Source organism: Danio aesculapii, chromosome 2 (assembly GCF_903798145.1).
Source record: "Danio aesculapii chromosome 2, fDanAes4.1, whole genome shotgun sequence".
NCBI lineage: Eukaryota > Metazoa > Chordata > Actinopteri > Cypriniformes > Danionidae > Danio > Danio aesculapii.
Genome location: NC_079436.1, coordinates 6,300,963 through 6,445,141, shown reverse-complemented (window position 1 = coordinate 6,445,141; position 144,179 = coordinate 6,300,963). Strand labels below are relative to the sequence as shown.

General features: G+C 37.4%; 1 protein-coding gene across 1 annotated transcript; it reads right to left on the bottom strand.

Moving 5' to 3' along the window:
- Positions 1 to 30,001: 30,001 nt before the first annotated feature.
- Positions 30,002 to 115,747, bottom strand: st6galnac3 (ST6 (alpha-N-acetyl-neuraminyl-2,3-beta-galactosyl-1,3)-N-acetylgalactosaminide alpha-2,6-sialyltransferase 3). Its single transcript, XM_056464708.1, has 5 exons — positions 115,742 to 115,747; positions 104,995 to 105,189; positions 69,680 to 70,089; positions 38,810 to 38,917; positions 30,002 to 31,420 (listed from the first exon to the last, which is right to left on the bottom strand). Exons 1-5 carry the CDS (start codon positions 115,745 to 115,747, stop codon positions 31,231 to 31,233), a joined length of 909 nt encoding a protein of 302 aa, XP_056320683.1. The 3' UTR covers positions 30,002 to 31,230.
- Between the last annotated feature and the right edge of the window lie 28,432 nt (positions 115,748 to 144,179).

Here is a 144,179-nt window from a genome sequence, read left to right as displayed (position 1 = left end):
AGATCGACCATGGCTCGTTGTTATATGTATTTATAATTCTGCTTTAATCTCTCGCTATGTAATTCGAACATGGCGTTTTTTTTTGGAACCGAACCGTACCGTACCACTCAGTGGAAACGGGCCTATAGTGGTTGGTTCAAGGTCGCTGGTTTAAGCTCTGACTGGGTTAGTTGGCATTTCTGAGTGGAGTTTGCATGTTTTCCCCATGTTAGCGTGGGTTTCCTCCGGATGCTTCGCTTTCCTCCACAGTTCAAAGACATGAGGTATAGGTGGTATATTTGTGTGGATGCAAGAGTGTATGGGTGTTTTCCAGTGTCGGGTTGCGGCCGAAAGGGTATCTCCTGCATAAACCATATGCTGGATAAGTTGGAAGTTCATTCCGCTGTGGCGACCCCTGATTAATAAAGGGACTAAGCTGAAAAGAAAATGAATAAGCATAATAAGTATTTTAATTTGACGTAACCTTTTTTGTTTGTTTTATTGCTGAGCTACAAAAAAAAAACTGAAATAAAATGTTTCAAATAAATGTTGTAAATGAATCTGATTTTTTTAAATATATACTGTCACTCGATGGATAAAAACTAGTGTAATTGTGTTGTAAATGAGATTGTTTTTATTGTAATATGTTCATTATTAAATGTAAAAAAAAAAGTTAATATAAAGCAATGTTTTCTAGTAATTTCTAAACATTATTAAATAAACTAGGAAATTACCCATTGACAACTATACTTACCTTCAGCTCACAATCAAGTTTGGGTTTTGGCCCTTCATAAGAACCAGTTAGGGCACCCCTGATATAGATATTCAATTCAATTCACCTTTATTTGTATAGCGCTTATACAATGTAGATTGTGTCAAAGCAGCTTCACATAAAAGGTCATAGTAAATTGGAACAGTGTAGTTCAGTTTTCAGTGTTTAAGTTCAGTTCAGTTGAGCTCAGTTCAGTGTGGTTTAATAATCACTACTGAGAGTCCAAACACTGAAGAGCAAATCCAACGATGCGCAGCTCTATAGATCCCGAACCATGCAAGCCAGTGGCGACAGCAGAGAGGGAAAAAAAATTTCGCTAAATGGCGAAAGTGAAGAAAAAAAAACCTTGAGAGAAACCAGACTCAGTTGGGCACGATCATTTTAATTTCTCCGCTGGCCAAACGTCTTGTGCAGAGCTGCTGTCTCAGCGGCAAAGGCTGAAAGCTGGCCTCAGCGAAGACTCGTCTGTCTCTGGAGCATCACAGGAATCAGTCTCATGTTCTCCACTCCTCCATGACCACCACAGTAGCTGCTTAGGATACGGCCTGGTCCAGTATATGGAAACCTTGGGATCATCTCGTCGTTGGTCTTGGATCGAATCAGTGACTCTGCATAGTCTGAGGGCCTCGGGAAGAGTATCCCCAGGTGGAAATGGAGAATAAAGAGAATAATTAGCGTAGCTGCTGTTCATAGTGTATATAAAGATAAAGGTAATCTGCACAGTTCCACAATAAAATTTACTTTTTCAAAGCAGTGATATCTATGTATATGATATACTGTACTTTTTTCGATGACATGATTTAATTAAGGTGGCACGGTGGCTCAGTGGTTAGCACTGTCGCGTCACAGCAAAAAGATTGTTGGTTTCAGTCCCAGCTGGGCCAGTTGATATTTCTGCTTGGATTTTGTATGTTCTCCCTGTGTTCAACTAAATTGTCAGTAGTGAATGAGTGTGTATGGGTGTTTCCCAGTACTTCGTTGCAGGTGGAAGGGAATCCACCACATAAAACATATGCTGGAATAGTGTGGTGACTTCTGAAATAGAGACAAAGCCAAAGGAAAATGATTGAATGAATAATCTAATTAATACAATAATGTGTATTGATCAAGAATTTGTAATTTCCTCAAAGTCTTCAAAGAGGCTGGCTTCATCTCTTCACAGGTCTTGGAACTGGATTTAAATGGAGCATCACAATCTTTAGATGCCTTGGGATGTATATTATGAGAAAGAAACTAAGTAAATTAAGGAGAATCAGCATAGCTGCAGTTCATAATATTTATAAGCAAGAAGTATCCAGGTGAATTTAAAAGATTAAATTACCCAAAAATAAAAATTCTGTGATTAATTATTCACCCTCATATTGTTCCAATCCCCCGAGACCTTCATTCATCTTAGGAACCAAAGAAACTTTCAAAACATTTCATGTGACCTTGTGGTTCAACTGTCGTACAACATTCCAAAAACACTTGTGTGTGCCAAAAACTGTAAAAACTACTCAGTTCACCTGTGTAATAATAATCAGGGTGCTCGTTTAATATGGGCAATACGATGCTTGCATGTTGCTGATTACCTGACACAGGAGAGAAGACATGGGTCAACAAAATTCTATTTTTTTTCATAGTTTTTAGAGCAACCCAGGCTCATTCTGAAAATGTACCGCTATTTACATTTCTGGAGAGCACCAAATACATCCCAGGAGCTAGGTTTTTTTTGCAGTTTTTGTGTTCGAGAATCCACCAGAGACCACTGTGTCCACTTTTTCAGATCTCAAATTTCTCTTACGAGTGCCATTGGTGCCTGTTGTCAAGTAAGTCCACCAGAGGCTGCTGTCGACTGACTGACTCACTGACTGATCGACTGAACCAACCTCCTCCTTCCCTAAACCCAACCAATAGTGTTTTCAAAAGCACCGATTGATCCGCCCACCCACTTCCCTAACCCAACCGACAGTTTTAAAAAGCAATCCAGAAAAAGAAAAGCCCTCACCTGATTTTTGCCACGTTTTCAGATTTTACCATATTCTCACCCTGTTATTTACTTATTTTATTTGTTGGCTTTTGTTTTTGTCTTACCAGCTTTCTGGAACTGTTCTTCGCCAGACTTGGACCCCATCCTTGTGGTCTCTGCGTCTTGAGTCTGCCGACGTACATGGCGAGCTAACTGGACAAACTGGTAAAAGCGGTAAAGTAACTGGAGGTAAGCGGTCAGCTGGTAAGCACGAAAAGGAACGGTGTCATACCACCCCGTAGCATTTGTTTTAAAGACGAAATGCAGCCATACGTACGTCTGTCTACATAGTTCATGATTTCCAGAAATGTATATAGGGTTACGTTTTCAGAATAACCCTATGTTGTCTTAGAGAGCTATAAGATTTAATTTAAACTATTTTGTCCTAATTATTCATTCATTCATTCATTTTCCTTCAACTTAGTCCTTATTTATCAGGGCTCCTTACAGTGGAATAAACCACTATCTTTTCTGTCATATCTTTTACGCAGCGGCTGCCCTTCCAGCCACAACCCAGTACTGAGAAACACCCATACACACTCATTCACATACAATCATTCACTACGGCCTATTTAATTATCCAATGTCTCTGGTCTGTGGAGGAAACCCACATGAATACAGGGAAAACATGCGAACTCCACACAGAAATGCCAACTGACCCAGCCTGGACTCGAACCAGTGACCTTCTTGCTGTGGGGCGGCAGTGCCTACCACTGAGCCACCATGCCGGCTTTGTCTTAATTATTTAGATTATAAATAATTTGTGTTCCAAAGATGAACAAAGTGCTCAGGAGATTAGAATGACATGAAGGTGAATAATTAAAACCAGAACTTTCATTTTTGGGTAGACTAATCCTTTAATCGGATGTATTTAATGAGATGTACAACGCAGTTTGACCAGTGAGCAGTACATTACAGTAATACAGTCTAGAGGAAATTAATGCACAAACTAGCTTTTGTCTGTCTGACAGAGGTACTGTGAGCTCTATTTTAACAATATAGGTGCAAAAATATGGTGCAAATACATTAAGGGTATGTCTGACTCCACTTTTGCTATTTTAAGGATGGAAAAATATGCTCTGTGCCCCAGCGCATGGTCTAAAAGGGTTGTGCTTATTCTCTTAATGAGTTAGGGGCGTGTTTTGAGCATAGCATGTATTAAACCAATCAGACGCTCATCTCCCATTCCCTTTAAGAGTCAGTTGCGCAGCACCATGGTGCATTTGCTATTTACATGGTGGACTTTGTAAGTGAAAAACTGAATGCTTCACTAGCAGGAAAACAGTTAAACAGACCATCTACAGCGCGAGGTTAGAGAACGAGCCTCCTCCATTCAGCCTCTTTACTTTCTTTTTACTTTACTCCTTTACTTTCATGGATAAGGAAACAGTGGAAACTTGCTCCACTGATAACATCCATTAGCTTACATATTCAATTAATTTGTTAAGTAAAGATTTGTCTCAAACTATTTCTAAATTCAGTTCTAATTTCCAGCAAACTAATAATTTAACAATTACAAAGAAGTGTGGTCAAAATGTGTGTGTATGTGTAAGCGTTTGGACCCACATGGGCATTCACACTCTGCACTGGACTTTAGACCAGCTTTCAGTTTGTCAATGGCGCTGTCTATTTCAGTTGCTCAAAATAGCAACGAGCCAACAGTGTGCCTTAACACACCTCGTTTTTAAACCGGAACACCCATGAGTCAACAAACTGGTGCAAACAGATTTGCTATTTAAACAATGTGGCGCAAAACATGAAAATTACTGTTGGACGTTTCAGAAAATAGCAACAAATCGCACCAAACACATCTTGTGCAGGGTGTATGATAGGACATTATTTGTAAACAAATGCTACGGGGTGGTGTGACGCCGTTCGTTGTCGTGCTTACCAGCTGACCGCTTACCTCCGTATAGACGGCATTCCAGCTGAAACCAGTTTGCCCCACGCCATGTACGTTGGTTGACTTGAGACGCAGAAGGGAGTTGACCACGAAGACGGGGTTCGAGTCCGGTGAAGAGGGGTTCCAGAAAGCAGATAAGACAAAAACAGAATAAAAAATAAAACAAACAAGTACATAGCAGGGTGAGAATGTGGTAAAATCTGAAAACGTGGTAAAAAAAATCAGACGAGGGCTTTTATTTTTCAGTCACAAGGAAACCGGCTCCATTTGAAGAAGTAAAATCTCATGAATGTGTTAGATATTGCCCAGTTCACAGCTCTACAGATGGTAGGAACCTTATGCACATAGCCAAGCCAGGGTCTCAGGATAACGTGAGAGTAACTTGGCCCAAATTCAAGGCACGATTTGTGGACCAAGAATGACTCCAGATCCCAGACCCTCTTGATCAAGGCCAACGCAACTAGCAGGGCTGTCTTAATGCACAGAATTCTTAGAGATACTAAGTCGAGTGGTTTGAACGGATCTCTCTGCAGTCCCAAGAGGGCATGAGAGGCAGACAGGATGGATTTAGATGCCTTGTAGATGCCTTGAAGTACTCTGTTTTATCGGTAAAAAAGTTTAAAGCCATCACTACAAATCTGTGATGGGATATCGTGTTTGGATGTCAACTGATTATGTGTTAATCTAGCCAATGTATTGAATACAAAGCGTGGGTTGTTGTGGTTATTTGCTTTGAGTTTGTGAAGGTGCTAGGCTTCTTTTAGAGCATGTCTATAGATGGACATCTTTGAATGATAATATGAAGTAATTGTAAACTGTAAATTCTAAATGACAATTTTAAGTTGTTTCTACTTATATGTTCGAATGTACAATTTACCGCTTTGAGACTATGAGTATAATATTTATACCATTGTGCAGAGTTAACAATACAAAAGAAATAAGCATAAGACCATTTCTTTGAGTAACATTAAGAATATTACAATAGATTGTTGCAACTCACCACCACATCCAGTTTGACTCAAGTTCAGGGGAGCTGTAACCGGGAGGAGGATTAAGATGATTCTAAGAACAGTAGAAATGTAGCTTTTAGCACTACTTAGTTATGAGCGCGTCACTCATCACAATCATTTCCAACCAATATCCACAAGACACAAGGAATACCTAATGTCATGTCACTCATAACAATTAGTTCCAACCAATAGCCACGAGACACAAGGAATAACTAATGTCACATCACTCAAAACAATCAGTTCCAACCAGGGCTTAATTTGTGCCGGAACAAGCCAGATCCAGCACCTCTGTAATCTGAGGTCTTTACCAATCTCCCTCCATACAAGCACACCCCCACTCCCTCCTGCTGCTTTCTTCCACGACTCCCCAACCCTCTTCACTTTTGTCCTCGATCTCTCCCCCCCCCTGCTCTTCACTTTCAACTGCAACACACCCCTATGCCCACCCCCTATTCTTCCATTTCGTCTGCAACCCCCCCACCGCGCTCTTCACTTACACCCGCAGCACCTCTCCCTCTTCTGGTAACGTAACATGCCAGATCTGCTACAACGATCTGTTCCGGGACTGTGCAAATTAGAAGCACTGGTTCCAACCAATAGCCATGAGACACAGGTCATACCTAATGTCATGTTGCTCATAACAATCAGTTCCAACCAATAGCCATGAGACACAGGGAATACCTTATGTCACGTCACTCATAACAATCAGTTCCAACCAATAGCCACGAGACACAAAGAATACCTAATGTCACATCACTTATAACCATCAGTTCCAACCAAAAGCCACTAGAAACAAAGAATAAATAATGTCACATCACTCATAACCATCAGTTCCAACCAATAGCCATGAGACACAAGGAATATATAAGCTGTCCATTCATTTTATTCATTTGGTTGCAGATACTGATGCAGACGCTCAACCACCATCACCAGGTTGGCCCTGTCTAAAGGGGTATGCTTCGTCCCTGCCTTCGTCCTCAGCAGTCATAGCTGAATCTAAAGGCTTCCAATTCAAGTTACGGATGAGGCCTCCACCAAAGAAATCCTATGATTTGTTAAGTGATGCTTTTATCAAATAATACTCTTCAAATAAATGTAACTTAGTATCATATTTATCTCCCTGGCCTTTCTGGTAGAACCAATACTGTGGCATATGATTTTGGTATTTAAATAGCCTCTTAACACAACGATCTATTAGTATGCATGCTACTGTATAATGAAAGCTCCCCAGGACCATATGTGTCCCCTTAAGACACACTGAAGCTGTTTTGAACACCTGTTTTGAAGCTGATTTAACATAAAAGAGAAATTATCTCATTTACTCACTCCAATGTTTTCCACTGGAAGTAGCAATACTTCTAAAAATCTGTTTTTATTATTGCAGTTGAACAGCATTCATAAAAACAAAAAAATCTGCTCTAGTGACGTATGTTGAGTCAAGGTTTTCGCAGCATTGCAACAGTTTCCTGTAAGGAATTGATTAAATCATACACTGTAGTGTCCCACATAGCAAAATATCTCTGGCCCAGCTCTGGCCCACACAATCAGCTTTTGCTTGGCCCACATGCCGCAGTGAATTACGGCACATGACTGGACCATATCTGGCTTCCAGACAAGGGCCAAACACGGACCATATCTGGGCCAAGTCTCAGCCGAGTTAGTAACCCATAACTGAGCCTAAAATGGGCCAGATATGTTGGTGTGTCACGACTGCAATGAAATTGATAAACCCATAAATCATTGCACTTTAGGCTTGCTATGAGTGAGCTTTTTTCTCAAAGCGACCTGATTGGTAGAATTTTTTTCTTTATTTTAAAATAACAAAAATGTATTTTAAATGTGGGTCAGGACAGGCCAAACTTACATGGCCCACATATCAAGAATTAACATCTGGGACAAATACTACATTTTACTTTTGGCCCGAGTATTGTTTGCCACCTTAAAGACGGTGCCACCTCTGCCAAACCAGGGCCAAGTTTGGCCCACATGCTGTATGCCAGTGCCGGATAAATGCCTGCTGTGCCAGATTTATGCCAAATCTGGGCCAGAATTCTTTGCTACCTGGGGTGTAAATATGCATTAATTATCATGGGTGAGTTTATGAAATAGGTGTTGCAATAACATCCCATTTGTCCTGTTTCATTCACAAATGGAAACTATTTTTCTCAAGTTCAATGATCCTGTCACTGTTTGTGTGTGCTAGTGTGTGAAACTTGATGAACGGATTCATTATTAAATAATAAATAAATGTTCTTGTTTTAGCTAGACCTTATCTATAAACTGTCCCCTCTGTATCAGAAATAATCACTGTAACCACTAATGCCTCACATGAAGAAGATTTCAGACAGGAAGTGGAGGTGGAGGTGTGATATTTGAAGCCAGAAGGCGAACTTTAGAAAAAAGCTTCATTGTTGTAGGTGCTAATAAGATATGTGTGCTGAAAGGATTTGTAAATTGCTAATGTAATAATTGTGTAGTTCTATTAATTTACTGTATATTATTGACAGACTTATTTTATTATGTTGAAACATATTAGAAGTACCTTGTCCAGCTTTTTTCACAGAGGAAGAGAAAGACAATGGTGTTAAACACTTGTTCTGTTACTTGTTTTCAGTATATTCATTCATTCATTTTCCTTGGGCTTAGTCTCTTTTTCAAAGGTCACCACAGCGGAATGAACCACCAACTATTCCAGCATATGTTTACGCAGCGGATGCGCTTCCAGTCGCAACCTAGTACTGCGAAACTTGAAGTATATTAATTATTTGTAAATAGTTATGAAGGTGGTTTGCCATCTTCAGGTATTATAATATAGTCTTTAGTATAACACAACAACTCGGGAGCTGCTCAGCTGCTTTTCCACTACTGGGCAGAATTCTTCACTTTTCTTTCCATTCTGTGCAGATCCACCATGGATATGGTTTTATTTTACACTCTAGTGCTGCTGATAATGGAGCTCTTTGGAATGTAATACAAATGCATCAGTTGTTAACTGGGTAATGCAAGTATAATATAAACAGCGATATGGAGGATGATCGGTTTGGGGGGGGTGGGGGTTATCTCATATTTATTGTTATATAACAGAAAAAACAAATAGCACATTTCTGCGTAGCCTGCACACACATATATATACAATATCAGCATGGCTCAGAATTCCTGACCGTGAACAGTGTATGTATGTCACTAGCCGCATTTCCACTATCGGGCCAGTGCGAGCCAGGGCTTTAATCGGGCCAGGCCGGGCCAATAGCCCGGGAGGTTGAGAAATGAGGCCGAAATCATGTCGCGTTTCCACTGTCGGGCTAGTTGCTCGCAGCGCGTCACGCAAACACCGCCCCCAGAACGTCCCCTGAATCAAACGTCACACAAACCGTCACACAACCCGCCCACTTCAGCGGGAACAAAAAACTCAAATTATAACCACAAACACAACCTGGCATCACTACGAGAGCTGGAAGATGGAGAACACCGAAGCGATTGCTTTTTTTACTGTTTGTGGTCTGTTGGTGTAAGGCCAGACAGCGATCCCTGGATAAGGACATTCCAATTCGGCGGCATTTACTTCGAACACAGATTTTGGCTGCAAGGCTAGCGCGATAGCAAAACAAATGTAAGGGAAGAAAGCATCTTGTCTCCTCTTTACCTGACAGGAAAACTCCGCCTTTGTACGTAACCCCGCCCCAAAGCCCCAGTTGGCCCTCCTTGGCCCAAGGTATTTGGCGGGCCGAAAAAGGCCGGACGCTGGCCCCAAGGAAGCCCCGCTTTAGCCCGATTACGCCCCGGAAGTGATAGTGGAAACGCGACTGGCCTTGGCTTGCCCTGGCTCGCTCGCTTTAGGCGCGATAGTGGAAACGCGGCTACTATGTACCAGGCTAATATGGAATTACAACCGAAACTCTGACACTTAAATTGAAACCATTGTCATTTGATAAGGGACCTACTAAATTTTTTGCTTGTTTGACAACTGATGTACAGTATAATTAATTTATATTTGTTATAAATTATCTCAACGCATGTTTTAAACAAATTTTTATGCAATTTTTGTTTTTATTTATTGTACACACTTTCATTGCCGAAATTCCATCAAAATCCAAAAGAAGAGCAGTACGTCCAGAGAAATATTCTACACTTTTTCCTTGCTGAGTTCGGTTGGAGCTGATGATTGTCCTGTGCTCAGAGCAGAGCTTTAATTATATTGCTCCCTGAGGCATGATGGAGCTGGAATCTAGTTTCAGGGGTGACTACGCTACAGGAGCTCTGAGACTCCCAGCACTTATGCCTGGCTGACTTATACACACCAGCCCTTGTAGACATTTTGCCCTAATCCACATAAGACAAAAAAAAGAAAGAAAAAAAAACTGCACCTTGTTTTCTTTTTATTTAACAATTCATGACAATCCTGTAGCATAAGCCTTATATCTGATCTGGTGGTAAACAGGAGCTGTTTTCTTTATTATTGGTATGTACTAACGTTATCATGCTTCTTGCAACTTCTTTATACATTTTATTAAGTAGAGTGACATCAAATGCAGCCATCCTCTATCTTCTAAGAAATAGAGACACATCCAAGGAGCCAGAGGGCCTGACATCAAAGCAACCTTAGAAGTGCTGGCTAATGCTAACAGTAAATTCACTAAGAATGTTATTCACATTAGCACTAATGATGTCTGACTTTGTCAGTTGGCGATCACTTAAAATGAAATAAAGAGGTGTATGACCTTGTGAAGATGATGTCAGACATAGTAATTTGCTCTGGCTCCTTCACACTTGATGTGGTAACAAAATATATAACCGACACTTGTTACTAAGGACCCTACACACAACAAGGTGCAAGACTTGTTTGGCGCGATTTGTTGCTATTTTCAGACCAGCGCAACCCTAATTTTCATGTTTTGTGCCACATTATTTAAATATTTGCGCCCCTTTGTGGACTCATGGGTGTTCCAGTCTAAAGGAGGTGTGTTAAGGTGCATTGTTGGCATGTTGCTATTTTGAGCAACTGAAATATACCACACCACTGACCAATTGAAGGCTGGTCTGAAGTCCAGCGCAGAGCACGTTAGTTATGCACCTATGCAGGTTTAAACGCTTAATACACACAGGTTGTACATCAATCCACAAATATCTTTTGTTATGAAAAAAATAAAGGATTAATAAGTTTTTTCTACATAAATATATATTTTTCAAAAATTATTATTTCTACATAAATATAAAAACCACTGCCTCTATGCCTTCTTCATGTCGTAGGACTTTTATCAGTTAATTCATGACGATTTGCATTTGTATAATATTATTATTAGCAGTATTATTTATTATATGCATATTTATATTTGTTTTAATAAAAACAGGTTTAGACTTGTCCATATGTCGGGTTTTAGAGACATATGCATCACAATATGGAGCATAAGAATAGGACGTATGTTTGGATATAACTCGGTTTTTTGGCCAAACTTCATTATTATTTTTCATTTATTTGTTTGCTGGAAATTAGAACTGAATTTAGAAATTTAGAAATTTAGAATTTAGCTGGGAGACAGAAGACATCTACAAAAGTAAAAGATTATCCCAATATCATCTTTTATATTGTCACACTGAATTGATATTGATGACATTAAAAATCTGCAGCACAGCAATCTCTGATCATTATCTTTTCTTGTGTATATCAAGGCCTCATGTGTTGCCAAGGTTTTTTTTTTTTTTTTTTTTAAACTTCTTGTTATAAATATGGGTAAAATGATTTTTTCTTCTGCTAAAGACTGAGGAGGTGATGGAACTTTTTTTTATAAGGGTTAGCTGTATCACAATCCTGCTTACTGTAATTTGCTTACAACAATGACATCTGACTGTCTTATTTTGCTCATCAGCTATAAAACAAAATTTATCTTTCTACAAGTCCAGGAAAAAATGACACATTACAGAAAGTCTGTAACTTAAAAAGCCCCCATAATGAAATATGATGTTATCTGAGTGTTTCTTTGAGCTGTTGCCCATTCTCCAGCAAATCTCAGCCAGCCAGCATGTTCCTCATTAAAATTTGATTGGAGGTGCTTTGGTCTTTGACATCAGAGAGAGAGCTAAGCTGATTGATATTGTAGAAAGGAGGCATTAGTGTGATTAGAACTCCACTACTTAATAGCCTCCATCATTTAAATTGGCACTCATGCAGAAATATGTTTAACTTCTGTCACATTTTGGGTTAATGACAATTCATTTAAGCTAAGAAATCTGATTAAAATATCAATTATCAATTACATCATAATTTGTTATGATTTGAACAGTGTGAAATTTAGGTGATTATGCTAGCTGATTTTAATATCAAACCTAAAATGACCACAATCTACAATCAACATCACATGTTTTGAGAACTTTAGAAAAAAGCATATAAAGTTTGCAAATATCTTCATCATATAGTATGAAATAGCAGCCTCATTTCGATTACTCTGATAAGACCATGCAGCAACCTCATGCTAACCTGTTGTGTTAGATGTTAAAGACTGGATGACCAACAATTTTCTTTTCTTAAACTCAGACAAAACAGAATTATTACTTATTGGGCCTAAATCCTGTACACAGCAGATCTCACAACTCAACCTGCAATTAGAGGGATGCAAAGATAGCGTTAGCTCTACTATAAAAGATCTTGGTGTCATATTAGACAGCAATTTAACTTTTGAAAATCATATATCCCATGTCACAAAAACCTCCTTCTTTCATCTGAGAAATATTGCTAAGTATATATATATATATATATATATATATATATATATATATATATATATATATATATATATATATATATATATATATATATATATATATATTACTTGTAGCTTTTTTATTTATTTATTTTACTTCATTTGCATGGGTGATGTCACGGGCACTATGTCCATATTCTCTCTTTTGAAAGCTTAATATAACATATTTACTATGCACATTTCCTCATAAACTCATCTGCCAGGAGCTGTATGGACTCCTTTAGCTGCAGGTAAAATCAGGCCATTTATTAACTAAAAACAGACCACCAGACTAGCAGTGAACCCAGAGGCATTGGCTCTGAGAGAGTGTATATTTGGTTCGTGTAATTCCACCTTTAAAATGGAATTTATATATATATATATATTATTTTTATCTCAACGAAAAGATATAATATTATACGGAAGAACCCATTTACTGTAAATATTGTGCAGGAGAATGTGATTGCACAGAGACTGTTTCATAGTATCTTTAAAGCGATCTGTTGCAGTAGAGAGGGAGCAGCACTTAATTGGGTTGTGGCAGAAAAAACACAGCCGATACGATTCAAGTCCCCTGTCAGAAAAAAAGCTTGAATCACGGGATTATTTTTTCAACCGCTAACGAATGCAACCAAGCTACAATCCTCAAATACATACCATTGTATTGTTTTCTTGCCCTGTTTGCCCTGTAACTATTTGTTTATACAGGGCGGTTTCATTGTGAATGTTGGCTTGAAACATAAGTTGTGAGTTTCTTCCCTTTGTGGCATTGTGACATAAATTATGTCTCTAATTCTGAAAAAAATCAAGAATATGTGATTCCCTTTCATCGCTTTTTAAAACTTACAAAAGTATCTTTACAATGATTTACATTTACATCATACTTAGTTGTTTACCAGCCCCTTTTATCCAAAGGAACTTACAAAAGAGGATAATAAAAGCACTTCAGATCACCATAGTGCAGCCATTTACAAATGGCATGAGAAGTCTCGGGGCATCATGGTGGTGCAGTGGGTAGCACAATCGCCTCGTAGCAAGAGGGTCGATAATTCGAGTCCTGGCTTGGTCAGTTCTCTCGCCATGTTCGTGTGGGTTTTTTCCGGGTGCTCCAGTTTTGCCTACAGTCCAAAGTCATGTGGTATAGGTGAATAAGCCAAATTGGCTGTAGTGTATGTGTGAATGCAAGAGTATATTGGTGTTTCGTAGTGTTGGGTAGCGGCTGGAAGGGCTTCCGCTGCGTAAAACATATGCTGGATAAGTTGGCGGCTCATTTCGCTGTGGCTACCCTTTATTAATAAAGGAATTAATCCGAAAAGAAAATGAATGAATTAATTAGACATCTAATTTGTTTAAAACAAAACTGGAGGAAAACAGTAAAGAAATAACTAGTGAGTGCTATTGTTAGTCAGTTAATTATTGAAGAAACAGATGTATCTTCAGACATTTCTTAAAGATGCCCAGAGACGGTTAGTATGGAGTTAGACAGGTCATTCAACCAAGATGGAATGTTAATTAAATTTTGTCTGATGTTTGTGTCATATCGATGTTATGGCCTGTGCTCCGAGTAGGCCGATGCCACAAAGTTTTCCGCCTCCGTCACTGAGGAGAGCATCTTCTTGCTTCTGTCTTTGGTCCAGATGGAATGCCATGCAGTAAAAAAACAGTGTTGGCTTGAATCCAAGCACTGACATAGCTCTGACATCACGAGCGACTGGGTTTCTTTGATAATCTAGTTCGCCTCTTTTGGCATGGGCCACTCGGATAGTCAGCTCTTTCTGTCGGTATCGTTGGAGTCGAATGATGACTGGCCTCAGGTTTTTTCCCGTCACTGGTTTGCTATACAAAGCCCTGTATGCCCGGTCAATCTCAGGAGGAGAGGATAAAACTTCTTCCCCCAGAATGTCCACCAGTACCTGCGCAAAAATATCGAAGGTCGAGGCCTTCAAGCGACTCTGGTATGCCCACAATCCGAATATTATTCCGCCGGCTATGCGATTCAAGGTTTACAACTTTATTTTGTAATTTTGTACAGGTCTCTGACAGGGAGGTACAGACTGATTCTAAAGCCAGGACTCGCTCGTCGAGTGCATTGGCGTTTGATTCCAACGATGCTTTTGTGCGTGATCTGACAGCGTAGATTGAAAGTGGTCCATCTTCTCCTTGAGAGTTGAAATGGAGGATTTACATTCTGCCGATAAGGTCTGTCGATGTTGATCTAAAAGTTTGGCTTCTTTCTTGCTCTGTTTAAGCGATTTGGAGGTCATGTTTAATCGAAATGAAAGTTTTACATAAAAGTGACCCGATTGTTTGTTTTCAAGTAAAGTTAATGGGCTTCATGCAAGTTTAAATTGAAAACGTATGGGAGTGAGAGACTAACACGTCTACTCCATTAGCCCACCCAATTGGTAGTCTAATTCAATTTTGTGCCTCTACAATACCTGACAAGTCTTGTTGTCAACCCCAGCTGTAAGAGCAACAAATAATAACTTGACTTCTAGTTGATTATTTGGAAAAGTGGCAGAAGGTAGATTTTTCAGATGAATCATCTCGACCTGCATCAATCATCACAAACACTGCAGAAGACCTACTGAAACCCACATGGACCCAAGATTCTCACAGAAATCAGTCAAGTTTGGTAAAGAAAAATCATGGTTTGGAGTTACAATCAGTATAGGGGCATGCGAGAGATCTTCAGATTTATCTATCTGATCTAATGAATGTTTGAAATGACCGCGCAAAAAAAAAAACCTATACTGCGCATGATCGGTGACCTTGTTGTTTTTTTAAGGAGGTGTTTCCCAAACACCGACCAAGTCACGCCCATTTTACATCGTGGTAATGAAACCCCTGGAATTTAGTACATGCCAGAGCTTTACGCTGCAACTGAAACTATTGATTCTGTCCTTTCTAGTACTTAAAACACAGTTGCTCTGTTACATTTAAAGAAGATTGTGGGGGACAACGCCATGGCACAATGAGCAAACTCGTGTCCTAAAGAAAGAAAAATAGAACATAGATAGGAAGAGTGCAAAACTAAAGTTTTTTGTTTGGTCTGGAAAGAAAGTATACTTAACTTAGAAAAGATTTAAAGGTTGCCAGATCAGCTCATTTTGCAACTCTAATAGAAGAAAACAAACACAATCCTTGTTAAATACAATGATTCATTCATTCATTTTCTTTTCGGCTTAGTCCCTTTATTAATCTGGGGTCGTCACAGCGGAATGAACTGCCAACTTCAAACTAAACCGCCAACTTCAACCTAAAACCAGCGACCTTCTTGCTGTGAGGCGACAGCACTACCTACTGTGCCAATGTATCGCCTAATACAATGATCAATCTAAATAAAAAAGCATCAGCAAACATTTCTCAACACAGCAGTAGTGACTTTATGAATTCTTTTGCATCCAAGATTGATGATATCAGAGATAAAATAAGCACCATGAATTTATCCTACAGTCTCATACCAAAAATTTCTGATTCTGAGCAGTTGTTAAGGAAGACCTATCTAAAATGGAAAAATACTCCAAATCAACAATGTCGATATACCGAACAAATTATTAAAACTATTGTTCTTCGAAGTTGCAGAACCTCTTCTTAACTATTTGAAATCATCCCTGATTTTAGGATATGTGCCTAAAACCTTAAAACTAGCAGTCATTAAGCCTCTTATAAAAAACACAGCTTGATCCCAAAGAATTAGTAAATTATAGACCCAACCTCTGTCTCATTAAAAATGATAGAAAAAGTCAATTGTTCCTTCCCACAGAGAAACAATAGTTCTGAGAAATTCCTATCCGGATTTAGAGAACTTTATAGCACCGAAACAGCACTCCTAGGAGTAATGACCTGCTCTTATCATCCGATCATGGTTGCATTTCTCTTTTAGTGTTGTTGGACCTTGCTGCATTTGATACTATAGTTAATAACATTCTCCTAGATAGGCTTGAAAACTATGTTGTTATTATTGGAACTGCATTGGCTAGGTTCAGGTCTAATCTATCTGAACGTTATCAATTTGTGCCAGTTAATAAATAGGTGTCATACAGATCAAAAGTACCCTGTGGGGTACCACAAGGCTCAGGTCTTAGTCCCTTTCTTTTTTCATTAAATATGCTACAATGGGGTGGCATGGTGGCGCAGTGGTTAGTGCTGTCACGGCTGAGTCAGGTCTTTTGCAGTATTTATATGATTGGGATGCAATTCAACAGATTCATCTGAAAAAAATCTACCTTCTGCCACTTTTCCAAATGATCAACTTAAAGTCAAGTTATTATTTGTTGCTCTTGCAGAAGGGATCAGCGACAAGGCTTTTGTCAGGTAGTGTAGGTTGGCTCACCGAATAGTCATCACTTTTGCACACTAATCTCAAGATCCTGGGAGTGTGATCACATTCAACATGGAGCATTGCCTTCTTCTGGGAATTACTGCATGGTACCTCGAAAACAAACATCTAGAGCTGCAGGTTCGTTGACATCTACCACATTTGCAAGATTTTACAGTCTTCTGTTAGTAAGTTCCCATCTGGTGAACCTTTGGAGTTCCTCCAAGGCCCCCAATTCCTGACTTGGCGGAAGACTTTGGTGCTGGCCAATTACATTCTGTGGTATTCTTTCTAGGTCAAGCAGCATTTCGAAAATTGGGTTCTTGTATGCATGGTTCCCTCCCTTTAAGTCCATGTGTGCTTAGTCATCTACCATGAGGTTCCCCACGGCCTCAGTTTAGCTAGGTAAAGCTCAATACGACAACCCTAAGTTTGAAAAATTCCTGGTAACTAGGGTCTGGAGAAATTGGATTGTTATGCTTTTGATGGTGTTTTTTTGGGGGGGCTTTTTACTGCTTTGTTATAGAAACATCTTTGCCTAAAGTTTTGTGCGCTTTGTTGTCTCCTAACTAATCTGAAAATAAAATAAACAGTGTCCATGTGAATACTTTTTTTTTTAAAAAAGAGTATAACAGAGTATGTTAACAAATTACTTAAATGACATTACTTGCTCAGGTTGTTGCTGGATTTCTAATCTCTATTAGCTTACAACATGACATCTTTTATTAAAGAGAACACATAGTGCACATTTCCGCTGCTAAGCCATTGTTATATACCAGTAGTGTTGAACCCTTTTGCATGGTAACTCTGGCACACATAATGTAGGCACAGACCAATAGTGTTAAGCTTTATAGGATTGTAGTAAAAGCACACAAAAATACAGCAGTTATACATGCAGTCTAAAGGTAAACATGTGGTGTTATGGCTGTTTGGAGCAGCTGCAGTACATGTCTTGGAGGTAGATTTGATTGCTTGGGGAGTGTTTAGTCAAATGCTTGCCCATATTTGTTGATATAGTATAGCAGCAGCACAGAAAACTACCAAGACCAAATAGTCTATATTAACATTGACATATCACCACGCCAGTCTCTCTAAAATTGACAAGATGGAAATACCAATTTATCTTATTAAACTCCACATGGTTCAGAGTGAATGGTTCTTAACTCAGTCTGCTAGTAATTGCAAGCTTATCTACAGTACATAGCACAGCAGACTGAAAGATGTCACATTAGCACCCAGTGAATGCTCAGTACTTCTTGACATTGTTTGTCATTAACAATCTGCAGTGCACTTTCAGAAACAATTCTTAACAGTAGATATAATATTGAAAGCTGGTTAATATTAGAACACAAAACTGTCACTCGCTATGCACACAAAATGTTTGAATGCAAAAGTGAAAGTGAACAGCGAGTGAACATGTCATTTACAAGCAATTTCAATAGAGCATATTACAGTTTTTCTTGTTTGCTTAGACCTGGTTAAAGAAACTAGGAACCATTTTCCTCATCACTATCCCAGCGGAGCTGAAGCTATGTCTTGCAAATGTGTATACCTAGCCTGATCTCACGAGAAAACGTAAGTATTTTACGTTTTGACAGTTTAGTGGCTAATTCGTACGAATTCGTACGAGTTCAGTCGTACGATTTTAAAAAGGAGGCGTGGCACCTAACCCCACCCCTAAACCCAACTGTCAATGGCAGATGAGCAAATCGTACTAAATTGTACGAATTAGATCATACGAATTCATACGAATTAGCCACTAAATCAAAAAGTTACGAATTGCCGTGAGATTTTGTTGGTATACCCTTTCTCTTTGGATTGATACATTTTCCAGCTTAAACAGTTAACATGGATGTCATTCAAGCAGTCCAAACCCCATTGTTTTAGCTATGGTAACCAAACCGAAACCATCTATTCCTAACCATTAGACACTACCAAGATCAGTGTGTGATCTCTGAAGCACCGGTTTGACACTCCTTCATACAAATCTTCAATTAGCAATCAGTCTGCAAACCTCATAAAAAAGGTGGCTGGTCTATGTTGTTCTTTGCCAGCATGGATGGAGGAGGTCATGTGGCTATGTCTTATAATCCCAATAGATTTGACTCTAGATTTGTGTTTTCTGTAATATTTACAGTATTTAATGGGGTTCTTTTTGTTGTTTTCTACAGTATTTCAGTTTCCAGCCACAGACATGAACATCAGTGAAATTTTAATCAAAGCTTTTCTTATTCTGGATCCAATTCTTTGCAAAAAGGCAAATTTGTCATAGCCTACATAGAAAGTCAACAAACGGCAATGGCAATAGGCTACAATGTCAAGCAATGGTGCACTGATTTGTGTATTTTGTATTTTGTTGTCCATTGTGTAATGATTGATTGAAAGAGCTCATATGCTTATTTGCAAGTTGTGTAGTTTGAAGGCAAAATTAGCTTTTGTTGCATATTTAAATGTTTGGAGCCTTTTGCAATCTTTTTTAAATCTTTAGAGCCTTTTGCAAACAAAATGTGTCATTTTAACCATAAGTGCTGCTGTTTAGGCCTGTGTGTTAACTGTTTTGAAAATGTGAAGTTTCTGTTGACAACTGGTTCAAAGCAATCAAGAAAAACTGTAATAGGGGTTCCTTTCCTTTTACATGCAGAATTATAATGTTTGCAGATTCATTCATTCATTCTCGAGGAAGTGAACTGTAGACACATTTTCCACAGGTGTTTTTCTCACAGTCACTGTAATTTCACAAAACAGCAGTGTGTTGTCAGCTGTGAGCAGAAGCCTAGATATGCGCAATCCCATCTGTTCAATTAAGGGGATCAGCACATTCAGAGAGAAATTATTTTGTAGGAAAAAATGAACTTGATTAAATGTGATGAGTTATTTGACTTGCGAGAAACTTTCAGATGTGCTACAGAATGCTAAAGCAATAAAATTGGTAATATTGTGCTGCCCGCTGGCACTAGCAGTTTTACAGGACAATCATTTCAATTGAGAATGAATCAAACGAGTCACCGAGTCACCAGTCGTTCTCTATTTTAATTGTGAACTGATTATACTCCAGAATACAGCGAACTATTATTAGTAATAGAAATCATATTATTGCAAAACACACATAACCTTCTGAATCCAATGAATGGATTTGCAATGAAGAACAGACATTCTGTACAGACCGCAAAACAGACATAACAGTTAGCAAGACTGAATTTTACACACCAACAATGGGAAATTCTTTGAAGCCAAGTTGTTCAAGATCACAACACAGGGCACAGTGCTTTGCAAAGGTTTTCAGACCCTCTCATTAAACCGAGTTACAAATCCAATTTTAAATAAAATGCTTTACATTTTTATAAAAATCCAAATGGTATATTCAGTACGATATAAAGCTATTATGCAGGCAATGACAGCTGCAAAGCCGGCTCCATAAAAGTCTTTTGTGTGATATACACAGCTCTACTGAGGTGTAATTGTATTCTTTTTTTCCCAGGCAGATTGATATTTCAGTGTAGTCATTGACTCTGCAGCACCAGATATTCACAGTTAGGCTGAGTTCAGGGATTTGACAGGGCAATTCTAGGAAAATCACCTCTTAGGACACTCCATTGTTGAACTGGCCTTGTGCGTGGGATCATTTTCGAGCTGAAAGATATTCTAGAATTATTCATTCTTCTTTTTTTAACAAGATGCCAAGTCCTTGCTTTTAAAAAGCAGCCCACTGCATGACAGCCCATATTATATATATACACCACATATAATATATACTATAATGACATGTTTACATCCATCTATTCAACATTTATAATAATTTGTCATTGTTTACTAGTGAAAAACTGATCTATATTATTATCTGTAATGTATAATGTGTTATATAAATAAACTACTTGACTTTTCCTTTTTTTAGTTGTTTGATTTAGGTGAATTCCTTCCTGTTTAATTAAAATTAAGGTGCACTGAACTTTTTTCTGCATGTTGTGACTTTGGCATCTCTTAAATTTGATCTTAAATGTAAAATGTTAAATGATTTGCATTTAACAGACCATAAAACATTGGTAACACCTTGATTTTTTGTAATTTTATTGTATTTACTAACCTGAACAAACAATAAACAATACATTCATTACAGTATTTTCTAATCTTTGTTAATGTTAGTTAATCCAAATAGTCATTCATTGCTAATCTTAGTTAACTAGTGCATTAACTGGAGGTAACAAGCACAAATTTGGATTTTAATAATTAATTTGATAATCTAATTTAATAGTAATAATTTATGAATCTTAGATCACTTACTTAGTGAATCTTGAAATTAACATCAACTACAAGTTGTTAGGCAAGTGTTGTTCATTCTTAGTTCATGTTAATATTAAAACAAATTATAACATTTACTAATAGAACCTTACTGAAAAGTGTGGCAAAAACGTTTTCTTATAAAACCCTAACTTACACTGAAGTAGCAAATTAAAGGGATATAAACACATCTGTACATGACCCTAGACCAGGGATGGGCAAACTCGATCCTGGAGGGCCGGTGTCCCTGCATAGTTTTGCACCAACCCTAATCAAACACACCTGCTTGTAACTTTCTAGTGATCTTGAAGACACCAATTAGGGTGTTCAGGTGTGTTTGATTAGTGTTGGAGCAAAACTCTGCAGGGACACCGGCCCTCCAGGATCGAGTTTGCCCATCCCTGCCCTAGACAGTACAACATTTTTTTTTTTTAATGCAATTAAGAAATGAATACTAGTATTAAGGACTTTGAGTTTTATATATAGATGCAACCATTTCCATCCATTTGCATTACAAAGTTTAACTTCAAATATTAAGCTTCTTATGATGCATGTTTGTCGGTCAAAAAATAAACGGGTACGGTTTCTGTAATGAACTGACTGTGTTTTATAAATAATAGCTTTGTAAATTGGTCATGACTTTTTATCATTACAACAGATGATTTTCATGCTTTATACTAAACAAGTGAAATGGTTTTTGATGAACCCACTTCAGACTCTGCTGCTTAGGTTCAGCTAGGTAGGTCATTCCACCAACAGGGAACAATAACAGTTAAAGTCCTTGAAATTGATTTTGACCCAATGGAAAGGCAACACAAGCTCTGTAGGGGAATAGTATGTGTTGAATTTAGGTTTGGGTGTTTTTTTGTAGGTAATCTTTGAATTTGGATTTGATGAGAGCTAACAGTCCAAACCATAGGCTGTAATAAAACTTGGATATAGTATCCGTGTAGTTACCTATCGGTTAGTAAACAGCAATTTTGTAACCCAAAATGGGTGGAACTGTCAGCGCATCTTAATTTTAAATGACCAAAGATGCGAGACATGGGTGGAGCTAGATATGCCTGATTGCATTTTATTTTAATTGTTTTATTTTTTCTAAGGGTGAAAACACTGTATGTCATCTTTGTTAAATTAACATCGTATTCAGCTCACATATACTTTATTTATGTGATCATTGAATTTAATCTTATAAATTCAAAAGTTTGAACCCATGTTAAGTTGATTAATCCAAGTTAAGTGATAATGGTTTCATGGAGAAAAACACTTAATGAGTAATTACTTTCATATACTTCCAAGATAGTCTGTGTTTGTCAATTTATGAAATGTGGGCATACTATTAAATGACCATAATATTTTATAGTCTACAGCTAATCAATCTAAATAGGTTAATTTCTAAACAAAATTATATTAGAATATCGGTCCCCAATATCCAGTGGGGTAAATAAGTATTGACCATGCCACCATTTTTCTCAGAAAACATATTTCTAAAAGTGCTGTTGACTTTTCACCAGATGTTGCTAACAACCAACGAACCCCATATATGCAAATAAAACAATATTAATTAGTTTACAAATTAGGTTATGTGTAATAAAATGAAATGACACAGGAAAAAGGTATTCAACACATGAAGAAAGGGAGGTGTAGAAAGGCAGTGAAAGCCCAGACAGCAGCTGAAATATCTTAGTAGTTCTTTAGCAACCCTCTGCCCTTCATCAACTAACATTAGCTGCTTCAGTCCAACATCTACATTGCCAGGATGATGATGAAATCAGAATAGACATTTCAGCAAGACAATGATCCAAAACACAGCCAAGGACATGCTCAAATGCTTTCAGAAAAAGAAAATCAAGCTGTAGAATGGCCCAGCCAATCACCTGACTTCAATCCAATAGAAAAAACATATTTAAGATCAGATTTAATAGATGAAACCAACAGAACCATTATATTTTTGCACTCTGTTGAAGTCTACGAAAAACTCACACCTGAGCAATGCATGTGACTTCATTCTCCATGCATTAAAAGATGTGTCTTTAAGCTGCAATCAACAAAAAAAACTTTTAAATAAAGGGTGAAATATATTCAGTACTTTCTCCTTGTGTCATTCCATTGTTATTGGACATAAAAAGTTCGGATTTTTGTTTTATTTTTATGTTTGTATTGTTTTGGGTTTTTACAAAACGCTGGTTCAATTTCATGTCAACAACTCCTTTAGTAATATTATTCCCAGAAAAAAAAAACATGACCTATATATATATATATATATATATATATATATATATATATATATATATATATATATATATATATATATATATATATATATATATATATATATATATTCGCTGAACTTTTACCTATTTCTTTCATATATGACAGTTATGCATCACATTAAGCTAATTAGTTTGTTTACGTCAAGACTATAATCCAAAATGGATGGAAATTTTAAATTAGATTTCCTTGTTTTGGAGAATATGCAACCATATAACATGCTAAAAATCACTAGGCATCTAGGCATCATGGTATCAAATCTTAACTGTGTGAGGACAATTACTACAATAAAAGTTAAAAACAAAACAAAAAAATGCTGCGAATGAAAAAAAAAGATTATGGAAAAGGATATAGTGTACAACTCACCTCTTTATAAGGTTAAAAAAGCACTTATAACATTAGATACAAGACAAGTTTGATGCTAAAGTCAGAAAACAGAATGTTTTGACTCATGAATCATGAATTTCAGATGACAGAACTCACAAGAGAGACTTCTCTCTTAATAACACAGATATACACAACATGATTATAAGCGTGTGGACCCATTTCCACTTAACAAATGTTACTATTAACTACACCCATTATAAAAAACATGTGAATAATATCAATAATACAACTACGCAATCTCCAAAAACAAACAGCATTAAAAGACTTGAGTTTCTCTGTTCCTTGATTATAACATTTGGAAGGCTGTTACATACTTGCATTTATTATGACAGCACATCATAAGTGTGTATTACCATTGTTTGTGGCTTTCCTTTTGCATCTGATGGAGTATTTGAACTTGGATGGAGATTTAAAATGCAGATAGCAGCAAAGGGAGAATAGGCGTATAACAATGTAAAAGTTTTCGCTGTCATCTTTAATAAATAAACTGAATCCTTGCTGAGGATTAATTTCTTCCAAACGTTTTTTTTTTTCTTGCTTGGAGCATAATTCTAACCACATTTTGTGAAGTTTATGCTTAACATGAAACTGTGTGTTAAGAAAACACTGCATTAAAGAAGTATTTTGTTGTTAAAATAATAAGGTAATACTTTATTTGATGGAAGTATTCATAAGTCCCTACACATTTGTAATCATGACATGACATTGTCATTTTATGCATGCTTAGGACAACTCATTTGCTCAGTTATGTCATTTTAAATGCAAATCTGACACTGTTTGAGACATTACCAAGACAACATAACTTGTCATAAATCTTTCATAAACATGATGGTCATGAAGCCATTTTAATTGTGTGATAAATATTTTTCTGATCACTTTTTTCAGTGGAACAAACTAAATTTGAAATCAAAATTTCTCAGTAAATGTGGCAATACTCTGTCAAATAATTTAATAACAAAGTCAGTCATTTTTAATGGCATTTTAATGATAGCTGAGATAAAAAAAATAAATAAAAAATTAATTACAATGTGATTAATGACCTTCAGCAGGCTAGGATAAGAATCAGCAGTCCGAGGCCATGGTGCTCCGCTGGACAAAGGTGGCTTGCCATCTTTAGGTTGAAGGAAAGTCCTTACCCCAGGTAGAGGAGTACCTTGGGGCTTTGTTCATGAGTGAGGGAACATAAGATTGACAGGTGGATCAGTGCAGCAGCAGCAGTATTGCGGTCGATGTACCAGTTCATTGTGGTAAAGAAGGAGCTGAGCTGAAAGGCAAAGCTCTCAATTTACCAGTCAATCTACATTCCTACTCTCACCTATAGTCATGAGCTTTGGGTCATAACTGAAAATACAAGATCTCGAATACAAGCAGCTGAAATGAGTTTCCTTTGCAGGGTGGCAGTGAGCACCCTTATAGATAGGGTGAGGAGCTCTGTCACCCGGGAGGAGCTTTGAGTAGAGCCGCTGCTTCTCCACATCGAGAGAAGTCAGCTGAGGTTGCTTAGGCTTCTGTTTCGCATGCCTCCTGCATGCCTACCTAGGGAGGTGTTCCAGGCATGTCCCACCGGGAAAAGGTTTCAGGGAAGACCCAGGACATGCTGGAGAGACAATGTCTCTCAGCTGGCCTGGGAACACTTCGGTATCCTCCAGGAGGAGCTGGAGGAAGTGTCTGGGGAGAGGGAAGTCTGGGGTTATCTTCCGAGACTGCTGCCCCGCGACCCGGCCCCCGATAAGCAGAAGAAAATGACATAAAATGAAATGAAATTTCATAACAATGTCATTAATATTTTTTCTTGAATCTCTTGGGCCCTCTTGAATCATGACACAATAATAGCAGCCTCATGACAATCATGTTTATGACAGGTTTATGACAGGTTTTATTGTCTTGATGATGTCATGACAACGACATTAAAAGGTTTTGTTTTCTTGGTAATGTCAAGTTGTCATGTCAAAGACAAAGACAAGTTATAATGTATTTGCTTATGTGAGATCATCATAAAGACATTTCAAACAATTTCATCTTTGCATTTCAAGAGTTCACACTTAGCTGATGATTGATTATAAAGTGTGTTTGACATGCTGTCCTGGGAGAGAGCCCTGAGCTCATAAGATCCTCGAGCCCGGGACTCCCTCTCGTTTGCAGGGCGAGAGGGGAGTTTGAGGTCAGGTAGATCTCGAGAACTCCCCTGCTTATTTGTTGCTAATGACGGATTAGAGTTTGCTATGAAGAGATATACTGCTGACTAAGAGCTCATCTATGGTGCCAATTTGGTTTGGTCAATTCACTTATGTTGGATGTCTTTGGATGGTGGGAGTAAATCGGGGGGCCCACGGAAACCCACTTGAGCATGGGGAGAACATGTAAACTTTGCACAGAAATGTCAACTAGCCTGGTAAAGACTCGAACCAGTGACATTTTGGCTATGAGGCATCAGTGCTAACCACTGGGCCGCCGTGCTGCCATATCTAGGAAAAGGAAGGAGGAGTAGGGGTGAAAGGGGGATTCTTCAAGACGAAGATAACTAAGGTGAGAAACTCTGGTTATTTATAGTGAGATAGGAATCCTCTGATTGGTGAAACATCTGTTAGCTAATGAAGGACCAGCTGTGGACAATCAGGTGATCCTCTCGAAATTAGTTTAAAAATAAACTTCACTTAAAATGGCAACTGAGTGAATGCCACTTATGCCAAGTTTAGACTGCATGATTTTAGCCCTGATTTCCCCAACAGATTTTGAGAAATCACAGACAAATGCCTGAAATCACAGGCAACTCCAACCCAGGCTCATTCTGAAAATGTAGTCTTGTGGACGTTTCTGGAGACTGCGAAATACGTAGCCGGGGGTACGTCCGGCTGCATTTAATTTTTTTAAGCGAACGCTGCGGGGCGGTGTGACGCCTCTCCTTTTGGCGCTTGCCGGCCGGCCGCTGGGCTCCGTGTGGAGGGCTTTCCCGCTGCAACCAGTTTATCCGGTTAGCTCTTCGTGTACTTTGGTGGACTCGAGGCGCAGAAAGGGGCTGACCACGACGACGTCCGGGGAAGAGCGGTTCCAGAAATCAGGTAAGAAAACAAAATCCAAAAAATGAAGCGAATAAGTTCATCACAGGGTGAGAATGTGGTCAAAATCCGAGAACGTGGTAAAAATTAGACGAGGGCTTTTCTTTTTCTGGACGGCTTTTGTGAATCGTCGTTGGTTGGGTTTAGGGACGGAGGAGGGTGGGTCAGCTGATTGGCCAGTCGCACGGTCAATCATACTGTCATCCAGGCAGACAGGCGGAAGGTCGTTCGACAGCGGCCTCTAGCGGGTTTACGCGAGGACGGCGCGGGAGAAAGCGCGCACAGCGGCCTCTCGCGGATTCGCGAAAACAAAAACTGCAAAAATACGTACCTCCCGGGACGTATTTCGCGGTCTCCAGAAATGTCCTCGGGACTACGTTCTCAGAATGAGCCTGGGTTGGGCAAATCGGTGCTCGTTCATGGGAGTAACAATCACACAGTCACTACGTGACCTCGCTTTGTTTTCATGTCACCTCTCGCGTGTGTTTGGTTGTGAGACGTAGTTCGTGGACTGAGACAAAGTTGACTGTGATTCTTCCTATTGTAAAGTCTAGCAGTGTGAAACCCCCTGTTGGCGATCCATCTTGCAGTGTAAACACACCAGCGATGAAACTCTACCCCAGAGTCATGCAGTGTGAAAACATCTGTGACACGACTACTTTGAAAATCCTTGCAGTCTCAGCATCAATGACAGTTGTCACAAGCATAAAATCTCATGTCATGTCCGTCACGATTATAAAGGTTCACGAACACACCCTTCAAGTAAAGCATGACCAATGATCATTACACAATTTAGTTTCTCTTTTCAGATTTTTTTAAGGCAAAACAAACAAAGATGAACACTGCTTTCTGCATTGCGTCCACATACTTTCATGTCATGTAGTGTATATCATGAGAAAATCAAACACGACTCAGGCGTGAACAGCAGAAGCAGAGTGCGATGGCGAAGTGAAAGTGCTGTTTCTTGACCAGCTCTGTTTTATACCACACGACGAGCAAAATCAATAGAGAGGACAAGAAATGATGATCCTTGGGTCAGCACTCTGAGAAACTGAGCCGGCATCAATTGTTTTAATGAACAGCTTGGCCAAAGCAGTGAGCAGTATCTCATCACCGTCCCTCCTTTCCATTCTATACATCAGTCTCTCATCCTAGAGTTCTCTCTTCACACATCTAGAGTGTGTTTTATTTTTTCCCCAGGCGAAAACTGTGAGTGCTGGTCAAACATCCCCAGAGTGCTGCATTAGAAGATAAAGGCTGTCCAGGCAGAGCTGCCAAATGATGTCAGGATCACAAGCTGATAAGAAAATTCGTTACATACAGTATCGGTGAAGATGAGTGTTGTTGATACATAAAAGTACAATAAAATACACAGATAAGTGCAGTGGGCATCTCAAAGCAGTGGGGATGCCTCAAGAGTGCAGCATTGTGTGCCATTTTACATGATGCTACAACATTTAGCTACAGTGAATGATCAAATTCAATCTGATCTGACAACAGAATTTGGATTAGTGACTGTGGAGTGTCATTTTTTAAATAAGCAAATAAGGCATAACAATGAAGGTTGCTTTGCACAGTCAGTGTACGCTACACCTCATACAGGCACACATTTGAGATCCGAAATCTGTCTTTTGCTGACAGTAGACCTACAAAACGAATTCAGCTTTCTTTACATGGCACGTAACGACACAATATCAGTTTATATTATACACTCTCAGATTAATGAACACCTGGATTTGACTAAATGTGTTCAATAAATAAATCAAAAATTAATTCCTTAATGTATTTGGCTGTTCAATGAATGCTTTCAATGTCACATGTTCCTAAACTGATGTGTGTGTGTTGAAACCAATGCAATCTCATGGCAGTTTGTAACTTTTTAATCAAGTGGCTAATTTGTACAGTCTTATTTGTGCATCCGCCAATGTGAAGTTTGGGTGCATGTCTGTTACAGTTTTGTATGAAATAACCCAGTGGCGGACTGGCACTGTATTTTCTGCCAGGAAAGGTATTACCTTAGACCACCTATGTGACCGGTAAGTGAAAAGGAGGGTGTTGGAGTTGGGTGATCGATCAGTAGGTGAAACAGAGGGGGAGGGGGGTTTTGGGGGGTGATCGATAAGTGAAAACCGGGGATTGGGCAGGCCAGATTTGCTACTGACCATCCCAGATTCACTGGAAATGTCCCAGTGCTCCCTATAGCCAGTCTACTCCTGAATTAAACCATATGTATTTGTACGAATTAGCCACTTTTCTGATAATACGTTAAATAGTTACGCTTCGTCATGAGATTGGGCTGATGAAAACATAAGTAAAATATTTGATAGTTTAAATAACCTATGAGAAACTATGGCTGGGCAATGTATACAAATTTGACAATTTATTCATGGTGCAGGAAAGACAAAAATGTATAACTGTGAATCATATTAATTTGATGTGTTCATTTCTAAAATGCTGTCATACTTTTGCATGAAAGTGTTTAAACAACAGTTGCGCACCAAATAACACACTGTACACTATGTACTTACACACTAGTGCACTTCAACACTCAATTGTATAGTGTATGATATTCAGACCCCATAGTTTTTTGCGATTTTGCAATCACTGAATTCAATGCGAAATCAATAAAAAGTAGCATTTTTTGTGATCCTCCAAAAATCTTAATTTAAACACAAAATAATCATAAAAAATCTATTAAAATATCCAGTTCTAAACCATATAATCATCATAGGATGATACAATCATAGGACATTATTTTTGCTTGACATATATGGCTGGTATTATGATGTGCGTCAAATTGATAAATGATTTCGTTTAACTCCTGTCATTGACGAGAGAAAACGCTTCCCTGCCATTGGCAAGTTTTATGGCAATCTGTATTTTAGGGGTATAATAGTAGGGGAGTCCATAACGCAAGTCCTGAGTGAGGCAAATGACGTCAGATGATTCAGGGAGTGAAATCTGAGAAAGAGAAAGTAAGATCGAGAGTAAAAATAAGAGTTGTACAACCTTCCTTTGGCTTAATCCCTGTTGTTTTAAATCTTGTCTAGACAAGGGACCAAAATAAAGAAGCTTTATTTTTATAATTTGGCATGAAGATTGCACATCTAGGCTACCTAATAAGGTAAATAATATATATATGTTTTATATAATTTAAATATATATATATATATATATATATATATATATATATATATATATATATATATATATATATATATATATATATATATATATATATATATATATATATATTATTTATTATTTATTTATTTTTTTTCTCTGCAAATTTAATTTAAAATTTTTCTGCAAATTTACTACCACCACACAGTTACCACAATTTTAATCGCAAAAAAATTATGAAAAATTAGGGGGTCTGGATATAATCATAGTGTCATCCAAAATGGAACACTAATATTATTTATCTAAACAGAAATTCTAACCATTTCCCAGGCAACATTTAATGGTTGCCAAATATGTTAAATAAAAGACCAAACTACCAAATAGTACCTGTCGTGAGTGCAACCAGATTCACCATTGGGATATAATCACTTATATGGGAGAATTTTGCTTGGAAACTCCAAAATAAATTAAAGGAACGTAATCTCAGCTCCCGATAGCTCCTGCCCTTTTTGCTAGCAAAGCTGCTACTGTTGAGTGCATGAAGTGTTTAACATTCTACGCTTCTTTTTTAACAGCTGAATCATGTGTACATCATATATTTAAAGTCCATTTTTCTTGAATTTTGACAATTTTCAGTGTGAATCCACTACTTATCTACGCCATTCTGCACCATTGTGCAGTGTAAATAATATAAGTATGCAATTTGGGACGCACATAATGTTTTAATAGCACCTCTAATATAGATTTTGGTAGTAAAAATGTATTTAGTTTTTAAGTTTAGTTAATTCCTGTACATTTATTTATTCAAAATTTCATTCAGCTATTTATTTGCATTTATTTATTTCCGTGTAGATATTTTTAATCGCCCGTTTAGTACAAAAAAACGAAATGTTGATATACTATATTTTGTTCCATTTCCACAAAACACAGTTTTGCCTTCCACTGCACTGATTTTACATTGTTTTGTTCTATTTGAATTTATTTTAGGTGCAAAATGCCCCATAAGCCATTTCAGACCAAATTATATAAACATAAAAATCATCAAAAGCCAGCCCTAATGTGAATGCATCTGACGTGATGAAAGATTGAACATGTTTGTAACGTGTTTTGCTGATGTGCCCCCGAAAAAAATGTAAACTACTTGATTTTCCAGGCGAGTACAAAATGAGAGCATGCAACAATCAACATCAGATTTGTTAGATGTTCGTCAGAGTTTCGATGTTTCCTCATGGTGTAGGGTAGTTACTTTCCTCAGACAACTGCAGTTTGAAATCACCATCGGAATGATTTGTTTGCCACTGCATGGCAAGTGTTTTTACATTGTGATAAAGTGGGAACTAGCCAACAGAGTGGTAGTGCTAGGGAATATTCGGAAAGAATGGGAGTCTGGGTCACGACAGCTGCCACTCCGGACTGAAAAATTTGATGGGGTGTGTCTTAGCCCACTTTGCAAAAACTGCCTTTTCGGTGATAAAGCGATGGCCGCCGTAAGGAGCGCTCTCATGCAGGAGGTATTCTGCACATTCGTCACGACTCCCTGCTTCATAGTAGTGGTATGGCACCTTCTTGTATCCTTCTGATCTAAAAAGAAAAAAATACAGTATTCTGTTATTTCATTGAATCATTCAAGCTTTAGTAGTACAATTTTAAAAAGAAACACTGGTTAACTTTCTTTTGTTAGATGAATTTTGGTTTATTTGTTTGATTGAGGAAAAAAACAAACCAACAGCAACCAACCAGAGATACTTTTAGAAGATTATTAATGACCAGGGCTGCATTTCCAGATAATGTTGTCTCTTAGTAGGCTTCGAAGACTCTAAAGGTACATCTTAACTTTTATTATAGATACATGTTTGTAGACTTAGATGCCATTAAGAAGTGATAAAGTACACTTCCTGACAAAAGTCTTGTCGTCGATCCTAGTTGTAGGAGCAACAAATAATAACTTGACTTCAAGTTGACCATTTGGAAAAGTGGCAGAAGGTAGATTTTTCTGATGAATCATCTGTTGAATTGCAACCTAATCATCACAAATACTGCAGAAGACCTACTGGAACCCACCAGGACTTAAGATTCTCACAGAAATCAGTCGAATTTGGTGAAGGAAAAATCATGGTTTGGGGTTACATTGAGTTTGGGGGCATGCAAGAGATCTCTAGAGTGATCAGCCTGAGGTATCAAGACATTTGTGCTGCCCATTACATTACAAACCACAAGAGAGGGCAAATTCTTCAGCAGGATAGCACTCCTTCTCATACTTCAGCCTCCACATCAAAGTTACTGAAAGCAAAGAAGGTCAAGGTGCTCCAGGATTGGCCAGCCCAGTCACCAGTCATGAACATTATTGAGCATGTCTGGGGTAAGATGAATGAGGAGGCATTGAAGATGAATCCAAAGAATCTTGATGAACTCTGTGAGTCCTGCAAGAAAGCTTTCTTTGGCATTCCAGATGACTTTATTAATAAGTGATTTGAGTCATTGCAGAGATGTATGGATGCAGTCCTCCAAGCTTATTGAAGTCATACACAATATTAATTCTTTTTCCACTGCACCATGACTTTATATCCTATACTGTACATTATTTCTTTTAAGTTACACGACTTTTGTCTAAGCAAAGTCAGACCTTACTGTCCTAATTAAATAATTAAAAATCAACTATCATATTTTATTTTAGTAAAATAAGCATAATCTAGAGGCCTTTGCCTTTCATATAAGCCAAGTGAAGTTATTATTTGTTGTTCCTAAAACTTGAATACGCGACAAGACTTTTGTGAGGTGTATGGATAGAGGGGTCCAGAACAACCTTAAGAAAGAATCACTTAAAGAGGGTATATTAAAAACTAAAAAAAATGTTGGGAAACAATGATAAAGTTCAGCTTAAGGAACAACTTAAAGTTTCAGTGGAACATTCCCTGTTAGCTGCTTGAACACTCTATATATTTTGCCAATAAAATATTTATTCTTATATTACAACCACAAATCAGAAAAAGTTGGGACAGTATGGAAACCGCAAATAAAAAACAAAGTAGTGAATTCTAAATTAACTTTGACTTATACAACAAACATTGTTTAATGTGTTCTTCATGCTTTTTATTGTTTTGCTTACCCTGCTTACCCTTCGGCCAATCAAAATCAAAAATTTCAACAGACCATGGAATAATTGTTAATAAATCATGCATATTAAGGTCTATGATGTACATAGCAGTGTCGATGCTTTGAAATTTTAAGTCCGTAGAGTATTGCTGTGGAGAAATATTAGTTTAGAAGGCATTTATCTATTTTATTTAGTTCTTTAAATTTTGTTTTGCCCTCAAATAAATTGCCTTTTTTTCTTCTCAGTGGCACCTGTTGAATTTTAATTACAAGAGATCTAGCAAGGTCAACTGCAACAACAACTCAGCACATTATGCTAAAATAGATACTTCCCAGCTGAACTGTCTTTCATCAAAATGACTTTGTTGCAGCCACTGTTTTTTCATTTGCCAATCTTTAGAGGTGACTGGGGGTTGCTGTGGAATGAAAATTGCTCATTGTTTAGGAAGAGTAGAATGAATAAATGGATGGAAAAAAAATTGTAAATAATAGCTATGTTACAAACACGCTAATCACATAATTACACTCATTAATCCTTCAACAATAGCACTCCCTATTTATTCTTTATCACTCTCTTTGTCTTGCTTGCTGGCTTGTTTGTTTGTTTATTTTTTTTTAAGAAATAAATTAAAAAATCCTACATGCAATGCAAATCTAACTGAGATTTGTGACTGCATCAACATATTGTCATTTTTCTGGTGATTTGAAGTGGGTCTAATCAATGGTGGAAAGAGTACTGAAAAATCATACTCAAATAAAAGCACTATTACTTGCCTAAAAATGTAGTGCAAGTAGAGTAAAATTATCTGTTGTAAATATTACTCAAAGTGTAAGTAAAAATTTGCCATTTTTTAAGTACTTAAGAGTAGTGAGTAGTGAGAATTACGCTTTAAAAAGCTGATGCATTTACATGTAATTTGTGGATATGTGTGTAAGTTTGGGTAACTGTTTGGCCTTCTGTTATGAGATTCTTGCAGTGGAGGCTTAAGACCAAGGAGTTTTCCTCATGGGGTAACCCATATTGTATCATCAGGGCAATGTGCTGGTGTTCTCATGACTTTTGTTGTAGAAGAAAAATTGGTTCTTGTCCCAAGGACCCATGCTGTAGGTTCTTCATTATTCCAGAACACTTACAGCACATGCGTCCCTCATGATGTAGAGCAATTCAAGAAGGATGGTTGACTCAAGGTCTCTTGAAGAATTATCATCTGTCTTGTCCCATAAATTGCCTGTGGATGATAGCACTGAGGAAGTTCCAAACATCATGATTTCAACATCTATCATGTTTTAGGTAATTAAGACAATGCATCTCACATAAATCTTCAGGAGTGTTTGTGATTGCATCTGATTTGTAGATCCTGTTGGCAGTTTGGGTAACCATTTAGCCTTCTGTTATGAGATTCTTGCAGTGGAGGCTCAAGACCAAGGAGTTTTCCCCATGGGGTAACCCATGTTGTATCATCAGGGTAATGTGCTGGTGATCTCATGACTTGTGTTGTAGAAGAAGAATGGGTTCTTGTCCCAAGGTTCTTTGTTATTCCAGAACACTTACAGCACATGCTTCCCTCATGTTGTGGAGCAATTTAAGAAGGATGCTTGACTCAAGGTCTCTTGAAGAATTATCATCTGTCTTGTCCCATAAATTGCCTGTGGATGATAGCACTGAGGCAGTACCAAACATCATGGTTTCAACATCTATCATGTTTTAGGGTATTGAGACAATGCATCTCACATAAATCTTTAGGAGTGTTTGTGATTCATCCTATTTGTAGATCCTGTTGGCAGTTTGGGATACTGTTTGTCCTTCTCTTATGAGATTCTTGCAGTGGAGGCTCAGGACCAAGGAGTTTTCCCAAAGAGGTAAACCATATTGCATCATCAGGGCAATGTGCTGGTGTCCACATGACTTGTGTTGTAGAAGAAGAATTGATTTTTATCCCAAGGATTCATGTTGTAGGTTCTTCATTATTCCAGAACACTTACAGCACATGCTTCCTTCATGTTGTAGAGCAATTCAAGAAGGATGGTTGACTCAAGGTCTCTTGGAAAATTATCATCTGTCTTGTCCCATCAATTGCCTGTGGATGATACCACTGAGGAAGTTCCAAACATCATGGTTTCAACATCTATCATGTTTTAGGTAATTGAGACAATGCATCCCACATAAATCTTCAGGAGTGTTTGTGACTGCATCCGATTTGTAGATCCTGTTGGCAGTTTGGGTAACCGTTTGGCCTTCTGTTATAAGATTCTTGCAGTGGAGGCTCAAGACCAAGGAGTTTTCCTCATGGGGTAACCCATGTTGTATCATCAGGGTAATGTGCTAGTGTTCTCATGACTTGTGTTGTAGAAGAAGAATTGGTTCTTGTCCCAAGGACCCATGCTGTAGGTTCTTTGTTATTTCAGAACACTTACAGCACATGCTTCCCTCATGTTGTGGAGCAATTTAGGAAGGATGCTTGACTCAAGGTCTCTTGATAAACATTCATCTGTCTTGGCCCATAAATTCCCTGTAGATGATAGCACTGAGGCAGTACTAAACATCATGGTTTCAACATCTATCATGTTTTAGGGTATTGAGACAATGTATCTCACATAAATCTTTAGGAGTGTTTGTGATTGCATCCGATTTGTAGATCCTGTTGGCAGTTTGGGATACTGTTTGGCCTTCTGTTATGAGATTCTTGCAGTGAAGGCTCAGGACCAAGGAGTTTTCCCAAAAGGTAAACCATATTGCATCATCAGGGCAATGTGCTGGTGTCCACATGACTTGTGTTGTACAAGAAGAATAGGTTCCTATCCCAAGGACCCATGCTGTAGGTTCTTTGTTATTCCAGAACACTTACAGCACATGCTTCCCTCATGTTGTAGACCAATTCAAGAAGGATGGTTGACTCAAGGTCTCTTGAAGAATTATTATCTGTCTTGGCCAATAAACTGTCTGAAGATGATGGCACTGAGGCAGTTCCAAACATCATGTTTTCAACATCTATCATGTTTTAGGTAATTGAGACAATGCATCTCACATAAATCTTCAGGAGTGTTTGTGATTGCATCCGATTTGTAGATCCTACTGTAAGCCAACAGCAAATTGCTCTTTATATGGGCAGTATGGTCATAGGAAAGTCATAGCTATGGAAATCTAGCTTTGCTAAAAACACATTCCAGGGGGAGCACATGGGTTATTGTTATTTTTTTTATTTATTTATTTGTCTTGGCTGAAATTTTGTAAACCAGCAGTGCATACAGATTAGAATTTAGACTTTAGACACCGCCAATGCCACCAAAGTACCATGATAGCAGTTCAAGAGCAGTCGGCTGACTCTAGCCAGAGTGGCTACACATGCTCTGAAGACGACATAACAATTTCATGATTGGCCAAATTCATTGCATGGTCAAGTGTGTTTCAGGATTATTCAAATTTGCATATTACAATGCAAATTGTGTCAAAGCACTTTACATAGATAATAATAAACACAATCTTTTACATAAATATAATAATAAAAGCAATAACAATATTTCAGATAGTGGAACATATTCAGTATAACAGGCAGACAGCAGATTAGTTGTGGAATGCTAGTGTAGTTCCAGTTTAGATTAAACTTGATTTAGATCAGCTTGTTCACACTATAGGACGCTGTTCCATTTCGCACTAGCAGTAACCAGTTCCTTTTCCGCTGTAACCAGTTTGTCCAGTGGCTCGTCGCGTATGTCAGAGAATTTGAGATGCAGGACGGAGTTGACCATGACAACGGGGTTTGAGTCTGGCAAAGAATGGTTTCAGAAAGCAGGAAAGACAAAAACAAAAGCCAAAAAATTAAACAAACAAGTAAATAACAGAGTGAGAATGTGGTAAAATCTGAAAATGTGGTCAAAATCAGGCTGCCGCGAGGGCTTTTCTTTTTCTGGATTGCTTTTCCAAACACTCTCGGTAGGGTTTAGGAAAGTGGGTTGGCGCTGGTCAATCAGTGCATTTTAAAACACTATCGGTTGGGTTTAGGGAAGAGGGTGGGTGGGGAGATCTGTCAGCCAGTCAGTGTGTCAGTCAACAGCGGCCTCTGCTGGATTTAAATGAGAAGAGCAGGTGCGAATGGCACTCGCAAGAGACATTTCAGATCTGAAAAAGCGTACACAGCGGTCTCTAGTGAATTAATGAAAACAGAAACTGCAAAAAACATAGCTCCTGGGACATATTTGGCACACTCCAAAAATGCGAGGTACGTAATCAGAATGAGCCTGGATTGGATTTGAAGACCAATTTAAACTCAATTTAGCAAAGTTAGCGAAATTCACTGTTTTTTTAAACTTTTTAAACACTTTTAAACACAATAGTTTTACTAACTAATTTTAGGGCTGCACAATATATCATTCAGCAATGATTTAGCAATGTGCACATCCACAATAGTCACATCGCAGGATGTGCAATGTTGAGTCTGGATTATAGTTCAGACACTCAATTCAGAACACGTGAGGTTTGAGTTTAACCGGAATAAAGTGAATGTTTATCTTATTATTATTTTTTTACTATTTAAATTTCAGGAGTTTGAAGCTTTTAGACACAAAAAATACCAACTTTAGTAACTTTAATTAAAAATAATTGTTTTTAAATCATATATACAATGAAGACCATGTCATTTTACATTCGATTTTTTAGTTTCAGTTTTACTGTAATACTGTTAGACTCTCCAGAAAACCACGAAGCTCTGTTTATTTCGTTTTTTATCATTGCTTTGTTAAATGTCTATAGTCAATCTAAATTAATGAATTGTTTTCAAACAAAGCTATTCAAGTCATCTGGTGAAATTGTATTCATATCGCAATATATACTGCAGACAAAATACAAAACATTGCAATGTCAGATTTTTCCAATACCATGCAAGGTACTAGTATTTAGCTTAAAGTGAAATTTAAAGACCACTGTAGGTTATTATGATAATTAGGAAAGTTAGGATAACTGCAAGTTAATAGAAAACATTGGTTTGTTCTAAAGACAATTGAAAAAATATTAATAATATTGAACTTAAAATCTGATTTTTAAAATTAAAAATTAATTAATATTATTATTCAAACCAAACTACAATAAATAGGACTTTCTCCAGAAAAATATATATATACAATGCTCAGCATATATAAGTAAACTCCTCACAAATCTCTCTTTTAAATCCATGTTTTTAATAGGAAGCTATACAATATTATATTTGTGCATGTACATTAGATTAGTCAGTACTGAAGCCAAATCTGGAGCTTATCTAACAAAATAACTTACGATAACGGTCCAAAAACTAGTACACCCAAATTTATATGTTATAGAAAATAATTAAATACACATTTTAAAAAAGAGGAAAAATCAATAGAAGCAAACCAATTGAAACATTTAGTTGAAGTTTTGTAGTATCGTAGCAAATTTTTGCAATATTTTGCTTGAATTTAATTGTATTATCTTTCAATTTTTAAATATGTGACTAAAATATTATTAGAATAAATATATCTGTTTAATAAATCTGTTTCGTTTAAATGCACCAAAATACATTGCCTATATTCACTGAGAAATGGATACAAATATTCATTTTCAAAATGGGGTGTACTCAATTATGCTGAGCACTGTATATATAAAAAATATTCTGAAAAATGTCCTTGGTCTGTTAAATATCACTAAACATCTCTAATAATTTTGACTTCAACTCTATATAATAAAATAATAAAAATCCATGTCATGAATTCATTTTGGTACTATAAAAATATGGCCATTTCCCCCAATGTTTAAATGAAGCCCACATCTTTGCTCTTTTATCAGCTCTGCCATCCTATTACATTCTGGAAGCAGGTGACGCTGCTTCAAAGAGCACTTTCAAGTGATAGATTGCATGTCAGTCTTACTTGCAGTATGTGTCATTGATCATGCCGTAGACTCGAATCTCCTTGCACATGTCCATTGCCAGAATAAGCGTGAACCAACCGGTGCTCAGGTACGATCCAGACTGAATCCTGCCAACATAAAACGATGTTAAGATGTCTTAATTCCGTTAGAAGAGTTTAATGAAAATATGCATCTGAAATATCTATATTCAAATGATCCATAAAATAAGCTGTGATATCTCTTTCAGCTGGAAAATAAAGCACCCGTGTCCAAAAGAAAATACGCCAAGTGAACCTTACTGATGAAAATGGGTAGTTAGAGTGACGAGGACCAGCATAACAGAAAACATCATCCTTTACAACAGTGGTTACCAAACTTGTTCCTGGAGGGCCGGTGTCCTGCAGATTTTAGCTCCAACCCTAATCAAACACACCTGATTAAGCTAATCAAGGTCTTACTAGGTGTATTTGAAACATCCAGGCAGGTGTGTTGAGGCAAGTTGGAGCTAAACCCTGCAGGGACACCGGCCCTCCAGGACCGAGATTGGTGACCCCTGCTTTACAAGATAAAAATGAACTCTTTTTGTGAAATTAGTTACCAATCAGAGATTAAAGTGAATAAAGTCCTGTCATATTTTAGTGTCATATAATAAGTGCGCATGTGCTCCCCTGCCTTGTATAAAAGCACTTCCACAGACTCATTACCTCCATCACACAGTCCTGATATTATAGGCTCTGCAACTTGAGCCTGTAAAACTCTCCCCTGCAGGGCTTAGGTAAGTGGTCAATCATCAAAACATATCATAGCATTTAGAGCTGGTGGCACCTGTGGGAAAAAAAATCATTTCAGAGGTTGTTTGTAAAGATCACTGGTTTCATCAGGAAGAGCAGACCTGCTTTTAAAATACAGGTTTAATTTTGTAGTATCTATTAGGTTCACCACTAAATTGCCATTAAAATAGTTTCTGAAATATTGTTCAGCTGAACACAACGGGCCCTATCTTACACCCGGTGCAATGCGGTGCAAGGCGCAACGCAATTGTTGTATTGTTAGTTTCAGCTCGGCGCAAGAGTCGTTTTGACGTTTTGCGCCACGCCGTTTAAATAGCAAATGCATTTGCACTCATATGTACGCCCAAAGGTGTTCTGATCTAAAAAAGGAGGCATGTTGAGGCGCATTGCTGGCGCATTGCTATTTTGAGGAACTTAAATAGACGGTTCAATAGACCAGATCAAAGCCGGTCTATTGTCCAGCGCAGAGCACGTTAGTTGTGCGCCTTGCTTACACATTGCTTAATACATACAGGATGTACAGCAATAGCAAATATCTTTACAAATGAATAAGAATTAAAATATTAAGGATATATATAGGATATAATAAGGAAATATATAGGACAGAAATATAAAGGATTAAAATATTACAAAACATATTTTCTAGCTTACATAAATATAAAAACCATACTTTTATGCCTTCTTCATCTCGGGGGGCTTTTTCAGTTCATTCATGACAATTTGCTTTTGTATAATGTTATCATTATTAGCAGTATTATTTATTAGATGTGTATTTATATTTGTTTTATTAAAAACAAGCTTAGATTTGCCCACCTGTCAGGTTTTAGACCATACTGGGCACAGCATGTGTATTTGGATATAACTTTTTTAAACACTTCATTATTATTGTTCATTTATTCGTTTGCTGGAAATTAGAACTGAATTTAGAAATAGTTTTGAAACAAATCTTTACGTTCAACAAATGAAATTAATTATATAGGCTAATGGATATCTGTGCGTACAACACGTTTCCCTATCCACGAGAGTGAAAGTGAAAGCAAAGATTGAGGAGGCTCATCTCTCATTCTTGCGCTGCAGATGCTCCATTTAACTGTTTTCTCTCTAGTGAAGGGTTCAGTTTTTCCACTTACAAAGTCCATCATGTAAATAGCAAATGCACCATGGCGCGACACAACTGGCTCTTAAAGGGAATGGGAGATGAGACTCTGATTGGTTTATTCTCAAAACACACCTATAACTCATTAAGAGAATAAGCTCAACCCTGTTAGACCATGCGCCCTGGCGCAAAGTGGATTTTTCCGTCCTTAAAATAGCAAAAGTGGATTCTGACACGCCCTTAATGCGTTTGCGCACTGCGCTTTGGACTTTGGCATGGGTCGTCAAAATAGAGCCCAACACCACTTAAAATGGCAGCTTCTAGGAGCTGATTGTTCTATAATGCTTATGCTTAATACAAGTTAAAGAAACACACCACTGTTTTTGTAAATATATGCGAATTTTACAACTTCCCTAGAGTTAAAAGTTGAGTTTTAGCATTTCTGATTAAAATCTGAGTCTGGCAGGAACATTTTTAGCTTAGCTTAGCATAGATCACTGCATCAGATTAGACCATTAGCATCTCGCTCAAAGTGTTTCGATAATTTTCCTATAATTATTCCTTACCCACATTTACTAAGACTGGCAGAAAATGAAAAGTTCCTATCTTCTAGGCCAATATGGCTAGGAACTATCCTTTAATTCTGGCATAATAATCAAGACACTTTGCTGCAGTACCACAGCACAATGATATTACACAGCGCCTGAAAAAAGTCCCCAGTTAGGTAACTTGGTTGGATATATTGATGGAAATTAAGCAATTTTTAGGTGCTGCATAATATAATTTCCGCCCGCTTCAGCCATTGTACACATGCGAGTATAGTTGCTAGACATACTGGCCTAGAAAAAGCAACTTTTAATTTTCCGTCTATGTCACTACAGAACTACAGAAGAGCGAAGCTTTCAATAGAAAAAAAATTGTACTTTATTTTTAAGCGAGATGCTAATGGTCTAGTCTTACTCAATAATCTATGCCAAGCTAAAAGGCCTAAAGCTGAAAAGCTAGAGCTAAAAGTAAAATGAGCCTATTTTCATTAAATGTGAAGGGTTCCTTTATGCTCTCTGAGTTCATAGATACGAAATTCGACTTGCATTTTTATGTTAAACATGCATTTGTGAATTTAACTAAAAATCATGTTCACAGTTCCACAGCACTTCTAATAGAAACAAGACAAGAGACTAAGGCCCAATCCCAATTCTACCCCTTAGCCCTTCCCCTCGTTTTGCGCGTTCACATAAAGAGGTAGGGGTGTCCCAATTCTCTTTAGCTTGAAGGCATAGAGGCAAGGAGAAGGGCTAGATACCCATTAAAACGAAGATTTATCAGGACCACACTCGAAACCAAGGAGTAAGAAAATTTCCCAGATAACACCAGCTACAGCAACAGCATGGCTGCACACAGAAGTAAAGAGATGCACAAAGTAATATTTTTTGTCATTATTACAAATTTTTACAACTAACAAGCATAGGTTTTAATATATTCATAACTGCATTCGTGTTTTTCCGTCATGTTTAAAAAAAACGCTACAATAAAACCGCTAAATTTCGCTATCTATAATCCCTAATAATAACTCTTGTATAGCACTCCCAAAACATTCTGACACTCATTGACACTCAAATACCCTGCCAGAAAAGTCTAGTGGCTGGGAATGAGCTTTTTAAAGTGTCTGCTATAATGTTGGTGTTGTTTTTGTGTGTTTACATAGATGAATATGGCTACGGTGTAAATATACTGTACAGTACAGTTACGATCGTATTGCAACATTATATTGTTATGATAACATAATATATGCCTTTAGTGATTTCCTGAAGATGAATACTAAAAAATGTCGCAACTGGAATAACAGCAATCGTGATCGTCTGATCTCATATGAAGCAAAAGATTGCGATGACATTTGATGATGTGTGCTGTAAGGGTGTCCCATTTCTAAGGGGTACATTTTGAAGCCCTTCCCCTTCACACTCGGTTTCAAGGGCCAAGGGGAAGGAGTAAGGGTAGGGGGTGGTTCTATTTTTTACAAAAATAGAATTGGGATTGGGGCTAACGGTGCTTTCACACCTGTGGCTCGATTCTTTTGTTCTGAAACAAGGATTAAAATTGTTACAATGTTTTTTTTTCCTGGTGTGTTTCGCTTTCACACGGCAATGTTTCTAAATGGACCAATATATTTCAAATAAGTCACTTGCGAGTAAACTCTCCTCACATTGGTCAGAGTTTCAGAGTTTATTTTTCCCATGGATTCCGCTCAGTTGTCACACGTCGTTATTTTAACATTTTAAATGATAACAAGAAATGAGACATTATTAGTGAAAAGGTGCGCTTTAATTTTGACACCCACAGACATTGTCACCAAATATAAAATCAGAGAGGTAAGACTTTCTCATACATCGCCTTATTTCAGTTGTCAGGCGTTGTAAAAATCTATCGGCTGAATCAATTATTCTATTTAAAAAAAACGTCGGCTAGAATTATGCATTATAAACTTAAATTATAGAGAGAAACAACTGATGAACCGAGGCGGCAGTCAGATCATGAAGCTGATGAATGTTGATCTTTCTTTCGAGGTGTCAGTGCAGAAACAAACAAAACAATAGGCCTAATACAAAATATTCTAAGATTAAAATGTGGAAAAAATATCAGATGGTAATCTGGGTCAATTTTTCTAACAGATAAACAACACTCTGTAATATTTCAGCATGCTTTCACTTTCATATTCGACATGAAACGCCCTACTCATAATTCTCATTCATATAGTAATATATGCCTATTACATGTCCATAATACACTGTGATGTAGCCTGGTTCATTTGTTCGTTGAATCATATTGCTTTCTCACTACAATCGATCTGCTCCAGAATTTGTTAGAATTGTGCTAAGACCACTTCATTCAGGCAATCTCCGACTGATTGTTTTGGCGCGGATTCACATGTGGCAACCGAACTGCGGTAGCTAGGCAAACGAGACCGGTTCCAAAACAAACATCTAGGTGGGAAAGCACCCAAAAGTTCCGAATCAAGAATGTTTAGAACATACACACAAGACTAGTGATAGAACTGCTCACCAACTTTAAGGAAACGGAGAAGCACTGTAGTATTTTGCTTAATTCATTATCTAAACAGCTCATTTTTAAAGGTGAACTTCTGCTGACTAATACTGCCGACCAGAGCTTCCTCAAGCTTTTTTAAAACTGTTTTGTCCATTGGGATGAGTTTTTCATTCAGCCAGAGGAGAGTAGCAGAGTAGCCTGGTGCTCTTATAGGCTCTGCCAATTTATCTTTGTGAGGAAACTAAGTACGCCTATTATTACCTGACACATTAAAGAAGACAGACAGTTCCTCCAAGCTAAGGTTGTGTTTACTTTCATTTTGGCAAGATCTATTAATAACCCTGAGGCTGTCAGCAGTTGCTAGTGAATGATAGGGCTTTAGCAAATGCAGCAGCTCCTGTTCTTAAGTGCTTTTACTTGGTCAGCACAACTCCAATTTATCCAACAACGCCTTGCTGCACCTGATTTCAGGCATGTCAATATGCTGTACAGAGAGTTTGTCACTTTTTATTTAAACTTCTGCCTCAGTCCTGAACTCTGATCCTGTGTGTAAACGATAATAATAAAAAAAAAACATCCAAAATGATATCAGTGCATTAAACAGTAACTTTACTTAATATAAAAAACTATAAATTCACAAAAAAACTAAACATATATAACTTGAATCAAGAAAATAAACAAGGTTACTGTAAAGGGCAAGCTAGAATCAGTACTTTCCAATCACGTGATCAGAAATCAGACCTACCTCCCAGGACTTGAATATATATATATATATATATATATATATATATATATATATATATATATATATATATATATATATATATATATATATATATATATATATATATATATATATATATATATAGCCACAACCTGTAAGTATTTTCATTTGTTACAAATTATCTGTTACATGCATATTTTCTAGTGTTAATGATATGTTGTATCAAGGATGTAAACAACAGGAAATGCTGTTTGGCACCGTTAACAACTTAGCTACAAATTCGTCAAATTTATCTGTCAAACCCTTTACATTATTTTTAAAACATTGTTATGCACCCCATAAACACAACCAAGCCTTAAAAATACACTCTGGATCACCCCTTTCAGATATAATTCATAACGCATAAATAATGCTTTCAACTTTGCTCAAAATATCATTCATTCAATGTTATATTCCTGGATGATATGAAACCTCAAAAAAATATTGACAGATAAGTTTTTGTCTGTAATTTCTGTAAAAGTTTTAAGAGCTGGGTCTCTTTATGAGTCATAATAGCTCAATTTCAGCACTGAATGAATGGCCTCAAAGGAAAAACATCTATGAGATGACCTCAAATTAATGCACTCACAGTTTGTGTAGATGCAAGAGAGAATTCCAAAATGTATCATGTGACAAGTCAATGCAAGAAGTCATTTATCACCCTACTCTCTTTTTCCACTTCAGACTGCTTACAGAACAGATTTCATCTGCTGAAATATTCATTAATCTATGACAAGCTAAAGCAGGATGCCCTGTTCTCTATCAGCTCAGAGAAATAAAAAAACATTGCATGATTTTACCCTCTTTTATGGTAATAGATCTACACTACCTGACAAAAGTCTTGTCGCCTATCCAAGTTTAATGAACAACAAATAATAACTTGATCTCTAGTTGATCATTTGGTATCAGAAGTGGCTTATATGAAAGGCAAAGACCTCTAGAATATGCTTATTTTACCAAAATAAAATATGATCTTACCTTGATTTTTAATTATTTAATTAGGACAATAAGGTGTGACTTGTGCTCAATAATGTTCATGTCTGGTGAATGGGCTGTCCAATCTTGACCTTCTTTGCTTTCTCAGGTTGATATATGAGAAGCGCTATCCTGCTAAAGAATTTGACCTCTCCTGTGGTTTGTAACGGAACTGGCAACGCCCCATACTGAATGCAACCCCAAACCATGATTTTTCCTTCACCAAACTTGACTAATTTCAGTGAGAATCTTGGGTTCATGCAGATTCCAATAGGTCCTCTGCAGTATTTGTGATTAGGTCGCAGTTCAACAGATGATTCATCAAAAAAAAAAAATTCTACCTTCTGCCATTTTACAAACGATCAACTAGAAATCAAGTGACTATTTGCTGCTCTTACAACTGGGATCGACGACAAGACTTTTGTCAGGTAATGTCTTAAACGTCAGCCACAGCTAATCTGAAAATAGCTAAAGGTTTTTTAAATCATATTTTACTCACTGTGAAGTTTAATAAAAGTAAATTACATTAAAGTATGCTATGATCAATAACGTCAAAGACCATTCTTGTTATTATAAAATATTAAACTTAATTTAAAGATTAATAAAGTAAACAAATATGTTTAATTAATTAAATACATTAAATAAATCCTTCTAATATCATAATTTAAGCAAAATAACCATAACTACATTTAAATGAGTAGATATTGTGTTGCTATCCTAATTCACTGTTTTCAACTCACCAGCACTTAAATAAGAAGAAAACTTTATGAATGATTGCCTTCTTACAGTGTATATAAATGCCAGTCACATTTTACATTTTTAGATCTAAAATCTGTCTTCAAGGGCTAAATTAACTTTTCTGAACTACAAATCAAATCTTGGTGAAGCTGTATTTCCTGCAGGGAGGAATTCAAGTGGGCAACAATTTCAGCATTTGAATTCGGCTCACATCCCATTTCAGTAATGTCTCTTTCAAAGGCTCCACTATCTGTGATAATAGGCAATGAGTGATGAGGCCTTTTGCATGCATTAGGAGTTTTATTCTCCTGCCTCATCCAGACAGCATTTGTATTCATGGACTTTAAAGCCATGTAGCCCGACTTCTAACATATTGTTGGTTCAACAAAACTTCCCCAACAATCAGTACTGGAAGGTTACTTTGGAAATGTTGTCGCAACAGTTGTTCCTGGGACATCGAAAGTTTTTGCTTTCTTCTTGTCCAGTATGTATGTAAAAAATGAGACGCTTACTGGCCACTTTATTAGGTACACCTGTCCAACTGCTCGTTAACGCAAATTTCGAATCAGCCAATCACATGGCAGCAACTCAATGCATTTAGGTATGTAGACATGGTTAAGACGATCTGAATGGATCTATGCTTTTATGCTGTTGACGCTAAATTCTAACCTTACCATCCGAATGTCGCAGGAGAAATCGAGACTCATCAGACCAGGCAATGTTTATCCAATATTCTATTGTCCACTTTTGATGAACCTGTGCAAATTGTAGCCTCAGTTTCCAGTTCTTAGCTGACAGGAGTGGCACCTTGTGTGAAGCCAAAGGCTATTGGCTTGGACAGTGTTTCTCAATCCAGATCCTTGTGCCTCACTGTGCTGCACATTTCCTATATCTCTCTTTTCACCTCAGATGTTTGTTCTAATTCAACAATTGCCCCCATACACTACGGCCAATTTAGTTTATTCAATTTATCTATATACCACATGTCTTTGGACTGTGAGGGAAACCGGAGCACCCGGAGGAAACCCACGCCAACATGGGGAGAACATGCAAACTCCACACAGAAATGCCAACTGGTCCAGCCAGGACTCGAACCAGCGGCCTTCTTTCCTACTCACTGTCTGATTGACAATTATTTCCTGCATTTATGGTGCAACACCATTGGATAGGAGAACTGTCAATTTGACAGCTAAAAATAGGAGAAGTATGATTTCACAAGACCACTTCCCAGCTCATTATAAGTAATGAGTTATAAGTACATCCCTATAAATATTGAAATATGTTGATGTATGTTGAACGCTCCAGTTTGTGCTTATTTATTCAGTCGTGATCCACTAGGAGCTCTTAATGTAGAAATCATTGTTACATTTTTTTCTTGTTGTTTAAAGGTCAACCCAGGCTCATTCTGAAAACGTACCTCTATATACATTTCTGGAGAAAGTTTTTGTTTTCACGAATCCACCAGAGGCTGCTGTGTATGCTTTTTCAGATCTCAAATTTCTCTCGGAAGTCCCATTCGCATCTGCTGTTCCAGATAAATCCACCAGAGGCCGCTGCCAGTTGACTGAATGATTGACTGACCCACCCCACTCCTTTATTAAACCCAGCAAATAGTGTTTTCAAAAGCACCGATTGACCCACCCACTTCCCAAAACCCAACTGACAGTTTTCAAAAGCAATCCAGAAAATAAAAAGCCCTTGGCTAGTTTTTACCACATTTTCAGATTTTACCATGTTCTCACCCTGTTATTTACTTATAAAAAAAATTTGGCTTCTGTTTTTGTCTTTCTAGAATCTTTCTTCACCAGACTCGAAAGCAATCGTCATGGTCATCTCCTCTCTGTGTCTCAAGTCTGCCAACGTACATGTTGAGCTGACTGGACAAACTGATAACAGCAGAAAAGTCATCCATACAAAGGTAAGAGCGAAAAGGAACGGTGTCATACCGCCCTGATAGTGTTCACTTTAAAGATGAAATGCAGGCATACATACTTCTGGCTACATAATTTGTGATTACCAGAAATGTATATACGGCTACATTTTCAGAATCAGCCCGTGTTGTTAAAAGTTTAATGGCACACTGACTTTCCTAAATAGTCTGCAGTAATGTGGTAAATGCTAAAATGTATTGCAGAACACTTCTGGTGCTCTTGAGGTGGGATAAGGGTAGGCTTATGGACAGGTTTGGTGGTATTTGTAGGTTTGAGGGTGGGTTTAGGGGTAAGGGATGGTCAAAAGTGTAATCATAAATGTGATTACAGAAATTAATTACAGATGTACAAAAGGCAACTTAATATAAAGTAGAACAAAATCCTACAATTAGACCTGCTGAATTGAACTCTATAGAAAATGAGTAGATGAATTGAAGAGGAAAAAGCACCAATCCTGGCAAATGGAAGTTGCATAAAGTAATGAATGAATAATTTTGACCAAAATAGCAAAGTGTAAACTTTTTTATTTAAATGAATGATTAGCTTGCAAATTTTTTAACTAAAGATAAAAATAACCAACAATACAAACTTATTTCCATAGCCTTGTTTGATCATATATAGCAAGGGTGGCAATAATTTTGACCATGACTGTGTTTATTAAAATTATGCAGAGTGACTTTGTGCAGCCGAGCAAAATAAGAAATAAATGAGAAGATAAGCACATCTCAGAAATCCTCAGTGAGCATTCAGAATGCGAAACCATAAGCTGGAGAACTAATTAAAATTAATATCTGTGTGCCTCCAGTATGAAGTAAGATATTATAGTCGAAATAGGGGTCAATGCTGTTGATATTGTACATTTTCGTAAGGTATTTTTAAAGCAAGGTGCTGTGCAGCATATTCACACAGAGCTTTTCCCATAGATTATAGCATTTAGTAAATCGAGATACATACTGTATGACATCATGCTTTAGATGAACCAGGATATGTTAATTATCAAAAATTATTTTATCTATTAGCTGAACTTTTATGCTCAAACAAATATATATTGTCACAATATATCCAGCTATGCTGATCAATTTATATTCCATTAAGTTCAGGACTAAATAATATATTCAAAAGACAAAATGGTTTACAGTAAATGGATGTTTACTGTATAATGACCGAAATGGCCTAAACAACACGCAGGCACAAGACGTCAATATGACATCAGATTGACGTTGTACCCCAACCTCGTGGGGACGTTACATTTTGTTTTGTAATGAAAATTGCGTTAACGTCAGAACTCAACCTCAGACCGATGTCAATATACAACGACCAACCTAAAATCTATCCAATATCAACATCTAATGATGTTACAGCTTGACGTTGTGTGGACGTTACCTGACATCTATCAGACATTGGATTTTACTTGGCATACCTGATGACCAGGATGACCAACCTAGGCTCATTCTGAAAACGTAGTCCCATGGACGTTTCCGGAGACCGCGAAGTACGTCCCGGGAGGTACGTATTTTTGCAGTTTTTGTGTTCGCGAATCCACGAGAGGCCGATGTGGGTGCTTTTTCATACCTCAAATTTCTGTCTCAATTTAAGCAATATTTACAACAGATACTTTTACTCTACTTGCACTACATTTTTAGTCAAGCAATGGTACTTTTATATATGATTTTCAGTACTCTTTCCACCACAGTTACAAACTATAAAAGTAACTAAGTAGCGCAACTAGTTACTTTTTGGGGAGTAACTCAATATTGTAATGCACTTACTGAAGTAACTTTCCCAAACACTGCTGCCATCACATTTTTGCTCCTTGCCAATGGACTCTGCATTGCTGATAAATATATTAATATATGTGCCCATTAAAAAAAAACACATCCTGATTCACCAATCCAAACAACCTTTTTTTAAATCAATTTACCCACAATGTGCACCTTATTATATTGGATACATTAAACAACATACAAAGAGTGCACCTCAATTTTAATGCTGCATATTTCAGAACATTACCAAGCCAAGCATCATCTTATTGTTGTAAGAAAAGACTGGAATTTATAGGTGTAACCTAAACCTTCAGATATTTTCAGCTATTTACTAAAAGAGCACCATTACACTCTGATGGTGATTCCAGCCAAACAGTCAGCAGATCTAATTATCTCTAATGACATTTTACTGTCACACTACACTGAGTGATGTTCAGGTGCACTCATTAATTTAGCGGGGGATAGGGTCAGATTTAATTAGGCTTACAGTGAAAGCCAGCCAATGCCTTCAAGAGACAGAACTGTCACAACTTGACAACTGTCGATGAGAACCATTGCCAACCAAAGAGAACCAAAGAGGCAATTAAACACTACATTTAGCCCTTGTTAAAAGACTATTTAGAAAGGACTGTTTAGACTTCAAAATTGGATCAAATAAGCCACATAGTCTGTGACTATGTATATGAATTATGTTATAATACAGAAATTTTCTACATTGCATGATAACCATAAAATGATTATAGTCCACTGTCCAAGTCCACTCATGCGGATTGAGTGAATTCTCCTCATTTCACCACTTTTATTCAGTCTTCCTGAAAAAATGGAAGGCAATTATAGCCCACAGTAAGACAACCTCCTCTCATACATGCTGACAATGATAATCTCAGATACTGACTATGTGCTTTATGTAAGAAATAATGTACATCTAAGTTGATTAAAGCTCTAGAAGCTTATCAGTATAAGACTGAAGGGCTTTATTCTGCGAAATCAACATGGCTACTTTCCACTAAACTAAATAATCAGGCACAAAACTTTGATTTGAGCTGTAATTATTTATTAACTCTTTCATAAAAGAAAACCTTGCATAAACAAAAATGGCTGAATGCAGCCTACACTAACCTACTTGTTATTCAGTCGCAAGATGGCACCAGATAGTTCCGAATAGTGACGTGAAAGATAAGCATTTAATTTGGGGGAAATAAATATTAAACAAGTCTCCATTTTTCTCAGAAAACATATTTCTAGTGGTGCTGTTAACTTGAAATATTCACCAGATGTTTGTAACAACCAAGCAAATCCATATATGCAAAGAAAACAAAACTAATTAGTTTACAAATTAAGTTATGCATAATAAAATGAATGACACAGGGAAAAGTATTGAACACATGAAGAAGGGGAGGTATAGAAAGGGAGTGAAAAGCCAGACAGCAGCTCAAATATCTCAGTAGTTTTTTCATTAACCCTCTGCCTTTCAAATATCAGCTGCTTCAGTCCAACATCTACATTATCAGGATGATGAAGATGACACCAGGGTGGACATTTTATCAAGACAATGATCCAAAACAGCCAAGGAAACTCTCAAATGCATTCAGAGAAAGAAAATCAAGCTGTAGAATGGCCCAGCCTATCACCTGACTTGAATCCAATAGAAAATACAAAATAAAGATCAGATTTCATAGACGAGGCCAAAAGAACTATCGAGATCTTCACACTCTTTTGAGGTCTGTGAAAAAATCACTGCTAAAATTGTACTTCCAAGTTACGTTTAAGTTCGAGAAGATTCGACAACCACACACCGAATTAGAGCATGAATGAACCAGCAATTTTGGTATGGGAGACAGAGAAGGACAGAGAAACCTTCAGTGTAGGCTTCAAGCTGTTGTGTTTGTGCTGCTGTTGACATTACTATCCATCAAGCAGGTAACGTTATTATTGCTTACACAGCAGAATAATTGAAAAATACATTGCTATCATCACTATTAAAGAGAAATGATCACTTCATATATGTTGAAGTGAATAAAATAGTCTTGCTAAGGTGAACGATAGTAATACGGTGGCAAAAAGTCGAGAAATGGCCCTGTTTGAGAAAAAAGGCTGATTTATTTACCTAATTCTCCACGTACGAGCGGGCGCAGCCATTTGAATCATTTTGGCTGGAGACATCTGGTCCCACTGATTTACATTCATTTTTAGAGGTTAAAAACAGCTTGTTTTGCTGCTTGATGTTGCAAACAATTTTCTTATGATGTTATTCTACTTTGTTTGTATAGCAAGCGGCAACCTCCCGTTTTCCTTTGGGAAGACAATACGGAAGTAACTGAAATGGCTTGTCATTGAAATTCCACTAGTCCTGCCTCCATATAGAGCAAATTTCTATTGAGCCCACTGTTAAAATGGCCAACTTTACAGCAAAAAAAAAAAGTTTACAGCCTGGTACAAAGAACGATTTTGGTTCATATAGATAATATTACCCTTCATGACAACTGTGAGGGGGGTGATTTTTTTTATAACTCATCACATTCCTTTATATTAGGTTATATTAAGTTTGCATAATTAAGGGCGTGGCCACTTGAGTGACAGCTAGGTCTCGCTGGTCGCTGTCACTTCACCTCAGCTGATTAGCCGCTGAACTCTGCATATTCATCGTATTTTTGTGTTGTTTTATGTGACTTTACGCAGTCAGTTGGACTTTTTGAATTATTTTTTACAATTATCAGATGATATGGCATGCTGTGTGCACTTAATTGTGCTCGCATATCATTCACGTGGTCTCCATTTCCCAGGTGAGTAAAATTATATACTTATATACCATCTCTATAAATGTATTTGATTTATTTAAAATCATTTGTCATTTATAATGTTCTTTAGAGCTGTAATGCACTCCAGAATCTGACAGACTGATTAGCTGTAGGCTCTAGAACAGTCATCTGAAACGTGGTCATACAGTGTTATGCCTGGATTTCATCAATAGCCTTGCAATCACTAACACAGACTATATTTGAAGTGTTTGGAAGTAATTCACACTTTCCTCCTGTTGAAAAACAATGCTTAGTGGCTCAATGTATTACAACAGTGTTCTTAAAAGTCTAAACACTTTATTGATATAGTATACAACCAAGCACATGTGGTCAGAACACAAACGAGTCACAGCTAATGAAATATTAAGTGTTTCTCACATAGGAAAGCCTGTCTAAGCAAAATGCCAGCAGGCATCTGTAGCTCCGCCTCTTTGCCCTTATTTGGTATCCCTCGGTTGGTGCGAGGAAAAAAAATCCCGCAGGGATATATGATAACTTTTTCATTCTACACAAAACTGTCCTTTATAAAAAAAAATTCATCTAATTTTCATCAGAGAATTTTAGAAATACAAAAGGTTTTTTTAGCACAACCATAAACGTTAAATATTGTACAAAACTTAGCTTTTTCTTCTACTAATCGAGAGTCATTAAAAATGGCGGCGGTTGGCCGTGCCTACTGGTAGCTTCTTTTGGGTTCTTCATATACCTACGGGTGACGTCAAGGATACTACGTCCATATCTTTTACAGTCTATGTTGTCTAATCATGCAAACACTTGTTTGTAGAGCAAGTAGTTTGACCATTTTCTGTCGTTTATTATTCCTAGTAATTTCTCCCATAGGCAACTGAATCGGAAGTTCTAAAACAATCGCAAAAACGAGAGCACTTCCGCATTGAAGAATAAGGTCAATACTTTTGCGTCGAGTGATCACCTTCCGCATAGTGGTGCATTTATACTTCTGTGGGCTGTTTGTGTTGCTCTGCAATAACACTTCCGAAAAGCTAGCTGGAAGTAGGTTTTTATGTTCCTCTGCGACATGTTTCGCGTGTTTTGTTTTTTCTGAATGCTACTTTATTTTACATGTAGCACTTGCTCATTCAAAGGTGGGAACCGGCGAAATTGCGACAACTTTAACCATAAGGTAAACACAACCCAAACGTTTCCATCTTGAGCTACTTCACAGGCCTCGACACTTGTTTGCTCCAACGGGTTCTCATGGTTCCCACACTGCTTACAACTACCAAGCCAACCAATCACAGAGCTTGTGATACGTGTAGTTACGAAGTGTAGTTACAATTTTTGAGAAGTGCGCATCAGCGAGGGCTATGTGACCGTGAAGGCTGCGGCGAAGCATATGCGTGCGCTTAACGCAGAAGTATAAATCCATCTTAACATACATTGGAATGTCATGATTGACCAATCAGAATCAATTATTCCAGATAGCTGTGTAATAATGTTAAAATATGAATAAGTTTGAAGACATTTTGTGACTTAGTCATACTAAAAGCAACAATTGAAAAAACAAACAGCATATTTTTCAGTAGATTTTTATTCATTCATTCATTCATAAATTTTCTTTTTGGCTAGATTCGCAACAGCAGAATGAACCGCCAACTTATCCAGCATATGTTTTACGCAGCGGATGCCCTTCCAGCTCCAACCCATCACAGGGAAACCTCCATACACACACATACACTACGGACAATTTAGCTTACCCAGTTCACCTGTACCGCATGTCGTTAGAAAAAAAACACACGAACATGGAAATAACATGCAAACTCCTCACAGAAATGCCAACTGACCCATCCCAGGCTCGAACCAGCAACCTTCTTGCTGTGAGACAATTGTGCTACCCCCTGCACCACTGTGATGCCCTCAGTTATTTTGATTATGTATTAATTTCTTTCGGGCGACGCAGTGGCGCAGTAGGTAGTGCTGTCGCCTCACAGCAAGAAGTTCGCTGGTTCAAGCCTCGGCTGGGTCAATTGGCGTTTCTGTGTGGAGTTTGCATGTTCTCCCTGCATTAGCATGGGTTTCCTCCGGGTGCTCCGGTTTCCCCTACAGTCCAAATACATGCTGTACAGGTGAATTGGGTAGGCTAAATTGTCCGTAGTGTATGAGTGTAAATGAGTGTGTGTGTGGATGTTTCCCAGAGATGGGTTGCAGCTGGAAGGGCATCCGCTGCGTGAAACATGTGCTGGATAAGTTGGCGGTTCATTCCACTGTGGCGACCCCAGATTAATAAAGGGACTAAGCCGAAAAGAAAATGAATTAATTAATTAATTCCTTTCATTGTCAGTTCAGTAAAATTGCAGATAGCTTCTCTCAGTTTGATGGGTCACAAAGCCATCACGTCTGGTGCTGTTGCACAAATTGCTAATCATTATACGAGTTTGAATTAAAGCAATTATAAAGATATAACTGGTAAAATGTGGAAAGCCAAAGTAATATCTCCACAAAATGGAGTCTGCAATTATCAGTAGAATCTGGAGTGAGTTTGCACCCTGTGTGTGTGTCAAAGCAGAGGTCAATAGGACTATCATGGAAACAGGGTAATGTGACAGTGTGATTTAAGAGGGCTGTCAGCAGTTATCTGCACTAAGTTTACCAGACCACCCCCACACACAGCGTGACAGGAAACTGGTAAATGTGCAACGTTTAAGATAAAAGAACTCAGTCTGGAAGATCCTGCCAGGACTAACACAGTGGATTGTTCAGGTGAGGGCAAAAGTAAAGTCGGCTAAAAGTAGGCTATACAAATGGCCTGGGAGGAGACATGGAGAAGGCGAGGAGGCGAAAATTAGAGGAGAAATAAAGGATAATAAAAGAACATAAAAATGAGAAAGAATAAAATAGGATGCATGCTAAAATGATACTGATGTTCACAATAAGGTTTCATGAACAATGAAAATACGTATATAACATTTAATAAACATTTTTATGAATTAATTTTTGGACCAATTTGTATCTCTTAACATAAGTTACATGCTACTTAATTTCCATACAGTACATCAGCTTATTTTGGAAAATGTTTGTAAATATGGATTCAGGCAAACTAGCAGTGCTGGTATTGCACGATCTTAGTGCTGCATTTGACACTGTCGATCACCTCATACTTCTGGATAGGCTGGAAAACTGGGTTGGACTGTCTGGGATGGTCCTCATATGGTTCAGATCTTACTTTGAAGGGAGAGGTTACTATGTCAGTTAGGTGACCATAGGTCGAGGTGGACACCCATGACATGTGGAATCCCACAAGATTCAATTCTGGCACCTCTCCTATTCAACCATTATTTGTTCCCACTGAGCCATTGACACCTTCTGCTAATGCATTGATCAAATTAACAGTTGAATGTGCCAAAAGTTTCTTCAGTTAAACAAAGAGAAAACTAAAGTCATTGCATTTGGGAACAGAGATTAGATTCTCAAGGTGAATGCGTACCTTGGCTCTAAGGGTCAAACAATAAAAAATAAGGTCAAGAATCTTGCTGTGATTCTGGAGTCAGATCTGAGTCTCAAAAATAATGTCAAAGCAGTAACTAAATCAGCATACTATCATCTCAAAAACATTGCAAGAATTGTTCATGCTTTTATCACCAGCAGGGTGGATTACTGTAATGGACTCCTCACTGGACTTCCCAAAAAGACAGTCAGGCAGTTGCGGCTCATCCAGAATGCTGCAGCCAGGATTCTGACCAGAACCAGAAAATCAGAGCATATCACACTTGTCCCTTTAACACTGGATGTTTATTATACCTGTTTACGTAAAGCACTTTGATTTACCATTGTGTGTGAAATGGGCTATATAATTAAACTTGCCTTTTTGTTTAAAACAGACCCATTTGCTGCACAGCTCAAATTTGCCTATAAGAAACATCAATAAACTACCAACTACCATTACCATTTCCTGAAACAGAACCCAAATTGAGTGATATTCCCTGGGCACTTTAGAAACTGTGGGCTAAAACACTGACATATAATGTCTGATAAGGTTGGTCTTTTTTTGTGATTTTGGTCCAAAAATTCTGACTCATGCAAGTCTTCTTTGAATCGGACTGAATTTCAGCTTTGTCGTGTGTCGTTTGTCATGCTGTGTACAGAGGGAATGGAGAGGCGATTAACCTCTCCTGACTGGCAATAGAACGGTCGGGTGATTTTCTGACAGTTGAATCAGAGCTATAAACTGATTGAGTTGAACTCAGTGTTTGTGCCCTCACTGCTCTTGTGCCAAAACAGAAACAGACATGAGGTGGTGTATATACACCATATACTCACTGTAAAAAATGCAGGGTTCCACACAAACTTATCCAGCATATGTTTTACGCAGCGGATGCCCTTCCAGCCGCACTGGGAAACACTGGGAAACACCCAAACACTCACCCATTGACACACTTACACTACAGCCAATTTAGTGTATTCAATTGCCCTTTAGCGCATGACTTTGAACTGTGGGGGGAACTGGAGCCAGGCCCAGCCAGGACTTTTAATGTTGCTAAGGGTGGTTGAAAACGATGTGGCACAGTTATACATCGAAGTGACCATAGGTGTGTTTAATTGTGAATAAAACATAGCTGTTGACCTATTAACCCTTTAACAGGCATCGGAACCACCTGGTTGACCTTTTATCCATAGGTTATCATTATCATAGGTTATTTATCAGAGTTGTGTCAGCATATTGTTCAATCCAAGATGTGGGCCAAAAAAATTTTTTTCAAGTAGTGCACCTTAAAGGGCTAACTTCAAGGAAAGGAACAAACAGTGGAATAAGTAATATACATGAAAGTAAAACTGAAAACTCAAGCTAAAGTCCTGTTTGGTTTCCTATGTTTCTGATTAGTTCATAATTAATACCCTTTGTCACCATCCAGAAAGTTTATAAAATCTATTTCTATTTAAGCCATCAGTTTTCCCTGAGTTCTTTGTTTGTTCTGGTTTGTGTTAGCAGGTAGTTTTTGTTACAGTTACTCATGAGTAACCTCAAAATTCAAAGACTTTTCCTATGTAGGATGCACTTGTGTTTGACTTCTCCATTCTGTGACAGATAATAATATACTTTTTTATACATTTATGAGTACATTTTGGAAGTAACACTAAGATAAAACGGAAACCATGGTAGTTCTTGTTGTCAACAAATGTAAACTTCCAGTAAATAGCACCCAATTAGAAGAATTTAATTCAAGTAAGTAGTACTTATGCATGTTTGTTTTTTAATGAGCTGTTTAAAATGTGCCTTGAATGAGTACACTAATTAACATTCTGAAAGTGTTACTGGTTGATCCATATACAGTACAAAGAGACAGAGAAAGTCCTTAATCATAATTATAGAAAAAATAAATAATTAATTACTTGTATTAGTGAGAGGGCTGCAGCCCCTTTATTATGATGCTAATCAACTTTCTATGAAACGCAGTAATTGTAATCCCCGATTCCCTGAAACCCTGACTTCAAAAGCACAAAGATAAATCTGGTTTCCCAAAGGAAATATTAGTCTCCATGGTTTCAAAGCCTCTGAAAGTAGCTCATTCTCACGTGCTGTGTAATATCATTCCGCCTGGTGCAAGCATGGTACAGCAACAGAGTTTCTTGACTATTATACCAGAATGAGAGTATAGTTCCTATCAATATTGGCCTAGAAAACAGTAATCTTTCATTTCCTGTCAGTCTTATTACTAGGGTTGGGTTTCGTTTGGGTTTATTTCGATACCAGTGCTAAATCGATACTTTTTAAAATGGTACCGGTGCCAAAACTTTATTGTGGGCCACAAAATTATAGTGGACTCTAGAAAAATCTTTTATTTGATAATAAAAATAAAAAAAAAAATTTATTAAAAAATATAATTAAAGTTTAAATTATACATCAATTTATATTTTATATATTTTAATCGAATTGCATGAATTTACATCTTTTGATCATTTGTTAGCATGAAATAAAAATTTGATTATGTAATTAACATTACATTAGCTTACTACTAACCTGTGGAAAGGCTGTCATCCAAATCAGGGAACACCTTTTTTTAGGGTTGGGGTTTGTGACTACTTTTACATGGATATCAGTAATCTAAAGATTTGCCTTGATCTGAATAAGACAATAATATGATTGGTGTTTGAAAAGGTGTTTAGGGCTCTATTTTAAAGGTCTAGGTGCAAAGTCTGAAGCGCAGGGCGCAAAAGCATTAAAATATAAAATAAACAAGTAAATAACATGGTAAATAACATGATGAGAATATGGTAAAATCTGAAAATGTGATAAAAATCAGGGGGCTTTTCTTTTTCTGGATTGCTTTTGAAAATACTGTCGTTTGGGTTTAGGGTAGTGGGTGGGCGCTGGTTAATCTGTGCTTTTGAAAACACTATTGGTTGGGTTTAGGGAAGGCGGAGGGTGAGTCAGTCAATCACTCAGTCCGCCAATCTGTATTTCAGTCAGTCAGTCAGTCAGTCAGTCAGTCAGTCGATAGCAGCCTCTGGTGGATTTACACGAGAAGAGCAGGCGCGAATCGCACTCATGAGAGAAACTTGAGATCTCAAAAAGCATACACAGTGACCTCTGGTGTATTCGCGAAAACAAAATGTGCAAAAAGGTACCTCCTGAGACATATTTGGCATTCTCCAGAAATGGATATAGGGGTACATTTTAGAATGAGCCTGGGTTGCATTTACATTAGTGCATCAAACTGACTCCAGAGCAATACCAGAGACCAGTCCGTCTGGCAGCATGGAAACTTCTGCCAATACAGGCCGTGCAATCTGTAAACCTTTTAACAGGCACTTTGCATATCTCTGGTAAAATTATGTTCCAGACACCACACTGACACTCTTTCAGTTTTTTTGTGATAACCTATTGTATGCACAAAAATCAATCATAAAGATACTGTGGCAGAAAGATTTTACTAACAGTAGGCAACCCTGTGCAGGACAAGGTTTTGCAGACAATGTGCCAGAACAGGGACCATGACTGTCACTGGTAGACTTGTTCTAATTGGCATGAACATTTCCAATTTTGATTGATACAGTGCTTAAAATGGCTGACTCCCTGATCAGATACCATACTACTGAACAAGAGACCTGATTGAGATGCATCTAATAAGAACGGCAGGTTCTAGTGTTATTGTCAGGACTCTTCCTGCAACAGGTATGTGAAGCAATGGGCTGGTGCTACCCTGCAAACATTAGTTGGACCTTGACTCCACTCCAAGATCCCAGGTGCCAATGTTTTAGCTGTGCTTGACATTTTACATTAGAAAAACAAGAAAGGATATTCCTGTCTCCATAGAACCACAACGGGAATGACCCCAGTGTATGTAACTGTTATAATCACAGCAGTGTTGTTCTTGCAGGCTGCTGGTAAACACTCACATTCAACTGCACTACAAATCCCATCACGCACTTCACTCACACACCTGGCCCGGGTTTCCATTTGATTGCAAACACACACATCCGAAGCTTTTCAAGACTAATTAGATGGACTATAAACACAGTGCAAACACACACCTCTGAAGCTTTTCAAGACTAATTAGATGGACTATAAACACAGTGCAAACACACACCTCTGAAGCTTTTCAAGACTGATCTGATGGACTATAAGCACAGTGCAAACACACATATCGTGGCTTAGTCTTGTTTCTGTTTAGAGAATCACGTGTTTTTGACCTTTGCCTTGTTTTACTGTTTATTTTGATTCTTTACTGCCTGTATTTTCCATTCGCTTGTTTTTACTACGATTCTGGATTTTCTGCATGCTCCTGTTTGCCCCTGTTTTGATTGTTGCCCGCCTGACTATTCTTGTTAACGAACAGCATGTGGATCCTCACCTCTGTTGTCCCAGACCCTTACGTGACAGCAGTTCCAGTGTGCTTCATATCTCCCTAGTCATGGCATCACAGATGTTCATGTCACACTACATTCATTGTGACATTCTGCCAAGCAATTGGATATCAACCTATAAGCACCATTCATCAGACACTATTTTCCGAGCTGCTGAAATATGTACAACAGTCAACATTTTAAAATGTTGCCAAATTTACATCAAGGTCAAAAATTGGACATTTAGTTTTAAAAAGTGTGTTGAAATGTTCAATGAGTAACATAATTTCAATTCGCCGACACATTTTTCTAAAGAACCTACATTTTTTTCCTCATCTATGCCTTAATAAACAATTTTGTCAGTAGTACTTTTTGTAATGTATATTTGAATTGACAGTCAGGCTCTTTATACACTATTTAATTTCAGGAGAGACAACTTGAGCAGTCATTTTTCTGAAATCCTTAAGCTTTCATTTATCATGTGCTACATTAGAGCTGTCATCACACATATTTTAAATGACATTGCTGCTCACAATCAGATGGGCTGATGTCTGACACTCAAAATAATTTAGTGTCTTTCACTCACTTTCCCTGCTAGTTCTCATTGCTGGACTGATTGATGAATCACACCAGACTAATGAGACAGAAATGGATGTTCTTGTGTATTTTATTCAGCATTTGACAGGTACATAAAAAAAGGTTTATGTGATGTGAAAATTGTTATGTGAAATTTTAAAGACTGATAGTGTTGCTGTTTGCAAATGGAAATATAGTTTTATATTATCTGAAGGCCATATCTTGCCAGGCTGCCAGGATGTTGTTGTTAAATTGTTTTGAGAAGTTCTGGGTGATTGCTATTCTCTTAAACCTTTCACGCATATGATCGCACCAGTGTGATCAGCCATGGCTGGTCAATAAAGCATACGATCACACCGGTGTGATTAGAACGTTCAGACTGAAAATTGTGCGCAGTGCTGGTCATAAATCACAATTTATCCATGCTTTAAAAAAATTTTCAATTTATTTTCAGACATTTCAACACGCATAACTAAATGCAAAACATATCATTTAAGGTTTGTAAAATACATGCTATGATGTTCCTTGTTCATGTAAGGCACACTGTTTATGTTACTACAATATTTTCCTCTCCCAGATAAACAGTTGCTTACCTTTATGTTTTTCGGAAGAAAACTATGAATAAACATGATGTAAATCTAGCAGCTCAGATCTCTCCTACGGTTGTTGCTGGAAACGATACAGCTGCGATTGTAAGTTAATGAGAAGTATTGATAATATTTATTAAATTACACATTAATTGTATTTTATTAGCATCTACCCCTGACTCAACCCTAAACCCAACCCTCACAGTAATATATAAATATTATTTGTTGCACAGTTTCACAAAAATTATGCTATATTGATGTGAGTATCCTCAGCTGTATCCCATGTAGACTTCACCGTGCTGCAGGAGAGGGTAAAGTCTAGATAGGATACAGCTGAGGATACACACGTTAATATAGCATAATTTTTGTGGCACTGTACAACAAATAATATTTATAAAATTATGTGAGGGTTGAGGTAGGGGTGGACACAAAATACGAGAAATATATCGATCAATGGGGCTGGTCGGTCACTTGATCGCCTGACTAAGGGAACTTTACAATTGCAATGGATTCTAAGTAACGGTCACACAAAAAAATTACACAGGAGGGTCAGCTGGAGTATTTAAAACGCAAGTGTGGAAGGGTTAAGTCCCATTCTTCCACTTTGATCAGAATTGATTTTCTGAGTATGTCACCGTCTTTTTCTATGATTACTAATCGTCATACCCTAACTAGCTGTGCTGTGTCCAGGTGCTAACCAAATACCCCAGCTTCTCCCAAACTTCTTCTTTGTGTTGTTCTCTTTCAGTCTACTCTGTCAGTCAATGAGCAGTAGCCTTTAAGTTCCACAGTTGTCACATATACACTGTAAAACCCAATAAGTTATGGTAACTCAAACCCTTTGAGGAAACCGATTGCAACAAACCATTTAAGTAACCATTAACTAATCCTAATGAGTACTGTGAACTTAATCTATTTGAGTAAATAAAGCAATTTGAGCACAGTAAAACCCAAAAAATGAAGAGAACTCAGACCAACTGAGTATTTTAAAACCCAATAAGTTAAGGCAACTCAAACTATTTGAGGAAACCGATTGCTGCAACCATTTGAGTTAAAAAAACTAATCTATATGAGTACTGTGTACTTACTCCATTTAAGTTGAAGAAATGAGGTATTTAATTAACTTATTACCTTTAACACTGAGTTCAAAACTTTTTTCAAATGAGTAGAATTAACTTTCAGCATATTTTGAGTTACCTTTACTCATTTCATATGATAATGTTCACTGTTGGGTTTTACAGTGTATAGCCAAACTAGTGCTGTATTTATTCCTGTCATTTTTCTGAGGATTGATACAATAACCTACGCTGCAACGTGGGACTCGTTGGCTGTTTGCTATTAAAAGAAGGAGCAGCAGAGACTATTATGTATGGGACTTTGTCAGACTTGACAGGGACTTTGTCAGTAACTGTTACAGTTCATACGGACCAGTTTCTTCTTCCTCCGGATCATAACATGTAAGTGTAATTAAAATTGCTCCCTTGTTTTCTGTAGTTTGCAAAATATGTATATAATAATGTGTTGTAACTTGTTATTGCTCCGCGCGGCTTGTAATCACATATCTATTATAGACTAGTGCTTGTACCGTTTCTCTCAGGTTAAATATGTATGGGGATATTCACATATTGTGTCCAAACCCAGGTTAAAAATGCAATGCGTGCTTCTTCCTTTACCAATTTAAATGCGTTTCTGAACTTGCGATCGTCTGCCGTTTGTCTTTGTCATGGCCACCATCAGCTGTTCCTCTCGATTTTCAAAATAGTTAAACTTTTGCCACTGTGTGGATAAATACTGAATGTGCGCCGTTGTTTTTTTGGGGGGGGGGGGTTAGGTTTAAAAGTAGAGTAATATGCTGGTGTTTAACTGCATTCCTTTAATGTATTCCTGCATTGGGCTCCCACATACTCTGTGCTACTTCATAACGATGGTGGGCGTTTCTCTCTGTCTCGCGCTGAACCCAGTCGACCAATCACAACAGACTGGGTCATCGGACCAATCAGCGCAGATTAGCCTTATGCAAAGGAGGGGTTTGGGAACAAATGAATCGCTGAACATATCCTATAGAAGTCGTTGAGATAATTAGGCAAAAATAAATGCATATTATAAGACATTGAACATGTTTTTTAACCTTGCATGCATTTCGGCCTGTTGTTAGAGACTCCAAAATATGACCTTTTATAATGCATAATAGGAGCTCTTTAATAATACAGTAAAATCACAAAAAATGCAGTTGTTAGTATTAACGCAATTCTCAATTCTAGCAATAAATATTGATTAAAAAAATAAAGTGAATATTTATAAAAATATTTCTAACCTTCTGTAAAATGCCACTTCAATAACTCAGCGTTCTGAGTACTGCAGAGTAGGTAAAATATTCCTGTTGTTGTCGTCCACATCCCAGCGGCACCAAAGGTGAGATGTAGTCTGAAGAAATCAATGCTTTCTCAAGGTTATTTGAGTTCTGAAGAGCACTCGCTGTGTGCTAATGAGTCTGGCATACTGTGTGCTCCTAGCGCAGGAATTAATCAGCTGTTGATATTACTCATTACAGTCATCAGACCATAACATAACACTCTCATGAATGTTTCATCTTAAGTTGAGCGCTCTCAAAGTCAGCAGGTTCACTTGTAACTCAAATCTTTTTTACAAAAATTAGCTTCCTGGAGACAGATTACGATCGATCAGCCCAACCGAAATTCAGCGATCGTTTTGCCTTTCAAGAATAATCCCCACATGATAGCCCTAATGCTGTTGTGCTATCGTCTAGATAAGAGATATTCCTAAGGATGGCTGGAGAGGATTAGCCTTTATCCTAAATCAAATCCTTTAGTGGAAAAGCAAGCAGATATTTATGTCTCTATCTGTGTGTTCCAGTTTGTACATCTGATAGGAGAGACATGGCCATTTACTTCATGGAGAAGAGCAACTAATAGTGTGAGTGAAAGCATGGCCATGAGCAGATGTGTGTGTGTAATGTGAGTAATAAATCAACCTTAATAGAGCAGATCGGCATGTCGGAAAACAGTTGGCAACAAAACCTTTGGTTTGCACTACATTTTAGCAGGGGCTACGCTTCTAGGCATTATCTTCGATTAAACCCATGTTGTTGAGATATACCACAAATAATACCACTAATAGAGAAGATTCCAGGAGTCAAAAATACTTAAATGCTTCTGGATGCTGTTTTATTAGGAAAAAATTATAGTAAATCATAAAAATAAATGCTCTTTTTTGGCATCTATGGTTCAATTTAGAACTTTTAGCATCTGTTGATTAATTCTATTGCACACATTGCACATTGCTAACCCCTACCGTTCTACTACTACAATGTAAAACCCAACAGTCAACTTTATCAAATGAAATGAGTGTAGTTAACTCAAAATTGACTGAAAGTTAATTCTACTTATTTGAAAAGAGTTTGGAACTCAGTGTTGAAGGTGGGGTTGAGGGGGGACAATCGTGCTTTGGCCTAGTTCAAGTCAAATGTACATAGTGTGAGTACCATAGACGGTAAAATATATGGACCTAGTATCCGTGACGTCACCCATAGGTTTCTGAACACTGCAAAAGAAGCAACAAGTAGGCGCGGCCAACCGTCGCCATTTTGTTCGCGCGTCATCGCACCCACGGCGGGATACCAAACAAGGGCAAAGAGGAGGAAAGTGAGCGGAGCTACAGACACCTGCTGGCACTCTGCTTAGACCTGGCAGACAGACTTTATTTTGGGAGAAACGCTTGATACTTTATTACCTGCAACTCGTTTGTGTTCTGACCACATGTGCTTGGCTGTATACTATATCAATAAAGTGTTTAGACTTTTAAAAACACTGTAGTAATACATTGAGCCACTAAACATTGTTCTTATGACGTTTTTCTACAGGAGGAAAACGCGAATTACTTCCAAACACTTCAGATAGAGTGTGTGTTAGTAAATGCAAGACTATTGATGAACTCCAGCATAACACTGTATGATAACGCTTCAGATGACTGTTCTAGAGCCTACAGCTAATCAATCTGTCACATTCTGGAGTTCATTACGGGTCTAAAGAAAAATATTAATGATAAATGATCTTAAATTAAAACAAATACATTAATAGACGTGGTATACAAGTATATATCTTTACCACATGGGAAACGAGGCCACATGAACGGTTTGTGAGCACAATTAAGTGCACACAGCATCCCATATCATCTGATAATTGTAAGAAATAAGTCCAAAAGGCAGCTGACTGTGTAAATCCACATAAAACAAAACAAAAATACGATGAATATGCCGAGATCAGTGGCTAATCTGCCGGATTCAGCTGAGGTGAAGTGACGGCGACCAGCAAGACCTAGCTGTCACTCAAGTGGCCACGCCCTCAATTACGCAAACTTAATATAACCTAATATAAAGGAAATGGATGAGTTATAAAAAAATTCACCCCCCTCACAGTTGTCATGAAGGGTAATAATAGCTAAATGACCCAAAATCGTTCTTTGTACCAGGCTGTAAACACCTTTTTTTCTGCTGTAAAGTTGGCCATTCTAACAGTGGGCTCAATTGCAATTTGCTCTATTATGGACACAGGACTAGCGGAATTTTGATGAATTGCAGTTTCAGTTACTTCCGTATTCGCTTCCCGAGGGAGAGCGGGAGGTTGCCGCTTGGTGAGTACGCCCTAAGTTCACAGTACTCATATTTTATGTACTCATATACACAGTACTGGTTAGTAGCAACTGGTTTCCTCAAACAGTTTGAGTTGCCTTAACTTATTAGGTTTTACAGTACTCAGTTGGTTTGAGTTCTCTTCAATTATTGGGTTTTGCTGTGCTCAAATTGCTTCATTTACTTAAATGGAGTAAGTTCACAGTACTCATTAGAATTAGTTTTTAAACTTAAATGGTTTGTTGCAATCGGTTTCCTCAAATGATTTGAGTTACCTTAACTTTTTGGGTTTTACAGTGTACTGTGGTATTGTTGTAAAAATGAACTTTAACCGTTATATTTATTAAAATAATAGTTTAGTCATGAAACATCTTTATAAATAGAAACATACTACATTTAAATTCATGCTAAATATTGCAAAAAAAAAAAAGTACACACTAGAAAATTTTTACATAATTAGTTTTTCTTGATTTTTGCTCTTTTAAAAAAAAATAATAATAATTTTATATTTTTCCTTAGCATATAAATTTGGCCTAGTAATTTTTGGACCATTATCGTAAGTTATTTTGTTAGATTAGCTCCTGATTTGATCAGGACTGACTACTCTAATGTATATGCATTTCTGTTTAAAGGAGAGAAGATTTTTCTCAACACATTTCTAAACATAATAGTTTTAATAACTCATTTCTAATAACTGATTTATTTTATCTTTGCCATGATGACAGTAAATAATATTTGACTAGATATTTTTCAAGACACTTCTATACAGCTTAAAGTGACATTTAAAGGCTTAACTAGGTTAATTAGGTTAACTAGGCAGGTTATGGTAATTAGGCAAGTTATTGTATAACAATATTTTGTTCTGTAGACTATCGAAAAAATATACAGCTTAAAGGGGCTAATAATTTTGACCTTAAAATGGTGTTTAAAAAAAGAAAAACTGTTTTATACTAGCAGAAATAAAACAAACGACTTTCTCCAGAAGATAAAATATTATCAGACATACTGTGAAAATTTCCTTGCTCTGTTAAACATCATTTGGGAAATATTTTTAAAAAATAATAAAATGGGGGCTAATAATTCTGAATTCAACTATATACATATATATATACACACGCACACACACACACACACACACACACGCAAACGTATAATATGGAATATAATATGGAAATAAAAAAAAGGGAAATATTTAGCAAAATGTGCAATGATAACATATGGTAACCTTTTCTTTGCTTGCATAACATGAATATGTCTCTTGTTAAAAAAAAGTTTGGTGACCATGATATACGTAAATCAAACAACATACACTTTCATGATTTTTATAAGTACTTATTGGGAGAGGGAAAATATAATTTGATCTTATAACAGTGGTTAATGGAAAGTCATTTTGCAACAGAATTAATTTGACATTCAGAGAATATCACACAAGTTTTACATAAATCTGTAATGGAAACCTATTATACTAATTCAACATTATGCCAGACTAACACTTTATAATAACTACACACTATGAATCATCTATTAACCATTAGCAAATAGTGAATTCATTATTTGTTAGACATTAACTCTACATTAATAAACGTTAGTAAACAGTTCATAACTGCAGATACAAATGCTGACTTATAAGTACATTTATAATGTGCTTAATAATTGTGTTTTCATATTTTATTACTGATAAGATTTTGTGACTAAATTAAGTATTGCATTATTTATAAACAATTTGTATTTAAGAGTAGTTGCGGATTTTAAGATCATTCAGAATGAGTTAGTAAATGATTAATAAACTATTGAAATCCACATTTATATATTGTATTATTCAGGCATATAGTAATGGTTACTTTGTATGTTAAATGACAATTAAAGGCTATAGACAATTCATTTGAATAGTTTATTAATCATTTACTCACACATTCTGAATTATCTTTAAAAACCACCAACTACTCTCAAATAACTGGTTTGTAAACGATGCAATACTTAATTTAGTAATGAAAAATTTATCATTAACAAATTATAGAAATAGTCGCAACAAAAAAAAACATATATATCAGCAGAAGTCTAGTGGTTCATCCAAATCAACCAAATTAATCCAACAATGATACAGCGATGAACTGGTTTGGAGTAGGTGCAATCAATTATGAGTAAGGTAACAGTTAAGTTCTAATATGTCATACATCATTTGGTCAATACTAGTAATAGGTAATATTTGCAATATCTGACAGAAAAAATAAATAAATATATATATATATATATATATATATATATATATATATATATATATATATATATATATATATATATATATATATATATATATATATCATTAATTTATTCATTCATTTTTCATTTTCCTTAAGCTTAGTCTCTTATTTTACAAGGATCACCAAGGCAGAATGAACCGCCAACTATTCCGGCATATGTTTTTATGCAGTCCTTCCATCCGCAACCTCATTTCTTGTAACCATTTGACTTCCATAGTATTTGTTATTCCCACTATGGAAGTCGATGGTTATAAGTTGTCAGGTTCAAAATAGGGCTGGGCTAATAAAACGGTCTCTGTATTTATTGACTGAATACCAGTGTCAATAATGATAAAAAAAAAAAAATGGTAGAAAGTGCAATAGATTTATTCAAATGTGTCTGGTGAGTGCATGCATTGGATGGAATGCCAATAAGCTTAGGATTATTTCCAATTGAGGTGCATGGATTGAGCGCACAAATAGCGAGTGGCACGCATATGGTGTGCAAGTGTGGCGCACCTAGTTGAAAACATCTCGACTTTCAAGAATGCCACGAGCGCAACACGATTCATGTAACTTGAACTAACCAATACACTTCACACTTTGTATGGAATATACACATTTCAGAAATAATGGTAGACTAATTACCTCAAATGAAAATACAATCATTAAGCACATTATATAGGTGCTTATTAGTCAAGAATACAGCATTTGTAGCTGTAGATATGAACTGCTTACTAACATCTATTAATGTAGAGTTAATGCTTAACAGATAATGAATTCACTATATGCTAATGCTTAATAAATGATTCATAGTGTGTAGTTATTATAAAGTGTTACCGGCTAACCTTATAACTTTCTTGCTCTAAATACTTTGCTTTTCTACATTATCTTTAAGTGTCATCGTAACATTTTTGATTCACCCAAATCAAGTAAATTTATTCTAAAAGACTGGAAAAATGTCTGACCAAGAAATAAAGCTTCCTAAATTTCATATCAGTTTACTTAAAAATTTTAAAGGCCTTATGGGTTCATGTTCTATAGTTATGATATTTACAGCAACACATTTAGCATGTGTTTGTTTACTACTGCCTCCTACAGTGCATCACAAGCATGCGACAGACTACTGTAGTTCTCACCTGTCTTTGCCGGTCTCCTTCTTGAAAACAGTGTCACAGTAATTCATGCGCTCTTCTGTGGTGACGTAAATGCGAGCCTGTGGGTAGTTTTCAACCGCTTGTCGCAGCATGTTGTAAACAACGCCTTTCCCATCCTGCCTCATATTGCGCAGTGGTCCCCAGACCACATAGATGGTCTCATTCCCCTGTCCAAAGAAGTGCTGGGGTTTTTGGATTAGCAGAGGAACACTTGTGTGAGACACAACTCTCAGGTCTGTCCTGCGTCCCACATCCCTCTCAAAGCCCCGGGTGGGTGCGTTGTTCATTCTCCATATGCAGGAGGACTGGTCAATGTCGGCCCCTGCCTCACGTGCCAATATCTGGCCAGAGCTGGACACTACACTGCATACTTCACAATGCAGCTTCAGCGGCTAAGGGAGAGAAGAGAAATTTGACAAATTAATGGTTCATAGACATATGCTGACATTCAGTAATTCAATATATTGTGATAATAAACATACACAATATTGATATCATGGGCATTAGACCTGTACGATATTAGTAAAAACTGACATTGCACATTGACATACACTATACCTGACAAAAGTCTTGTTGCCTTATCCAGGTTTTAAGAACATCAAATAATAACTTGACTAGTTCTAGTTGATTATTTGGTATCAGAAGTGGCTTATATAAAAGGCAAAGGTCTGTAGATTACGTTTATTTTACCAAAATAAAATATGATCATGTCTTAATTTTCAATTATTTAACTCCCAGTTCACCAAGATTCTTTCGATTTAAGTTCAATACCTCCTCCTTCATCTTTCCACAGACATGCTCAATAATGTTCATGTCTGGTGACTGGGCTGGCCAATCCTTGAGCATCTTGACCTTCTTTGCTTTCAGGAACTTTGATGTGGATGTTAAAGATGAAAAGGAGCGCTATCTTGCTTAAGGATTTGCCCTCTCCTGTGGTTTGTAATGTAATGGGCAGCACAAATGTCTTGATACCTCAGGCTGTTTATGTTGCCTTCCACTTTGCAGATCTCTCGCACACCCCCATAACTGAATGTAACCCCAAACTATGATTTTTACTTCACCAACTTGACTGATTTCTGAGAGAATCTTGGGTTCATGTGGCTTCCAATAGGTCTTCTGCAGTATGTGTGATGATTGGGATGCAGTTCAACACTTTTCCAAATGATCAACTAGAAGTCAAGTTATTATTTGTGGCTCTTACAACTGGGATCAATGACAAGACTTTTGTCTATACTTTTTTGGTGTATATATAAGTGTATATAAATTGCGGTACAAATATAATTTCAAATGATGACTTTATTTGAAATTTACTTGAAATTCATAATTTTAAATTGATTGAGATTATTTGTATTATGCAGTATCTGTGTAAAATATAATAAAGAAATTAGAAGCATAATACAACAAAGCAAAGGAAGCAAATTACAACAAAGATGCAAATGAAATTCAGTCATATTTAAAATAACACTCTATAGTCTTATATATAAATATAAATAAATACAGTAGATCTTTCTTAAAGCTTCTCAATCTATAATTTCATAGTTTAAATTCACTTGAAATCTCACAGGTCTTTAGAAACACGCCTAAATGAAAACCTTTCACTATATTAGGCTTTAAACATTGCACAGACTCCATAAATCACATGTTCTGAGCTGTGGTGGTTGGTTATTATAAACCCAACTTGACATTGCAGATCTTGAGATGTGACTATTGCAGATTCACTCATTACGATATGCACGCTGAAACAATATATTATGCAGTCCTTATGGACACTGCCATGAATAATTATTTATTTCAACTGTTAGTTCCTTTTAATAATATTCAGATTGTTGTATTAGTGGTTGTGCATCAAATGTTTGAAGACTTAATAAGTCATTTGTTTCCAAAACATAAACATTTTCCCTTGTTAATCTGGCGTACGACATTGAAATTTCAGTGACCAGGTCTTTTGTTTGATAACTACTATAGTAGGTGTCCATTTGCAAATAGCAGTTCATTTAACTAAAGTCAATGTAATGACAAATACAAAAGCATTTATTAATCTTAGTTGATGTTAATTTCTTAGCTAATGCCTAATAACGCATTAAATTTTAAAAGTCATAATCGATATACTAAAAGTGGTAAATAATTAAAACAATTCAGTTGTATTTCTTTTAACTAACTTTAACATATGATTATAATAAGGCTATTTCTCACAGTTGATTTTAACACATTAGCTAACATAAAATAATGTAATTTAATGTAAAGTGTTACCTGTTGTAATCTGTGATCTTTTTGCAATTTATTATATGATATAATAATTATATTATATAATTTATTATATCCAATATTGTATTTTTAATTGTTTCTTTGCCTTTTTTATATAGTTATACCTTTTAAAGTAATCATTATTGCAGCTTAGGTCAATATTGTATTAATACAATATACCATGATACAAGTTTTAGAAATGAATCGCAACAAAAAAAAAAACATATATATCAGCTGTCACGGATTGGCCAGGCTCTTCCACCAATTTCACACAGCGCCCATCATCACCTGAGTATTAATCACGCACAGCTGCACCTTATCACCTTGGCACTATATAAGCACACACCTCACTTCACTTCTTGTCCGGTCTCGTTCCAACGAAGCGGACTCATAGAGGATACACGCTACGTATTCGCTAACATTGGCTTATCATTTGACACTCGTCTGATCTCTGTTTGTTTCCAGTCTGTCTAGTGTTCCCTGTGTCGTCAGTGTGTGTCGTCAGCCTGTCTTCCCCGCAAGTCATCTGGTGTGTGCATTCGGTCTCACTTGTTACCGCTCACTCATCCCGCCAAGGATAAGGACAATATCATCATCCCGGACTTCATCCACATGATCTTTATTCTCCTTCGTTTGCTTAGCTGTTTAAATAAACATCTCTACTCACTAACTAACCCTGTTTGTCCGTCTGCTTCCCTAACATCAGCAGAAGTCTAGTGGTTCATCTAAATCAACCAAACTTAATCCAACAATGATACAGCAATGAACTGGTTTGGAGTAGGTGCAATCAATTAGGAGTAAGGTAACAACAAATGAGTAAGGTAAAAAAAATAAATAAATAAATAAATATATATATATATATATATATATATATATATATATATATATATCATTAATTTATTCATTCATTTTCCTTAAGCTTAGTCTCTTATTTATCAGAGATCACCAAGGCAGAATGAACCACCAACTATTCCGGCATATGTTTTTATGCAGCCCTTCCATCCGCAACATCATTTCTTGTAACCATTTGACTTCCATAGTATTTGTTATTCCACTATGGAAGTCGATGGTTATAAGTTTTCAGGTTCAAAATAGGGCTGGGCTAATAAAACGGTCTCTGTATTTATTGACTGAATACCAGTGTCAATAATGATAAAAAAAAATTGGTAGAAAGTGCAATAGATTTATTCAAATGTGTCTGGTGAGTGCATGCATTGGATGGAATGCCAATAAGCTTAAGATTATTTCCAATTGAGGTGCATGGATTGAGTGCACAAATAGCGAGTGGCACGCATATGGTGTGCAAGTGTGCCGCACCTAGTTGAAAACATCTCGACTTGAATGCCACGAGCGCAACGCGATTCATGTAACTAGAACTAACCAATACACTTCACACTTTGTATGGAATATACACATTTCAGTAATAATGGTAGACTAATTACCTCAAATGAACACAAAGCACCCAAACACTGCAGTGATTTTTACTTTTCTCCATAAGCTAAACTTGTATTGGAACCACAGCAATGGTTTGTGAGAAAACGCTTGATGGTCACCTAGTTATGACAGACGCCAGGGGAGTGCGAGCACAAAGCGTATTGAAAAGGGTGTGCACTCGCACATTTCACCTGCTTTTAAACACAATATGTGAACGGACTCGGGTTGCGTTTCATCATCGCCACCTCAGGTCAGATTAACACGCGAAAATAAGTGCTGTGACTAACAGCAGTGAGGAGATGAGTGGCTTTTTGGTGTCTTTTCTTGTACATCCCAGCCCCTAGCACCCCATGTGAAAGATTTTAAAGCATAGGGAGTAATATAGTCATTCAACTTCACAATTTGTAATGTTGCAATATGTATTTGAATATTGATGGCTGGTTCCTTTACTTGAAAGCTCAGGTTTATTATCATAATTTGTGTTGTTTACAGAGTATGAGGTTTACTGTATCGTTATTATTCACACCTTACAGATGTTAATCTACCTTAAAGTTTGCTTTGAATGTTTACCATTGCACACACTTTGTAACATTTTATTTTATTTAAGTTTAGGAGTCCCTTTAACACTTTTGTTTATTACAAGACATAAGAGATGAGATATTTTCGTTTTTTGTTTTTGACTATTAAAACTATTTGCCTTTGTAATGTTGTTAAATTACTAAACAAAGTGGTTAAATAAATAAAAATCCTAACATTTCTAAATTAATTGTTAAAAAATAATAATCGATACCAAATGATATAAAACATTATATCGTGATCATTTTCTTTTGCTGTATCACCCAGCCCTAGTTCAAAATATCTTACTTCGTGCTCAACAGAAAAAAGAAACTCATAAGGGTTTGGAACCACTTCAGGGAAAGTAAATAGCGAGGGAACTATAGCATGAAACAGTTAGCTCTTCTAACCAGCAGTGTAATGACTAAAAATCGAAACCATGGCATTAAATCTATTACCATGGCCTTTCTATTTATCTATTTAAGGGATGCTGAGTGCTATGAGATTGCCCTTACAAATTACAACCATGTTTGCTTTGCTTGGCTGATCTGCGAGTTGGAGCACAATATCCTATTGTCTATGACAGGATAATGGTAGCAGGGAACGATCAATAGCTTATGACACACCAACAGATCAGTAACAATTTGCAAGTAACTTCAGTTTTGCCTCTCTAAATGCTATGTTTTTCACATTATTCTATTAGGAACAAAAACACAGAAAAAACAAGCACGGAATTACTGCGACTCTGACACAGTGGAAAAACAGCGGGAAGCTTTCAGACACACTTAGCGCTTGGCAAATGATAGATATTTGGTTTCCAGATATGGAAATGAGATTACGTCCATCAACAGACCAAAAACCGTATATGGGGAGTAAATAAGATGTATATACTGCTTTGGCATACTGGGATATATTAAACTGCGTCTGATTAAAATCCATTTGGCATTAGATTAATTTGGCTTCTGAATATTTGATTTGTTTTGTTTTGTTTCATTAACAATACAAGAATATAAACAAATTGCAACTACACAAACCTATATGAAAATAAGGTATGGACATGGAATCCACTGTATTTACCAAATAAATGGAATACAATTCGGTCAATAAATGTAACTAATTCATTCACTACTGAAATTTTAAAAACGTCCATTTCCCGTTAATATTTGAGCGCATTCTTAAACGCCGCTAATTTACCATTGTGTTCATGTGCTCAACAGAAATGTCTGTGATTGGCCGTAAGAAGTGAATATTATTCAAAAAGAAGTGGTGTAGAGTCAAGTATCTAACGGTTCCTAACAGTTTGTTTTGTTAGCAATGCAAGAATATAAAGAAATAGCAACTATGGAAACCTATAAGCTATATGAAAATAAGGCACAGACATAGAATCTACTGTATTGACCAAATAAATGGAATAAAAATAGATCAATAAATTTAAATAATTAATTGAATAACTAAATAAAATAAAATAAAATAAAATAAAATAAAATTAAATAAAATAAAATAAAATAAAATAAAATAAAATAAAATAAAATAAAATAAAATAAAATAAAATAAAATTAAATTAAATTAAATAAAATAAAATAAAATAAAATAAAATAAAATAAAATTAAATAAAATTAAATTAAGGAATTTGGTACCAATCGCTACTGAGATTTTAAAAACGTCTCTTTCCCGCTGACATTTGAGTGCATTTTCAAACATCGCTGATTTGTTCATGTGCTCAACAGAAATGACTGTGATTGGCCATGAAGGTCATCAGTTCAACAAATTCGCTGAAATTTACTGTGTGTACACATAGATACAGGGACTCTGGAGAGCCCAGAGAAGATATGGAAAATGTGGCCCAGTTATCTTAAAACATATGTGGGCCACTTTTGGCAAATATTCAGCACAGTAAACTCTGGCTAATGCAGCCGTTAGCTTATAGTGGCCCAGAGAAGATTTGGCAAATGTGGCCCAGTTATCCTAAAACAAATGTGGGCCACTTTGGGCAAATATTTGGCACAGTTAGCTCTGGCTAACGTGGCTGTTAGCCTAAAGTGGCTCAGAGAAGATATAACAAATGTGGCCCAGTTATCTTAAAACATATGTGGACCACATAGACTAAAGTCACCATGATGGAGAAAAGTGTTTGCTTTAGATGGGCTCATAGACCTGAACCTCTTAATACAAATTTTCTTTTGGCCTGCTGTTACTTTTAAGAACTTTGCTTAAAATGTTTATTCATTACAGCAAACAAGCCAAGTAAAAAACAACAACAAACAAAAAAAACAATATAATTAAGTGAGGCGCATCCTGTGATGAAATAATATAATTCATTGATATTAACCAATGTTTAATTCATTATTAGAAGTAACGTAATAACATGCTTGCACATGCCACAGAATTATGAGGGTTTATAAGCTAAAAAAAATCTGTTTCAACTTCTGCTCACAGAGACATCAATAATCAGCGTATAAACCTCAACAACAGTGACAATTAACAAAATGAACAAAACATCACAAACAGGATACTAAAAGTGACAAAATCAACAACATCAACATAAACAGCAGAATCAACAGCAAATAATGAAAACTGGAGCATCAGTAAGCTATAGAATGTATTCATACTGCAATGCATGCTGGGATTTTTGTACTGTGCCACACCCAGCAAGTGTAAGGTGTAGGCCAGATCTGGGCCAAAATAAAAGCAAATTGTGGCCCAAAATAGGGTCGGTTATGGTTCATTTGGTTGAATTCTGGCTAATATGTGGTATTGCTTTGGCTTATTTGTGGCCCAGATCTGACAAACAGGACCGGACCGTCCTAGAGCCCTCATTCCATTCAGTATGTGGTCCAGATGTAAGTGTCTGGTGTGGGCTGGATCTGGGCCAGAATAAAAGAAAACTGTGGCCCAGAATAAGGTCAGTTCTGGTTAATTTGATTGAATTCTGGCTGATATTTAATATTGATATGGCATAATTGTGGCCCAGATCTGACAAACAGGACCGGACCGTCCTAGAGCCCTCATTCCATTCAGTATGTGGCCCAGATGTAAGTGTCTGGTGTGGGCTGGATTTGAGCCACATTAATTTTGCTAGCTGGGGAATGTGTCTGAATTTTCTGATTGGCTAGCATAGACGTCTCACATCTCTCTTTCCAGCAATTTTCCTTTTGACTTCACACAGCGCAGCACTACCGCAAATTACCTGTAATGTTACAACTTCTCTTTCTGGAATATTGCCGGATCGAATTTACTGGCTTTTTCAAAAAGGGCCTGTTCACACATGATCCCTTTCTAGAAAATTGCCAGTAATGTTTGACTCTTCAATTAGTAAAAAGGATTTAGCATTTTGCCACCGTGAGCAGCAGACAACATTTTTTGTTGAGATGATAATGTAACTTCCTGAATATTATTCAAAAAAAGTGGTGTAGAGTCAAGTATCTAACAGTTCCTAACATATATTTAAAGTCATATGAGAAGAACTGGATCGAAAAAGACAAAAAAAAAGGGACACCCTCAGAAAGAAATGCTAATTATTCCACAGAGATCCTTGAGAACATTTCAGAAGATTCAAGTAAATCCTGTTTTATCATTTCCAGTGTACCATTTGATGACTGGAATTCTGTGAAGAATAATCCATCCCCCATACCCGATGAGAAAATAAATCTTCCTCATTCTCATTAAGACCCTTGGCCCAAATAGATGTAACTGATAGGAACACTTAATAAGATAAAGATATACGTTTATAACAGACGAGGGAGACTTATCAAAGGGAATAATTGGTGTGTGAGAAGCCTGAAAAAGTAAACGGGAGTCCCAATGCAATCCTTAAGCCCAGAAATCTGCTCTGATACATTAGTAGGAGAACAAGGAGGTAAATTATATTGAGTTTGATCTTCTGGATATCTTCTTTATTTTTCTTCTGCGCCCACTTTGGACAGTAAAAGCAAGAAATTCATAAGAACATATAGTTATTATGAAAAATAGGAGAATATCTATCCCATATTGTAACATCTTTTAACTTCATTCCACATGGAAAGGAGATTGGCTACAATAGGGTTTTTAAATTTGAATTCATACTGCTGTAGTTGGGGTCAGTACAGTTGGGGTGGGTGTACAGGTGGGAGTCTGCTTCTGTAGAGTAATTAGTTTGGCCAGATGTTTAGAATCTGTGAGTGAAAGGCATCATAAATTAAAATTAGACTGAAAATATGCAAAAGAATCAGGATTAGCTTCAAAAGTAGAAACATGGAGGTTAGAATTGACCCTTCGCTAAACCACACCTGAAAACCGACACACACCAATCATACCGTAGCTACGCACAGGAGGTCTGTCAAGCCTTTGAGCGAGGGAAACAAGCCAAAGCCTTGTGCATATGCAATGTGCAAATCTGATACCCGGTATTCTAAAGGTTTGGACGAGGTGGTATCTTTTAATCTTAATATCTTTTAAATATATCATAATGTCTCCAGGTAGGGACTTTAAAGTATTATACAAAATATTTTACTATAGTGTGTAATCTAAGAGACAAAATGTGAAAAACTCTACTCTTGATGCCTAATGAAATAAATTCAGGACTGTCTGCCATGATTTTAGTGAGTTCGTTATAAATAAACCATAAAAAAAGAGAAGAATTGGCTTACTCTTAGAAAAGAAAGTTTATGAACTGTTCAGCAGGATTTAACAACTGCCAATAGTATCTACCAGTGAGGTTGGGATTATACATTGTCAAAGTTTGTCTGAAAAAAAGCCTGACAATCATTAGATCCAGATCAATTTTAACTATGGGACATTAGAGATTCATATCTGCATCCATTATCATTTCAAAGTCCAAAATTTAAAAAAAAAAGATCTGCAGTAAAAGAAGTATAAACTAAAAGAAATACAATTTATTGTATTCCTATACCACACTAATGTTTTGTGTTGTTCTATCATTTCTTTATCTAAAATAATGATATTTAAAGTTCTCTGCACCAACACCAAGACACCTAAATCTTATTGTTACTTTCTACTTTTTGAAATTTAATTATTGACCTTAAGCTACGTCAGTCTCTTGATTCAAATAATCCCCACAAAACAGAGCTGTTATGGTCATTTTTATTACAACTCAAAAATTAAAGATCATGCTGTAGGTATCAAAAAGATACAACAGTGAATTTCAGATATCAGACATGATGCTTGTGTAAGAGACTACAAGGGGAGCATAATAATGGATGATCCCAAATCCGAAAAGAGGCACTTCAAGGGGCACTTTGACATCAATGTTTTCACAGAGTTCAACCGATGGCTACTCTGTCTGGCTCACTCATTATAAATCAAATCTGATTTAAACCATGTACACCAAAAACCTGTTTTGGTTGTGTAAACAAATTGCTGTGTGGAAAACTTGATCTCTGTAGCACAATATACAGTAAATTCATTTTATTTCTGAACTTCTACTATTGAGGTTGTTGATGGTACACTGAATTACACTGATGGTACACTGATTTGTTGCCTCAATTTAATTGGGTAATGGAGTCTTCCAAAACTTGCATATTTAAGTTTATTTAACTTGCCGGTTTTGTAGAATATATTGATATTGTTTAGTTCACCAAACTTAGTACTTAAGTAGATTATACTTACATTGTTCAGTTGGCCTAACTTCCTACAAAGTACTAAGTTTGGTGAACTGAAAAATTTAAGTATAGTCTACAAACAAGTTTTTTTTATTTTACAAGTAAACTTAAATATGCACGTTTGGGAGACTCAATTAATTTAGTTCAGTCAACTTATTAGGGTTTTCAGTGTGTGTAATAATATACTATGAAAAAATGTTTAAATACATTTTAAACAAAAAATAAGTAGCCATTTATTCACATTATGATGAATAATTATACCTGAAGCCATTTGTTTTCTTATTTAAAAGAGACCTTGCACTTAAAAGGTTGCACATATTAGAATTGTACAGTCCTGACTACATTTGTGAAAATGATCTATTTTTTTCAAAGGATTAATTATGATTTTGAGCTCACTACACTTGAAATCTTAAGTTTATGCATTTTCATGGTACATAAGTTATATTAACTCATATTTTTAAGTAATAGGACCAAAATGCTAAATTTTAAGTTATGTTCAGTCAACTTTATTTAATAGTTTAAGTAAAGACAGTATTAGGGTTTACAGTGTACTATTACTATTGTTAACATTAAAATACTCAGTTTCAAGGTGTTCTTGATCATTTTAGATCATACTAAATATCTATAAAGACTATATGTGGGCATAGATGAATTTTTTTTTATCTATATTAATCTCACTGGAATCTTGATCTTGGAATTAATGTAGATTCAAATGACTCATTTGAATTCTGCCGAAGGCATTTAGAATATGTGTGCTTCCCAAATAATGACTAAAAGTAAGTCTTTGAGAACGGGTTTCTCAAGACAGGTGGCGTATTAGACCAGGGGCTCATCTCCTGTGTCCAAAATGCATCACAAACGGCTTGAGAAGCTGTTCTACTATGATAATTGGTGATAAAAAATAGATTATGTTCAATAAGATGTACTTGTGTTTACTAACTGTTTATTCATTTAAACATGAATTTTGTTTACATGAATTTTGGCCTACATAAGCTCGAAGTTAAGTTATAAACTATATTTTAATATAGTTTAACTATATTTATAAACTATAAACTTTAGTTATAAACTAATTTCGAGAGGATCACGTGCTTATGATTGCTAGCGGCTGGATCCGCATTATCCAATTCTCAATGCACCAATCAGACGACTCCCAAGCTACTACAAATACCCTGGGTTACGTACCACCGCTATCTTCGTTTTGAAGAATCCCCCCATCCACCCCTACTCCTCCTTCTTCCTAGATGGGTGACACGGTGGCCCAGTGCTTAGCAATGTTGCCTCACAGCAAGAATGTCTCTGGTTCTAGGCTTTACCAAACCAGCAGACATTTCTGTGCGGAGTTTGCATTTTCTCCCCGTGCTCACGTGGGTTTCCCCCGGGTTCCCCGGTTTCCTCCCACCATCCAAAAAACATAAGTTAATTGACTAATTCAAACCGGCACTATAGACAAGCTCCTAGTAAATGGTTATCTCTCAAGAGCAATCACTGGCTGTTCATTGGTTATTACAGTGGGGGAGTTCTCGAGATCTACCTGAGCTCAAACTCCCCTCTCGCCTTGCAACGGGAGGGAGCCCCGGGCTCGAGGATCTTATGAGCTCAGGGCTCTCTCCCAGGACAGCATGCAAAACAAGCTTATAAGTCATATAAGTCATAACTGAAAATGTGCGAAATGCGTTTTTTTTCTTTCCATTTGGCATGCGTTATTAAATTCCATAACACTTTCACCAGTCCTTACTCCTTATCGGCGTCTAATACCCCAGTTTGTCACTGGGACATGAATGAAATATTCATGAGTGATAGTGAAACGGCCGAACAGCAGTTAAAGTCACCCAAAATTACAGGAAACTCTTACATGAAAGCACTTCATGTAAACACCTTAATTATATTATTGTCTATTAAGGCAGATAACTAGATTATTATCAGTAGTGTCTTCAAAGTAAGTGAAAGATCCAGAAGGGCATCCTGCTGATTTGATTCAGAAGGGTGCTTTTTGTCAGACGGCTCACTGGTTTGACTTTAATTCACCGTCAATTATTTTAAAAAGCACCTGGTCCATTTTATTTGTGTATGTTTTACTCACATAAACTCTACAGGTGCCTGCTTGTTAGATGTGGAGCTAACATTAATCATATTCACTCTAGTGAACTGCATCCATGTATGCACGTCACATTTGATGTGGTAATTTCACAGTAGGAATACACGCACGTTTGAAGACTCATTCTCGCCACCTACTGTGCAATTCGGGCAGGTATACTGTACATCCACACTAAAACATCAAGGTGAAAGTCATCATAGCTTGCGTACAATAGACCCAGCTCCCAACCCAACTTTGAGAATAGATTAACGACGATATTTTTTTTAATCGCCCGATATAAGTCTCACGTTAACGCAGCACGTTAACGCCCCACCACTAATAAAGACATACTAATAAACCACTATATATGTAGTTAACCTTAGGGTTAAAGTTTTAAAGATTCCATTATTTCAACAACTGCCCCTCTCCAAAAGAATCTGAACACAATGCAAGGTCATCTCTTCATTTCATGGGGGTAGTTGGCCAGGTCCAAATTTCTAGAGCTACCTGTAGTGTTGGGCTCATTCCAAAAGCTACTCAATGGTACAAGACAGAGCAGAAGAGAAAGCTCATGGTGGCAGGAGGTTTTAAAACAGCTGGTGTCAGTCTCAGAACAGAGGCAAACCAAGATAAATGCTTCCCCACAAATATCTGCTGGAAGTTGCCAGATTGGGTGGTTTTGGATAGGCATTTCGACGGGTTTTGGATAGTTTTTGGCCTAGGATCAGTCAGCTACATCTAGCAAAACTGCAGCGACGATCACAGCTGATCCATGATAGACACGGTGAAGAAAACTTGCGCGCTCATATCTGTTTCCAGAAGTATTGCTGTAACAGCCGAGAGAAGAAGAAAAGTCACGCAGCCGGTCAAATGAGCCACAGTGAGAGAGAGAAATGGAGTTTACTTTGATTCTCTCGATTGCAGTGAAATAGGGGCTTCTGCTGTTCAGTGTCAGTGAAAGACTGTCCAGCAAACACACATGCAGTGAAATTGTGCACAGTTTCTGAGTTTTTAAGTAGTTAGAACGTTGTAAATACTCGCGCTTGCCTACCCTCGCCATAGTAAGTTACAGCGACATAGCGCATATGAGATAAACAACATCAGTACATAATAACCTGTTATGATTATTACTGAACCGATAAGTGAATTGCGTCGCGGTGCACCGAAAAAACACCCCTAAGCCCCTTTAAGCTATATTTTTTTTCGATAGTCTACAGAATAAACCATCGTTATATGTTGAAAAAAATCTTCTCTCCGTTAAACAGAAATTGGAGAAAAAATAAACAGGGGAGCTTATAATTCAGGGGGCTAATAATGCTTACTTTAACTGTATTTGGCAAAAAAAAAGAAAGAATAGAAAGAAAAATAGATTTGTGGGAAAGAAATTGGTATTCCCTCCAGTTTTAATAGTCCTTTGATCAGACAAGCTGGTACATGTATATCCATGGAGCTGACAATTTCACAAATCAATTGTAACCCTGAAAAATAACATACCACATATTCTGGTACTGCAGATTCACAGTCTTGTTTCATATAAACATAGCTGAAGCCATCTTACAACTCCGATCTTAAATTAAATCAGAGGAATTTGAGGATGAACTTGTACACAGTATTGAAATATACAAACTTATTTTTAAAACAACCTTGTCATAATGATTGCCATAAGTACTAAGACGACACACAGTACCTTATTCATAGCTCAAACCTTTTCAATGAACTTGTCTAAAATTCACTTGCAGCTGTTTTCTTTGGGGAGGATCACTAAAGTCAAAGTGATTACACTGATCAAGAATACATCTACTATGATGAAATAATGTTCATTGTCTATTTTTATACATCAGAAGTTTTGACTTTGGTTTTCTTAAAGTCCATAATCCACATGGAAAGCACACAAGAACATGTGAGAATGATCGTTTTAACTTACTGACAGCTTACACAGCAACCTGCCTGAATTCTGACACGTCATCTAATCGAAAAGCCACAACCTTAACCTTTTTGACCTCATGGGACACCCAGAATGAATAATGGAAAGCACAACACAAAAGTTGACTACACTTGACCTTATGTTACCTGCAATAAGTGAAGAGACGTATTGATGGTGGACATTGTTTTCACTGTGGCGTTATGAAACAAATAAAAAAGCTCTGAATCTGGCTGGCTTTTAGAACACTGATTGTGTTGTTTACGTGGCTGATGGCCCATTGTGGACTGGGTCCCTGTTGAGCCAGATCAGTTACTTGTAATTCATGTGTGTTCCTAAGGGATAGAAAAGGCAAAGTTGCTTGAAATGCAAATTGATATGTTTGGGCTCAGGGCAGCTGTGTGGATGAATGTATTAAAATATGGTAATGTTCACTGGTGATGCTATTGTGAAAGAAAGTGAATAATACACCACTTGTTCTTAAAACCCAAAGAAAATAAGACCAATGCTAGTTATTCATTACAGCTGAGATGGGAAAAACAAAAATGCTTCATCTGCAACTTCAATTTATTAAACTAAACCGCACTCCTGTGAACAAAACACTTTCATATGCTAGACTAAACCAGAAATAAATGTTTGGACAAAGTGTGATGCTTAATTGGTGCTCTTCTAATAGCACATTGTGAATTGGTGTCATTCACACGAGGGTGTAACTTTGGTTTGAGAAGTGGGGAGGTCACAAAAATGGGGGGAATATTTTTTATTTAAATTTTATTTATTAGGGAGGAACCAATACCCCTTTATGCAAACCAATACAAGTATTTTAATTCATGTACTTGCCGATACTGAGTACCAATTTCGATACTTTTTAGATTTGGTTATAATGAAAGTGAAATTCATTTGAAATGAGCTACTTATTTTTTTTTGCCTGTAGCAAGGACGAACACAAAAATATTTAACAGAAGGCAATTCCAAGGCAAAAATATATACACATTGTTGATAACCCTGTTAATTAAGCATGGACATTTAAAGGAAAAGTTATCCTCGCGCTGATACGCGTCCATGACTTCACACATTACATCAGTGTTTCCCAACCCTGTTCCTGGAGGCACACCAACAGTACATATTTTGGATGTCTCCGTTATCTGACCCATTAACTTCAGGTTTTGGAGTCTCTTCTGATGTTATGATAAGATGATTCAGGTGAGTTTGATTTGAATGTATTAAAATATGGTAATGTTCACTGGTGATGCTATTGTGAAAGAAAGTGAATATTACACCACTTGTTCTTAAAACCCAAAGAAAATAAGACCAATGCTAGTTATTCATTACAGCTGAGATGGGAAAAACAAAAATGCTTCATCCGCAACTTCAATTTATTAAACTAAACCGCACTCCTGTGAACAAAACAGTTTCATATGCTAGACTAAACCAGAAATAAATGTTTGGACAAAGTGTGATGCTTAATTGGTGCTCTTCTAATAGCGCATTTTGAATTGGTGTCATTCACACGAGGGTGTAACTTTGGTTTGAGAAGTGGGGAGGTCACAAAAATGGGGGAAATATTTTTTATTGAAATTTTATTTACTAGGGAGGAACCAATACCCCTTTATGCAAACCAATACAAGTATTTTAATTCATGTACTTGCCGATACTGAGTACCGATTTCGATACTTTTTAGATTTGGTTATAATGAAAGTGAAATTCATTTGAAATGAGCTACTATTTTTTTGCCTGTAGCAAGGATGAACACAAAAATATTTAACAGAAGGCAATTCCAAGCCAAAAATACATACACATTGTTGATAACCCTGTTAATTAAGCATGGACATTTAAAGGAAAAGTTATCCTTGCGCTGATACGCGTCCATGACTTCACACATTACATAATCAAGTGTGTGTTGATCATCTCACAATGTTTATGAGTTTTCTAATCCTTCTTCAGAGGTAATCAGGGAATACTTTCAGTGTTGCGAATAGGGAATTAAAACTGAAACTGACAGGTCCAATGGATGATTTTTGTCATTAACAGTATAAACCAGTTTGATATCTATTCTTCTCTGAAATTATGAATATTTTACTTTAATTATATTTAAATTATTATTTAATTTAACAAAACAATTTGTGTTTTGGTGCTGAAGCATAGCAGACTTATTTTGAAGCACTTCACCTCTGTTCTTCGTTCTTCTTGTTTATTTTGTAGATATTTCACCCACAAAACATACATTAGAATTAAGATACAAATTAGACCAAATGAAATTAGTTTCGAAGCGATATTTTTTTCCAAGAAAAATATATCAAGTGTATATTTTTGTTTAAACCCGTCTTACACATCTGTGCAGGTGGATGGCTTCATGGAAAACAAGCATTTAATTAATGTGCCACTGTAAATTGTTGTATCACAAACCTCTGTCATATAGGCATTTTTGCTATATTAGTAATACAAGTCATTAATCCATTCATTTTCTTTTCGGCTTAGTCCCTTTATTAATCTGGGGTCACCACAGCGAAATAAACCGCCAACTTATCCAGCATTTGTTTTACACAGCGGATGCCCTTCCAGCTGCAACCCATCTCTGGGAAAAGAAATATGTCATTATTTTAAAAATTATGCCAATGATCTGATTGATGAGCCTCACATCTCCCTTGTGTCGAGTTGAGGTAAAGGTGTGTTTAATAAATAAAACTGACCACAATTTAGTTTGCCTGCGTCAAACTGGCAGGAAAATAGACATTTGAAATACATTAAATAGAAAGGCTGGTTATTTTACCGGTGATGAGGGATAATAGTGGTATTACAGATTTCAAAAGAAAATGAAGACTAAATATTAAAAAAGGAAACAAGTTTGACAGCAAAAGATCCTATTAATGTCGTAACGAATGCTTATAAATAACACACATTGATTAATACATTAAGATATTGAAGTCAGGTAGGACAACAAATCACATCCACATACTGAAATGTTGAGTGTTATTGGTGTGTGATATTGGCATTTCATGTACGATACGAGTACAAGTATTTTAACCAATTATCGACCCAATTTCTGATACTGGTGCATCCCTACCATTTACATATATTTCTAGACTAAAGTTATATAAGGAAAAAAGCAAACTCTCTTTTTTTTAAAAAAAAAAATGAAGTATCTAAATAATGTGAACATTTTCACACAGATCAGTCATAAATAGATTAACACAACAGAAATTTGCAAGATATCCAAAGTATGTTCATTTATGCACTCAATACATGATCAGGGAATTACTGCTACAACAGTATCTTAAGCAAAAAAAAAAATCCAAAGATGCTGTTTTAAGTTGTAAACAAATCTGTGTTTTTGAAACTAATGAAGACAGCAGAAGTCAATGATTGATTTGAATTATTTAGCCTGACATGTTTACTGTTCCAAAATATAAGTCTTTCAAAAAATAAAATGTATTGTTTTCAAAGGGGAAAAAAGTTTTTGTTTTTTACCCAGACATTTAAATATATATATATATATATTACAGTAGTACTCACAATACCATGATACCGTGAAACCGTGATACTTTTCATCGACAACTCGTGAATCTTATACCGGTCCATGCCCACAATGAACTATTTGCTCCACAAAGTGTGCTGCTCTAGCTTTGTGATGAATGAAGTATAAAAACATATGGATACAGTGATGAAATATTACTTCAGTAAATGTATTAAGTACTCGTTTTAAATGTACTGTAAATGTACTGGTGTACTTTAAATGTGCTAGCTCTCTGCAACTCTCACATGGTCACCCGCTGAAGCTAAGCAGGGCTGTGCCCGGTCAGTACCTGGATGGGAGACCACATGGGAAAGCTTGGTTGCTGCCAGAAGTGGTGCTCAACCTGTGGTCTGTGTGGGTCCTAATGCCCCAGTTTAATGAAGGGGAGTCTATACCGCTTAGTGGACACCAACTTTCAGATGAGACCTGACTCTCTGTGGTCGTTAAAGCCTTGCTAAATCTGGCCTCTGTCCATGATGGCCTCCTAACCATCCCCGTATCATAATTGGCTCTCCTCTCCACCAATCAGCTGGTGTGTGGTCTGGTGCAATATGGTTGCTGTCACATCATCCAGGTGGATGCTGCACACACACCCCCCGATGTGTAAAGTGCTTTGAGTGTCTAGAAAAGCACTATTTAAATGTAAGGAATTATTAATTATTATTATTATTATTATTATTATTATTATTATTATTATTATTATTACTTAATCTTATGTATTAAAAGTCATGCAAAACTGAAGTCAGCAGAGTTGGGATCCATACAGTATATAGCTTATAAATGAAACATGGTCAAACAAGCAGAAATCAAAAACTGACTGAGCCTGGGCATTACGTGACTGAAAAATAGAAACATATTTATTTTTTTAAAAAGTCTTGTGTTGAGTCTTTTGGCTGAGCACAGGGATTCAAGATGTTTGTGGTCAGAGAGAACCAGCAATGGAAGTTTTACTCATTTTAAGCCAATGCTTCCAGAAGTATGTGGTTTCACACATCATAGTTATGTTCAAACGATATTGCAAGAGTTGTAGAGTCATGGGTAGAATGGACGTGCTCAACTATTTTGTTGTGAAAGAATTGCCCCAATTCCCTGATTTCAACAATGAATGTTTTCCATAGATGATGTAGGGTAGATGATGTGTCAAACCAAGATCTCAACTCTTGACAAAACATAAGAATGATGGAAACTCTTTCACAGTGGGAATATTTTAACACTGCCTTGACTGATGGAACTTACACTTTTTATTTAGCTTTGTCATATATCTGATTCTCAATCAGTCATCATCATCAGTCAGTTCTCTTACATGTTATGTGGAAATGGAGCAAATAAAAATGTCATCCATGTAGACCAGTGATCTCAAGCTCCATTCCTGGAGGGCTGCAGCTCTGCATAGTTTAGCTCCAACCACCTCCAACTCACGCCTGCTTAATAGTCTCTAGCAGTCTGGAACACTTTGATTAGCTGTGTTTGATTAGGGTTGAAGCAAAACTGCAGAGCTGCAGCCTTCCATGAATCCAGTTTGAGACCTGTAATGTAGACAATAATGTAGGAGATTTGTGGGTTATGAAGTTCCAACCAAAGCAGTCCAAGAATTATGGGAAAATAGTCCGATTTTATTATGTAGAAGAGAATCGATTCTGTTTGAAGAGATCCAGATTGAGATTTGACAACTCAAAAGTTATTGTGTGGCATGTTGAACAACTAGACATATGTCTAGTTTCACTACTGCCAGATTAGATTCACAAAGGTTTAGAGATATGTTATGTTGTTTGACAAACTGTGAATCTTCCCCGTAAAGTTTTCTGTTGCTCCAGACTCTAGCACAGGGGTGTCAAAACTTGGTCCTGGATGTAAATGTAATGTAATATAGTGTGTATTTTATATAGCGCATTAATCGTGAATGACCATACACTCAAAGTGCTTTTCAATCATGAGGGGGGGGGGGGGGGGGTCTCTTCACACCACCACTAATGTGCAGCATCCACTTGGATGATGCGACAGCAGCCACAGGACAACAGCCCCAGTGCGCTCACCACACACCAGCTATAGGTGGAAAGGAGAGACAGTGATAGAGCCAGTTTGGAGGATAGGGATGATTGGTGAGGCCATGATCGGTACGAGCCAATAGAGGAAATTCGGCCAGGACACCGCAGTTACACCCCTACTCTTTACAAGAAGTACCACGGGATTTTTAATGACCACAGAGACTCAGGACCTTGGTTTAACATGTTATTCGAAAGACAGCACTCACTGACAGTATAGTGTCCCCTTTACTTTACTTTACTGGTGCATTATGACTCACACAGACCACAGGTTGAGCACCCCCTGCTGGCCTCATTACCACCAACAGCAACCTAGTTTTCCCATGTGGTCTTCCATCCAGGTACAGATCAGGCTCAGCCCTGCTTAGCTTCAGTGAATAACCGGTCTTGGGCTTATATGGCTGTGTGGATGTGTAGTGCCTTGAAGAGTTTATCTCCCACTTCAATTAAATACACCTAGTCCAGTTAAATAAGATCTTACTAGTCATATTAGAAGCTTCTAGTTTGTCTGTGGTAGTTACATTAGTCTGCAAGAGGGTAATTATGGTGGGCACATCTGCACTTTGAGTTAGAGTTGTGAAAATCACAGGTGGTATGATGTGCTTCTGGGATCTGAGATAATGATTGGCTTTCCATTGTCCTGCTTGACCACAATAGAGGAAAAAAGGTTATCTGGGTTCTGCCGATCTGTATGGATTCAGCCTGGCTGATGCAGTAAGAATTCTGGCCTGTGGAATTGAGATTTTTAGATAATCAGGAAGATGAGATTGTCGATGTGGATGGCCAGACTGATAAACCTTTTTGTAGTGACATACCAACTTAACTTTGCATGTTCTCCCTGCATTCGTGTCCAAAGACATGCGGTACAAGTGAATTGGGTAAGCTAAGTGAAGTTTATTTAGAAACTAATTTCGAGAGGATCACGTGATTATGATTGAACACGGCTGGTTCTGCATTAACTATGTATGATCCACCAATCAGACGATTCCTAACCCACTATAAAGAGCCAGGGTTTCTCACTACAGTCATCTTTGATTTGAAGAATACCCCCTTCCACCCCTACTCCTCCACCTTCCCCTTCATAGGGTGGCACGGTGGCCCAGTGGTTAGCACTGTTGCCTCACAGCAAGAACATCACCAGTTCTAGTCCTTTAACTGGCCAGCTGTCGTTTCTGTGCAAAGTTTGCATGTTCCTCCCATGCTCGTGTGGGTTTCCCCCGGGTTCTTTGGTTTCCTCCCACATTCCAAAAACATGCACTACAAGTGAATTGATCAATCTAAATTTAGCACTACAGTCAAACTATCAATCAAATCAATCATTTTAGTCATCAGCTCTTATCAAAAAGGGGTAGTTGTCCAGATCTACCTAAGCTCAAAGCTCCCCTCTCGCCCTGCAAATGGGAGGGAGCCCAGGGTTCAAGGACCTTTTGAGCTCAGGGCTCTCTCCCGGGACAGCATGCCAAACTTGCTTATAATAAATCATCAGCTAAGTGTGAATTCTTGATATTGTCCGTAGTGTATGTGTGTGAATGAGTGTTTCCCAGAGATGGGTTGCAGCTGGAAGGACATCCGCTGCGTAAAACATGTGCTGGAAAAGTTGGCGGTTCATTCCGCTGTGGCAAAAAAAAAAAAAAATATATATATATATATATATATATATATATATATATATATATATATATATATATATATATATATATATATATATATATATATATATATATATATATATAATTTTGACACATTATTTTAAAAATGTGGATAAGAAATAGCTATTAAATTATTTGTTGGTGGGGACAGTGATAATTTTGGCAGGGCATGAAAAAATTAGAACCACTGGCATGATTGGGCCAGTAGAAAAAAAATCCTTAGCGTTGAACCCTATATTATAGAGTAAATTCATTTCAAGTCCTACAGATTATTATCACATTAATTAATTAATTAAATAATGCAAACAATAATTTTATTGTGCATTGAAACAATTTTAACATTATTATTTTTAAAGTCTGTTGCTCATTGGTTCTGAATGCACAAACAGACAAATCATAGGTAATGCCAAGAAATGGAAAAGGTTGTTTTCTTATTAAATCTCTAATGGTCTTATTAAATCTAACATGGTGGATTTAATAAAACCCAAGTTATCTGTAACCACTGCAAAGATGAATTTCTTTATCACCGAGTACACAGAGTCTGAAGAAACACCTAAATCACAGTTTCTTAATTACAGTCCTTGTGCCCTGCCATGCTGCAAATTGTAGATGTTTCTCTTATCACCTCTGATTTTTGTTCAATTTTGAGTGGAAGTGTACTGCGAAGTGGACACACAAGGTATTCCACCATGATTTCAGTTTGAAGGGTGTTTCAAATGACATTTTAGCGTGACATCACACTACTACTGACATCCTGATCAATGCCCTGGCAGTGGCAAACAGCTTTGGTTTCATATTAATCGGATTACATTAATCTTTTGATAGACTTTTAACATGTAAAGGGAATGCAGCTGTAAAAGCTCTTGATAGGCTCGTTTGAGATGACCAAAATCTGCGCGGAACTGATCACCGGTGATCACCGCAAGATGCATGCCGGTTAGAAATGTGTCAGAGTTACCTTCACCTCGCTCTGATGTCACGCTGACGTGCGCCAAAAAACTCACGCGACGGCTAGGCGGGTACCTTGGATTGAGCAGTCGGCAGCAGTTGCTCTCCAAAGACTGCGCTCACCAAAAGCATGATGGGAAACGACTGGCTGATGACACGGCTTAATGCTCATTGGATGAGACTGACAAACTACACTTTATTCTCTTTCTTGTTTTTACTAAGGTTTATACCTGGCTTTATTAAATACCTTTTTTGTATTTTCGTTGATAATTAAAAAAAAGCATTACATGAGTTTATTTATTTAGATTTACACGCAAACAAAAACAAAACACAACTTTGTAAAAACATATCCTGACCTATCTAATATAACTAAATGTTACTAATAAATCATTAGGATGTGCATGTGCTGTCTTTTATTTCTCTCTTAGTTTAAAGTCCTGTTTGTTGTCATTTTCACTTCTTTGTATGTTTGTGTGAATTTTGTATTGTAATTTTTATGCAAAATTACTCCATGAAAGTCAATCCAATACATACATATATGCATGCATACAAACAAAGGTAATTAGACTGTTTTGTCAATATGCCTCATCTTTGTATGGTAACACACACACACACACACACACACACACACACACACACGTGAAGTCAAAAGTCATGTTTAATTGAACAGCATTTCCTACAGTCTAACAGTTTTTATTCTGGGGAAAGTCTTAGGCTGTTTATTCAACACAATCTCACGGCAATTCGTAACTTTTTGATTTAGTGGCGAATTCGTACGAATTTGTACGATTTGTACGATTGTACGATTTGCGATTTGCTAAATAAATTGTATCACAAACCTCTGTCATATAGGCATTTTTGCTATATTAGTAAAGTAAAGTCATTCATCCATTCATTTTCTTTTCGGCTTAGTCCCTTTATTAATCTGGGGTCGCCACAGCGAAATGAACCACCAACTATTCCAGCATTTGTTTTACGCAGCGGATGCCCTTCCAGCTGCAACCCATCTCTGGGAAAAGAAATATGTCATTATTTTAAAAATTATGCCAAGCATCTGATTGATGAGCCTCACATCTCCCTTGTGTCGAGTTGAGGTTAAGATGTGTTTAATAAATAAAACTGACCACAATTTAGTTTGCCTGCGTCAAACTGGCAGGAAAATAGACATTTGAAATGCATTAAATAGAAAGGCTTGTTACTTTACCGGTGATGAGGGATAATAGTGGTATTACAGGTTTCAAAAGAAAATGTAGACTAAATATTAAAAAAGGAAACAAGTTTGACAGCAAAAGATCCTATCAATGTCGTAACGAATGCTTATAAATAACACACATTAATTAATACATTAAGATGTTGAAGTCAGGTAGGACAACAAATCACATCCACATACTGAAATGTTGAGTGTTATTGGTGCGTGATATTGGCATTTCATGTACGATACGAGTACAAGTATTTTAACCAATTATCGACCCGATTTCTGATACTGGTGCATCCCTACCATTCACATATATTTCCAGACTAAAGTTATATAAGGACAAAAGCAAACTCTCTTATTTAAAAAATAATAATAATAATGTGAACATTTTCACACAGATCAGTCATAAATAGATTAACACAACAGAAATTTGCAAGATCTCCAAAGTATGTTCATTTATGCACTCAATACATGATCAGGGAATTACTGCTACAACAGTATCTTAAGCAAAAAAAAAAATCCAAAGATGCTGTTTTAAGTTGTAAACAAATCTGTGTTTTTGAAACTAATGAAGACAGCAGAAGTCAATGATTGATTTGAATTATTTAGCCTGACATGTTTACTGTTCCAAAATATAAGTCTTTCAAAAAATAAAATGTATTGTTTTCAAAGGGGAAAAAAGTTTTTGTTTTTTACCCAGACATTTAAATATATATATATATATATTACAGTAGTACTCACAATACCATGATACCGTGAAACCGTGATACTTTTAATCGACAACTCGTGAATCTTATACCGGTCCATGCCCACAATGAACTATTTGCTCCACAAAGTGTGCTGCTCTAGCTTTGTGATGAATGAAGTATAAAAACATATGGATACAGTGATGAAATATTACTTTAGTAAATGTATTAAGTACTCGTTTTAAATGTACTGTAAATGTACTGGTGTACTTTAAATGTGCTAGCTCTCTGCAACTCTCACATGGTCACCCGCTGAAGCTAAGCAGGGCTGTGCCCGGTCAGTACCTGGATGGGAGACCACATGGGAAAGCTTGGTTGCTGCCAGAAGTGGTGCTCAACCTGTGGTCTGTGTGGGTCCTAATGCCCCAGTTTAATGAAGGGGACTCTATACCGCTTGGTGGACACCAACATTCAGATGAGATCTGACTCTTTGTGGTCGTTAAAGCCTGGCTAAATATGGCCTCTGTCCATGATGGCCTCCTAACCATCCCCATATCATAATTGGCTCTCCTCTCCACCAATCAGCTGGTGTGTGGTCTGGTGCAATATGGTTGCTGTCACATCATCCAGGTTGATGCTGCACACACTCCCCCTGATGTGTAAAGTGCTTTGAGTGTCTAGAAAAGCACTATTTAAATGTAAGGAATTATTATTATTACTTAATCTTATGTATTAAAAGTCATGCAAAACTGAAGTCAGCAGAGTTGGGATCCATACAGTATATAGCTTATAAATGAAACATGGTCAAACAAGCAGAAAGCAAAAACTGACTGAGCCTGGGCATTACGTGACTGAAAAATAGAAACATATTTATTTTTAAAAAAAGTCTTGTGTTGAGTCTTTTGGCTGAGCACAGGGATTCAAGATGTTTGTGGTCAGAGAGAACCAGCAATGGAAGTTCTACTCAGTTTAAGCCAATGCTTCCAGACCTCAAAGCTGTCTTTCAAGTGGTTTCATACATCATAGTTATGTTCAAATGAGTTTGCAAGAGTTGTAGAGTCATGGGTAGAATGGACGTGGTCAACTATTTTGTTGTGAAAGAATTGCCCCAATTCCCTGATTTCAACAATGAATGTTTTCCATAGATGATGTAGGGTAGATGATGTGTCAAACCAAGATCTCAACTCTTGACAAAACATAAGAATGATTAAAACTATTTCACAGTGGGAATATTCAAGCACTGCCTTGACTGATGGAACTAACACTTTTTTATTTAGCTTTGTCATATATCTGATTCTCAATCAGTCATCATCATCAGTCAGTTCTCTTACATGTTATGTGGAAATGGAGCAAATAAAAATGTCATCCATGTAGACCAGTGATCTCAAGCTCCATTCCTGGAGGGCTGCAGCTCTGCATAGTTTAGCTCCAACCACCTCCAACTCACGCCTGCTTAATAGTCTCTAGCAGTCTTGAACACTTTGATTAGTTTGATCAGCTGTGTTTGATTAGGGTTAAAGCAAAACTGCAGAGCTGCAGCCTTCCATGAATCCAGTTTGAGACCTATAATGTAGACAATAATGTAGGAGATTTGTGGGTTATGAAGTTCCAACCAAAGCAGTCCAAGAATTATGGGAAAATAGTCCGATTTTATTATGTAGAAGAGAATCGATTCTGTTTGAAGAGATCCAGATTGAGATTTGACTGCTCAAAAGTTATTGTGTGGAATGTTGAACAACTAGACATATGTCTAGTTTCACTACTGCCAGATTAGATTCACAAAGGATTAGAGATATGTTATGTTGTTTGACAAACTGTGAATCTGCCCCGTAAAGTTTTCTGTTGCTCCAGACTCTAGCACAGGGGTGTCAAAACTTGGTCCTGGATGTAAATGTAATGTAATGTAGTGTGTATTTATATAGCGCATTAATCGTGAATGACCATACACTCAAAGTGCTTTACAATCATGAGGGGGGGGGGGGGTCTCTCCACACCACCACTAATGTGCAGCATCCACTTGGATGATGCGACAGCAGCCACAGGACAACAGCGCCAGTGCGCTCACCACACACCAGCTATAGGTGGAAAGGAGAGACACTGATAGAGCCATTTTGGAGGATGGGGATGATTGGTGAGGCCATGATTGGTACGAGCCAATAGAGGAAATTCGGCCAGGACACCGCAGTTACACCCCTACTCTTTACAAGAAGTGCCACGGGATTTTTAATGACCACAGAGACTCAGGACCTTGGTTTAACATGTTATTCGAAAGACAGCGCTCACTGACAGTATAGTGTCTCCTTTACTTTACTGGTGCATTATGACTCAGACAGACCACAGGTTGAGCACCCCCTGCTGGCCTCATTGCCATGAACAGCAACCTAGTTTTCCCATGTGGTCTTCCATCCAGGTACAGATCAGGCTCAGCCCTGCTTAGCTTCAGTGAATAACCGGTCTTGGGCTTATATGGCTGTGTGGATGTATAGTGCCTTGAAGAGTTAATCTCCCACTTCAATTAAATACACCTAGTCCAGTTAAATAAGATCTTACTAGTCATATTAGAAGCTTCTAGTTTGTCTGTGGTAGTTACATTAGTCTGCAAGAGGGTAATTATGGTGGGCACATCTGCACTTTGAGTTAGAGTTGTGAAAACCACAGGTGGTATGATGTGCTTCTGGGTTCTGAGATAATGATTGGCTTTCCATTGTCCTGCTTGACCACAATAGAGGAAAAAAGGTTATCTGGGTTCTGCCGATCTGTATGGATTCAGCCTGGCTGATGCAGTAAGGATTGGCCTGTGGAATTGAGATTTTTAGATAATCAGGAAGATGAGATTGTCGATGTGGATGGCCAGACTGATAAACCTTTTTGTAGTGACATACCAACTTAACTTTGCATGTTCTCCCTGCATTCGTGTCCAAAGACATGCGGTACAAGTGAATTGGGTAAGCTAAGTGAAGTTTATTTAGAAACTAATTTCGAGAGGATCACGTGATTATGATTGAACACGGCTGGTTCTGCATTAACTATGTATGATCCACCAATCAGACGATTCCTAACCCACTATAAAGAGCCAGGGTTTCTCACTACAGTCATCTTTGATTTGAAGAATACCCCCTTCCACCCCTACTCCTCCACCTTCCCCTTCATAGGGTGGCACGGTGGCCCAGTGGTTAGCACTGTTGCCTCACAGCAAGAACATCACCAGTTCTAGTCCTTTAACTGGCCAGCTGTCGTTTCTGTGCAAAGTTTGCATGTTCCTCCCATGCTCGTGTGGGTTTCCCCACGGGTTCTTTGGTTTCCTCCCACATTCCAAAAACATGCAAGTGAATTGATCAATCTAAATTTAGCACAGTCAAACTATCAATCAAAGCAATCATTTTAGTCATCAGCTCTTATCAAAAAGGGGTAGTTGTCGAGATCTACCTGAGCTCAAAGCTCCCCTCTCGCCCTGCAAATGGGAGGGAGCCCAGGGTTCAAGGACCTTTTGAGCTCAGGGCTCTCTCCCGGGACAGCATGCCAAACTTGCTTATAATAAATCATCAGCTAAGTGTGAATTCTTGATATTGTCCGTAGTGTATGTGTGTGAATGAGTGTTTCCCAGAGATGGGTTGCAGCTGGAAGGACATCCGCTGCGTAAAACATGTGCTGGAAAAGTTGGCGGTTCATTCCGCTGTGGCAAAATATATATATATATATATATATATATATATATATATATATATATATATATATATATATATATATATATATATAAATATATATATATATATATATATATATATATATATATATATATATATATATATATAATTTTGACACATTATTTTAAAAATGTGGATAAGAAATAGCTATTAAATTATTTGTTGGTGGGGACAGTGATAATTTTGGCAGGGCATGAAAAAATTAGAACCACTGGCATGATTGGGCCAGTAGAAAAAAAATCCTTAGCGTTGAACCCTGTATTATAGAGTAAATTCATTTCAAGTCCTACAGATTATTATCACATTAATTAATTAATTAAATAATGCAAACAATAATTTTATTGTGCATTAAAACAATTTTAACATTATTATTTTTAAACTCTGTTGCTCACTGGTTCTGAATGCACAAACAGACAAATCATAGGTAATGCCAAGAAATGGAAAAGGTTGTTTACTTATTAAATCTCTAACATGGTGGATTTAATAAAACCAAAGTTATCTGTAACCACTGCAAAGATGAATTTCTTTATCACCGAGTACACAGAGTCTGAAGAAACACCTAAATCACAGTTTCTTAATTACAGTCCTTGTGCCCTGCCATGCTGCAAATTGTAGATGTTTCTCTTATCACCTCTGATTTTTGTTCAATTTTGAGTGGAAGTGTACTGCGAAGTGGACACACAAGGTATTCCACCATGATTTCAGTTTGAAGGGTGTTTCAAATGACATTTTAGCGTGACATCACACTACTACTGACATCATGATCAATGCCCTGGCAGTGGCAAACAGCTTTGGTTTCATATTAATCGGATTACATTAATCTTTTGATACACTTTTAACATGTAAAGGGAATGCAGCTGTAAAAGCTCTTGATAGGCTCGTTTGAGATGACCAAAATCTGCGCGGAACTGATCACCGGTGATCACCGCAAGATGCATGCCGGTTAGAAATGTGTCAGAGTTACCTTCACCTCGCTCTGATGTCACGCTGACGTGCGCCAAAAAACTCACGCGACGGCTAGGCGGGTACCTTGGATTGAGCAGTCGGCAGCAGTTGCTCTCCAAAGACTGCGCTCACCAAAAGCATGATGGGAAACGACTGGCTGATGACACGGCTTAATGCTCATTGGATGAGACTGACAAACTACACTTTATTCTCTTTCTTGTTTTTACTAAGGTTTATACCTGGCTTTATTAAATACCTTTTTTGTATTTTCGTTGATAATTTAAAAAAAGCATTACATGAGTTTATTTATTTAGATTTACACGCAAACAAAAACAAAACACAACTTTGTAAAAACATATCCTGACCTATCTAATATAACTAAATGTTACTAATAAATCATTAGGATGTGCATGTGCTGTCTTTTATTTCTCTCTTAGTTTAAAGTCCTGTTTGTTGTCATTTTCACTTCTTTGTATGTTTGTGTGAATTTTGTATTGTAATTTTTATGCAAAATTACTCCATGAAAGTCAATCCAATACATACATATATGCATGCATACAAACAAAGGTAATTAGACTGTTTTGTCAATATGCCTCATCTTTGTATGGTAACACACACACACACACACACACACACACACACACACACACGTGAAGTCAAAAGTCATGTTTAATTGAACAGTATTTCCTACAGTCTAACAGTTTTTATTCTGGGGAAAGTCTTAGGCTGTTTATTCAACACAATCTCACGGCAATTCGTAACTTTTTGATTTAGTGGCGAATTCGTACGAATTTGTACAATTTAATTCGTACAATTTAGTACGATTTGCTCATCCGTCAAAGTTATATGAATACTATAGTGTTTTTGAACCATATTATAACTATAAACATAACCTAATACTGAAAAAACATGTTCAAAAACACTATAATATTTACTATAAATCACCATAGTATTTTTTCATAAGGGTCATTCGTCTGCAATAAAAAACGTGAACGCGATCTCCGCCACTGGTGACGTTTCCAGGTGGCAAAACAGCGAGATTCGGGAAGTGTCCGACTTCTGATGTGTTTTTTGAGCCCTCCTCTTACTGCAGACGCCTGCTCTCGTCTAAAATGCAGTCAAGGCGAGGCTCAAACGAGCCTATTGTTCATATGCCAGTACTTTTAAAATAAAAGTGTGCAACACATTAGTTTTGAATTCATTATCTATTTTTGTGCATACCAATGTGATTGATCACAACTACAACTTTTAATTATTGATTAAAGCTTAATTGTTTGGAGGTTAGAGAGGCTGCCTAGCAACTAAAAGATCTTTCAATGAGGCATGACTGTTGAAAAAGCACTTTTTAACCGTTAAAGAGAATTCAAAATGGGATTAGTATTTAAGACCTTCTACAGTATGACCCCTGCATTTGTGCATACAGAAGGATGAAATCACAATGAACAAAACAAGTCTAACCCTCCAGACTCATTTCAACTGCACTAAATTATATTCAAAAAGCTAGATGCTTTTAAGATGTCAGATTGGAGCAATAAATTCTATTAACTTTTTTTCTCTTTAATTTTTTCGGTAATTGTCTTTGTTCCATTTTAAGTAGGAGAACAAGCGAACCTCTCTGCACTAATTATGGTAATAAATCACTTGAGCTGTTGAAACTGCATAAACTTGGCAATCATGAGTCAAAGACTCATCTGTGTGTGGGAAAGACTGTCTAATGACCTTGAATGTAACAGAAACAACTTGCTAAAACTTCACTTAGGCATTTGGGCTGCATATTCTTTCATCATCCCCACATCCCTGACAACATCTTGAGGCAAAATAGGCTAAAGCTATTATTAATAACCTCATTAATATTTATGCTAGTATATTTCAGCCTTAACAACAAACTCATTAGCCTCAGTAACACAAAAACAATGTTTTTAACATTTGAAAACTCTTATTCAATGGAGAATGTAAAGGAGTCTTCAAGGGTATTTTAACCCCCATCTACAACTTTTGGTGTTGGTGCCTAATAACCTGTTAAAACATTCAAATATATTGAGAATAATATTTCTATAAAAAAGAATTTAAATCCAATTTTTGGTGTCACTGGCGAAGTACGCTTGTTTTCAAAATATTCAGCTTTGTACCTAACAGGTCCACACTGTTACCTTAAAGGTACATACAGAATTACGCAAATAGCACAAAAGTGACACCCCAGTGACAGCTTTTGTACCTATATTTCTAAAAGTGCACAAAAATACTATTTATACACTTGCCGGTCACTTTATTAGGTACACCTTACTAGTACCGGGTTGGACCCCCTTTTGCCTTCAAAACTGCCTTAATCCTTCGTGGCAGAGATTCAACAAGGTACTAGAAATATTTCTCTGAGATTTCGGTCCATATTATCATGATAGCATCACACAGTTGCTGCACATTTGTCGGCTGTACATCAATGATGCGAATCTCCTATTCCACCACATCCCATAGACGCTCTATTGAATTGAGCTCTGGTGACTGTGGAGGCCATTTGAGTACAGTGAACTCATTGTCATAATCAAGAAACCAGTCTGAGATGTTTCGTGCTTTAAGACATCCTGCTTTAAGTAGCTTTAAGAATATGAGTACACTGTGATCATAAAGGAATAAACATAATTAGCAACAATACTCAGGTAGGCTGTGGTACAACTGGGCCCAAAGTGTGAAAAGAAAATATCCCCCCACCACCAGCAGCCTGATTGTTGTTAAAAGGCAGGATGGATCCATGCTTTCATGATGTTGACGCCAATTTTTGACCCGACCATCCGAATGTCATAGCAGAAATCGAGACTCATCAGACCAGGCAACATTTTTCCAATCTTCAATTGTCCAATTTTGGTGAGCCTGTGCAAATTGTAGCCTCAGTTTCCTGTTCTTAGCTGACAGGAGTGGCACTCGGTGTGGTCTTCTGCTGCTGTAGCCCATCTGCCTCAAGGTTGGACATGTTGTGCATTCAGAGAAGCTCTTCTGCATACCTCGGTTGTATGGTTATTTGAGTTACTGTTGCCTTTCTATCAGCTTAAACCAGTCTGTCAGTTCTCCTCTGACCTCTGGCATCAACAAGCCATTGGTGCCCACAAAACTGCCACTCACGGGATATTTTCTCTTTTTTTGATTATTCTCTTTAAACCCTGAAAATCCCAGTAGAATCTCCAATTTTATTCAAAATTAAGTAATAGTTACTGGTCATGTTTCCACATTTCAGCGCTTCAGTGAAAGCACTGAAAAATAACAAGTTTTTCTGTCATTCTACAAATAACTAGAGACATTCTAATTAGTCTCTAAAATGGGAAAGAAAAGCTGTGTCATATTGTTGATGCCATCCCAGAATGTCTGGTATCTGAAGCTCATGCACAGAAACGAACCAAATTTTTTCAGGCAGATTGCAGTCCTGCAGAAGGTTCGTAGGCGAATTTAAGGCATGCCAAAGTGAAGCAATGTTTTGTTTCAATTTCAGGCTCTTAAGTTGAATTCTGTACATAATATATTAATGTACAGTAAGATATTGTCTGCTTGATATGTTCCAGGATTTAACATAACACTTACATAACATTCATTTTCTTTTCGGCTTAGTTCCTTTATTAAACAGGGGTCGCCACAGCGGAATGAACCACCAACTTATCCAGCATTTGTTTTACACAGCGGATGCCCTTCCAGCTGCAACCCAACAGTGGGAAACACCCATACACTCTTGCATTCACACATACACTGTGGCCAATTTAGCTTATTCAATTCACCTATACCGCATGTCTTTGGACTGTGGGGGAAACCGGAGCACCCGGAGAAATCCCACACAAACACGGGGAGAACATGCAAACTCCACACAGAAATGCCAACTGACCCAGCTGGGGCTCGAACCAGTGACATTCTTGCTATGAGGCGATCGTGCTACCCACTGCGCGACCGTGTTGCCCACTTACATAAAATTTACACTTAATACATGGGCTCCAGCACTAGTATCCCTCTTTAAATGAATAAGCTTGAGATCAACAACTAGATATCTATATATTGTTACTCCAGGAGTACTGGAAGGAAGGATGATGAGAAAGCAAAATTCCCATTAGCATAGTACTGCACAAACTGCTTTCCACACTGGTGTTGAGAAGATATAGTCTCAGACAGCTCCCTAGCTCCCTAGGTCATGGATCAGTAGGTTGTGCACTTGAATTCCCAGCCTATTCGAATGTTATCACTCGATTGAATGAGCATTATCAGTTGTTATCAGTTGATAGATGAGGGCCAGTTGGGGCCTTCTGCGCCTACTTGTAGGCTCAGAAGGCTGTTATCGTCCATCCACATGGTTAATCAGCTATACTATGGGAGAAGACTTCGGATCCAGATCTGTTTTTGCATTACTGTGACGGTTGGGTTTAGGGTTGGGGTAGAGGTAGACGTTAATAAAATACAAGTAATGGGAAATTTAATAAATAATATAATTAATTCTCGTTGACTTCCGGCCGCAGCTAACTACTAGTAGGCACGGAAGGCCCCTACTGGCCCATATCTATCAGCTGAGAACCAATGATAATGCTCATTCAAACGAGAGATAACATTCGAAATGAGTGGAATTCGAGCACTGTTAAGAGCAGTAATGAGCTTGGATCACTACACACTGGGTCACTGAGTGAAATGAGAGCGTCCTGAATGTAAGACATCAAAGTGGAATGTATGAATAGCAACATAACTGATAATTTTACATTATAGACAATTAATTTGACCATTTCATATACCAGCAATATTTCAACCATTTATCATTCATATGGTGTTCATTTACGGTTAAATATAAATAGATAACAGTTTCTCTTTAAAAACAATCTCGTTTAGTGTTATGTTTGGTTATTTGATTCACATGGTTCGTAATTCACGCCTCAGAATGCTCATAAGTGAACATAGTGAGCATCAATTCTCCCTGAATTTAACAGTGGGTTGTGAGACATTTCAAGGTGCGGTCCTTTAAGTGCACTGGAAGAATTTTATCATTGAGACAGCACTTAAAATGCCTAACTCCCTCATCAGTGCCCTGACTGCTGAACAAGGGAGCTGATTGTGATGCACCCACAGTCTCAAGGAACTCATCTCTGGTAATGGGCGTGAAGTCTTAGGGTATACTTAGGGGTCCTGAAAGCCAACAATTGCATCCTTGACTTTCTAAACACCAGCCCCACTCTCAACAGAAATTCCAAAATCCAGATTATTTGTTTTTCTTCAGTCGAAAGCTGCAGTTGTTGACCATGTGACATTAGCTATGTTTCCATCCACCTATTTTTATGCACATTATGGATCTGCGCATAAAAACGATTGATGGAAACGCCAAGATACGCATAGCTAAGTAGGATAAACTTTTTATTCGATGAGAAAAGATGTGCATAATCCACAATGGAAATCCATTTTTACTTGTGATATTAGGCGCCAGTTAATCAGGAATTAGTGATTTTGTTCTCTCTGACTGATTCGATGGAAACGCTGCTTTATTCGCACGTCTTTTGTGCAATACTCCTGTTTTGCACATAAATTTAATTCGCATATTTGAATGGAAGCATAGCTATTGTTAACTGGCATCTGCCATTAGGATTGGCCATGTTTCTGCATGTACTTCAGACACTGGTCATGCTGAGAGGCATCAGTAACATAATGCAGCAGTAGCTATATTTCCATCCACCTATTTTTATGCGCATTTTGGATATGCACATAAAAATTGGTTGTTGGAAACGTCAAGATGCGCATCAAATTCGAAAATGGCCATAAAAAAAATGTATGCGCATTACTGAGCAGGATAAACTTTTAATTCGATAAGAAAAATGTGCATACATTTAGATGGAAACACTTTTACCAAACAAATTCCAGTATGTGCATTAAAGTGATGTGATTCTGTTATGAGAGATCATGTGGTCATAAAAATGTTTGTGAATGGGCAAACCAAACAGCTATTGTCAACTGGCATCTGCCATTAGGATTGGCCATGTTTCTATATGTACTTCAGACACTGGTCATGCTGAGAGGCATCAGCAACATAATGCAGCAGAAGCTATGTTTCCATGCACATATTTTTATGCACATTTTACATAGGCACATGAAAAAACGGTCGATGGAAAGATGCGCATCACTTTTGAAAATGTGCATAAACATATGCACATAACTGAGTAGGACAAACTTTTAATTCGATAAGAAATGATGCGCATAAACTATAATGAAAACACTTTTACCGAACAAATTCTAGTATGCGCATTAAAAAAAAGTCTTGTGGTTTTATTATAAGACATCATGTTATGATAAAAATGTGTGTGAATGGATAAACCAGCAGGCTGAGCACATTGTAAACCATCTGAAATGTTGTCTTGGTCATTCTAAAGCACATTAACTGTTTCAGTATTAGTGTTATTGTATTATTAATTAACTCCAGAACTGTCAAGAGCGTCTGTGCTCCACGTTTCACAGCTTCAAACACGTTCATTGCGGCTCAGCATTGTCTTCTGAGGCACAAGTCATTTATTAAGTAAAGAAAAGATTCATGCAGCTTCTCCTTCCGCAGTAAATTCTGTTTTTACTTTTGATATTTGGCGCCAGTTAATCAGGCTGTATGGAAATGTTCACACCTCTCTTATGCGATATTACAGTTTTGCACATAAATTTAATTTGCATCTTTGGATGGAAACAGAGCTAGTGAACCTTCACCAAAAAGAAAAGAAATTACAATTTCCCCTTCAGCCTTAAAAATGTAATGCTCCTGAGAATTGTTAAACAAAAGCTGAATATTTGAAGTGCTCTCACCTCCTGGTTGGGAACGCTGAGGTAGCCGTGGTGAGGTTTGAAGGCTTTGTGTGGTGGACGAGAGAACATCCAATTTCTGCTGAAGCTTTGGCCAAATACAGGCTGCAGTAGGAAGTAGGGTTTCTCCGAACAGTTAATCACCACCAAAAACAGAGACACCACCACAATCAGACTGGTCACTATCACTGACTTCTTCTGTAAGGAGAGAAAGAAGAACAAAAAACATGGCATCATTGAAATTATACAAATGAAATATTTTTCTCTTTAATAAAGTGGTGCCAACCTTCAAAGGAACTTCAAATAATCAACCAAAATTATTATATTAGCTCTTTTTATTTATGTATTTTCAGACAGTTTTCTATTTTTGCAAAGTAATACACATTAAAGCTGCAAGCAGCAATGAAAGGGACCTCACACACTGCACTGCTGCCCATTGCTTTAAATTTAAACTGATAAATATTAAAAAATTCGGAGAAAATCAACTATTTATGTCAAACTTCCTTCTGTCAGCATGACACAATAGTGCAACGACCACTATTGTGTCATCATTAACACATCACAAATCTCTACATATTGCAATAAAAAAGGTTAATTCGTCTGTTAAAACAGTCAACATGAGATATGAATCTGTGGTTGATTACAGATGTTTTTTAGTAATAAAATGCTAAAGAAAACACAATAAGAATATACAGAGTATATATTACGCAAGAAGGAACTTGACTGAGAGTCTAAGATTACCAGAACAATGTAATGTAAACTGTCAATCCACTAAAAACATAGGAATATTAACAATATATAGCACACAGTAATTACAATGCTTTAATAACCAAGTTAAATTAATAACATAAACAGCTACGGCATAAAGAGTAACAAACAGTATCAATGTCTGTACCAATTGGTACTGAAAATTAAACAAAACAACCATTTCCCGCTAGTATTTTGAGCATTGCTGATTGGCCATTGTTTCATTCTCACACTCAACAGATATGACTGTGATGGACTACAATAATTATTGCTTCATGCTCTTCACAGAGGATTGTGATCACTGGAGCTAATCACAGGCATATCTGTTATTCATATAACATAAATATAATGGACATTCAGTGGTGTTTGATCCCCTGCTCATCAGCAGTCAAATTTTAGTGGGAAATTATTGAAATTTTTACAATTTCAGTATGAATTGGTACTGGAGACAGTACATTTGACAACCATATAAAGAACAACAGTATAAAACTGTGTCTCTGTTTTTTTTGTTTGTTTGCTTGTTTGTTTTTTCAAGATATTACAGTACTTATGTTCCTTGTTATCTGTTACACTCATCTTTAAGGGGTTAGTTCATCCAAAAAATGAAAATTATGTCACAATTCTTGACCCTGGTTTCTTTCTGAACACAAATTAAGATATTTTAAATTACATAAAATTTTAGATGAACACTTTTGTGCACCCAAAAAACTGTAAAAATGACTTTGTTCGTAACGTTAGGGTAGTATGATATATTGCCATTCAAGAGTTCGCACTTAGATAATGCTCGACTATGATAGCAGGTTTGGTATGCTGTCCCGGGAGAGAACCCTGAGCTCGGAGATAGATGAGCCCGAGGTTCCCGCCTGGTCAATGAGCATTAGGAGGGATACGAGATCAGGTGTTTCTCGAGTGCCCCCTTTTTCTATGTATGCGTTAAGTGCTTGTGACTGTATTACGATTCACTTATGTACATGTTTTTAGACTGTGGGAGGAAACCGGAGGACCCGGAGAAAACCCACGCAAACACAGGGAGAACATGCAAACTCCACGCAGGGAGTGCCGACTGGCTCAATTAGAACTTGAACCTGTGGCCTTCTTACTGCGAGGCAGCAGTGCTAACCACTGAGCCACCGTGTTGCCCGATTATGAAAGAGGAGTAGGGAAAAGGGAAGGATGGGGGGGTTTCCAAAAACGAAGATAAGGAATGAAGTTTAGGCAGGATATTTATAGTAGTTTTAGAATGATCTGATAGGCTAGCTAATGATTAGCAATGAGGATCAGCTGTAGTCAATCATATCACGTGCTCCTCTCGAAATTAGTTTGTGAAACTTCACTTAGAGTAAGCAAACACTATAAAATATTACAAGTCCATCTCTGAAAGGCCTGCTGGTCAATAAAAACCATATCACCAAAGACAGCCTGTCAATAAACTCAACTGAACTTCCAAAGTGAACCTGCCTGAACTATATACTAAGTTTAGTCCACCACCATGACACTTATTGAAAGGAATGCTGAAAGCATAGTGAAACAAATGTGAAGAGGGTATTTGCTGATACACTAAAACAGTGGTCCCCAACCTTTTTATCACCACAGACAGGTCAATGCTCGACAATTTGGGAGGGAATCTACATAGACTGCTAGGCAACCATCACCAATTTTCTCAAAAGAAGACAAGCTAACAAAACATTGCTGCAACTCTGTTTTAACTGCAGTGTTTGGGTGTTTGTTCTTGTCTGAGATAATTAGTCTACTGAAATATGTATATTTCATAGAAAGTATGAAGCTGATTGGTCAGCATGCTGAAAAGTTTAGCAGTTTTCAACTGGGTTCACCTGGAATGTGCAATATGTGCACAGTCAGCAGTTGGTCTTTTTCTCACACAGGCATGCTGGATTCAACTGATTTGTTGACAAATAAGTAGCGGATCTATCCCTTGGTAGTTCGTGAGTCCTTCACTGAGCCTTTTCCCTTTCCCAAAGAAACTTTTCAAAGGCTTTTGTTTCTTACTTAATTTGTTAGGTTGTGGGTTACATTTTGGCAGTCAAGTGACTGAGATGTAACTGGTTTTTCCAAATAATTTTTTTTTCAAAATAAAAGATCGTTCAGGCTCAGATAATAAATAAAACTGAAATAATTAATGGTTTCCTGTGCAGCCCGGTACCAATTGAACCAAGAGGGTTGGGGACCACTGAACTAGAATATTGCATGGCTTTCAGCTAATCAAATTCAAGAACCCAAAATAATTTATTTACATATGAAAGCTCTGATCTCAAAAGAGCATCCGTCCAGTTGTGACCCCACCACAGAGCCAAAGTCCAAGCCCAAACAGCCTTTTACCCCACCAGCCAAATTCAGATCCCACAGTAAAGCCTCCTGCAGATTTACAGACTGAGCAGCTATGAGATCAGTGCCAAAGCCTTTGCCCGTTAAGGACACTCACTCTGTGGATGAAAGTCACCCTGGAGCCAGAACTTGTAGCCCTACTCTTTCCCGAGCCAAAGCCAGCCCATGGCACTCTCACTGATTTTGCTGTATTCTGATGACTTGGAGTTGTTTTTTATTGATTCTGCAGAGCTGTAAAGTAAGATAAAGGTGATCATGGCTATATTAAAGTCCACATAAACCGGAAGCTGCAACATTTCTTTTTTTTTTCCGTATTTGACGCAGTTCCTAGAAAAACAGAATATTACATGAAAAAAGAGTGGGCGTGGCTTGTTTTTTCTACTTCAATCTGAACGGATATAGTAAAGTAGGCGTTTCATTCAGAAAGTTTTGGAAATGAGTTTTAGAAGTTATTACAACCTAACAGACACGTCGTTCTCACTATTTTTGTTTGTTGTCCAACCGCCCAATGCCTAAGACATACGCAATCTAACAATTTAACTGAAAAAACAGGATAGGATATTATATTATTACATATTATCAACAAGAAACACCAAATAAATACCATAAACAACTTGTAATTGAATGCAATTGAAGCTATTCTTTCACGGTAGTTCACTTTGTATGGTGTTGTACTTGTGATGCAGAGAGTTAAGTCTGGTGAAGCATGGTTCCAGAAAAGAGATAAGAGCATTGTAAAATCAAGGAAAAACTACATGGTTGAAGTGCACTCTTCTCTTATGTTTGCTTTTGAAAACTATTGGTTGGGTTTAGGGAAGTGTTTAGATCAGTGAATTGCTGGTCTAGGTCTAGGTCCAAAAAACTGTTGGCTAAGTCCACTAGATTGGAGAGATTCAGCTGTTAAGTGCGTCAAATGTGCCAAACGCTCAACTCGCGCTGCTTCATTCAAGCCAATCACACCACAAGATGTCTTTTCGCATCTTTGCATTGACTTAACATGTAAGCCACTCACTCTTAATGCTTTATCCGCTTCCGCACATTTGACACACTTAACAGGTGAATCTCTCCAATCTAGTGGACTTAGCCAACAGTTTTTCAAAATTGTTACATATTTAGTTGTTACGGGGATGAGATGTAACTTAAAGTGAGATTTTTTTGCTGCTGAATAAAAAAAAACAAATGGAAATGTGAAACAATAGTATTAATGTTTGAACAATAATAAGAAACAGTGATTATACGAATTGAGAATGTAAATTAATTAGTAACCAAAACAAAAGAATAACAGGAGTGTTGCTAAAACAAATAAATAAATAAAACAAAACAATCGAACAAAATTCCAACTCACTAAACTAATTGAGCAAAGGAAAATTTCGAAATCAAAAACGTAATCTTCATGTCTCCGATGCTTAAACTGGTCTGGTGTGAACGCAGCATTAGAGTAGTGTTCTTGTTGTTAGTTAGTTTACAGAGTAGTTCTTACCTCTGCAGTTTTATTTTAGGTAGTTTGTGTAGTTTAGTTTAAGCGTCGGATATGTGAAGATTACGTTTTTGATTTCGACATTTTCCTTTGGTTAATTAGTTTCAAGAGTTCCCACTTAGATATGCTTGGCGTATAAAGCAGGTTTGGCATGCTGTCCCGCGAGAGAACCCTGAGCTCGGAGATATTTGAGCCCAGGGCTCCCGCCCGGTCGATAAGCATATCAGGAGATCCGAGATCAGGTAGGTCTCGAGAGCTCCCCCTTTAGAAAAGGGAGGAAAAGGAGGAGATGGGGTGGCAGGGGGGATTCTTCCAAACGAAGATAGAAACAGTAGGGAGAAAATGATCCATTTATAGTAGACTAGGATCACTCTGATTGGATTATTACTGATTACAGATGAGTGGCCAGACGTGCTCAATCATATCACGTGCTCCTCTCGAAATTAGTTTATGAAACTTCACTTAGCGGGTTGGGATTTAGTTAGATTGTTTAGTTTTATCTATTTATTTGTTTTAGCATCACTCCTGTTTTCCTTTTGATTTGGTTACTAATTAATTTACATTTTAAATTCTTATATTCATTGTTTCCTATTGAATTTATTACTATTGTTTCACATTTCCGTTTTTTTTTTTTTTTATCCAGCAGCGGAAAATCTCACTTAAGGTTACGTCTCATCCTCGTAACAATTTGGAAAAAATGCAGGCTGAGACAACAATTTCAAATAAGCCTGCAATGCACACATAAAGAAATCATTCACCCTCGCGCAGATCAAAACTTCAGATCCTGTGGATTGACTGGGTTTCTGTTCTCAAAATTCACGGAACATCAGTTGACTGCATCTTTGGACTAATATTACGTAAAGTTCAAGTGATTATCTTTGCATCATGCCTCAAGCAACGTCTGTGTACAGCAGTGTAACACATTACTGAGACATGAAAAAAAGCAATTCCACTGCTCTTTCACTGCTAAGGTGTAAATTTCTGCGTTCTTTGATGTAGTTTGATGGCTTGAAATTAGCCATCTAGTCTGCAGTCATGACTGGAATAATAGAGCGGCTGTCAGCAAATCTGAGTCAGTAGGGCTCAAATCTGGCACATCAAACATCTCAGAGAGCGTGTTTGGGTTTGCACTTCACAGGAAGACATCAAACACGATGAGCTGATATCAAAAAATGACCATTTAAATCTCAGACTAAAAGACCGCATTGCACAGGGTGCTGGAAGATTACATCATTATCTAAGAAATGGTGTCACATTTATGTTGTGTTATTGGGATGAACAGCCCCAAATCAGAAAAAGTTGGGACAGTATGGATATAAAGCGCAAATAAAAAGCAAGTAGTGACTTCAAAATTTATTTTGACTTATCATTGCAGACTGTACAACAAAGATCATTTAATGTGTTCCTCATGATTTTTTTATTTTTTATTTTTCTAAATGAACACGTATTCCAATTTTGGCTCTTGCAACATATTTAAAAAAAAGGTGGGAGATATGTGGGCTTGTAATCAGGTAAACTGATTAAAGAGCACATAGTTTACCTCTTTTTTATGATTTAATATTAATATTATGGTTCTTCAGAGTGTGCCAGTTTAGGTTCAGTTTAAAACACAATTCAGATTTTTTTATTATAATGTGTAAAAAAGTGTCATGTTGGGGGCGTGTCCACAGTTTACTGATTTATGGGTCAGACTGCGAGAAGGAGGAGGAGTGAGAAGTTCAGTAATCAGTCGTACATGTACGACTCGGACACAGACCAAGCAGAGAGCACAAAATCATTTGTGTCTTTGTACAGTTTTACAGCCAACTGTGTGCTAGTTTCAAGTGCCGAGCTTGTACACAGAAACTAATAACAACACACTCTGAATTAACTTTGACTGAGGCACCGGATGCGCTGCTCGAAGCCGCGACACGGCACACCAGACACTCTCTGTAGCGTGGCAGAAACATGAAGTGTCCCGAATCGTCGCGCCACGCATTTTTGAATTCTAAACATAGGTTTCTGCAGCGGTCCGCGGCGCCCAGCCATCGACTTGAGTGTACCCTGATAGAAACCGATGTTTAGAATTCTAAAACGCATGCTAGTTAAGATCACAGGGAGCTTCTGGGATCGCGAGAAATGCAAACGGCTGAAGTATAAGGTAGACTCGATGAGAAGTACACATGTTTGCAAACCTACCTAAAGATACAACCAATAATTCCGATTAGAGCGATAATGTGGAGGATATTGATCTTGTGTTGAGCCCAATGAGCCTTGCATCTAAGAATAGAGCTAGGGTGTTCCTTTAGTGATATCGCTTCTACTCACGCTGAAAATGGCGGACGTGAATCAACAAACTGAGGATATGATGACGCGCCTGTCAATCAATATTGGTGGGTGGGGGGACCGCTCTCCTACGTAAAGTTGCGGTCGGTTTGAAAACTGCTCCAATTGGTCCACTGTTTTTTATGTTGTTAAATTGAAATAAAAGCACTGGGTGTGCTTATATCACCCCAATATGACAGTCTATACACCATACATGCACATATGTCTGTCCAAACAGCTTGAAAAGTAGATTTTTTACCATAGGTGCCCTTTAAAGGTGGGGTATCTGTGACTTAGTGTAAACCAACACATATCAGTGATTCAGCATCTACATTTAACAATGTTAAATAGGTTTAATATGTATTAATTAGATTATAAACCTTACCATTTCGTTGGAGTGCAGTAAGGGCACTATTCTATGCTTCTGAATGGCCGTATTTAAATTTGTGTTTTGTCTGGTGCAAACAGCCAAATTGTTTATCACTGCAAATCTCGTCACGTAGTGTGTTGTTAGGACACGGTGTTACAATGTAAGCTGCTCACCTAATGTTTGCGTTCGTAATATTTATGCTATTTAAAATCATTTCAGAGTCTGCTACTGTCCACCGGAGATCGCATTTCAGTTGCGAACACATGCTTTGAGAGCCTTCCTGACTGAATGAATGAAATACGCGGTTTTCCACCAAGGCAACACAGGGTGCTGAAATATAAATGGTTAAACTGGCAGTGGGTGGGTTAAAAGAACCAAAACAAAGAGAGACTTTCAGGCATGTAACACACATTTTCAAAGCAGTATACCTGACTTCAGTTTTTCAGATACACCAGAATGTTCACTTAGCACGTTTCTTAAATACCTGCAAACATGTTATGCTATTTTTATGCTTTAGAAAAGTCGAAAACTTACATACAGCACCTTTAAATAATGGTGCGATTTGAAAGACGTGATGTCAACAGGTGATTGTAATTTTGATTTGGTACAAAATCAGCATCCAAGAAAGGTCTAGTCCTTTAGCAGCAAAGATGGCAGAGGATCGCCAGTTTGCCAACAAATACGTGAGAAAATGATTTAAATGTTTAAAAACAGATTGCTTTCCATACTGCCCCAACTTTTTCTGATTTGGTTTTGTAACATTTGCATAGAACCTGCATTTATATGACTTTTTGCTAAAGATTTTTTTTTGTTATTAAAATATGCTGACCAAAAGCAACACTTAGTCAATGGGCACCATAAAAAGAAATGAAATAAAAATGTCAATTAAACAGTGTAAATTCCTTACTAAAATGATTTCACATTAAATTATGCAAATATTACTTTTAAAAACCTTTTAAAATCTCATATATCCACATTATGTCTTACTGTGGTTGCTAAAAAAGGATATAATCAGATTACAGACGCAAATGTATTTGGTTTTGACCATCATCTAAGCATCTAAGGCATGAAGTGTAACGGATTTAGCCCCCTAAGCACTTCAATACTCATTCCTCTAATCTGTTCTCGTGGCAGGGGGGAATAAAAAGAAAATATCCCTCCACCTTGATTTCAATCTGTGGCCACAAATCTTGGCAAAGTGATGTGTCAAATTCTGAGGTGAGGAAAAGGCTTAGAGGAGAGAGAGAGAGAGAGAGAGAGAGAGAAAGAAAGAAAGAAAGAAAGAAAGAAAGAAAGAAAGAAAGAAAGAAAGAAAGAGAGAGAGAGAGAAAGGGGAAGTCGAAGAACTTCCATTAGCAGCAGCATATGACTCATCTCATCGTTATACTATCCATCAGCTTAATCATCGCACAGGCCTTGTGTTCTGCACAATTTCAACCATTTCTGTGGAGAGCAATTATTCAAAAACAGGGACAAACAAAACGAGATGAGAGCAAGAGGAGGAGGACAACAGCGCCACCATAGGACTACCATTATACAAAAAAAAATCATATATCTAACTGTATATAACTGACTGGCAAGTAATTAAAAGACATGTGTTAATACTACCATTGCTATCATTAGGAACAGATATTAGTAATAGAATGGGAAATAAAGCTGGTGAGCTAGATTTTTTTTATTATTATTTAAAAATGGGAGTAGTGACACTTAAATAACTGAAAGGCTCATTTGCTGCTGGAGCACTGCTTTTGACTGCTGAGACCTTGCTGGGTTGCTAAGGTTTTTTTTTATTTTTGTCATTTTTCTTTGGGGTAGCAAGGCTATTGCTGTGTGGTTGCCAAGACGTTCTGTGCCTTTTTATCATGCTGCTATCTGGTTGCTTGGTATTTCTGAGTATTTACAGCTGTGTTTCCGAGTGTGTTATACATACAGTTGAAGACAGAATTATTAGCCCTCCTAAATTATTAGCGCCCTGGTTTAATTTTTCCCCAATTTCTATTTAACGGAGAGAAGATTTTTTCATCACATTTCTAAACATAATAGTTTTAATATCTCATTTCTAATAACTGACTCTTTTATCTGCCATGATGACAGTACATAATATTTTACTAGATATTTTTCAAAACACTAAATCACCTTAAAGTGACATTTAAAGGCTTAACTAGGTTAATTAAGTTAACTAGACAGGTTAGGGTAATTAGGCAAGTTATTGTATAACGATGGTTTGTTCTGTAGACTATTGAAAAATATATATAGCTTAAAGGGGCTAATAATTTTGACCTTAAAATGTTTTTTAAAAATTAAAAACTGCTTTTATTGTAGCCGAAATAAAACAAATAAGACTTTTTCCAGAAGAAAAAATATTATCAGACGTACTGTGAAAATTTCCTTGCTCTGTTAAACATCATTTGGGAAATATTTAAAAAGAAAAACAATTAAAAGAGGATTGCAACTGTATGTCTCAAATAATCACTGAATTTACCTGTGAAAGGATTTGATTAAAATATCTTGTTTATTAACTTGTAACATTTACCTCAGGAAATCCATTCAGCAGTGTTTGTTTGCAGGAGAAAATAGAGATTCTCGATAAGAGTGTGTGCGTGTGAGCATGTTACCTTTGGAGGATTGTGAGGAAATTTGTAGGATGACATGGGTTTGATCTAGGTATTACAATGTCGAGATGGTTTATGGGGACATTTCCTGTGTCCTTCAAAACTGTCCATATTCATGCTCAACAAGGTTTTTTTCACATTGGATTTAGTGGTATTTAGTGGTATTCAGTGATGTGGTAAGAGTAAGATAATAATTGTATAATCATCAGCGATCTTATCCTTACAGATCACTGAAAACCTACAGATCTGTCACTGGCTGGACTAAAATTAACGTCCTACACCTCATGCACACCAGTTCCTGATTCCCTCTGATTACACACACACAGGTAAATCATCACAGACTGATTAGCTGGATTTTATATTAGGGCTTGGCGACATGGTAAAAATGCAATCTCGATAATAATTTTCCATATTCACCAATAACGATATATATTTCGATATAAGTTGTTAATGCCTTCAGATTTAAAAGAGTGCCGCAAGAATGACTGAAGCCACAAAAATTAGAGGGTCCATTAAATTGCATTGTATTTTCAGATGATAAATTTTTGGTGGCTGAAAATTCGGTACACCTCTAATATCAACACACTTTTAGATTGCCATTGTTGCACATTTCTGCTGTATGATTGGCTCTTAGATCAGTATAGAGTAAAAAAGTCCAGAGCTTATCATTGTTATTGACATAAATTTTATTGAGATACAAAATAATATTGTTTATATGCCCGGGCCTGTTTTATATTCACCCCTCATACGCACACAATGCTGAGTCTTAATTACCCTATGTAGCATTTAAAAGCATTTTTTCCTTGTTTGTCTTGATCATTGTTTTGTTTATTGTTATGATGCTTTGCCGTCTAGCCTGACTCTTAGCCTGCATTTTGACTACGTCTTTTGGATTACCTTCATGCTTTGGATTACCTTCATTTGCTCCTGTTTTTTGACCATTACCTGCACAACTACTCTTTAATAAACTGCACGTGGATCCCCAACATCGTTGTCTCCGTCCTTCCGTTACAATAATAAGAGTTTTTAAAGTATTAAATACATTGTGTCAGTGAAGACTCCTCATAAAAGTGTGTGTGTGTGTGTGTGTGTGTGTGTGTGTGTGTGTGTGTGTGTGTGTGTGTGCGTGCGTGCGTGCGTGCGTGCGTGTGTGTGTGTGTGTGTGTGTGTGTGTGTGTGTGTGTGTGTGTGTGCGTGCGTGTGTGTGTGTGTGTACACTGTAAAAAAAAAGCTGGGTTCCAAATTATTTCTTCATGTTGTCCAAACACAAATTGATTAAGTTAACTTAATTGTTTGTACAAATTTAAGTGGACTGAACCTAAAACAAATAAGTAGTCCCAAAAAAACTTAATAAATGTGTTGTTTCAACTCATTTTAAATAAGTAGTTCGAACAAGCAGCAAAAATATTTTTTTAAATGTAGTTGCTAAGATATTTTGGTTGGTTGCTAAGGTAGAGCATGTGAAATTGTAGCACTTTGCTCATGGTTATGATGTTTTATGCATTTTTCGGGGCATTTTTATTCTTCTTTTAAGGCATTCTGGTTGTTGCAAGTTGTTAAAGTGTTCTATCCATCATGCTATGATTGTACTGGGCTACAACTGATGCAAAAGGCTGTTACTGTTCTGTTTTTTTAGCACACTGCTTGTTGCTAATGTATTCTGTGTGATTGCAAATGACATTGCTAAGCAGTTGTTATGGTTTGCTGTGTTTGTTCTAGAGTTTTGGATTGTATTTTTTAATAAGGAGCTCTGAGTTTTGCCAATGCTAAACAGCTGTTAAAGCATTCTATGCACATTGCAACCTGCCCTCCAGTCTATTTGAGTCTGTCACTTTGCAAAAATAGTACCTATATGAGCGCTTACTAAAATAGTGCCTCTGCCAACAATAAAAAAAAACCTACAGAAAGTTTTATATAAATCCACTGTGCCCTTACATGTAAAAAAAATCAAGATCATGCAGAAATATTCTTAAAAAAGAAATTATTTTTAATTTAACCCTTGTGTACTGTTGACTACTGTTTCATTATGTTTGTGGCTGTTTTTGTTTTATTGACTTCCATTATAATGACATTTTTTGATTGCAAAGCTTTGACACCAAATAATCATGCATTCCTGATTGTTGTTGGTTTTCCCTATATTGGTAAGCCTCAGGGGCGTTGCTAGACATAAAGCTCTACTGGGGCACCCCCCCCCCCCCCTTCAAATAAATAAATAAATAAATAAATAAATAAATAAATAAATCTATCTATCTATCTATCTATCTATCTATCTATCTATCTATCTATCTATCTATCTATCTATCTATCTATCTTTATTATTTTTTTAAATAAATATTTATTATAAATAAAAGTATTCTTGCTATTATACAATTATTATTCTAAATAATCTTAAATGTAACTGGAAAACAATGTTTAGACAACTGGAGTGATATGCTAAGATCATTTACGAAATCTTTTGCATACATATTCATATTATTTGAATGAAATTCTATAAACAATTCAATAAAATACAAAAAAGATGGGTTATAGAATTATCTGTTGTCTTAGACTTGACACATGGCAGAGAATTAGGTTTATTAAGTCTAATCTCTCTGACTCCTCATCCCTCCTTTTTGCTTCATACAAAAAAATATATCAGAAGGCATTCTCAGTAAGATCACCGTCATATTGTTTAAACTTTAGTTTTGTCGACTAGCTAATATAAAAAGGCTGTTACGCCGGTTTTACAACGCATGCGCGGCACGTGACAAGCAAGTAGCCTGCTTTTTTGGCGCGCATGTTAACTACCAGGACTCGCACCGGCAGAAGAGCAGTGGAGCTCTGCGCACACGTGGAGATGCGTCAGTTTGCTTTTTGATTACACTGCTATTACCAGCATTGGTTCGGTTGCACATAGAGAATAATGTCTTTATTTCGGAATTACCACTCTTAATAAATACACTTGCATATGAAGTAAATCATATCTCAAAGCATTTACTGGGGCACGTGCCCCAGTAAATTGGGTCTAGCGACGCCCCTGGTAAGCCTTACAGAAATTTCCAATGAGTTTCACATGTGATCACATGTGCATGTGAAATTGCACATGTAAAATTTCACATGTGAAACACAGGGACCACATGTGAAATGCTTTTGTGTGAATTTACATGTGATCACATAGGAAAACGTGTATTTGGAACGCTTTTGTGTGACTTCACATGTAATCACATGTGAAATTCAGGTGACTTTTCTGTAAGGGAAGAGATATAAGAATAAAAGTGTGATTTTTTTTACTGTTGATCATCAGTTGGCGCCATTAACCCTGGTAACACTTTATTTTGATGGTCTATTTGAGTATTAGTAAGAGTATTATTACTGTCTGCTTAATATACGCTTCTTCAACAGACATTTAACTGACTATAAGAAACTTTGCAAGTACACGTCAACTTACACTAACCCTAACCCCAACCCTAACACCAACCTTAACCCCAACCTAACAATCTACTTGTAATCTAATTAGAATTAGTTAAACTTAAATTCAACAAATGGACCATTAAAATAAAGTGTGACCTTAACCCTTTAGATAAGCCTATGCAAAAGTTTCTGGCTTTTTTATGAAGTTCTATAGAGTATAACAGCAGATTATAGTGTGCGTGCATAAATACACTTACTGTGTTTACTGAGAGCTGAGCTGCTTATTTCGAATTTCTTAGACATACCAAGATACGTGTTCAAAGTTCTCACACACGCTTGCATGCACACACACTATAGTGCATAAAGAAGGCAGAAGCTAAGCTTTTTTGCACTGTAACGGGGAAGTGACGCTGACAAAAGGGGTGCGGATCCAAATGCAGGTTCATTAGAATGGTCTGGCAAGCAATGGTCAACACAGGGGAAAACATATGTATACAGGCAATCCAGAGTCGTACTCAAAATAACAGGCAGATAGTCACAAGGCAGGCAGCAAACAGGAAAAAACAAATAAACAAGGCGAGGATCAAAAACACGGCAAAGCAAGACAAAGGAAAACGCGTTGTAGTGTCACACAAACAGTAGACTCAGCAACATTGTGTGTGTTTGTGCTGTTCTTATAGTCCAAGTAATCAGTTTGAGCAGCTTCAGCTGTGTGAGTGTTTAATCAATGGTGACAGAGCAGGTGAGTGTGTGTGTTGCATGACTGGGACCTGTAGTCCATAAACCAACAGATTTGTAGTTCATGTGAATGTGAGTGTTAACCAGCGATCTGTGGTTTTTAGATCGCTGGTGATCGTGACATAGCCCCCCCTCTAAGGAGCGGACTCCAGATGCTCCTAATACAGTTCAGGCGGAAGGTGGAGCGGAGGTGGAACAGGGGAAGGGACGGAGGGCCAGGACCATGCAGCGGAGGTGTACCTGGAGCATGGAGCTGCAGAGGGCCTGGAGTGTGGCGCTGCGGAGGGCCTGAAGCGTGGAGCTGCGGAGGACCTGAAGCATGGAGCTGTGGAGGGCCTGGAGCATGGAGCTGTGGAGGGCCTGAAGTGTGGAGCTGTGGAGGGCCTGGAGCATGGAGCTGTGGAGGGCCTGGAGGCTTGGGTTCTGGCCTTTCGTGTGACTCAGGAGGTGGCTCTGGCCTTTAGTGGGACTCAGGAGGATCTGGCACCCCTGGCCATTCGGGGAATTCAGGAGGATCTGGCGCCCCTGGCCATTCGAGAAATTCAGGAGGATCTGGCGGCCGCCATTCAAGGGATTCAGGGATATCTGGCGCCCGCCATTTGAAGGATTCAGATGTTTCTGTCGACAGCCATTCGAGGGATTCGGACAAAAGGGAGGTGGACATCTTGTGGGATGGCCCCCCCAAAAAAAATTTAGGGGTTTCCTCCACCTTGCCCACGGTGAAGGGGGAACCACCTTTTTGCAATGCCAAGTCTATGTAATACATTAATGTCCAGTGGGGCTCGTGCAGCAGCATCTCTGACTATAGTGGCTCAGCTAGCCCACCATGAAAAAATATCATGAGGCATACCTCTTCCAGTGATGTTAGATGAGGCAAATTTATGAAGTCCTCCACATATTCTTCACTAGACCGGGCTTCCTGATGCAGGCACATGATTTTAATACCTGCTGGATCCATTGTGTGGCTGAGTCTTCTGTAATGGGGAAGTGACGCTGACAACAGGGGTGCGGATCCAAATGCAGGTTTATTAGAATGGTCAGGCAAGCAATGGTCAACACAGGGGCGAACGGATGTATACAGGCAATCCAGAGTCATAGTCAAAATAGCAGGCAGACGGTCACAAGGCAGGCAGCAAACAGGAATAAACAAATAAAAGAGGCGATAATCAAAAACACGGCAAAGCAAGACAAAGGAAAACGTGTTGTAGTGTCACATAAACAGTAGACTCAGCAACATTGTGTGTGTTTGTGCTGTTCTTATAGTCCAAGTAATCAAGCAGTTGCGTGTGTTTGTTGCATGACTGGGATATGTAGTCCATAAACCAGCAGATTTATTAGTTCATGTGAATGTGTGTGTGTGTTTGCCAGCAATCTCTGGTGACAGTAACTAATGATCAACAGTAAAAATTACAAATTTTACCTCTTCTCAACAGGTAAAACCAGCAACAATCAAGAATGCATGATTCTATGCTATCAAGGCTTTGCAATCAAAAAAATGAGGTTATAATGGGGCATTAATGGAGTTATATGAGTCAATGGAGCAAAAACAGCCACCAACATAATGAAAGGGTAGCAAATTTACCCAGAGTGTATTGTTGAATTTTTGAAAATTTCCAAAGCATTTTCCTAAAATGTGGCAAAATAAAACTTGTCACCAAAAACCATTCCATTTGCTGAAACACAGAGAAAGTTGTGGCCAAATGAAGACTCAAAATCACTCCAGAGTGGATGAAAACATCCCCAACAGCACAGAAGGGTTAATGGATGATTAAAATGATGATTTTCAGAAAACATAATTCAACGTCCACTTGAAGTGGATGTGCTGACTAGGCTTGTGCCGGTATTCGGTAATGCGATAAATCACGGTAATGAATATGCACGATATTGTTATCGCGGGCACTTCAAAATACCGTGAAAAATAATAGATCCGAATTTATATTCTTAGAACGCGCCTTAGCTTATTTTCCATCAACCGCTTGAAGAAACACTGCATATATGCTGCGCAGAACTGATGCGCACTCTGATGTAAACAATCCCCGCATGTAGAAGCACTGTGTGCACGCAGTGCGCGCCGCCGCTGCCACCGCTCTCTAATCCTCACACGAATAAGAAGCATAGCGGAAGGAGGAACGCTGCCGACAATTTATACCCCTTCAAAAAGGGTAAAGTCAGAGGTTTGGAAATATTTTGGGTTCCAAAAAAATGCAGAGGGATTGCTAATCAAAGACGGTTTCCCTTTGGACATATCCTCTCACCTTAGCGTTCAAAGCTCAAGCCAGAAAAAGTGAACATGCTCACATTTTTGCACTTTAATCTCATTCTCAAGGACTAAAATATGCCAGGCAGCCCAGAAAAGATACCAGGAATTGGTTGAAAATGTTTATTGTTGATTCTTTAAAAATTGTTTTTTGCTCTTAAATCTATTTAAAAACATATAACAAATTATGTTCTTTTGCAGTTTGCACATTCACTTTGATATAATTGCTCAAGTTTACTTTTATATTGTGTATTGTTTTATTTATATTTATTTGTATTTAAATGTTTGAAGTACCTTTAGTTAATTAAAAAGTTATTAAAGTTACTAAGTTGACGAAACTGAAGTTTTTTGTGTTTTTTACCTGTTTCTCTAGTAAAATTACAACATCGTGATAATACTGTATACCGTGATAAAGCTCAATCAATTAATCGCAGCATGAAAATGTGATACCGGCACATGCTTAGTGCTGACTGATGTCAAATTTAATTTTATAGTAAATAAATGTGTATAAAATACACATAGTCTCGTAGGTCAGCTCCAGATAAAGAAATAAAGAGGAAAATAGAATCAGTTATGAAAAAATTCAACTATGCAAATTCTTTTCAGTTCAGATTTTGCTGTAGAGCAGTTCTAAAAGACAACAGCAATATAATGTATCTAGGATATTGATATGCTGTGGCAACATGGCTAAGATGTTATAAATCATTGAAATCACAATGTCATAGTTGAAAGAGGCATTTTTGGGTGGTAGCGAAGGTCGTTGAGTGTTTTTATTTTGAATTTTAATGCGTGACTACCATAGGTTGTTCTCAATGATTGCTTGTGCATTGCTCAGTGCAAAGGTTGCAATGTTAATGCTAAGCTTTTACGATATGGTTTTCAGATGCTAGTTTTTTTAATCATTTGATATGTGTTTGCTGGGGTGGTTGGTTGTTATTCCTATTAATAACCAACTTATGTGTCTGCATAACTGTATTTAGATACAAATATGTCCTACAACCATTATACCTATAGAAGTATAAAATACACCTGCAAAAATCCCTCATTTCAAAGCATATCCAATCACCTTAGTATGAAGAGATGCCATAATATTCAAGGTTCCTCTACAGAAATGGACACTCGGGCAGATATCAGATATTTTTATAAAGCTTCTGCTACAGTGTTTAGAATCTTTTGATATGTGGTTGTTGGGGTTACTCTTAACAACCAATATACATGTCATAACTCTATTTAGATACCAGATATCTGACTATCACTGAGATATCCTCAAATATCCTCAAATTTTCAAATATCCTCATTTGAAAGCATATCCAATCATCCTAATATGAAGAGACGCCATAAAATTCAAGGTTCCTCTACAAGACTGGACACACTGGCAGATATTTTCTGTTTCTTTTTATGAAGCTTCTGTGTTTTACATCTTTTGATATGTGGTTGCTAAGATTATTTAGATATGTTTTCTGGGATGTTGTAGGTGGTTCCTCTTAATAACCAACATATGTGTCTGTCTACATAACTGTATTTAGATACCAGATGTATGAAGTTCTGAAAATTCAAGGTTCCTCTACAAGACTGGAAACTTGGTCAGACTTTTTCTGTTTCTTTTTATGAAGCTTCTGCTAGTGTTTTATATCTTTTGATATGTGACTGCTGAGATGATTGATAGTTTGTGTTTCTTGAGGTGTTCTAGGTGGTTACTCTTAATAACCAACATATGTTTCTACATAACTGTTTTAGATACCAGATATCTGACAATCATGTTCTGCTTTGTAAATGTGAACATTTATAAGTCATTGACCTATAGAAGTATAAAATACACCTCAAAAAATCCTCATTTCAAAGCAAATCCAATCACCCGAGTATGAAGAGACAACATAAAATTCAAGGTTCCTCTACAGGACTGGACACTGGGTTGGATATATTCCTTTATATTTTTATGAAGCTTCTTTACAAATGTGTCTGACAGGGAGTTTTGCAGTGCTGGAGATTGTAGATGACACTGTGGCTAACAAAGCTTTCTCGGTGGAACATCTCTCTGCTGAAGGCTATTTCTAGAGCCACGACCAAACTCATTTCACCAAGTATTGATCTCCATTCACAGACAGAACACTAGGCATCACAGCAATCCCATACACTTACTAGAATCATCCTGTCAGTCCGGTAAGTATGTGTGAGGAGGAGAGTGAGCAAGTGAGAAAGAGAGAGAGAGAAATTGGATTTCTCCCAGAAATAGGGTGGGAAATTAAACACATCTGGAGAGGCGAAAACATGGACGGCATGCTGAGATGCATGATAATAACGCTTGAGAAGAATTCTGCATTTATTTTTCTGTTAACATATGAATAGGGTAATAGTGAAATATGCATTTATAACAAGTCCAAATCTTGCTAACTCTAAACAATATGCTATTGAGAATTAAATATGAACTAAAATACGGGTTCCACTTTATATTAGGTAGCCTTAACTTATATGTACTTACACTGAATTGAATAATATGTTACAATGTACTAATTGTGTTTTTACATTGTACTTATACATGACTAAATACCTGTATTTAATTAATTTCTGTAATTACATTAATTTGCCATTTGTAATTACATTTAATAATTACACTATTTACCATCCCTTACACCTTAACCCACCCTTAAACCCACCCATACCAAACCTGTCCCTAACCCTACCTGTATTCTGCCTCAGGAGTGCCATAAGTCTTCTGCAATACCTTATTAACACAGTAGGTACATTGTATTAATTTTTTTGATGCACCCAACCTGGTCTGAGCTGGGATCGAAATGGCGATTCTTTGCATGGGAATCGGTTGCTCTAACAAGGAGGCTAAAGTCGCTAGAGCACCTTTTGAGGTCAGAGGAGTAAGGTTTACCTGCATAGCACTTCACTAGCTGGCCTCCGTTACACTCACCTCCCTAAACCACACTCCCATCCCGGACGAGCCCCCATGTGTAACCCATTAGTCCAGGGGTGTTCAAATCCCAGCTCAGACTGGGTTGGATGCAGTAGGAATGGAGCAAGGGTGTCCAAACTCGGTCCTGGAGGGCCAGTGTCCTGCATATTTTAGTTCCAACCCCAATTAAACATGCCTGAACTTGCTAATCAAGCTCTTTCTAGGTATTCTAGAAACTTCCAGGGAGGTGTGTTGAAGGAAGTTGGAGCTAAACTATGCAGGACACTGGCCCTCCAGGACCGAGTTTGGACACCCTTGCTCCAGTCATACTGCACCCAAGCCAGTCTGAGCTGGGATCGAACCGTCGATTCTTTGCATGGGAGTCGGTTGTTCAAACAAGGAGGCTAAAGACCAGGGCCTCTAGCATCTGATGCTAGAGCACCTTTAGAGGTAAAAGGAATGAGGTTTGCTTGCATAGCACTTTGCTAGCTGGCCTCCGTTACACTCACCTCCCTAAACCTCACTCCCATCCCAGACGAGCCCCCATGTGTAAGCCACCAGTCCTACTGCACCCAACCCGGTCTGAGCTGGAATCAAACTGGCAATTCTTTGCATGGGAGTCGGTTGCTCTAACAAGGAGGCTGCAGACCATGGCCTCTAGCATCTGTCGCTAGAGAACCTTTTGTCGTCAGAGGAGTGAGGTTTACCTGCATACCACTTCATTAGCTGGCCTCCGTTACACAAGTATATAGTAGTTACGGCCAGCTAATAAAGGTGGGAACTTTTTTCCCACCCATTGTTTACATAAAAATGGATTAGGGTTGGTTGTTGTTATGGTCATATCTGGTGCCTTCTTTTAAAATGTGAATGTCTCAAATCTGCACTACTTCCACTTGAGAAACATACTTATGATTCACATCAGAAGTCAAGTGACGGTTAAAGGGATGGTTTACCTTAAACTGAAAATGTGCTCACTATTTACTCTCCCTCAAGTGGTTCGAAGCCTTTATAACTATCTTTCTTCTGTGGAACAGAAAAAAAAGGTTCTGAAAAAAAGCTGAAAACTTTGTCTTCAATAGAAGGAAAACAACTACTATGGAAGTCAAGGGTAACAGGTTTCCAGCTTTCTTCAAAAGATCTTTTGTGTTCAACAGAAATAAGAAACTCAAACTGGTTTGGAACAAGTTTATTTGTTTATTTGAGACTAAATTTGCAAGTTCATGAACACAGAAGAAACTACAATTTAAAAAACATAAGCCTAAAAATCTTAAAAGTGATGGTTCTTACTAATGAATTCAACATATGTTCATTCTGAAAATGTAGCCCTATATACATTTCTGGAGATCGCGAGTTATATAGCCAGAACCACGTATGGCTGCATTTCGTTATGCTAAGAGGCAGAATGACGCCGTTCCTTTTCGCACTTTCCAGCTGACCGCTTACCTACGTATGGACAGCTTTCTCACTGTTACCGCTTTGTCATGTTAGCTCGCCATGTACGTCGGCAGACTTGAGATGCAGAGAGGAGTTGACCACAACAACTGAGTTCGAGTCCAGTGAAAATGGTTCCAGAAAGAAAGCCAAAAAATTTTAAAAACAAGTAAATAACAGGGTGAGAATGTGGTAAAATCTGAAAACGTGGTAAAAATCAGGCAAGGGCTTTTGTTTTTCTGGACTGCTTTTTAAAACTGTCGATTGGGTTTAGGGAAGTGGGTGTGTGGGTCAATCGGTGCTTTTGAAATCCCTATTGGTTGGGTTTAGGGGAGGAGGCTGGTTCAGTCGATCGATCAATTCAGTCAATTAGTCAGTCAGTTGACAGCGCCCTCTGGTGGATTTGCGTGAGAACAGCTGGTGCAAATGACACTCGCGAGAGAAAGTTGAGATGTCAAAAAGCGTACACAGCGGCCTCTAGTGGATTCGCGAATACATATAGAAATGCATATAGAGGTACGTTTTCAGAATGAGTCTAGGTTAAATGAATCAGATATGTTTGCTATTAATGTGTTTAGGCTCTACACTTTAACAGCTTCCAAAGGTTTTCTTTTTTTTTCTTACTCATGAGCAAATTATAAATAATTTTAAATCTCATGTCAACTCTTCATTATTTTCCCAAAGTTTTAGTCTATCCATATGGAGACAAAATAAACAACATAAATAATGTATGCGCTTATGAATATTTATACAGTTCATTTAACCACCACAATTGGCTTTTATTGTTTATAACTGCAAGCGTAATGGCCTGGGTATGCTTCTTTTGTGTGCATTCTGATCCAAACAGCCATAGCATACTCAAAGTATACTCAAAAGTTCAACACCTGCAGCATCCCCAAGGGGACTCATTTGGCCTCAATTTTCACTTTGCGCCTATGCTGTTGTACACATGGCTATCCGTGCGAATAGAAAAATTGGGCTTTGCTGCAAGCAAACAGTGTGTGTGGATGGCCATGGAAAATTACATCACACTGATTGTGTATAGACTGTTGCAGCCCGCTTAAATTAAGTATGTTATTTTGGTCGTTTATGTACTTAAATTTGGATTTGAGAGGTTTTGTTTCTATGTATGCATTCATGTTCTAACAACAGCTGACTGAAATTAAATTAGCCACCTAAGTCATGTTACATGCAATATCTAAACCAAAGACTACAACCATAAGCAGTATATAAAACTCGTCACAGTGATAGTAAGAATTTGCTATTTCTTTCTACAACTATTTTCACACCATTTGCAGAGTGAGCCATTAAGATCCAATTTCACTTATTAAGATATTCTAGAAATAATTACCAAGTGCTTCTGCTCAGTTCTCTCCTCCAGTCCCCGGCCAGTTCTCCAGAATCATTACAAGTCCTGAGGGGAAATGAGCTCACAAACAAAACTTCACTTTCTAATGAAGTGGAATTAGTCATGTGATTACTTTAAGCAGGCTGATCGATCGCTCCCCCAAGATTTTCCCTCTTCTAAACCACAACATTGGGTGTCCACCATTTCACCATTTTATATGAACTAAAATTAATATTAACTTCAGAATGTCAGGCTTAAAAAAGACTATATAAATAATGCTGTATGTAATTTTCAGAAGACTTTGAATATGGTGCACAAAAACAATTAATGTAGGTCTTTAACATCCTCTTTTACTGTTTTGCCTATGTTGGTCAATAATTGATGTCAGAAAGAATACACATACAAACATCAATCATTGTAATGAAATTTAAAGTCTAACACTTGTGTAGCCCTTCTGTTACAGTTCTGTTACAAATAATAGATGCGTGAAGACGGTGACATAAGCATCATGATATGTAGATGCTTCTACTACTACAGTGTTGTCTATTTATTACATTCCTGGGGTGATGGATCAATTTGAGTGCATTCAGAATGCTTAAAGAGGCTATGCCGAAGAGGAAATGCCCTTGAAATGAATGTTTCAACAAGACAACAACCCCAAACGCCAGCAAACGAGCAGCATCTTGGTTCCAGAGCTACAAGATTAAAGTTATGGAGTGGCCAGCCCAGTCCCCAAACCTTAACCCAAAAGAAAATGTGTGGGCTGATATAAATATTTCTGTTTTTTGAAGTAAAACCAGGAAATGCAGAGGAATTGTGGTCTATAGTACCGAATTAGGAATAATGGATAATAAGGATAAGGATGAATAAGGAAAATATAGAAAAATGCATAATTTTTTTAAATAGCCACCTTTCTTGACTTTCTGTAAATTAATTATATGTTTCATACATTTTTTTTGTCATGTTTTGATTTAGAACGCACTGTTTAGTGTTCCCAATGCATTTGTGTGCATGAAAAAAGTTATTCTAAGGATTTAAATATTAATAAAGTTTTCTGGAATGGCAAAGAAAGCTTTCTTGCAGGACTCCCAGAGTTCATTAAGATTCTTTGGATTCATCTTAAATGCCTCCTCCTCCATCTTACTCCAGACATGCTCAATAATGTTCATGTCTGGTGACTGGGCTGGCCAATCCTGGAGCACCTTGACCTTCTTTGCTTTCAGGAACTTTGATGTGGAGGCTAAAGTATGAGAAGGAGCGCTACCCTGCTGAAGAATTTGCCCTCTCTTGTGGTTTGTGATTTAATGGGCAGCACAAATGTCTTGATACCTCAGGCTGTTGATGTTGCCATCCACTCTGCAGATCTCTCACAAGCCCCCATACTGAATGTAACCCCAAAACCATGATTTTTCCTTCACCAAACCTGACTGATTTCTGTGAGAATCTTGGGTCCATGTGGGTTCCAGTAGGTCTTCTGCAGTATTTGTAATGATTGGGATGCAGTTCAACAGATGATTCATCAGAAAAATCTATCTTCTGCCACTTTTCCAAATAATCAACTAGAAGTCAAGTTATTATTTGTTGCTGTTACAGCTGGGATCAATGACAAGACTTTTGTCAGGAAATGTACGACATATATAAAAGTTTGAGATTATTAATGGGTGTATAGTTAGTCCTTTACCACTTTTGCCTCTTTTACCCCTTTTTGCATGCATTTTATTATCATTCCCTCTCCTGCTGAAGCTAAACTTGAGTGTACTAGTGTGTAAAATGCTATACCTTTAAATTTACAAATATTTTAGATTAGGGAAATATTTAACTGGTATTACAATGTACTGGAAATGTACACTGTATTTGCTTTACTTAAAAACAGTAAACCCATAAAAAAAGAATAAACCCATTGCCTTAAAAGAGAAAAGTTGACTTCACTTAAAACCACTGTAATGTGGAACTGTCAAAGGGATAGTTCACCCAGGAATTAAAATTGTCATCATTTACCTGCCCTACACTTGTTTCAAACCTTTATGAGTTCCTTTCTTCTCCTAAACATACAAGAAGTTAGTTTGAAAAAAGCTGTAAACCTGTAACCATTGACTTCCATAGTATTTGTTTTTCCTGCTATTGATATATATTTATATATATATATATATATATATATATATATATATATATATATATATATATATATATATATATATATATATATGTATATATATATATATAGAGAGAGAGAGAGAGAGAGAGAGAGAGAGAGAGAGAGAGAGTTACAGCTTTTCAGCTTTCTTCAAAATATCTTCTTTTGTGTTCAAGAAAATTGAGAAACTCAATGTTTTGAAACCATTTCAGAGTGAGTAAATTCACATTTCTGGGTGAACTCTCTATTTAAATTGACTCCTAATTTTATAATTATGCAAATTATTCATTAACTTAATAAATTTAAGGGTAAAATTCAAGTAATTGCTTTAAATGCAATAGGTTAGCTGACTTTTTTAAAAATAAAGTTAACTAATTGCTTTTTTACAGTGTAAGTCTTGTTCAGCTCTTAATTAGCTTTTGAATGTGGGTTTAATGGTTTTGAAAAAGAATATAAATGTGAAAATTGGCCTGTAGCTACTACTGTATATTAAAGGCCATGAAAAATGATGGTAGTTTAGCCAACAGACTGCTGCTGAGCTCACTGTGTTTTGAAAAATGATCTACATTATTGGTAATGTAACCATACCTTCTAGTGTTGTACTGACAGTAACCAGCAGAGGGAAGCCTTCTCTGCCTGTATGCTCAGGTAGTGTTCAGATTGGATATGAGACCAAAGATGAGGATGTGAAAGCATACAAGCTTACTTTTTGCTTCATGCTGAAATTAAACATAGTCTTATTTTAGGTGGAACTGGATAAAGACATTGAAAATGAATGACTTTTCCTAAAAGAGATGTTTGTCATTCACTTCCACTGAAATTTTTAGCAGCTTGTGTACTTTGATACATTCACAGAAATTGCTAGTAAATAAACACAAATAAATGCAAAGGAACAGTGATTAAAATCAATATATGTTGAAATAAATGTTATATATAACAGTGTATTTCTCTTGTTTTACCCTGACTAGGACTGTAGATATTTATGCAATATCTCAATGCAATGTTCTGCCTACAGTGTATGTATTCCACGATTTGTAATCTCATTTCTCAGTAAATGTTTCCATTCATATCTTTTAATTTACGTTTTGACATGAAAATGCTGGATGGACAATAACATTTTGTCTTTAGAAAATGTGTGTTTGATGATTATTCTATCCTCGTTGCTTATTTTAAAAAGTTCCTCCTACTGTTATAAACACTCACCGGCCACTTTATTAGGTACACCTGTCCAACTGCTCGTTAACACAAATTTCTAATCAGGCAATCACACGGCAGCAACTCAATGCATTTAGGAATGTAGACATGGTCAAGACGATCTGCTGCAGTTCAAACCGAGCATCAGAATGGGGAAGAAAGGTTATTTAAGTGATTTTGAATGTGGCGTGGTTGTTGGTGCCAGACGGGCTGGTCGGAGTATTTCAGAAACTGCTGATCAAAATGTCTGAGGAATATTTCCAGTACCTTGGTGAATCTTTGCCATGAAGCATTAAGGCAGTTCTGAAGGCAAAAGGGGGTCCAACTTGGTACTAGTAAGGTATACCTAATAAAGTGGCCGGTGAGTGTATGTATACAATGCACTAATAAGAGAGCATAACTTTCCTCAGTGTCAATGAAATCGCCATGTCAGTTTTCCCATTATATTGCATGGGGCAGAGGTCTGTCTGCATAATGCGGTCTGGCACCTTCACAATTCAGTCACCCAAAGATCAACTGAGAAACTCCAGATTTATGATAAGAATTTGAAAGATTTCTGAACCATTTTTCTTTGATGGCCCACTATTGTCTGAAAAATACTGATTTAGGCTAAAGGTGAGGCAAAGACAGAAAAATACAGAAAAAGAGGATATCCACAAACTAAAAGGCCGAAATACTTTTGATCTTTTTTTGTGAAGAACTGAAGTCTCCTCATGAAATGCTGATACAGATATGTTGATTGAAGTTTCGACATGCCCTGACATTTTTTTTTCAGCATCTAACAAACAGATCTATTCACAAATTGTGCTACAAAAACAAATAAGAAGCATGTATATACAAGTTAGAATGTTTGCGAAAATAAGGTATGAGGTTAACAGAAACTATTTGTATTTGAGGTCACTAAAACAAGGGTAAAACCCCAACTAAACATATGTAGAGTTGCTAAAACCTCTGAAATCTTTTAAAATGAGCAAATTTCTTAGGCTCCTGTGTGTATGTTCAGTATTTTGACTTTTATGGCAAAGAATGGGCTCTTTTCATTCCCTTTAAAGTGAAATAACTGAACATAAACACATGAGGCTTTTAAAAATGCAAATTTTAGAAGAAAATTTCAGGTGACACTAAGTTTTTTGCATCTGAACTCTTTATGTTTACACGGTTTTAATTACAGAGTAAAATTATCTTGTCTGCTAATTCATATGAATCAACATTCATTCATTCATTTTCTGAACATTCATTCATTCATTCATTCACTAACTTATCCAGCCCATGTTTTATGCAGCGGGTGCCCTTCCAGCTGCAACCCATCACTGGGAAACACCCATACACACTCATTCGCAAACATACATTACGGACAATTTAGCTCACCCAATTCACCTATACCGCATGTCTTTGGACTTGTCGGGGAAACAGGAGCACCCGGAGGAAACCTACGCGAATACGGGGAGAACATGCAAACTCCACACAGAATCGCCAACTGACCCAGCCGAGGCTCGAACCAGCGACCTTCTTGCTGTGAGGTGAACGTGCTACCCACTGCGCCACTGCATTGCCCATGAATTAAAATTTAAGGGATAATTCGTTCATTCATTCATTTATTCATTCATTAATTTTCTTCGGCTTAGTCTCTATTTCAGAGGTCGCCACACCGGAATGAACTGCCAACTATTCCAGCATATGTTTTACACAGCGGATGCCCTTCCAGCCACAACCCAGTATTAGGAAGCACCCATTCACTCTTATTCACACACACACACAGTCATACACTACGGACAATTTTGTTTATTCAGTTCACCTGTACCATGTCTTTGGATTTGGGCTGCACAATATATCTTTTGAGCATCGATATTATAAAGTGTATGTCCACAATAGTCACATCGCAAGACATGCAATGTTGAGTTAGGCTTATAGATCACCAGAAACAACAAGTAAAAACACAAGAGATTGGTAAAGACACTGCAGAATCTGCCTTTAAGTAAAGGAACTAACCATCATTATTGAAATACATATTGCAACATTACAAATTGTGAAGCTGAATGACTACATTACTCCCTATGCTCAAAAAATCTTTCAGATGTGGAGTTTGTGGCTGGGATGCACAAGAAAAGAAACCAAAAAGCCATTCTGGCGACATCCTTACATCCTTTTTTATTTACAATCTACTCACTGCTGCTATACGGCACTCATTTCCACATGTGTTGTTATTCTGACCTTAAGTGATTAGTTTCCTTCACCATTTTTATGCGCTTTTCACTCGAGCTCTCCTGGTGTCTCTCGTAACTAGACGACCATCAACTTTTTTCTCAAATGATGCTCCAATACAAGTTTATGGAGAAAAGTAAAAAGCACTGCAGTGTTTAGATGCGCTGTGTTTGTCTGAGGTAATTAGTCTGCCATTATTACTGAAAAATGTAAATTCCATACAAAGTGTGAAGCAGATTAGTTCTAATAACCTGAATCGTGCCATGCTCGCAACATTCAGAAAAGTTCCAAACGATTTTTAACTAGGTGTACCTGGAAAATGCACATGCGTCACGTGTGCACCGCTTGCACAACATGTGTTCGTCGCTCCCATGTGCGTGTAGTGCAAGCCGCGTGCCTCCATTGGAAATGACAAACTTACACCCTAAGCTTATTGGCATTCCTTCCAAGGTGCACACTCAGCAGACACATTTTAATAAAACTATAGCGCTTCATACCAAAACTTCATACCAAACTTTTTTTATCGTTATTGACAATGGTGTTCAGTCATTAAATACAGATGCCCAGTCCTAATGTATATAATGAATTACATAAAAATTACTCCCCAACAAAATCATCCCAATCAATCTAAAGTAATGGCTATTTAAGTTATTTGGTGAAATTGTATTTATATCGCAATATATATCACGGAAAAAAATTTCGTAATGTCAAAATTTCCCAACATCCTGCAGCACTACTTTGGACTGTCAAGGAAATCGGAGCACGCAGAGGGAGCCCACGCAAACACAGGGAGAACATGCAAACGCCACACAGAAATGCCAACTGGTCCAGCCGGGACTCGAACCAGTGACCATCTTCCTGTGAGGCAACAGTGCTAACCACTGAGCCACCACGCCACCAGGGGATAATTCTAAATTGAAAATTAATTTGCATTTAACAATGACTGGCAGGCTTTACAAAGAGTAGAATAAGCACATGCCTTCTTACCTAATGTAAAAGAATCCATCTTTTTTCCTATTTGGATAAATATGGAATGTATAAAAGCTAGAGACCTCCACACTAAAAAATGATTATACATGTTTCAAAATCTATCCGTCTGGTTTATTTCACGAGTTCACACTTGCAATCGTTTCAGAATAAAGCGTATTTGGCGTGCTGTCTGGAGAGAGGGCTCTGAGCTTGGGGAGACACCCCAACTTGAGTTATTCCCCTTATCAGTAAACAGAAAGGAATTGGGATTCGAGCGAAGTATCTAGCCCAGCCCCAGAACGCTCCCCCCGGGATTGTAATGCTTAAGAGGTGAGGTGTTGGGGTGGTGGAGGGATGCTAAAGTTGTGAGATGCTGCAGGTACGACAGCTTTGGTCTATATAGGGGTTTGGTCAAGAACTGATTGTATAATAGAATAATTGTCAATGACGTATTTGATACTGAAACATCTGCGCATGCTCCTCCTGAAATTTGTTTACAAAACATCCCTTAGTATATCTCTCCAGACTCGAGTGAATATGGAATGAGACAAGAGTCCACTGATGCGATACTTACAGATTCATGAGTCACAAAACCAAAATGTAATATAAAAAAGTAGCATTATTTAATGTTATTCTACACACTAAAATAAAAAAATAATACAAATAAAAGCAGAACATTTTAATTTTGGCTCTAAAAAAATCAACTGGCTCTGGTCGCAGTCTCCACCTATGACTCAGACCTCACTTTATTGGAATTTAAAAGGAAAAGGCTTATATATTAAGCTGTATTAAGCAGTACTTAACTGGGGTTTCATGGAAATGTCTCTATATCTGACAAATATTGACAAATACATCTAATCCACTTCTGTGATAAACAACGATTAGGATACCTACGAGAAGCAGCACACATCCTTCACATCTTCAACGGGAAGCAGCGAATCTTGCTTATACAGTAGTATATCTGCCAAACACTAATGGGTTGAACCATTATCACAGGGTTAACTGAAGGCTCCTATAATCTGTGTTGGGTTAGTTACTCCAAAAAAGCAATTAATAACTAATTACATAATTTAAAAATTATTTCAATTGCTTTATATGAAAAATCATATAAATACTCAATGAGTAATTTAATTACTTGACTCAATACTTAAAAACGCTATAAATCGTATAAAGCACAGGCGTCAAATCCAGTTCCTGGAGGGCCGCAGCTCTGCACAGTTTAGTTTCAACCCTACTTCAACACACTTACCTGTAGGTCTCAAAACAAGACTCAATTAGTTTGATCAGATGTGTTTAATTAGGATTAAAGCTAAACTGTGCAGAGCTGCGGCCCTCCAGGAAATGGATTTGACACCTGTGGTATAAAGCATAGACAATAGAAATTAGTCAAAGGGGGACTTTTGTTCCATGGGAATGAACGTGCAAACGGGGGTCGTTCCAAACGCAGCTTTATTTTTGAGAATAGTCAGACAGGCAAGGGTCAAAAACCTGTGTGAAAGATAATTCAGAGGTGTAATCCAAAAATAGGCAAATGGTCAGGTCAGGGGGCCTATTGCAGTAAGGAGGTGCATCCATCTCGGAGTTTAAACTTGAACTTTGAGTTGACTAACCAAGGGATTAAAAACTCAGAGTTTTCAGTTTCAGAATAGCTGATCTGAGTTAGGTCGATCAACTTTGAGTAGACTGATTCAGAGCCAAGCATGCACATCGCAACTATAAAAAGGCATTATCAATGGAGCGCAGATATTACGAGTAACCATAGCAACATCTAAAAAAAGAGATCAGCATTTCTTTCTCCAGCTGAACTTGATGTGCTCATGCAAAGTTACAGCAAATATGACCATATATTTAAAAAAGCAACACCACTTGCGAAACAGAGACAGTTAGCATGGGAAAACTGCTCAAGTTAATGTGTAAGTTTACATTTTAAGTATTTAAATATCTAAGTATGATAAAAAAAATTAATGTAATGTGTAACGTTTATTGACTTTTTACTTGAAAAAGTGGGGAATTAGCCGTAATTTTGAAGTTATTTCAGATGTAATTGCATTAAATTAAATTAAATAGGCTACTGTATAGTTTCTACAAAAAAAATTGACAAAACAAGAATGCATATAATCTTAGCTTAATGTTCAGTGGAAATTTTTAATTTCAGGTTCTCACTTTTACACACAATGATCAGTTGAAGATCAAATTTTTAAAAATTGTGTTTTTAATAGATTCAAAAGAGCCCTTGAGTGTCTGCCTTTATTATTGATCAAGTGGTAGAGGTTGATATGACATTTAGAATGTAAGCAGTACTAACAAATTTATAACAAAATCTCATGACCTTTTTTAATGAGCATACTGGAATTTGTTCGGTAAAAGTGTTTCCATAGTTTATGCACATCTTTTCCTATTGGTTAAAAAGTTTATCCTACTCAGTTATGTGTATATGTTTTTTATTCATGTTTTCAAAATTTATGCGCATCTTGGCGTTTCAATCAACCGTTTTTTTATGTGCATATTCGAAACACGCATTAAAATATGGTGGATGGAAACGTTTGGCTAAGGTGAGATATACCACTTCATCTTTAAAAAAAGGGAGGACACCGACAAAAACTCTGAGTTTAGAAATAAAACCTGCTCTTGACCAGGTTAGGCTTACAGAGTACGTTACCACGGTAACTGACTCTGAGTTAAAGTTACCTCTCTTTCAGAAACAGGCTTTACTTGCCCTGCTTTCTCGAGTTTGACAAACCTGCCATTTTAAAACAAAAAAATTGAGTTTCTCTCATTTCAGGGTTAACATACTCTGAGTTTTCACTTAACCTCCTTTCTGAAATGGGGCCCAGGCAGCATAGAATCAATAACACAATAAACAGTCCTAGGGATGGCTGACGTGAATCTGACATTTTGACACAGTGTCAAGATCCCGAAACACAAGTGTTTCGCAACACTGCACCGAAGCATGACCAGAAACACCCAGGTCACGTGACTAAGGTGATTCGAAACACTCAGGTCACGTGACTTCAATTCGATTAAAAGTAATTTCAGAAGCGTTTTGAATCCTGGCAAATCTGCATTTGACTGACAGGGTGAGAAAAAAAAACTTTATCTCATGTAGCCTAGGCGACTGTGCGTGTGCACATAGTAGCTGCAATGGCAAACTGCAAATGGCCTGAGTTGGAATCCTAACTTGTGCAAATACTATGAAATTAGGACTTGATGAACTTTAATAATGTCACTATTTTATGACTAAGACAACACATATGTATTCACAAAGTGTTCATTTGGACATCAGACCAATGTTAAACAAAACACAATACAAGAACAGAGCATATAAAAACGACTATAGCTGCATCACCCTGGATTCAAATTCATTATCTCTGCATGCTAGTCTGGAACTCTCACCGCTTCACTAAATCACTTGAAACCTAAACTCCACAACGTGGGGTTTAATACCTCAATTTACTTAACCGTTTCTTTGCTGAAGCTGTTCAAGAGCAATACATAAAAAAATGAAACGTTTTCGAACGTTTCTTTAACTGTTTTAGTGTTTCATGAAGCCTCTCTTTGCCCACCACTATCAAAATCAAAGGAAACAAGGAACAATGAAACTGCTTACATAATGAATGCAACAGCAAAACAATACTCAGCAAAGTGTGTGTGAAAGTGTGGTGTATATGTAGTCTGGTTATCAGTCCATGATGAGCTTCCAGCTGTGGGTGAGTAATCAAGCATGATCTGGAGCTGGTGTGTGCGAGGTGCATTATGGGATGTGTAGTTCTGTAAAGTGGCATATGTGTAGTTCTGGTGATCAAAACACCTTTTACTTTTGGTTAAAAATGATGAACACTCGTTTTAAACATGATATGCATTGTTTCAAATGTTTCAAATTAATGTCACCATATTTTATACCTACCATATATTGACATTCATTTTTAAATCAATTATTTTTTTCTTGAGCATGTACAGTTTTCTTGATTAATTTAGCCCTCTTTAGTTAAAAATTATGTGCAGTATTTTACATAAGTCTATTGTAACTGTAATTAAATTACCTAAATATCAAACGTAACCCCTTACTTTACTTTTCAGCTTAAAAGCATTTTAACTAGAGTAGCTAGTTCCTTTGTAACAAATTTTACACCAACACCATAACAAACTTTATTTAAATTATGCTTAGTTGAAAGTTTTTGTTTCAAAAAACACCCTTTCATATTATAAGTGTAAGTTTTTTTTATATTATTATTCCCACAAACATTCAAAAAGGTGGTTTGCCATCTCCAGGTTGGAGGAAAGTCCTTACCCCAGGTGGAGGAGTTCAAGTATCTTGGGGTTTTGTTCACGAGTGAGGGAAGGATGGAACGTGAGATTGACAGGTGGATTGGTGCAGCAGCAGCAGTAATATTGTCGATGTACCAGTCTCGTGGTGAAGAAGGAGCTGAGGCAAAAGGCAAAGCTCTCAATTTACTGGTCAATCTACGTTCCTACTCTCACCTATGGTCATGAGCTTTTGGTCATGACCGAAAGAACAAGATCTCGGATACAAGCGGCCAAAATGAGTTTCCTTCGCAGGGTGGCAGGGCGCAGCCCCATTCACACTACGAGCGACCCGCAACGGCAAATCGACAATCAACCGTTCATTTCAACGGAGAGTGATCGACAGCGACCGTTAGCGACCAGGTGGGCGTGTCTAGCGATGCGACAAAGTTGACAATCCTTCAACTTTATGCAAATGAAGAGCAACTTTTTTGAGGGACAGCCAATAGGGGGACCAGTAGAGCTCACGTGATCCTCTCTCAGCTCGCTCAGAGGCCGGTTGTATTTGTGCTGTATATACATATGCAGACCTGCATTTGCAGCAGGTCGCCACCCAGAGCAACAGGCAGCTACAAAGTAGCTGCTAGTGTGAATGAGGCATTATAGATAGGGTGAATAGATCTGTCAAGTTGGAGAAGCTCGAAGTAGAGCCGCTGCTCCTCCACATGGAGAGAAGTCAACTGAGGTGGCTTGGGCATCTGTTTCAAATGCCTCCTGGATGCCTACCTAGAGAGGTGTTCCAGGTATTGCCCACCTGGAGGAGGCCTGGAGGAAGACCCTTGACATGCTAGAGGGACTATGTCTCTCGGTTGGCCAGAGAACGTTTCAAAATACCCCCGGAGGAGCTGGAGGAAGTGTCTGGGGAAAGCGAAGTCTGGGGTTCTCTCCTGAGACTGCTGCCCCCACAACCCAACCCCGGAAAAGCTGAAGAATATGAAATTAAATTAAAAACAAACATCTTTTTTTTTTTACTTTTTTGTTAATTCTTCTATTTCTTTTTTAATTTGAGGCAGACAAAATTGTTTAAAAACAACATTTGCTTTAACCTCATGTTGTCCATTTACTTAAAATACAAAATAGTTGACTAATAGTTTAGTAAATTTACCTTATAAAGCACATTTTAGGTTGCCAGAAAGAAAAATGTAACCAAATAAAGGTCTTGCTCTGTAAGATTGTCAGTCACCCACCCAGCCTTACACAGCTGACATAGCCAGTGATTTCTAGTCTGTTCTTTCCAAGGCCAAAGCAATGTCTGTTGGTTCAGGCTGTGATTAATGTGAACGCCGAGCTGTTCTCTGACACTTGCACTTAAAACAATTGAGCACCATTATTTCTGGCGAGGGTCAAACAAAAACAGGTTGTTGTTCTCTGATGTACTTGTAGGCTTTATATTTCAGAATGACCTGGATCTTTGCCCAATGCACGTATATCAGCTCAGTTGGCTGGGAAATTATGGTGGTGGCATTTTTAGATCTAGGACGCTGTGTACTCAAGGCAGGTCCCCGGCAATGACCATCTGCTTCATGAAATAGCTACGCTGTCAGAAATATACTAAGCCAACATGGTGAAAATGGTATAATATCTGGCAAAGAGGCCATACACAGACTCTAACCTAAAACCTCTTCTATTGAATATTTTGAAATGCATGAATTTTTCCATGTGATATTTTACACTTTGCAAGTTCATTACACATAAGGTGAAATAGAGAAGTTAGCTAAAGTCACAAAGTAAATGAATACAAAATGGATAATTCAATAGAATCAGCATCATAATCTGCTGACTCTATTTATTCATCTGAATTTGAGATCACATGGGGACATTTCAATCTAAAGCCCATTTCTAAAAACAAACAGACAAACTGCCATTTTATCTATATCACAATCCAGATCCCTGCTGAAAAAATCCAGGATAACAAGATGCTTGTGCTTGGACTGGTTAGTTTGTATAGTTTTTGGACAGAGTGATGTTCTCAAGCAAAATGGAACTTGTAAAGCTATTTCACAGTGTTGTCTTACATGGCTGCAGGGTTAATGAGTGTGTACAGTCATGTTTGGTGACAAGCATTGTGTTGGCGAAAGTGGGAAGGGTTTGCATGAAAAGGGGAGTTTCATTAAGGCCCAATGCCAATTCTACACCTTAGCCCTTCCCCTTACCTCTACCCCTTGTTTTGCGCGTTCACGTAAAGAGGTAGGGGTGTCCCAATTCTCTTTAGCTTGAAGGTGTAGGGCTAAGGGGAAGGGGTGAATACCCCTTTAGTCGAAGATTTCTTTAGACGAAAATTTCCCAGAATACACCAGCCACATTGCAGTATTGCTAAACCCGGAAGTAAGGAGATCCACAAATTAGTATTTTTTTTTATCAGTATTACAAATTTTTACAACGAACAAGCACATGATTTAATAAATTCATAAGCGCATTCGTGTTTTACTGTCATGCTTTTTCAAAAAAATGCTACAATAAAACCGCTAAATTTCGTGATCTTTAATCCATAATAATAACTCCTGTATAGCAGTCCCACAACATTCTGTCACTCGATGACACTGTCAGAAAAGTCTAGTAGCTGGAAATGACCTTTTTACAGTGTCCTGCTATTATGTTAATGTTGTTTCGGTGTGTTTACATAGATTTGGCCACAGTGTAAATACACAGTATTACGGTCTTATTGTCACATTAGATCGTTATGATAACATAATATATGCCTTCAGTGATTTTCTGAAGATAAATACCAAAAAATTAACACAACTGGAATAACTAGAGCAGTTGCGATCGTCTGATCTCATCTGATCTCGTCTGATCTCGTCTGATCTATGAAGCAAGAGGCCGCGATGACGTGTGCAGGTGCTGTAGTGCTGTCCCAATTCTTAGGGGTAAATTTTGAAGCCCTTCCCCTTCACACTTGGTTTTAAGGGCCAATGGGAAAGGGATGGGTAATGGGAAGGGGTAGGGGTACAAAAATAGAACTGGGATTGGGCCTAAGTATATTATAGCTGATATTCACAGCAGCAACACAAATACAGATGCAATACACAGTGACTGTAAAGTTAAAGGAATAATTCACCCAAATATTAAATTCTTCCATCCTTTACTCACCATTTCTCTGTAACCACTGACTTCCATGGTATTTTTTATACTATGGAAGAAAGTCATTGGTCAGTGTTTCCCAGCTTTTTTAAAATATGTTATTTTGTGTTCAACAAATGAAAGAAACACCTAATTGGAACCATTTTAGAGTCAGTAAATAGCGAGTAAACTTCATTTTAGGCAAACTATCTCTTTAATGATGTAAAGCAACATAAAGATAAAATGTGATTTATTGTAATATACATATGAGTTCTGCTTGGTCTGGCTCAATTTAGGTAAGATTTACTCTGTTTCTCCAGGGACATTTGATTTAAATAGAGACTGGGTACAATCACTCCTGGGAGAAGAGATGTTTATGAATTCAAGTACTTGTGGGGTTTGGCAGTCTCAGACAGAGCAGTGATATAGTGATATTCCTATAGTGTCCACAGCCTGGAGGTCAATGCCCTTCTTGGGCACGCTGAGGAAAGGATCATTTCTCAAATAAATTCTCCCCATCACTGATGGATATTATGGGGGGTAATTCGGTGACCCGTGGTCGACTTTCGATAGCCGTGTCACCTCACAACAAGAAGGTCACTGGTTCGAGTCCCAACTGGGCCAGTTGGCATTTCTGTGTGCAGTTGGCATGTTCTCCCCATGTCAGTTCTAGATGTTTGACAATGGCTTGGTGTGTTCCGGCCTTTAAAAATCACAGGCAACAAGCAGAACAACTTCAGGACTTTCATTTTCCTTCGGCTTAGTCTCTATTTCAGGGGTCACCCACAGCAGATTGAACCGCCAACTATTCCAGCTTATGTTTTACGCAGTGGATGCCCTTCCAGCTGCAACCCAGAATTGGGAAACACCCATACTCATTCACCTTTTAATTCAACTACAGCACCGTGGGGGAAACAGGAGCACCCGGCTGAAACCCATGAGAACACGGGGAGAACTGGCCAACTGGCCCAGCCACGACTCGAACCAGCGACCTCCTTGCTGTGAGGCGACAGTGCTAACCACTGAGCCACCGTGCCACCCTGTTTTGGATACAGCACTGAACTAAACTTGACTCCCCCTAAAATAATGCTTGATTCCAAATTATTCAGCCTTCTTGTTAAAAGCTGATTTGCTCATTGGAGATGATGCCCATTTCTTTTTAATAAACCGAATGGTGTGTGATTTACTTGCAAGTCTGCTGACGCTGGTGGTTTTCCTTGTCAGCACTCGGTCAATAGATAAGTACTGCAGTGTCTAATGTAATATTAAAAGCACTTCAGCTAGAGAATGAAAGTGCATGCTGTAATTTCTCTGAACTGTGACTTGTTGCAGAGTTTCACTTTGGTAAAAATGCCTCCATTTAGATCTCTTGCGGTTGTTTATAATTAACCTAGTGTCATTTTTTTTAAATAATCTCATGAAACATTCAATTCAAAACCATATAATCAAATTACATTAATTTCAGTTAGCAATTAATTGTTTTACATGACTTATAGACACATACGCAGCGCACATGATGTATTTGAGCATCTCTCGAAAAATGTCATCTCATCTGTCCCCTCACAATCATTACATTACAAGTAGGGCAGGGGGGGGGGGGTCGTTTTGCAGCCTATACAGTAAGCAGACGTAAATGAAGCACGAGTGATTTACATGTGAAGTCCATGCAAAGATGGGATTAGACATCTTGTGGCATGAACTGGGTGTTTTGTGCATTTTCAGACTGAAAAAGAAAGTGGAAGCAAACATCTAACCAACGGAGCAATGGAACAGACAGAAAAGTTAGAAGCTTATAATGGATGGGGATTGGTTCAAGGATGATGGCTGACGTGACCGAATTAAAGGACATTATTTTTGTTTTACATATATGGCTGGTATTTTGATGTGCGTCAAATCAATATATGATTTCGTTTCACCCGTTCCCTGCCTTTGACGAGAGAAAACGCTTCACTGCCATTGACGTGTTTTTTGGCAGTCTGAGTGCGTAGGGGAAGCCCTAACACATGTCCTGAGTGAGGTACATGATGGCTGTTTCTTAATTCCAAGAACGCAGAGAACGGACTTGCATTCTTGTGAAGACCGGTCTTGCCAGGTCACCTCGGTAGAACGATTTCGGGAGAACACGAGAACAGAGAACGCGTCCTGTGAGAAATGAGATGCTGCGTTCATCCTTAAAAGTATTAAACATTACCGCATTCACACAATTTATTGTTTTTCCCCTTTTCAAAATATATACTATGCATAAAGACTTTACAAATATACGTTGCACAATATAAATAAAACAGGTTTTAATACGAATTTCAGCAAATAAACAACCTTAATGTGTTTATTCCTTTATTAAGATTTTCATGGTAATGTTTACGTTCACCGTCTTATTAAGGAAAACTCCTCAGATAAATAAGTTCTATCTCCGAACTTAAATAATAAACCTATATAAAATGCTGTGCTTCCGACCTCCAGTCGCAATGACATCTGGGACTTCTAGAGATGTGAATGAACGTCGCCTCGTTGTTCCATCCCTAAGAGGGAAGAAATCACTTTACCGAACTCTTGCATTCAATCTGCCCAGTTGGTGGAATGAACTCCCTAACTGCATCAGAACGGCAGAGTCACTTGCTGTCTTCAAGAAACGACTAAAAGCTCAACTGTTTAGTCTCCACTTTCCTTCCTAATCTTAACTGCCTCTCTGGCTATACCACTAACTGCACTCTCTCCCTCTCAAAAAAAAAATAAATAAATAAATAAATAAATAAAATTACTAATGCTTTGCTTCTTAGACTTTACACACCTGAAACTTGTCTATAGCACTTGTTCACTGCTGCTCTTATAGTTGTGTAAATTGCTTCCTTGTCCTCATTTGTAAGTCGCTTTGGATAAAAGCGTCTGCTAAATGACTAAATGTAAATGTAAATGTAATCCCTGGCGTTTTAGATCTGTTTTTGATTTTGTCTTGACCTAAAATGACCCAAAGAAGCTTTATTTTTATGGTTTGTCATTGTCATTGTGTCAGATTACACAACTAACATAGTAGGCTACCTAAAATGGTAAATAAGATATTATTTACAAACATATATATATATATATATTTAGTTATATATTTAGTTAATGTCAAGCCCTGACCACGCCTACCAATAGTGTACCCTATGGCAGTGGAGACACAAGCCTGATATAGGTTACCCATACCGAACCAAACCATACCGTACTGTACCACTCAGTGGAAAGGCATAACTTAAAGTCACAAATGTCAAAGACTGCACATTTTCTGTGGAGAACTACCATTTATGCTTCCACAAAGAACTAAGTTAAAACAAGTTCCCAAAACAAGCTTTTTGTCTTAGATTGAAGAACATTTTTCTATGAAGATATAAAGATTCTTTAGTGGAACATTTGTTATGTCAAAGGTTCTTC

Excerpts from the sequence above, each read along its gene's own strand:
- st6galnac3 (XM_056464708.1), bottom strand. Across the intron at positions 70,090-104,994 it reads TCAGCGTTCCCAACCAGGAG|CCGCTGAAGCTGCATTGTGA; the intron begins GTGAGAGCACTT and ends TCTCTCCCTTAG. Across the intron at positions 31,421-38,809 it reads ATCAATGACACATACTGCAA|ATCAGAAGGATACAAGAAGG; the intron begins GTAAGACTGACA and ends TTTTCTTTTTAG.